Raw genomic sequence first — 121552 nt, 5'->3', positions numbered from 1 at the left:
TTTCAATAATGGAGGAGCAGTCCCAGTACCGAGGAAAGAGTCAATAATGGTGGTAATAAGAGGGACCAGTGAGGTAAGAATAGAATAGAATAATCCTTTAATTGTCACACAAGCGGAAACGCTCCTTCATGCATCGAGGATGCAGCAGTCTGTCACTGAAGCAGCTCTGCAGCAACATCTGCATGCATGGGCTGGGAGACTCTGTCCATCAGAGATGTTATTTTGGCCAGAGTCCTTCTGTCTCCCACCACCTGCACTGGGTCCAGGGTGCATCCCAGAACAGAGCTGGCCTTCCTGATGAGTCTATCCAACCTCTTCCTGTCAGCTGCCGATAAACTGCTGCTCCAACATACCACACTGTAAAAAATGACAGATGCCACCACAGAGTCATAGAAGGTCTTTAAAAGTGCTCCCTGGACTCCAAATGACCTCAGCCGCCTCAGCAGGTAGAGTCTGCTCTGACCCTTCCTGTAAAGAGCATCAGTGTTGTGGCTCCAGTCCAGTTTATTATTCAGGTGAACACCCAGGTACCTATAAGAGTCCACTATCTCAATGTCCACTCCCTGGATGTTCACCGGGGTCAGTGTGGTGGGTCTGCGTCTCCGGAAGTCCACCACCAAGAAAAGCTTAGATTAGGACAGTGGGAAGAGGGTCCCTGGGTAGATGATTTAGACTCTTGAATCATTACTGATACATCTGATACTGAGGGGAGAGTGAAACGTGAACATTAGTAAATGGTAAACAAAGACTACAGATCCTGCAGAGCTAAGCTGCAGGTGGATATCAGAGCTACAAAGGATACAAGAGAGGGTTAGGTTAGAGAAGGAAAAGAGTGTGGAGATGTAGGAAAATTGTTAAACAAAGGAACTTTGGGTTATATGCACGAGAATAGAATAAACCACAATAGTATTTAGATTTGGCCGAGGCCGTACAGTTCTTATGAAACAGAATGTGATTATTAAACATTTCTTTCTTAAAGAGGAATTTTGGTTGGCGCCCCTTAGATTTGAGAAAGCACAAGGTGTGTGCAAACCCAACACGTTCTCACTCCCTAAGCGTGATATTTTACACTAGGTGACAAATCGTCAACATTTTACGCTCTCAGTTACCCAGCACGTTCCTAAATGACAACATCGGAAAAAGGAGAACACATGAGAACCCTTTGGACTCAATCTACACATGTCCGTTCATTTTCCTAAAATCGCTTTGGAAAACACTATTTTACGTCATTTAACTGCTGGTTAGGGTTATGGATAAGGTTAGGTTTAGGGCTGGAATACATGGCTGGAACATCTATTACCGTGGGACCGTCATTCCACTGGGATTCAGCCATAACCCGGCACGGACCATAACAACACGAAAGGTCACCTTTCGCATTCCTTAGGAACGCCGTGGGATGTGACAAAACGTCAGTATACTACGCCCCGGGAGTGAGAACGGGCTGGTAAACCAAGGTGCTGAGCGAGACAGGACACAGCTGTTTGAGCGGGTGTTGATATTTTAATAGGAAACATCAGGAGCTGAAAAACTACAAGTTAAAGGGAGGCTGTGGATAGCAGATGACAACATGTCAAGATCACAGGTGGTTTCAGACAGGGGCCAGTGCCTCCTCTTGTGGCCCCTGTTGTGCCTCCTGCTGTGGCCCCTGCTGTGCCTCCTGTTGTGGCCCCTGCTGTGGTTCCTGTTGTGGCCCCTGCTGTGGTTCCTGTTGTGGCCCCTGCTGTGCCTCCTGTTGTGGCCCCTGCTGTGGCCCCTGCTGTGCCTCCTGCTGTGGCCCCTGCTGTGCCTCCTGCTGTGGCCCCTGCTGTGCCTCCTGTTGTGGCCCCTGCTGTGCCTCCTGTTGTGGCCCCTGCTGTGCCTCCTGTTGTGGCCCCTGCTGTGCCTCCTGTTGTGGCCCCTGCTGTGGCCCCTGCTGTGCCTCCTGCTGTGGCCCCTGCTGTGCCTCCTGTTGTGGCCCCTGCTGTGGTTCCTGTTGTGGCCCCTGCTGTGCCTCCTGTTGTGGCCCCTGCTGTGGCCCCTGCTGTGCCTCCTGCTGTGGCCCCTGCTGTGCCTCCTGTTGTGGCCCCTGCTGTGGCCCCTGCTGTCCCTCCTGCTGTGGCCCCTGCTGTGGTTCCTGTTGTGGCCCCTGCTGTGGCCCCTGCTGTGCCTCCTGTTGTGGCCCCTGTGTTCAACACAGACTCTTTAGCGCGCTGCATGCTTGTTTGTTTAGCCAGTGGGTTTCAGAAGAAAGGAGGAAGACGACCACGCATGTGAACTATTAAAAAATGGAGCGATATTTTAAACCTTTAAATTACGACCTGCACCAACAAAACGAACGTCTGACAAGAAAGGACAAGCTTATAAGTACAACAGCGAGTGGGAAAAGGACTGATTTATGATGCTAAGGAACAACTTTTATTTATCAGTACTGCTCAAAAGCAACGAAAAACAGTGAATCACACCATCCACACGTCATGGGAAACAAGATACTGTTAAAAAAACACACATTTCATACTTGTGTTACAAGCCTGACTGAAACCTCTCACAGATGCTGAAATCATCTAAGGAAGAATGGAGTTGATCACAAACAACCTTCTTGTTGGGGGCATGTTTAAAAGCAGCCACAGCCTGAGCACCAAAGTTAGCATACCTGACCCAACTGTATTAGAAGGTGAGCACATATACTGTCCCCTTACCTCCTACCCTAAACAGAGACTTAAAGTGCTGAAAGCACCTGAGCGAAACAGAACCGGAGAACGCCAGAAATCTGGTCAATAACAAATGCACTACTTCCAAGGTGCAGGAAGTCCAGACACACTTGAAAGTAAAGAGGAACAACTTAATTAACTGACCAACGCGTTTCAGCTTGTGGCCTTCAGCAGGGTCATAGTAACACAATACAATTTGTGCCTAAATAAGGGACAGGAAACAAATAATACATAAAAGGAAAGAGTGTTAGAATTATACAAAAAAAAAAAAAAAAATGATTACAAATTTTTTTAAAAACATTTTTTAATAAGAGAAGTTGTCAAAGGAGCTTGCAAAGAAAAGCGTCTGGACTTCTTTAAGTTGCTTGAAGACGTTTCACCTCTCATCCGAGAAGCTTCTTCAGTTCTAAGGTCAAATGGTGGAGAGTCCCAGATTTAAACCCAGTGGGAGTTTCCCCCACAGAGGGAAAAAAGGACCCCTGATGATCCTCTAATCACATGAGCCAAGGTGTGAAACTGGGTGTGTGTCACACACGGACCAGTACCTCCTCTTTGACTCCCATCACCCTCTGGAACACAAACTTGGAGTAATCAGGACCCTACACCACCAGGCAGAACATGTTCCCTCTAAGCCTGAAGGGAAAAAGAAGGAACACACACATGTAAAGGAAGCACTCAAAACGTGCGGCTATCCTAAATGGGCGTTCTTAAAGTCAGCAAAGAGGCACAGAAAAGAAGATCGGACACCAGCGAGGGAGGATAAGAAAGACAGACGCAACAACATTGTCATCCCCTATGTAGCCGGTGTATCAGAGAAACTCAGGAGGGTTTTCTCCAAGCACGACATCCCGGTGCATTTCAGACCCAGCAACACACTCAGACACAAACTGGTTCACCCGAAAGACAAAACTCCTAAACAGAGACTTAACAATGTGGTGTTTGCTGTACAGTGCAGCGAGGAATGCCCAGACCTCTACATTGGAGAGACCAAACAGCCACTTCACAAGCGCATGGCACAACACAGAAGAGCCACCTCCACAGGACAAGACTCAGGAGTTCATCTGCATCTAAAGGACAAAGGTCACTCGTTGAGGATGCCAACGTTCACATTTTGGACAGAGAGGACAGATGGATTGAAAGAGGAGTGAAAGAAGCATCTATGTCCACTGTGAGTGACCATCTTTGAACAGAGGCGGGGCTTACGACACCAACTGTCTGCCATCTATAATCCAGTTTTGAGTTCCCTCCCCAGACGCCTTAACGCCCACTCACATCCTGGGCCATCTGACCTCAGGAAATCACATGATAGGGTGGGGCCAGGTTTCACAATGAGCTCACCCAAAACTCTGGCTGATTGGGACCCACACCCAGTTTCACACCTTGGCTCAGGCGATTAGAGGATCATCAGGGGGTCCTTTGTCCCTCTGTGGGGGGAAACTCCCACTGGGTTTAAATCTGGGACTCTCCACCATTTGACCTTAGAACTGAAGAAGCTTCTCGGATGAGAGGTGAAACGTCTTCAAGCAACTTAAAGAAGTCCAGATGCTTTTCTTTGCAAGCTCCTTAGACTACGATGACCTGGATGACTGAGAACCTTCACAGACAATAAGAGAAGTCAGTGAAACAGTTTGATTGAAAAACAAGAAGACACCATAGATAGAAACACATTTGTGAAAAGCTCCTCATTTATGTCTCTAAAATGTAGACTTAAAACCGGATGTTTAGAAAGCTTCTCTTTTTTCCTGACAAAATAAATAAATGAATAAATAAATATAACCCAGGTGAAAAAAAGCGACAGTGCAAATTCTCTGTAACCAATCACAGAGCCCCTTACATCTGACCACCTGGATACTTCGCAGTTTTTTAAGGACCAGAAGACTCACAGAAATGCTATATGTGTTAGCTAATCCGAGAGTTAGCTACAAGCTGCTGAAATATGGGCCTGTTCATTTACACAGTTACTGTACACACCGTACATGTATATACCATCACCTCTGCCACACAGCATTTTCAGTAATCTGTATTTATTTACTCTACTTTTTTAATAAAAATATATTTTTTTATTCAATCTCTGTCTTCCTTCCCCCTCCCCAACCGGTCGCAGCAGATGGCCCCGCCCCTCCCTGAGCCTGGTTCTGCTGGAGGTTTCTTCCTGTTAAAAGGGAGTTTTTCCTTCCCACTGTTGCTCATAGTGCTCATGGGGGTCATATGATTGTTGGGTTTTTCTCTCTATGTATTATTGTAGGGTCTACCTTACGATATACAGCGCCTTGAGGCGACTGTTGTTGTGATTTGGTGCTGTATAAATAAAACTGAATTGAATTGATTTCGTTTATCTTATGTGCAGTTTTGACCTGCAGAATTTCACTGCTGGAAGTGAAACTTGAAACAAAGCTAATGTGTGAGCTAACAGGAAATGCAGATGAGTGGAATCTGTTTTTAAATTGTATTTGAAAAAAGATTTTGCTAAAACGTGTTTTATTGCACACATTACTGAAGCACAAAGTCTGATGCTCGTTGTCCGTCCCCCTGACGTGTGCTCAGTTACGTTTTTGGTTCCTGATTAAGCAGAACCTGTTCAGTTCTGGCTAATTTTGAGCACTGAGTCCAGGTGAGCAGCAGGTGAGACGTCAGCTGCTTCACTCACATTTGCCAATTATTTCCAATAAAAATAGTCTTCTAGTATTCACTGATTAATAATCAGCTGACTGTCACAGCCACATGATCGCCTTATGTGCTCGTTGAGGCCTTTTCAAAGTTAAAAAGTGTTTAAGGCCTTCATATTTTCAAAGTAAAGGTCTGAGAGTGAATAAATAAGAACAGAAATTATTTTTTCTAAGCTTTTATTTTCATTAAAAAAGTCCACAAATAAAACTTTGTGCCGAGCCCCGTCACACCAGCTCATGTTCAGAACGCAGCTTGCTGGGAGGGGGCGTGGTGTCTGCGGACATGTCTCAGCAGCAGCTGGCGGTCCGGGCTCGAGTAGTCGCACTGTTGACATGGGAACGCCTCACCAGTGTGATGGCGGCGAGCATGGAGATCCAAACTCTTCTTCTGGATGCTGTTGAGAAAAACAAAAACAACGCGGTCCAATTCTAGGGCTGCAGCTACCGATTACTTTAGTAATCTATCAGTTTTTCCACAGATTAATCAGATCACACATCAATACTGATCAATAATGAATCCTGACGCAGGTGTTTCAGGACGAACTGCTCATTGGTTTCCAAACTGCAAACAACATCCGTGAAAACACAGATAAACCCTTCGATTTATGAGTCACATTCAATTTAATTTTCTATTATTCGAAATACTTGAGCAGCAGAGTTTGTGGGAGCACAGGTGTGCGCCAGGTGTGCGTCAGGTGTGCGCCAAGTGTGCGCCAGGTGTGCGCCAGGTGTGCGCCAGGTGCGTGTCAGGTGTGTTACCTGCTGTAGTCACAGTGCTGACACCTGTACGGTTTCTCCTGGCTGTGAGTCCTGTAGTGTCGGAGCAGAGAGCTGCGATCGATGGACGCATACGGACACTCTGCACACCTGTATGGCTTCTCACCTGAGATCACACACACGGGACGCACAACGTCACCTGACAGTCACATGACAAGGGCTCTCAGCTTTCTGTGTGTGTTACCGGTGTGAGTCCTCAGGTGTGTGTGTGTTCCCTGTGTGTGTGTGTGTGTGTGTGTGTTCCCTGTGTGTGTGTGTGTGTGTGTGTGTTCCCTGTGTGAGTGCTCGTGTGTGTGTGTTCCCTGTGTGAGTGCTCGTGTGTGTGTGTGTGTTTCCTGTGTGAGTGCTCGTGTGTGTGTGTTCCCTGTGTGAGTGCTCGTGTGTGTGTGTGTGTTTCCTGTGTGAGTGCTCGTGTGTGTGTGTGTGTGTGCGTGTTACCTGTGTGAGTGCTCGTGTGTGTGTGTTCCCTGTGTGAGTGCTCGTGTGTGTGTGTTCCCTGTGTGAGTGCTCGTGTGTGTGTGTGTTTCCTGTGTGAGTGCTCGTGTGTGTGTGTGTTTCCTGTGTGAGTGCTCGTGTGTGTGTGTTCCCTGTGTGAGTGCTCGTGTGTGTGTGTGTTTCCTGTGTGAGTGCTCGTGTGTGTGTGTGTTTCCTGTGTGAGTGCTCGTGTGTGTGTGTGTGTGTGTTCCCTGTGTGAGTGCTCGTGTGTGTGTGTGTTCCCTGTGTGAGTGCTCGTGTGTGTGTGTTCCCTGTGTGAGTGCTCGTGTGTGTGTGTGTGTTCCCTGTGTGAGTGCTCGTGTGTGTGTGTGTTCCCTGTGTGAGTGCTCGTGTGTGTGTGTGTTTCCTGTGTGAGTGCTCGTGTGTGTGTGTGTGTTACCTGTGTGAGTGCTCGTGTGTGTGTGTGTTCCCTGTGTGAGTGCTCGTGTGTGTGTGTGTTTCCTGTGTGAGTGCTCGTGTGTGTGTGCGTGTTACCTGTGTGAGTGCTCGTGTGTGTGTGTGTTCCCTGTGTGAGTGCTCGTGTGTGTGTGTGTTTCCTGTGTGAGTGCTCGTGTGTGTGTGCGTGTTACCTGTGTGAGTGCTCGTGTGTGTGTGTGTTCCCTGTGTGAGTGCTCGTGTGTGTGTGTTTCCTGTGTGAGTGCTCGTGTGTGTGTGTGTTTCCTGTGTGAGTGCTCGTGTGTGTGTGTGTTACCTGTGTGAGTGCTCGTGTGTGTGTGTGTTACCTGTGTGAGTGCTCGTGTGTGTGTGTGTGTTCCCTGTGTGAGTGCTCGTGTGTGTGTGTTCCCTGTGTGAGTGCTCGTGTGTGTGTGTGTTCCCTGTGTGAGTGCTCGTGTGTGTGTGTGTTCCCTGTGTGAGTGCTCGTGTGTGTGTGTGTTCCCTGTGTGAGTGCTCGTGTGTGTGTGTTCCCTGTGTGAGTGCTCGTGTGTGTGTGTGTTTCCTGTGTGAGTGCTCGTGTGTGTGTGCGTGTTACCTGTGTGAGTGCTCGTGTGTGTGTGCGTGTTCCCTGTGTGAGTGCTCGTGTGTGTGTGTTCCCTGTGTGAGTGCTCGTGTGTGTGTGTTCCCTGTGTGAGTGCTCGTGTGTGTGTGCGTGTTACCTGTGTGAGTGCTCGTGTGTGTGTGTGTTCCCTGTGTGAGTGCTCGTGTGTGTGTGTGTTTCCTGTGTGAGTGCTCGTGTGTGTGTGTTCCCTGTGTGAGTGCTCGTGTGTGTGTGTGTTTCCTGTGTGAGTGCTCGTGTGTGTGTGCGTGTTACCTGTGTGAGTGCTCGTGTGTGTGTGCGTGTTACCTGTGTGAGTGCTCGTGTGTGTGTGTGTTCCCTGTGTGAGTGCTCGTGTGTGTGTGTGTTCCCTGTGTGAGTGCTCGTGTGTGTGTGTGTTCCCTGTGTGAGTGCTCGTGTGTGTGTGCGTGTTACCTGTGTGAGTGCTCGTGTGTGTGTGTGTGTGTGTTACCTGTGTGAGTGCTCGTGTGTGTGTGTGTGTGTGTTACCTGTGTGAGTGCTCGTGTGTGTGTGTGTGTGTGTTACCTGTGTGAGTGCTCGTGTGTGTGTGTGTTTCCTGTGTGAGTGCTCGTGTGTGTGTGCGTGTTACCTGTGTGAGTGCTCGTGTGTGTGTGTGTGTGTGTTACCTGTGTGAGTGCTCGTGTGTGTGTGTGTTTCCTGTGTGAGTGCTCGTGTGTGTGTGTGTTCCCTGTGTGAGTGCTCGTGTGTGTGTGTGTTTCCTGTGTGAGTGCTCGTGTGTGTGTGTGTTTCCTGTGTGAGTGCTCGTGTGTGTGTGTGTTACCTGTGTGAGTGCTCGTGTGTGTGTGTGTGTGTGTTACCTGTGTGAGTGCTCGTGTGTGTGTGTGTTTCCTGTGTGAGTGCTCGTGTGTGTGTGCGTGTTACCTGTGTGAGTGCTCGTGTGTGTGTGTGTGTGTGTTACCTGTGTGAGTGCTCGTGTGTGTGTGTGTTTCCTGTGTGAGTGCTCGTGTGTGTGTGTGTTACCTGTGTGAGTGCTCGTGTGTGTGTGTGTGTTCCCTGTGTGAGTGCTCGTGTGTGTGTGTGTGTGTGTTCCCTGTGTGAGTGCTCGTGTGTGTGTGTGTTTCCTGTGTGAGTGCTCGTGTGTGTGTGTGTGTGTGTTCCCTGTGTGAGTGCTCGTGTGTGTGTGTGTTCCCTGTGTGAGTGCTCGTGTGTGTGTGTGTTTCCTGTGTGAGTGCTCGTGTGTGTGTGCGTGTTACCTGTGTGAGTGCTCGTGTGTGTGTGTGTGTGTTCCCTGTGTGAGTGCTCGTGTGTGTGTGTGTTCCCTGTGTGAGTGCTCGTGTGTGTGTGTTCCCTGTGTGAGTGCTCGTGTGTGTGTGTGTGTTTCCTGTGTGAGTGCTCGTGTGTGTGTGTGTGTTCCCTGTGTGAGTGCTCGTGTGTGTGTGTGTTTCCTGTGTGAGTGCTCGTGTGTGTGTGCGTGTTACCTGTGTGAGTGCTCGTGTGTGTGTGTGTGTGTGTTCCCTGTGTGAGTGCTCGTGTGTGTGTGTGTTCCCTGTGTGAGTGCTCGTGTGTGTGTGTTTCCTGTGTGAGTGCTCGTGTGTGTGTGTGTGTTCCCTGTGTGAGTGCTCGTGTGTGTGTGTTACCTGTGTGAGTGCTCGTGTGTGTGTGTGTTTCCTGTGTGAGTGCTCGTGTGTGTGTGTGCGTGTTACCTGTGTGAGTGCTCGTGTGTGTGTGCGTGTTACCTGTGTGAGTGCTCGTGTGTGTGTGTGTGTGTGTTACCTGTGTGAGTGCTCGTGTGTGTGTGTGTTTCCTGTGTGAGTGCTCGTGTGTGTGTGTGTGTGTGTTACCTGTGTGAGTGCTCGTGTGTGTGTGTGTGCGTGTTACCTGTGTGAGTGCTCGTGTGTGTGTGTGTTTCCTGTGTGAGTGCTCGTGTGTGTGTGTGTGTGTGTGTTACCTGTGTGAGTGCTCGTGTGTGTGTGTGTGTGTGTTACCTGTGTGAGTGCTCGTGTGTGTGTGTGTTTCCTGTGTGAGTGCTCGTGTGTGTGTGTGTGTGTGTTACCTGTGTGAGTGCTCGTGTGTGTGTGTGTTTCCTGTGTGAGTGCTCGTGTGTGTGTGTGTTACCTGTGTGAGTGCTCGTGTGTGTGTGTGTTACCTGTGTGAGTGCTCGTGTGTGTGTGTGTGTGTGTTACCTGTGTGAGTGCTCGTGTGTGTGCGTGTTACCTGTGTGAGTGCTCGTGTGTGTGTGTGTTACCTGTGTGAGTGCTCGTGTGTGTGTGTGTGTGTGTTACCTGTGTGAGTGCTCGTGTGTGTGTGTGTGCGTGTTACCTGTGTGAGTGCTCGTGTGTGTGTGTGTGTGTTTCCTGTGTGAGTGCTCGTGTGTGTGTGTGTGTGTGTGTTACCTGTGTGAGTGCTCGTGTGTGTGTGTGTGTGTGTTACCTGTGTGAGTGCTCGTGTGTGTGTGTGTTTCCTGTGTGAGTGCTCGTGTGTGTGTGTGTGCGTGTTACCTGTGTGAGTGCTCGTGTGTGTGTGTGTTTCCTGTGTGAGTGCTCGTGTGTGTGTGTGTGTGTGTTACCTGTGTGAGTGCTCGTGTGTGTGTGTGTGTGTGTTCCCTGTGTGAGTGCTCGTGTGTGTGTGTGTTCCCTGTGTGAGTGCTCGTGTGTGTGTGTGTTCCCTGTGTGAGTGCTCGTGTGTGTGTGTGTTCCCTGTGTGAGTGCTCGTGTGTGTGTGTGTGTGTGTTCCCTGTGTGAGTGCTCGTGTGTGTGTGTGTGTGTGTTACCTGTGTGAGTGCTCGTGTGTGTGTGTGTTCCCTGTGTGAGTGCTCGTGTGTGTGTGTGTGTGTGTTCCCTGTGTGAGTGCTCGTGTGTGTGTGTGTGTGTGTTACCTGTGTGAGTGCTCGTGTGTGTGTGTGTGTGTGTTACCTGTGTGAGTGCTCGTGTGTGTGTGTGTTACCTGTGTGAGTGCTCGTGTGTGTGTGTGTGTGTGTTACCTGTGTGAGTGCTCGTGTGTGTGTGTGTGTGTGTTACCTGTGTGAGTGCTCGTGTGTGTGTGTTCCCTGTGTGAGTGCTCGTGTGTGTGTGTGTGTTTCCTGTGTGAGTGCTCGTGTGTGTGTGTGTGTGTGCGTGTTACCTGTGTGAGTGCTCGTGTGTGTGTGTTCCCTGTGTGAGTGCTCGTGTGTGTGTGTGTGTTCCCTGTGTGAGTGCTCGTGTGTGTGTGTGTTTCCTGTGTGAGTGCTCGTGTGTGTGTGTGTTACCTGTGTGAGTGCTCGTGTGTGTGTGTGTTTCCTGTGTGAGTGCTCGTGTGTGTGTGCGTGTTACCTGTGTGAGTGCTCGTGTGTGTGTGTGTGTGTGTTACCTGTGTGAGTGCTCGTGTGTGTGTGTGTGTGTGTTACCTGTGTGAGTGCTCGTGTGTGTGTGTGTGTGTGTTACCTGTGTGAGTGCTCGTGTGTGTGTGTGTGTGTGTTACCTGTGTGAGTGCTCGTGTGTGTGTGTGTTTCCTGTGTGAGTGCTCGTGTGTGTGTGTGTTCCCTGTGTGAGTGCTCGTGTGTGTGTGTGTGTGTGTGTTACCTGTGTGAGTGCTCGTGTGTGTGTGTGTGTGTGTTACCTGTGTGAGTGCTCGTGTGTGTGTGTGTGTGTGTTACCTGTGTGAGTGCTCGTGTGTGTGTGTTCCCTGTGTGAGTGCTCGTGTGTGTGTGTGTTTCCTGTGTGAGTGCTCGTGTGTGTGTGTGTGCGTGTTACCTGTGTGAGTGCTCGTGTGTGTGTGTGTGTGTGTTACCTGTGTGAGTGCTCGTGTGTGTGTGTGTGTGTGTTACCTGTGTGAGTGCTCGTGTGTGTGTGTTCCCTGTGTGAGTGCTCGTGTGTGTGTGCGTGTTACCTGTGTGAGTGCTCGTGTGTGTGTGTGTTTCCTGTGTGAGTGCTCGTGTGTGTGTGTGTTACCTGTGTGAGTGCTCGTGTGTGTGTGTGTGTTACCTGTGTGAGTGCTCGTGTGTGTGCGTGTTACCTGTGTGAGTGCTCGTGTGTGTGTGTGTTTCCTGTGTGAGTGCTCGTGTGTGTGTGTGTGTGTGTTACCTGTGTGAGTGCTCGTGTGTGTGTGTGTGTGTGTTACCTGTGTGAGTGCTCGTGTGTGTGTGTGTGTGTGTTACCTGTGTGAGTGCTCGTGTGTGTGTGTGTGCGTGTTACCTGTGTGAGTGCTCGTGTGTGTGTGTGTGTGTGTGTGTTACCTGTGTGAGTGCTCGTGTGTGTGTGTGTTTCCTGTGTGAGTGCTCGTGTGTGTGTGTGTGTGCGTGTTACCTGTGTGAGTGCTCGTGTGTGTGTGTGTTACCTGTGTGAGTGCTCGTGTGTGTGTGTGTGTGTGTTACCTGTGTGAGTGCTCGTGTGTGTGTGTGTTTCCTGTGTGAGTGCTCGTGTGTGTGTGTGTGTCGTGTTACCTGTGTGAGTGCTCGTGTGTGTGTGTGTGTGTGTGTTACCTGTGTGAGTGCTCGTGTGTGTGTGTGTGTGTTACCTGTGTGAGTGCTCGTGTGTGTGTGTGTTCCTGTGTGAGTGCTCGTGTGTGTGTGTGTTACCTGTGTGAGTGCTCGTGTGTGTGTGTGTGTGTGTTACCTGTGTGAGTGCTCGTGTGTGTGTGTGTTCCCTGTGTGAGTGCTCGTGTGTGTGTGTGTGTGTGTTACCTGTGTGAGTGCTCGTGTGTGTGTGTGTTACCTGTGTGAGTGCTCGTGTGTGTGTGTGTTTCCTGTGTGAGTGCTCGTGTGTGTGTGTGTTTCCTGTGTGAGTGCTCGTGTGTGTGTGTGTGTTACCTGTGTGAGTGCTCGTGTGTGTGTGTGTTACCTGTGTGAGTGCTCGTGTGTGTGTGTGTTTCCTGTGTGAGTGCTCGTGTGTGTGTGTGTTTCCTGTGTGAGTGCTCGTGTGTGTGTGTGTTTCCTGTGTGAGTGCTCGTGTGTGTGTGTGTTACCTGTGTGAGTGCTCGTGTGTGTGTGCGTGTTACCTGTGTGAGTGCTCGTGTGTGTGTGTGTTTCCTGTGTGAGTGCTCGTGTGTGTGTGCGTGTTACCTGTGTGAGTGCTCGTGTGTGTGTGTGTTTCCTGTGTGAGTGCTCGTGTGTGTGTGCGTGTTACCTGTGTGAGTGCTCGTGTGTGTGTGTGTTACCTGTGTGAGTGCTCGTGTGTGTGTGTGTGTGTGTGTTTCCTGTGTGAGTGCTCGTGTGTGTGTGTGTTACCTGTGTGAGTGCTCGTGTGTGTGTGTGTTACCTGTGTGAGTGCTCGTGTGTGTGTGTGTTTCCTGTGTGAGTGCTCGTGTGTGTGTGTGTGTGTGTGTTACCTGTGTGAGTGCTCGTGTGTGTGCGTGTTACCTGTGTGAGTGCTCGTGTGTGTGTGTGTTACCTGTGTGAGTGCTCGTGTGTGTGTGTGTGTGTGTTACCTGTGTGAGTGCTCGTGTGTGTGTGTGTGTGTGTTACCTGTGTGAGTGCTCGTGTGTGTGTGTGTGCGTGTTACCTGTGTGAGTGCTCGTGTGTGTGTGTGTTACCTGTGTGAGTGCTCGTGTGTGTGTGTGTGCGTGTTACCTGTGTGAGTGCTCGTGTGTGTGTGTGTTACCTGTGTGAGTGCTCGTGTGTGTGTGTGTGTTACCTGTGTGAGTGCTCGTGTGTGTGTGTGTGCGTGTTACCTGTGTGAGTGCTCGTGTGTGTGTGTGTTACCTGTGTGAGTGCTCGTGTGTGTGTGTGCGTGTTTCCTGTGTGAGTGCTCGTGTGTGTGTGTGCGTGTTTCCTGTGTGAGTGCTCGTGTGTGTGTGTGCGTGTTTCCTGTGTGAGTGCTCGTGTGTGTGTGTGTGCGTGTTTCCTGTGTGAGTGCTCGTGTGTGTGTGTGCGTGTTTCCTGTGTGAAGTCTCGTGTGTGTGTGTGTGCGTGTTACCTGTGTGAGTCCTCAGGTGTTGCAGCAGTGAGGCCTTCAGCCGGCTGCTGTAGGAGCAGTGAGGACAGGTGAACGGTTTCTCTCCCCCATGAACGCCCAGGTGACGCCTCAGAGTCAGTTTAGAGGAGAACTTCCTGCTGAGAAGAAATGCCATGACATCACCAGGTCACGTGACTCTGTGCAGTGAGGGATTATGGGTAACGTGGTTACCTGTGGCACAGCGAGCAGCTGAAGCCCGTCTGCTTCCCGCTCTCTGCTGTCAGCTGCTCGCCGTCTCCGTTCGTCCTCCTTGTGGTTTTCCTCGTGGTCTCCATGGTGACCGGCCGTGATGCGGCCCGAGCTCTGCTGGTCTGCCTGAAAACAAACACGCACACAAGCTGTGTTCCGATTGGCTGACAGACATTCAAACTGGTTTTTAATCATTTCAGATTCTCTGTAAAAATCCATTCAGTGTTATGCTGACGACACCCAGCTTTACCCCAACTCTGCTCTCCCTCCACCCTCCACCACCCTCTGCTTAGCTGAACTTAATTCATGGTTTTCCTCCAACTTTCTTAAAGTCAACAGCAACAACTCAGAGCTTCTCCTGGTCGGCTCCACATTATGGCTATCCAGAGCTAACTGTTTTTCTGTTACTATCAAGGACTCATCAGTTTCTACCTCTCCCTCTGTGAAAAGTTTGGCTGTCATTCTTGACAGTGCACTATCCTTTAACTCTCACATCAATAATGTCACTCGCTCGGCATATTTCCGACTCCGCCCCTTCTGCACTCCACATGCGCCTGCTATCCTCGTCCACAGTCTCGTTACCTGTCGGATCGACTACTGTAACTCACTCTTACACAGAAATCCATCAACAAGCTTCAGCGTGTCCAGAACGCTGCTGCCCGCATTATTACTAGGACTCACCACCTCACCACTATCCTGAAGCAGCTTCACTGGCCGGCGGTTAAACTTCGCATTAATTTTAAAATACTCCTCTGTACATTTAAAGCAATTCATTCTCTCTCCCCACCATACCTCTCTGGTTTGGTGCAGATCCCCATCCCATCCTGGTGCCTCAGATCCTCCTCTTCCTGTTCCTTCCTCTCATCTTGTTTCTATGGGGGACTTTTAGTCGCTCTGCCCCTCCACTTTGGAATTCCCCCCCCGACCTCAGAAACATCACCTCATTCCCTTTTTTTAAAGCCCACCTTCTAAACCCACCTGTTCCAGACAGCCTACTGTAGAGAACGTCTCCATGCTCTTAAACTTTCTTTTATTATCATGTTTATTTCCTGGTTTTATGCCTGTTTTATTTGCTGTACAGTGTCCCTTTAAATAAAATGTATTATTATTATTATTATTATTACTACTATTGTTATTACCTGTCAAGAAGCTCCGCCTCCTTCCGCTTTGCACGTCCAATCAGCTGGCTCCTCCATCCATCTGCAGAAAACTGATCAGTGTTAGTGTTCTTATTGATTACTGATCGATGGTACAGAGCTGGGCACTCACTGTGTTTCCGTGGTTTTTCAGGAGCGCTTCTCAGCGCGCTGTTTTCGAACTTCCTGTGACAGACCGCCACCGCGGTTTTCTTCTTCTTCTCTTCCCGCTCCCTCCTCCTTTTCCTCCTCTGGCTACAGCGGCTCCTCCAATGATGCTCCACCTCCTCCCAACTGTCGGCCATCCAGTTGCAGCGCACGCAGCCGAAACCGCCGCTGGCACGGTGTGACCTGACATGGACATCAAGCAGCCGCCGTGACGGCAGTTTTAATGGGCAGAGCAGACACAGCAGGCTGGGGGGCGGAGCCTTCACTTTGTTGTTGGCACTGCTGTCATGTGGTTGTGTGAGCTGTGTGGACGGTGAGGAAGAAGGAAGAGGAGGAGCTCTGACTGCAGAGATCCGACACAGCCCAAGGGTCATCAGGTGGGCGGACTGCGCCAACTCCTCCTGGGAGGTGGGGGTGTCGGCCAGAGAGGATAAAGAGCCCCCCTTCAGAGTGAAGATGGAGGAGTCCTCCTCCTGCTCCTCTTCCTCCTCCTCTTCCTCAAAGAGTGTGGTGACCTGCATACAAACCACAAGATTAAGGTGTGGCTACCAGGTGTAAGGACACCTTCAGAATAAAATAAGATAAATAAATCAAAAAATAAATACATTTCAACTTAATTTGAAAAGCTAAATCATAAATAACCGTCTGACTATGAACTTCATATTGTTTCACCTTTTAAAATAAAAGCTCAAAATCATTCTGTTCTCTGTGTGTGTTTGTGTGAGGTTATCACCTCACAGGTGTGGGCCACCTGCAGCCCGCCCTCACTGCTGATGTCACAGGTAGCCGGGGTCAGGTTGTCCAGCATGTTGTAGAGCAGGAAGTCCTCATCTTCGTCACTCTGCTTTAGCTGATAGGGTGACGCCCCCTGCTGGAGCCCCGCCTCTACCCCGTCCAGATAGGCGTTGGGGCGGTGCGTGAGCAGCAGGTGGCTGTTAATGGAGGCTTTGATGCCACAGGTGAACTGACAGAGCTTACAGCGATAAAGCTCCACCAGGAAGGACTCCACTAGCCCCGCCCCCACGCCCTCCACCTCAGCACAGTACAGGCTGGAGCTCACAGCTCCGCCCCCCAACTGCAGGGTGACAGGGCTGATGTCACGGTACCGCTGCTTCACCCACGACATCGCTATGACATCACCATGACATCACGGTGTGAGGTCCGTCCTTTGGCCCTGCTGGGACACAGTCAGTGTAAATAGGATTTATCTCAAAAAACCGCCTGAATTCAAACACTGACCAATCAGAGCGCAGCAGAACCGAACATCCGTCCAGATATCAGCAGCAGTCTTCGTTATTCTACTTTATTCCAGAGTCCCAGTACTCTGACTACTCTGAGTACTTAGAGTACCAACCCCTCTGCTTGATGACGAAACGTACGTTAAGCGGAATGATTGGCTGATCTAGGGCAGCGCGTTCGCCGTCCGCTTTAGCTAGGCTCGCGCGGGAAGTGCAAAGACGCGGAGAAGGCTAGCAGGCTAACGGCTAACAGTGTTTCAGAGCAGGAACGGATCGATACGTCACTAATAGATCAATAAATGAGCTCCCAGGTGAGACTGCGGAGCGTCTCACTAAAACTCACCTGCTCCTCTTTGTTTACATCCGCTCCTATTTCTTCTTCTACGGCTTATTCGGCTCCTCGGAGCCCGCCGGCCGCTCTGCTGCCCCCAGAGGAGTCTTTAGAATCGACAGCACAGAGCTCAGGCTTAAAACGGAGAGAGCACGAACCAAACCGGCTCCCTGTTTTCAGGATTACACAAAGTCTGTCGGACGTCACACTGTTCAGATTATCAGATTACATGAGATTAACTTCAGTTCACTCTTTCACAATAAAAGCTCCAAATGTTTTGTTTGTTTTAGTTTAAATCTGGCTTTTAAGTCCAGCATGTATCTTTATAACATTTATTTGTTTTTATGTCAGATGATGCTTGGGGGGGGTCACATGTCTCTATGGTAACCATATGCGTTAACAGCAGAAGAGAAATGAGGAGAAAATCAGGTCACGTGACCTGGCTGTTTTTTCCTGTCTAACAGGAAGTGTTTGACAGACGTCAGTGAAACAGGAATCAGCCGCATAGCGTGACAGCAAGTTCACACTGTGCAGTGTTGCATGACAAGCTGTGACCGCACACTCACAGACACATACACACGTGTTTGCCCACGTTGGTGGTCCTCAGAGCGCTTCACTCTCTGTTACATAATCAAGAAGGTTTATCCATAAACAACAGGAATGTCTTAAAGACATAAAGACCTGGGTGGCCGCCAACTTTCTGCTTCTTCATTCAGATCAAACTGAGGTTATTGTACTCGGCCCTGAAAATCTTAGAAATATGGTATCTAAGCAGATTCTTCCTCTGGATGGCATTACCTTGGCCTCCAGTAACGCTGTGAGGAACCTTGGAGTCATTTTTGACCAGGACATGTCCTTCAACGCACATATTAAACAAATATGTAAGACTGCTTTCTTCCATTTGTGCAACATCTCTAAAGTTAGAAATGTCCTGTCTCAGAGTGACGCTGACAAACTAGTTCATGCATTTATTACTTCCAGGCTGGACGACTGTAATTCATTATTATCAGGAAGTCCTAAAAACTCCCTGAAAAGCCTTCAGCTAATCCAAAATGCTGCAGCAAGAGTCCTGACAGGGACTAGAAAGAGAGAGCAGATTTCTCCTGTTTTGGCTTCCCTTCATTGGCTTCCTGTTAAATCCAGAATTCAAAATCCTGCTCCTCACATACAAGGTCTTAAATAATCAGGCCCCATCTTATCTTAATGACCTTGTAGTACCATATCACCCTATTAGAGCACTTCGCTCTCGCTCTGCAGGCCTACTTGTTGTTCCTAGAGTATTTAAAAGTAGAATGGGAGGCAGAGCCTTCAGTTTTCATCCCCTCTTCTGTGGAACCAGCTTCCAGTTTGGATTCAGGAGACAGACACTATCTCTACTTTCAAGATTAGGCTTCAAACTTTCCTTTTTGCTAAAGCATATAGTTAGGGCTGGACCAGGTGACCCTGAATCCTCCCTTAGTTATGCTGCAATAGACGTAGGCTGCCGGGGATTCCCAGTGAATCAGGCTCAGTCCCTCCCTAATCCTGGTTCTGTTTTAGAGGGAGTTCTTCTGCCTCACTGATTGCGGAGGGGGTGGTGTGGATGTTGGGGTCATCTCTCTGTACTGGGGGTTGTTACCTGTCAGTATGAAGCACGTGTTGTGCACAGGTGACATGACGTGAACTGTGTCCCGGTTTTGTGCTTTCACAGGCTGAAGGTGTGCAGGAGCCCTTTAAGGTAATGTCCTCACAAGTCACGGAAACTGCTGCCAGTCTGTGTTTGTCACCTTAAACAGGAAGTAGAGATAAGCAGAGAAGAACAACATGTTCAGTGTGTGTGACCACAGATACCTCAGTACTACTACCACTCCAGCTGGTACTACACTTCTCACTGCAGACGTGAGGCACCGTGTCGGCCCCGAGCGAGGGGGGGAGGGGGGGGGTTTAGGTCAGAGCGAGACAGTCGTGGTTTGTCTCTGATATTAGGGAATGTTTGTTGTCATGGATACAGTGGTAGGCAGGCAGTGAGAGTGATGTTTGAAACAGGAAACGATTTGAATGTGTGTAGTTTTGGTTCAGCGTGGCAGGATGACTTCATACAAAGCCCAACAAATCTGACCCCCCCCCCAACACTTACACTCATTCTGGGAATAAGTGTGCCCCCCTCCAGGTGCACAGACCCAGGGCCGAATGTCATCATTTCTTCAGTGTGTTTAGCTTTAGCTTTGTGACTTTGTTTTTAAATATTTGTTTTGGCCTTTTTACGGCTTTATTTTGAAGGCTACAGTGAAGAGTGACAGGAAAGCAGAGGGACGAGATGCGGCAAAGGGCTGCGGGTTGGATTCAAACCCAGGCCGGCCACTCTCAGCCATGCGGCATGCCCGCTCATCCCACTGAGCTAAATGTGACTTTGGGGATTGTAACCAGGTGTCAGAAAGGCCTGTGGCAGGCAAGCGCTCGTAGCGACGTCACTGTTTGAGTCTTCCTGTCATTGTGAAGCCGGATTCACCAAGTGTTCACCCCCTCATAGGGAACGTGAGCTGGGTTCAGACCGTCGTGCGATGACGCGTTGTTGCAATAGTAATCCTGCTCAGGACAAGAGGAACTGCAGACGCTGGGTGCTTGGCTGAGGAGCCAATGGTGCGAAGCTGCCACCTGTGAAGGTCGTCTTTGATTGCTCAGGTAGAAAGTTGTACAACACAAGTCAAACTGCACCCAGATCAGTTTCACACCCTGGCGGATCTGTGAGTATAACCTGCAGCGGCTTCGTGTCTGTGACACAGAGCAGCAGAAACCTGAGGAAATGTCACCAACTGCATTCTGGGTAACCTCTCAGGCTGGTTTCACCATGTCAGCCCGGGCGAGTCCCGGTGTGTGACGCTGCTTCTGTTTTCAGTTCTTAGGAGCTCCCGGATTCAGCCAGCTGATTTTCCCCGACTTCCTCTTTGTGGTGTCCGAGCTTCTCTCTTTTCATAATCCTTTAAACTCTCCTCAAAACAGCTCAGCACCTACAAAAGGCCTCCTTTGTGCCACAGTGCTGTGCAGAAGTCATCTCCTTACATGTTGCTGTGAGTTTATCGATTTATTCAAACATACATGGAAATATCAGCCAATAGCAGAGTTTGTACAACTCTAACCAGCTGTAAAGTAAATGTTTGTTGTTATTCTCAAGGGTTCGGATTCAGGATCATCGGATTCAGGATCATCGGATTCAGGATCATCGGATTCAGGATCATTGGATTCAGGATCATCGGATTCAGGATCATCGGATTCAGGATCATTGGATTCTGGGGGTCTAACATTCAGGGGGTTTTGGTGATGTTCATGCGTTCGTGCTCACTGTCTACTCGCTATGAAATCGTAGCCACTCCTCTAGACAGCTGATGTAACTTCTGCTTTCATACGTCACTTTTGTGGTCTAACGGACTTAGAGTGGAAAAAGCGGCAAACAGCGAGACACACCAGAGACGAAGAGACGCCTGACGGTGAGTCCACGCCTGTCTGTCTGTCTGTGTCTGGTCTTTGTTTCATGGGGAAAGCGGCGAGCTGCAGACTTTGATTTCCGAGCGCAGTGTAAAGATGTTTTTCACTTCATCATTAACCATCCCATAATAGTCTAGTTGTGAGCAGATCTCAGATCGCCTCACCACAAACTCTGAGATTTCAGATGATGTTTCTGGTTTTAGTGGTTCTAACAGGAACACGACGATAAATAACTGCTCGTACTGCAGTATTTTTAATTTCTCTTTGCTATTTGGGACCTGATGAATGTAAAACACAGAATTACCAGATTTTTTGTTTCTGGGAAAAATGAGATCCACATATGAGGACTTTCATTTTACATTTCAATAGAACAGTAGCAGTATAACGTCCTCGTAAGTGGATATCAGGCCCTTGTAGAGCAAAATTTAGTATTTTGGTCTAAATAACCCAAAATGTGATGTCCACATATGTGGACGCCAGGTCCTAGGAGGACCAGGAGATTTGTGACTCACAGACACGTCTGGAGAATTACTCTGGGATCAGTAAAATTATTAATACCAGTCTTAAATGACCCAAACACTCAAAGTGAAGGTACTCTGTGTGCAGACCTATGTGAGATGAAAGTGGTCAAACTGAGGACTCATTTTTATGCCTGAAACATTCAGTCGAGTTTTCAGTGTTTGAGCACGTGATCCGCTTTAATCCTCAGCTTCATTTAAAGAAACGAGTTCTGTAATGTCTGTGAGTTTGACGGTTACACAACGTTTCACAGCACTTATATTCACCCCAAGGCTTTTATTTTGGTAAGGCTATTGTACGGGGGTACTTTTATAGTGTAGGATCAGGGCTCAGTAGTACTATTTAAAAGTACAATACAGTTTATCACAGAGTAACAGAGTAAAAGTACTTCAAAGAGAGTAAAAATATGTCCTTTGTCCTACTCTGACTAAAAACAACGTGCAGAAAGTGAAGCAACACAGACATGAGTTAACAGCAACAACGCCACAAACTACAAAAACCATGTGACCAGCGAGCGTAGGAGGAGCGGGGCCAGGCGGCTTTAGCTTGTTCTTTTATTTTGTTTCCTCTTTTTGGAGGTTTTGTTTGCGTGAAACTCGTTGCACCTTTTCTAACCCGAACACCTGTGTTTGTAGATGGATGGCCTTTTCACCATGAATGTGACCTCCATGGAAGACATCATCACAACAATGATCGCAGAGGTAACGAACCCTGATTATTTATTGATTTATCCAAGTATGTATCAGCAGAGTGCTCAGGTGTGCTCAGGTGTGCTGTCCTTTTCCATCAGGAGCCGTCTTCTTTCAGTCCCTCGGCCACCTCTGACAACTATGACTACTCAGGGGACTACGGAGACGACTTGCTGTGCGACCGGGAGTCGGTGCGGGTGTTCAGGAGTCACTATGAGCCACCGCTCTTCTGGATGATCGCCCTGGTGGGTGGAGCCGGGAACCTGGCCGTGGTGTGGATCTACCTGAACTTCCGGCGCCGGCTGAAGACGATGACCGACGTGTACCTGCTGAACCTGGCCGTGGCCGACCTGCTGTTCCTGGTCACGCTGCCGCTGTGGGCGGCCGAGGCGTCGCACAGCTGGATCTTCGGTACCTCCCTCTGCAAAATAAACTCCGCCCTCTACAAGGTGAACCTGTTTAGCAGCATGCTGCTGCTTACCTGCATTAGCGTGGACCGTTACATCGCCATCGTGCAGACCACAAAGGCGCACAACTCGCAGGTGGAGCGCCTGCGCTGCAGCCGTTTGGTGTGCGCGGGGGTGTGGCTGCTTGCACTGCTCCTGGCCACGCCCGAGCTGGTATTTGCTGCCCCCGCAAAGGTGGAATCGCAGGACTACTGCCGTATGGTGTTCCCGACCCACCTGGGGAACAACACCAAGATCCTGGTACTGTCCCTGCAGGTGAGCATGGGCTTCTGCCTTCCCTTCATCGTCATGGCCTTCTGTTACAGCGTCATCGTCGCCACGCTGCTCAAGACCCAGGGCTTCCAGAAGCACAAGGCCATGCGTGTCATCCTGGCGGTGGTGGTGGCGTTCGTTGTGTCGCAGCTGCCTTACAACAGCGTGCTGGTGATGGAGGCGGTGCAGGCCTCCAACATCACCATCACGAACTGCGATCAGCTGAAGGCCTTTGATAAGGCGGGGCAGGTGCTGAAGAGTCTGGCCTACATGCACGCCTGCCTCAACCCCTTCCTCTACGTCTTCGTGGGCTCACGGTTCCGCCGTGATGTGGTGCACCTGCTGCGCTGCTGCCGCTGCGTGCCACCCGTCACCAAGATTCAGCTGTCCACCAAGTCCAGCAGGAGCCCGCTGAGCTCCACCCGAGCCTCGGTGATGTCTGACAGCGAAACCTCGCAGGCGCTGTCGCTGTAGAAACCGTCACCGCGCAACTTCCTGTTTGTGCCAGGGCAGCTGCAACAGCAGACCTTGCCAACGGAAGACGCCTCGATCGCAGGAAGAGTTTTTAAGAAGCTTTGATTCAACACGTGTGCTGCTTCACCCTAACATCCACCCACAGACAGTCACAGCCCGCTCACCTGAGAACACCTTCACCTCAGAGCACAGGACAGGTGGAGGCTGGGCGCGCCTGCTGGTTACAGCTTTTACAGTTTTGGGGAAAACAAAAAGAAACCTTTGTAATGAGAATGTAAAACCTCCACATCATTTTCTGAGCCAATTCCAGGACTTTTCCAGGTGTTTCCAGGACTTTTCAGGGCTTGCTTGTACAGTAAACATGAAGCTGTTTTTAAATGTGACGTTTTAGCTGCTGTATCAGAGACGGGACCTGTCTCCTCGCTGCGTTTGAACAGAAACTGAGCCAAAGCTGAAATGTGACTAATGCTGTATATAACCCTGTTTGTGTGTGTGTGTGCGTGTGCGTGCGTCACACCAATGTAAATGTTTTGGTTTTCTGAGTTATGAAAATAAAGTTCGAGAGAAAAACGGGGAAGTTGATGAAACGCTGTCGCACTCTTTTCTTCACATCCTTCCTTCTCTCATCCTGTTTATGATCTTTGTTCTGAAAACACACCTCAGCAGCTTCACTGCACACACAGCAGTGAACTAGTACAACACACACAGCTACTTTCAGTACCATTGATGTTAAGTTAGACTCTTTTTCTCCAATTGATCTTTCTGAGTTAACTTCAATAATTACTTCCTCCAAACCATCAACGTGTCTTTTAGACCCCATTCCTACAAAACTGCTCAAAGAAGTCCTGCCATTAATTAATGCTTCGATCTTAAATATGATCAACCTGTCTCTAATAATCAGCTATGTACCACAGGCCTTCAAGCTGGCTGTAGTTAAACCTTTACTCAAAAAGCATCTCTAGACCCAGCAGTCTTAGCTAATTATAGGCCAATCTCCAACCTTCCTTTCATATCAAACATCCTTGAAAGAGTAGTTGTCAAACAGCTAACAGATCATCTGCAGAGGAATGGTTTATTTGAAGAGTTTCAGTCAGGTTTCAGAGCTCATCACAGCACAGAAACAGCTTTAGTGAAGGTTACAAATGATCTTCTTATGGCCTCTGACAGTGGACTCATCTCTGTGCTTGTCCTGCTAGACCTCAGAGCAGGTTAATTATGGAGTTCCACAGGGTTCGGTGCTAGGACCAGTTCTGTTTCAGGGCTCTGCAGATGAATGAGTCTGAGAGAACAGACGAGACATCTGTGAGATGCCATTGTCTGATTTTACTCTTGTTTTTACAGCGGGGATTGCGACATGTCTCTTTTCTCTAACCTCAAAATCATTACATCACAGCCTCTCCGAGGCTCAGTGATGGGAGGCTGAGAAAAAGGAAGCTGACCTCAGGTCTGTGTGGTGTCATGTTCTCATGGGTCACTGGGACAAAAACAAAATGTGACAGACAGAGAAGTGAAAATCAGAAAAGCTCGCTGACTGGCACGCCACAGTGCTCAAACGCAAAGGTCAGGCCTGTTCCAGGATCCTGCTGCGAGCTGAGGTGTTGATCCCAGAAGAAAAACAGCCAGCCGCCCTCACAGAGGAAGTGCTAAGCCCCGCCCATCACGCCGGTCAGAGGGCTTTGAAACAAGAAACTGCCGCCTCATATCACTCATTAGTCACGTTGCCCACTCACGCAACACGTGCACGCTAACACAGTCAGTGTGTGTGTGTTCTCACTGTGACCACAGAGCACATACATCTGCACTGCCCCTGCTGAACATCTGGCCAACATGTGGCCCACATCTGCAGCTCTGGGCCACAGTTGGGTGTGCCTGACGTCCTGCGGTCGCAGCTGTGCCTCACGTGGGCCAGGAGTCAGGTGCTTTGTGACATCTAGGTCATGCAAACGTGAGGGGCTCTGAGTGGCCAGGTGCTGTAAACAGCGGAGAGGACCAGTTCACCCGAGCGTCACTTACATGCGGTGCTTCCTTTAACGACTGACGACGCTCTGCTGTGCTTGGCTCAGTGGCGCCACCGCCGACTTTTTATCTTTGACGTTCTTTACAGATGCAGATCTGAGCGTGCTCAGAACCTGGACCAGAAAGAGTCGGACGCTGGAAACTACTGTCCTATGAACTGGATCTCTGATTGATGATGACTTACTGTGGTTTAAGGCGTGTCCCACCTGACCATTGCAGGTGTTCCTGCAGCTCCCTGCTGTCGTAATAAGTCAAGCACAGTTAGGAGGTCGAGGCTGAGTTTGATCTCCAAAAGCTTCCTCAAATCCATCCAGAGCAGCTGAATCTTCACTCACACTGCAAACACGTGTTCCTCCAGCTTCAGGTGATATTCCCAGGTACGACACCGTGATCCACGAACACAGCTTTCTGTCCAAGGTGGATCTAAAGGATGGGAGCAGACATTTGTCCTGAAACATTTGGAGGACGGCGCTGCAGCAGGTTTCTAAAGGGATTCATGGTTGGAATCTGGACACCAGAAACCAGAGTTCAGATTAAAGGTGTTTGGAAGCTGAAAGTGATGACTGGGTCTGCTTTACAGGGTGAAGCTGGTGGATGAGACGGGCTTTTACCCTCAGAAGTCCAACGCATCTTTTAGCAGCTGGGAAACTTTCAACTGCTGCGTTGGCATTCACCACTTCCTGCCAACCGCAAAGCACTTCCTGCTGAGATTCAGCACAAACAATCTGACAAAATCTGAACAGACGGCCCAGGTGTTTCCACGCAGACAAACAGCTCTGTGTTTGCTGCCATGGTAACGGCCCGGCGACAAACACTCAAAGATTACACGAAGCTAAAAGCGGCTGGGCCGACATCTGCCAGCTAGTGAGAAGATGCGAAGGGTTCAGGTCTCTGTGAGAGACTGTGAGGGTAAAACAGCGATGAAGAAGCAGCGACTGCGTCCTCTACAGGAGCACAGCAGAGGCCAAACCACTGCATGAACTCCTCCACCTTCTCTGAGCTTACGGTGGAATGAGGCTGGGAGGAAGCTGCAGTTTGACCAATCAGGAGCAGTGTGCGGGGCGGGGGGATTAGCACACATGCAGGTGTAACTGGAACACCTGTGAAGGCCTTAATGCTGAAGCACATCTGCAGGTTCAGGAGCAGCCGCTGCCTTTCAGACCTGAATGCGTCTGCCTCAGTTCACCCCGAGCTCCGCCCACTAAAACCCCTGGAGCTTTAGGAACCCAACGACACCACGACAACATCTGGCTTCAAACAAGAAACCATGCTGCTGAAACTTTATTTAAACATGGGGATTAAACTTTATTACCTTCATGAATAATGGCGTTGCCTTCATTTTTGTGCTCGTGTGTCATGTTTTGAGGGTTTTCCCAGGAAACATGAAGAACAAGTCTGTTTATCAAAACAGGAAGTTTATTCATCACAGCTGTTTCTAAACTTTATTTAAAGAGTTCTTTACCTGTTTGACAGCAGATATTCTTTATTGATGAGTGATCTGAAACAGCAGTGATGATCTAACCCTCATCTGCTCTCTGTTTATAAACAGTGTGTGTGTGTGTGTGTGTGTGTGGGTCATGTGACCCAGCCAGGCTTCAGGACCCTTCCTGGCCCCCCCCCCCCGCGTGTTCGCTCTGCTGCCTCAGCTCTTTCAGACTCTTTGTTTCAACAAAAGCTCCAAACACAAACGCTGGCTGAACAAAAGCAGCCATGTTTCCAGAGCAGCCATCCTCGCATAAATCCCGGTAGCGAGCGGGTCTGAGCGGTTTGACACTGGCAGGTGCTGATCGTCATGCCTCTGCCCCGACGCCGCTCATCCTTCCTCGGACAGACGGCCGCCGAGCGTCCACCCTCTGCCTCCTGTGGGAGAATGGGCTCGGCAGGCACCTCTGCCCCTCGCGGCGTCTTTGTAGGCTCCACCCCACCAGCGAGTGTTCCCTCTGGCCTGGGGACGCGGGTGTCACGGCGAGCTCTGGGCATCAGCAGCGTGTTCCTGCAGGGGATGAGGAGCAGCACAACACCAGTGCTGCCCCGAGGCAGCGAGCGAGCAGCAGGGAGCGGTGCGGCGGCAGCGGGACTGAACAGCTGTTTGATGGAATACCGCGACAAAGTGAGAGCACTGGAACAGCTGAACCAACAGCTGGAGGAGCAGATCCGCCTCTGCCTGGACCGCAAGGCCTCGAGCGCCGGAGCCTGGGGACCCCTCAGGAGGGAGTGGGAGGAGGTTTACAGACAGGTGAGGGGGGAGGGTCTAAACACCTGGCTCCATCTCCACACCATCCTTCATCCTATCGGCATGCTGCTCTCTGAGGTCAAAGGTCAACTCAGGCCTCTCCTTTCTTAGATCGTGGTGACAGTGACGCATACGGTCAAACTCACCTCCACGTGCCTCGCCTAAAAAATCCCAAAATACAAAAGTCACCTGAGGCAAACAAGTAAACCTAAAAAGTGTGCACGAGCAGCTGTGCACGAGCAGCCACGTTACGTCAGCTGATTTCTCCACAGATAAACATGTTCTGAGGTGTGAGAACAGAAACTAAGTATTCGGTGTTTGAGTCTTGCTGCTGTTTTTATTGGATCACCTGAGATCAGGTTAGGCTGCAGGGGCGTTACACTAAAGGTAACGCGTGGAGATAACGATGCCCCCCGCTGGCTGCAGCCACCCTCAGCTCTGTTTTCCCACACTCTGTGCAGGTCAGTGAAGCCATCCTGGACAACGCCCGGCTGATGCTGCAGACAGAGAACGTGCAGGCCAACGCTGAGGATTTCAAGGACAGGTCAGAGGTCAAACTCACACTGTGATCAGCAGTGAGCTGAAATGTGGCAGTGATCAGTGACAGACCTGTCAGTAAACAGCAGCGTGAATGTGAAGTGATGGTTTCTTTTGGTCTCAGGTGATCACATGGTGCCCTTGTGTGGCTGCTGGAGGGTACAGCAGACACAATCATCAACCACATTATTCATTATTTTTAAGCACTGATCATAGACTTTATCTAAAAAACAACACCAACATGGAGCATCTGGTGATCAATAACCAGCCTCCTGCCCTGTGAGTCTCTCCTCCATGTTGTCCTGCGGCTGGTGGTCCTAGTTCTGCTCAGGAACCAGGACCATCAGCTGCAGGCAATGACTGTGGCTCCCCCTGCAGGTTCGAGAACGAGCAGCCGTTCCGTCGGGCAGTGGAGGAGGAGATCAGCTCGCTGTACAAAGTGATTGATGAGGCGAACCTGACGAAGGCGGAGCTTGAGGAGCAGATGGAGAACATGAGGGCGGAGCTACGCAGTCTGGAGCACAACCATGAGCAGGTCCCACCAAACTCTGTTCAAAAATCTCCCAATTTAAGCTGCGGCAGCAGATGATGTCACCATTTAGAGAAAGGCTGAAAAACTAAATCTTAGAATTTAAGCTTTTTTAAGTAAAAAAAGTAGAATAAGAAGAGTGACAGCAGCCACACAGTAGAGCTAGAGTCAGAACTGTGACAGCGGAGACACAGTAGAGTGAGAGTAGAGTCAGGAGTGTGACAGCAGAGACACAGTAGAGTCAGAAGAGTGACAGAGGAGATACAGTAGAGTCAGAGTAGAATCAGAAGAGTGACAGCGGAGACACAGTAGAGTCAGAAGAGTGACAGAGGAGATACAGTAGAGTCAGAGTAGAATCAGAAGAGTGACAGCGGAGACACAGTAGAGTCAGAAGAGTGACAGAGGAGATACAGTAGAGTCAGAAGAGTGACAGAGGAGACACAGTAGAGTGAGAGTAGAGTCAGAAGTGTGACAGCAGAGACACAGTAGAGTCAGAAGTGTGACAGCTGAGACACAGTAGAGTCAGAGTAGAATCAGAAGAGTGACAGCGGAGACACAGTAGAGTCAGAGTAGAGTCAGGAGTGTGACAGCAGAGACACAGCAGAGTCAGAAGTGTGACAGCGGAGACACAGTAGAGTCAGAGTAGAATCAGAAGAGTGACAGTGGAGACACAGTAGAGTCAGAAGAGTGACAGAGGAGATACAGTAGAGTCAGAGTAGAATCAGAAGAGTGACAGCGGAAACACAGTAGAGTCAGAAGTGTGACAGCAGAGACACAGTAGAGTCAGAAGTGTGACAGCGGAGACACAGTAGAGTCAGAGTAGACTCAGAAGAGTGACAGCGGAGACACAGTAGAGTGAGAGTAGAGCCAGAAGTGTGACAGCAGAGACACAGTAGAGTCAGAAGTGTGACAGCGGAGACACAGTAGAGTCAGAGTAGAATCAGAAGAGTGACAGCGGAGACACAGTAGAGTCAGAGTAGAGTCAGGAGTGTGACAGCAGAGACACAGCAGAGTCAGAAGTGTGACAGCGGAGACACAGTAGAGTCAGAGTAGAATCAGAAGAGTGACAGCGGAGACACAGTAGAGTCAGAAGAGTGACAGAGGAGATACAGTAGAGTCAGAGTAGAATCAGAAGAGTGACAGCGGAGACACAGTAGAGTCAGAAGTGTGACAGCAGAGACACAGTAGAGTCAGAAGAGTGACAGAGGAGACAGTAGAGTGAGGGTAGAGTCAGAAGTGTGACAGCGGAGACACAGTAGAGTCAGAGTAGAATCAGAAGAGTGACAGCGGAGACACAGTAGAGTCAGAAGAGTGACAGAGGAGACACAGTAGAGTGAGAGTAGAGTCAGAAGTGTGACAGCAGAGACACAGTAGAGTGAGAGTAAAGCCAGAACTGTGACAACACAGTAGAGTCAGAGTAGACTCAGAGCACGTGTGGCAGGTGTGATCTCCCTTTAGCTGGCTAAGGTCATGTGAGCTGACCACTTCTTCTCTGAGCAGGATGTGCGGCTCCTGTACAGTCAGATGGCGGGACGTGATGTGGACGAGCCCGACGCGCCCATAGAAACCAGTCTGGACCAGATCTTGGGCTATATCAGGAGCCACTGGGAGAAAGTGATGGAGAAGAGCAGGGCTGAGACTGACACCTACCTGGACTGTAAAGTAAGGTCCTCTCACCTGCACAGGTGTGCCAAGGTGTGTGTGTGTGTGGGCGTGTCTGACCTGTGGCGGTGTGTGTCCTGCAGGAGGCACAGTGCGTGAGCAGCAAGCTGAGTCCAGAGGAGGAACAGGTGGAGGCGCTGAAGGCTGAGTGCAGCGACACCGGCTGTAAGATCCAGAGTCTGCAGGCGGAGACCGAGTCTATCAGAGCCCTGGTGAGCCACGTGGCAAGCAAGATCTGCACAGATCAATAAGCGATCAATAACCTGATCGAGTTCCCACTAACTGGTTAAATACACTCTCTGCAGAAACGCGGTCTGGAGAACTCGCTGAGCGACGCCCGTCACTGGCACGACATGGAGCTCCAGAACCTCGGCTCAGTGGTGGCCAAGCTGGAGGCGGAGCTAGCCGACATACGCAGTGAAATCGAACAGCAGCGTCGCGACTACGACACGTTGCTGAGCAACAAGCAACGGCTAGAGCAGGAGATCGACTTGTACCACGGCATCCTGGATGGCGAGGAGAACCGCTTCGAGACGCTGTGAGTCGTCGACACAGAACACAGGCGTTACCAGAGCAAGCCTGGTCATTAGTCAGCGCACACACCTGCTAATCAGTAACATCCAATCAGAATCCTCTGAGCAGTCACATCTTTTTGTCTTCTTAGATACGAGGATGTTTTTATGTGTGTGTGTATAAGAGGTGTGCGCATGTGCATGTGTCTGCATGCATGCGTTTGTGTGTGCGGGGGGGGGGGGGGGGCTTACTCTAAAGGTCACAGAGTGCCTCGTACACTCGGTCATGTGACCAAGCATTCACGGGAGCGTGTGATGGATTTCCCTTCAATTTTATTAAAATGAGGGTTCATACCTCAACACAGAGCAGAGGTCAGAGGTCACAGCAATGTCACAGCATAACAGCCTCCTGCTACAGTTTGTAGAAAACACATTTATATATTTGTGTCAGTGTTCATAAATTCTCACAGGAATTTCTGTCATTACTTCAGCCCACCTGCAGGGGGTGGGGCCGCACTTTGGGACTGATGTAGACGTTTCCAGAATCAGCTGATGAAGGATGTCGTCACTGCGAGCAACACGAAATATGAATTAGACTCAGTCTGACTGTTAAAGGAGATTCTGGGTAAAACTAACACAAACACTTACCTGTCCAGGTGTTCAGATCTCCACTCAGAGCCCGAGGGAGCTGCTGCTCCAGACTCCAGGAGCAACCCTCCAGGATCTCCAGGACCTGCAGCACAGTGACCCCAGAGGAAAGCCTGAGCAGGCTGACCCGGTCTACCTGTGCAGGTGTGGAGGATGCTGGAAGTGCAGTGTGCGTTTCAGCTGCTCGGTGTGGACGTGACGTGTTGTAACGGTCTTCAGGTGAACCTGCCGAGAACACCTGAGGACCCGCCTGAGCCCGACTGGACCTGAGACTCGTGTTGCTCTGTGTTAATAAAAGTGAATGTGACGGTGCATTCAGGAGCTCCTTGTTTCTTTCAAACTCAAATAAAGGTGTGAGAATGACGTCAGCGTGTCACAGAACGCCCTTGACTATATTCAGAGCTCCCGCCCTCCGGCCGGCGCTCACAGCTCCGAAGCATCAACGCCAACTCTGCGCAGGAGTGAGCACATCTCAGCTCGTCCTGGTGGCGCCTGTCATTTTGTGTGAGGGTGGTGCCTCACAGGGGTGCAGTGATGGCTGACGGCCTCGCCGAATCCCCCGGTAAGAACCGAGAGGAAACAAAGTTTCTGTAGAAGGTTCGTGATAGCGAGGACATGACTCCGCCCATCCCCTTCGTTGAGGATCAATAACTGATTCAAAGAGAAAATAATAAACTATTTAAAATGCAACGCGTTCTGACAATGGCGTCGCCGCAGGTCACTGAGAGGGCAACAGGTCAGAGTCATTTCCTGGTCTCCGCCCCTTCCTGTCCAAAAGCAAACATGCCCAAAAACACAAAGTTGTGCTAATTTATTGCTTAGATGTCAAAATCAATAACTGATTATTGTCAGAAACAAAGAGACAGAAATAAACTTTATTAACCAAACTTCTCTTTATTGATCCACAACAAAACAAATCAATCATAAGTTAATCAATACAAATAAAACCCACTGATGATGAGGCTGAGCGTCCAATCAGAGATCAGCAGGAAGTAAACAGTGACTGACGGATTCTAAGCATGGAGATCAATGACACGATCGACTGGACCGCTCTCTGCAGGCTGCGACCAATCAGAGTGCGATGCCCCCAGAGTGCGCTAAACTCCGCCTCCAGCTGTTCAACATACATCTGTCTACTGAGCGTGCTCCATCGCTTATCCGCTGACGCAAATGCAGATGTCGATAAGTGAGGGGGCGTCATTAGTCACGCCCCATCCAGCCAATCGCCCTGGAGGGGCGGGGCAACCACCACACGGACCCTCATTGGTTACTGCAGTATGGGTGAGACTTTGACGAGCGTTTCGGATGCATCAGCCGAGCAGCAGCAGGTATCTGCAGCCCGCCTGTGCATCGCAGCGAAAGAAACGTTAAAGACTGCACGCTACATGACATCACTTCCTGTGGAAAGCTGGAGAACCATGTTTTGTCACGTGACAATGAGTTTATTAATATCTCTGGGGGCGCAACACGTTCCTCAAACGAGCTTCCTGTGCAGCCTGCAGAGGGCGGGGTTCCTGTGTTGCTGGCGTTTTGTATTGATCGCTCCCATCGATTACAGCTGATCGACAAACAGTTCGAGAAACCGTTAAGGAAGGACTTCCTGTCCGAATCAGCAGCTTGGTTTGTTTGGGAGGAAGTCACTTCCTGTTGCTTGTGTCCATCCAGTAAGAAATCAGTAATCAATAATCAGTAATCAATCGTTCCACACACGCTAACAGAATAATGTTAGCAGCTAGCCTCTGCTGCTAGCTCTACAGTTTTTCCCATGATTCCGCAGGTGCGGCGTCATTTTGCAAGCCTGAGCACAGCCATCGTACCGATAAAGCTGCAGGGACGCCGCCGCGGGGCGTGCTCCCGCCTGCCGCCGTCAGTAAATCACGAGTCCTCGGGCTGTGATAGGTGGTTTAGGCGGGCTGCAAGGGGATGCAGCCCACGCCTACGCCCCCCTCGTGGCACACCATGGGTGCCATGAAGGACCAGCGGTTCGTGTCGGGGTTGTACATCTCCACGGAGCTGAGATTGGATTGTCCGTCGTACCCGCCTACGGCGTACAGACGCCCCGACGTGGACACCAGGGACACCCTGCTGCGCCGCGTGTTCATGGCCACCAGGAGGCTCCACTGTCCAGATGCTGAGCTGAACACCTCGGCGCCGCTCAGGAAGCCTGAGCCATCATACCCCCCCGCCACGTACATGTGGCTGCCGAGCGCCGCCGCCCCATGACGGCATCGCTTATTCAGCATTGGTGCCGCCGGGTGCCAGCGGTTAGTGTGGTGGTTGTAGTACTCCACCTGCAGGGGCGGAGCAAAAACACAGAGATAAACAGACATTGTGTAAAACTACAGGTAATGTTTCCACCCCTCAGTTTTAGGCTCCGCCCTAAAACTCACTGTGTTGAAGATCTGCAGACCGTCATGGCCGCCCGAGACAACGATCCGGCCATCAAAAACCGTCACGCCCGCGGCGCTGCGGCTCGCACTCATCTCCGTCACCACAGTCCACCTGGAGAGAACGGTAACATAAGCACGGCCATGTTAACGAGGACGCCGACCTGAGCTGAGATCTGAGCATGCTCAAGGTGAGCCAGGACGGCTTTCTTCTTTGAAGCGTACTTTGGATCTTCTTTGGCTGCTGGTTCAGTCAGTTTAGCTCAGCGTGAGGAAACCTGCAGAATCTGTCGACTTTCAGCCCGTCTGTGAACGATCCACGCTCTGCGTTTACGTCTTTGTGTGGAATTACTTTTAAACCCACTCCTACTGAGGAAGCAGCGGGTCACACGACCCACACAGCCCTCACTGATCACGCGGCGCCGTTAGCCGTAATGCTCGGGTTACACAGAATTGAAGGATTTAAGGTGGAACGACTCCTCACCTGTCTGCTTCCGGGGAGTAGCACTCCACCGAGTTCAGAGACGACTTTCCATCGTAGCCGCCGCACACAAAGATCCGCCCATCAATCACAACCGTTCCCATGGCGCTGAGGATGACAACACAGCTCGTAACATCAGCGGGGTTTATTGATCACAGTGTCTGTTGGAGTCAAACTGTTAAATGTTGTCATTGTGTTACTTAAATGTGTAAAGTCTTAGTTCAAGCAGCAGGATCAAAGACATCCCTCTGTCTCTGAGCACGTCTCCAGCCACTGTGTGCTGGGGAGGTTTGATTGGGCCCATGCTATCTCGTGTTGTAAGCTTCCTGCTTTCATGATCCTTTTGGTGAGCAGATCACACACACACACACACCATAGGGGGGTTTACGAGGGGAGGTGCTTGTGTTGTGTAAACTGTAACTGTCATGGGAATAAAAGGCTACGAGGAAGCTGCTCTTTGAAGGAGCTGGTTGGACACAGGTGAGGAGCGTCGAGCTCCAAGAGCTGCTTCTGACCAAGCCTTCGCTAGCGAGTAAAAGACCTGCTGAAGATGTTCTGTCTTGTCTTCGCCCTTCACGAGAATAAGTTTCTAAAACAGCCTTTGTGAGCGCAGCTCAACAGTGTCGATCAGTGTCGACCGGCGTGTCGATCGGCGTGTCGATCGGCGTGTCGATCGGCGTGTCGGTCAGTGTCGACCGGCGTGTCGACCGGCGTGTCGACCGGCGTGTCGGTCAGTGTCGATCGGCGTGTCGACCGGCGTGTCGGTCAGTGTCGATCGGCGTGTCGGTCAGTGTCGACCGGCGTGTCGGTCAGTGTCGACCGGCGTGTCGGTCAGTGTCGATCGGCGTGTCGACCGGCGTGTCGGTCAGTGTCGACCGGCGTGTCGGTCAGTGTCGATCGGCGTGTCGATCGGCGTGTCGGTCAGTGTCGATCGGCGTGTCGATCGGCGTCGATCGGCGTGTCGATCAGCGTCGATCGGCGTGTCGGTCAGTGTATTGATCAGTGTGTCGATCAGCGCGTCGATCAGCGTATTGATCAGTGTGTCGATCAGTGTCGACCGGCGTGTCGGTCAGTGTATTGATCAGCGTGTCGATCAGTGCGTCGATCAGTGTATTGATCAGTGCGTCGATCAGTGTATCGATCGGCGTGTCGATCAGTGTGTCGATCGGCGTATCGATCAGCGTGTTGATCAGTGTGTCGATCAGCGTGTTGATCAGTGTATCGATCGGCGTGTCGATCAGTGCATCGATCGGTGTATCGATCAGTGCGTCGATCGGCGTATCGATCAGTGTGTTGATCGGCGTATCGATCAGTGTGTTGATCAGTGTGTCGATCAGCGTGTCGATCAGTGTATCGATCGGCGTATCGATCAGTGTATCGATCGGCGTGTCGATCAGTGTGTCGATCGGCGTATCGATCAGTGTGTTGATCAGTGTGTCGATCAGTGTGTTGATCGGCGTATCGATCGGTGTGTCGATTGGCGTGTCGATCGGCGTATCGATCAGTGTACTGACCTGCGCTGGCTGTTCATGCTCGACACGCGCGTCCAGCTGTCCGTCTCGGGGTTGTAAACTTCCACCGTGCTGAGCCGCGATTGGCCGTCGTATCCCCCAATGGCATACAGCAGCCCATTAACAACGGCCACACCCACCCTGCTGCGAGCTGTCCTCATTGGCTGGCAGCGCTCCCAGAAGTTTCCAATTGGATCGAACACCTCGACGACATTTAAGGAGTCACCTGCGGGAGAAGAAGAGTCTGTCAGCTGCACGGAGCGTGCAGACACGCTGCCTCAGGTGAGCGGCGTACCTGAGCTGTTGAGGCCTCCCACCGCATAGATGAGCCCTGTGATGGACGTACAGCACCTCTGCCTGGTTTTAAAGGTGGGCAGGTGAGGGCGGCGCTCCGGCATCAGGTGGAAATCCTTGGCTTCATCCACCAAATCCCTGACAAGAAACACAGCTGGACATTAACCCCGCCCAGAAACGATCACACAGGTAAGACGTGAAGCCGAGGCCTCGCTGCGTCTCACCTGCACTTGTGGCAGCAGCGTATGAGCTCATCCTGCTGGACGCGGTCCGACAGGAACTCGGGTCGACACAGAGGAAGTCGCACCTTTGACAGCAGCTCGGGCAGCAGCGTCTCCCTGCGGTCCTGGTCGTGATGGACCCACGCCAGCACCGCCTCAAACACCTGCACAGGTACCACACGAGGAGCACAGTGGGAGCATGAAGACAACGTGTTTAATACAAGAGCTCATTTTTCACGCCGTGACTCAAAAGGTGAGCCTTGGTATGTGGCACACCTGTGACAGGTAAACCGCTAAAGCTCGCCAACGGCTCGGTCGAGTCCACACGAGTTGCTGAAACATGGCCGAGGTTTACCTTTCCGAAGGACACCTGACAGCCGTGACCCAATCACCTGTTCCTGAAGCTCGCCCCTACAGTTTCACTCTGCGAGGGCGGGGCTTAGCAGCCTGCTTTTATTTTTAGTTTCTGTTTTATTAATTTGGTTTCCTCTCTCCTGACTGCTCTCTTCCTGTCACTCGGGTCAAAGGTCACCGTCTCCCCCGATGTGCTCTACCTGCACAGCTGTGCTGTGACCTTGTGTGAGTGACTATGATGAAGTCACAGCTGTTCTCTGATGCTTCACGCCACCGCCCTCAGGTGAGGCGACTCACCTGCTCTTCGGCCTTCACGTTGAGTTCGTCGCAGCCGACGAGCTCCAGCAACTCCTCCGTCCTGAGGCCCAGGAACTCCTCGGACAGTGACACCTCCACAAAGTGCTGGTGCAGGAAGCTGTTCGCCGAGTCGTACAGCGTCGTGCACATCATCGTCTCGGCGAACTGACGCACGCCGAGGCAGTTCTTCGGGTGTAATCTGCAAGCAAACATGCCATTAGCTCGCCTAAACGTAAGCTCCAGGGAGCGTGCGATCTGAGCGTGTGCGGCAGGGTGGGACTGACCTCTCCTGCAGGAAAGAGCAGCAGGCGTCTTTGACGTTCTGAAGCTGCAGGAAGCTCGAGCCAATCAGGAGAGACTGCACGTTCTGCTGGTCGATGGCGACATGCCCGCTGTACGCGAAGTTTATCAGAGCCTCCAGAGCGCTGCAACACACCCGCAGTGGTTACTATAGTTACTATGGTCACAGTTACTGACATTTTGTTAAATCAATAAAAATATTGCAGGAATGCGATGAACACGACGGACCGCCATCCTGAGACGCTGACAGAACAAACGTACGTTACATCAGCTCAGCGGAAAAACACGCAGCACAGCGTTGAGCCTGCGTCACACACTGACCTCAGATCAGTGTGTGACGTCTGTGCTTCATGTTCTGTTTTTATTTATACAGTCGCCTCAAGGCGCTTTATATCGTAAGGTCGACCCTACAATAACACATACAGAGAAAAACCCAACAATCACATGACCCCCTGTGAGCAAGCAGGAACCAGGCTCAGGGAGGGGCGGGGCCATCTGCTGTGATTGGTTGGGGTGAGAGAAGGAAGACGGGATAAAGACATGCTGTGGAAGAGAGACAGAGATTAATAACAGATATGATTCAATGCAGAGAGGTCTATTAACACATAGTGAGTGAGAAAGGTGACTGGAAAGGAAAAACTCAATGCATCATGGGAATCCCCCGGCAGCCTACGTCTATTGCAGCATAACTAAGGGAGGATTCAGGGTCACCTGGTCCAGCCCTAACTATATGCTTTAGCAAAAAAAAGTTTGAAGCCTGATCTTAAAAGTAGAGATAGTGTCTGTCTCCTGAATCCAAACTGGAAGCTGGTTCCACAGAAGAGGGGCCTGAAAACTGAAGGCTCTGCCTCCCATTCTACTTTTAAATACTCTAGGAACAACAAGTAGGCCTGCAGAGCGAGAGCGAAGTGCTCTAATAGGGTGATATGGTACTATAAGGTCATTAAGATAAGATGGGGCCTGATTATTTAAGACCTTGTATGTGAGGAGCAGGATTTTGAATTCTGGATTTAACAGGAAGCCAAAACAGGAGAAATCTGCTCTCTTTCTAGTCCCTGTCAGGACTCTTGCTGCAGCATTTTGGATTAGCTGAAGGCTTTTCAGGGAGTTTTTAGGACTTCCTGATAATAATGAATTACAGTCGTCCAGCCTGGAAGTAATAAATGCATGAACTAGTTTTTCAGCGTCACTCTGAGACAGGATATTTCTAACTTTAGAGATGTTGCACAAATGGAAGAAAGCAGTCTTACATATTTGTTTAATATGTGCGTTGAAGGACATGTCCTGGTCAAACATGACTCCAAGGTTCCTCACAGCGTTACTGGAGGCCAAGGTAATGCCATCCAGAGTAAGAATCTGCTTAGATACCATATTTCTAAGATTTTCAGGGCCGAGTACAATAACCTCAGTTTGATCTGAATTAAGAAGCAAAAAGTTAGCGGCCGTCCAGGTCTTTATGTCTTTAAGACATTCCTGCAGTTTAACTCATTGGTGTGTGTTATCTGGCTTCATGGACAGATAGAGCTGGTGTCATCAGCATAGCAGTGTAAGTGTATGCTCTGTCAGGGCTCCAGAGTGCGACTTAATTTCTCAATGGTGCGACTAAAAAAATGCCGTTCAGTAAAAAAAAAGGCTCTGCAACTCTAAAAGTCTCCGTGTGGTCAACAACAGACACACATTACACCCATATCGTGGTCTAAACCAATCAGAGATAGTCAGGGGTGGGACCTCTCTGATTGGCTGTGGTCCACATCTTCCTGTTGTCCTTCGTGTGTACGTTTGAAAGTGCAGGCGGATTGAAAGAGGTGAGTAGCTTGAATGAAGCGATATCGATTCATTAAATCCTGAATCGACTTTTGTATTTAAACACCAGAATCTGAAGTCAGAGCTCACAAAACTATTTCAAGCAAACAGCTAAAACAGTAAATGAGAGCCGGCGTTGTGTTTCCGTGTTTTTTATGTGTAACATCTCCATGCATGTTGCTAAATAGACTTCAGTGAGCAGGTATTACAAAGGGGTTATATATAAAACTTAAAAATTACCTGCTTCTCAAGTATCTTTATAACGGTGTTCTTGTAATTACATTATAGTCAACCGGCTCCCTTTTGTCCACTTAAAAGATTTTTACAGAACTATTTCTGTCGTCCTCTTGGCCAGATTACTCTTTGAAAAGACGTTTTTAAAGTCAACCGTTTTTTTAAACTGCATAAATAAACTGTTTGCTTTTTTAATTTAACTGCCTTCCAACAAGAAAGTCTCATTTCTGCTGTTTAACAACGGAGAAATGTAACATTTTTAAAAGGATCCCAAATTACAAGCTCTGAGCTGTGCCGGTAATCAAACCTCTGTAACTTTGCTCTGCTTCCCTTCAGCAGCACCAGTTCATGTTCACATGTTGATTCATGGTTTTCTTCAGTTTTTGTTCTACTGCAGAATATTTTAAGGTTATCTGCTATAAAAAGCCAGGCCAGGAACATCTGCTTCATGTTTTATCCTCAGTTACTTTGACACAAAGCTGTGATGCTCACACCTCTGATGAAGTCTCACAGCTTTGTTTGTATACATGGATATAACTGATAAATGATCAGAACTATAATATTTCTGTCTGAGGCAAAATTGAATCAAATCGAATGGATTATAGGAATCAGTGATGATGCCCAGGCCTAGTGAGCAGCCTAGCCCGACAGAAGTGGATGTAGCTGTGGGTAATGAGAAAAGATGAAAAGAACAACTGGTAACTTTTTCATTAAAGCCTGATCCGTCTGAAATTCATAGCCAGCTCTGACACGGAGCCATCAACCTCTGAATGCTGAAAAAGCAGCAGTGTGTCCAGAAAACAAGTGTCCCCTCTGCCCACTGCCCAGCAAACAGGTCGTCAGAGGAGCCGATGTGATGATTACGTTTAACATTGTCTACAATATTATCAAAGAGTGCCAACGCACTTTAAGCATAAGCACAAGATTGTTAGTTAATCATTTACAAATCAATATTGTTTGTATGGACAGCAATTTTTAAAAAAAAGTGCACACATAAAACTGCGGTGTTCATCGATTTGGGTGAAAAATTTGGGTGCGCCTAAGAAAAAAAGTTAGGCGCACCAGTGCAACCGTGACAAAAAGTTAGTCTAGAGCCCTGGATGTCTTCTGATGATGCTGCCTAAGGGAAGCATGTATAATGTAAACAGAATTGGTCCTAGCACTGAACCCTGTGGAACTCCATCATTAACCTCAGTGTGTGAAGAGGACTCTCCATTTACATGCACAAACTGGAGTCTATTAGATAGATATGATACAAACCACTGCAGCACAGTACCTGTAATACCTACAGCATGTTCTAATCGCTCTAATAGGATATTATGGTCGACAGTATCGAACGCTGCACTGAGGTCTAGCAGGACAAGCACAGAGATGAGTCCACTGTCAGAGGCCATAAGAAGATCATTTGTAACCTTCACTAAAGCTGTTTCTGTGCTGTGATGAGCTCTGAAACCTGACTGAAACTCTTCAAATAAACCATTCCTCTGCAGATGATCTGTTAGCTGTTTGACAACTACTCTTTCAAGGATGTTTGATATAAAGGAAGGTTGGAGATTGGCCTATAATTAGCTAAGACTGCTGGGTCTAGAGATGCTTTTTGAGTAAAGGTTTAACTACAGCCAGCTTGAAGGCCTGTGGTACATAGCTGATTATTAGAGATAGGTTGATCATATTTAAGATCGAAGCATTAATTAATGGCAGGACTTCTTTGAGCAGTTTTGTAGGAATGGGGTCTAAAAGACACGTTGATGGTTTGGAGTAGGGCTGGGCAAAACGATTATTTTCCTAATCGATTAATCTAACGATTCATTTTTCAATCCGATTCGATTCACGATTTTTTCCCCATTATTTGACTTGTACAGCAATTTCACATTTACTAATTTATGTATGTAAATGAAAAACACAAATTTATTCATTTCAAGACCTTTTAATAAAAAAAAAAATTGCAAAATAAAGTTGTAGAGGTCGTACAATCAATACAATAGAGATAGCATTCAACAAGAAATGAAATGTGCAAACATATATAAAATTAAGGAAAAGTTAACAAAACATTTCAAATAAATAGCAACAATGGTGTCTTTAAACAAACAAAATGTAACATTCACAAAAAGTGCTCTTCATTCACAAAACAAAATCCACAATAACATTGTACTACAATCTTCTGTTTTTAACAAAAAATTAAATGTTTTGCAAAACAAATATAACAAAGGAAATCATAGCAAAAAATTAATAATATACAAACAGCAGCAACGGCGTCTTTGAACAAATAATGAAATGACAAGTTACCCCTAAGTAGGACTCTGTGACCAGACTTGTCCAAGCATCAGTGGTAAGGGAGATTTTGGATGTGGCTTTTTTAGTTCATTCCTTAGTTTCTCCACTGAAGTTTCATACTTTCTCTCCATCATGCTTGTAAAATGACGCCTAGACGGCAGAGTGTAACCTGGTTGGAAAGTGGTCAGCATTTCTTTGACTCCCTCACCCACAGCAAGTGGTCTCTTGTCTTTTAAAATCATAGATAAGACGCTCTCAGTAAGTACAGCCACCTCCTGGGGGGTGCATGGTGTACTTCTTCTCTGACAGTAGTCCTCCAGACTTTTCTGTTTGTTCCTGAAATCATAAATCACACACAGATGAATTCGAATAATTACAAAATAATTACATGGAAAGCATAATATCAAAATAATTTGATAAGGATCTGGTTGAGATATATATATATATATATATATATAGATATACATAGTTATGCCATGTGCTTTCATAGCATAACAGTAAGAGGTTACTGATAATCCCCAATGTTGAACATATGATATGCAGTAATTGTGATGGCTGGAAAAAATAGCGTTTAAACAGCCATAGCTGATGGCACCTTTACTGGTGCACTGCTTTCTAGTCATTAGACGGCATAACTTTGACCTATAAGATCAAGCTGGAGAAGCATTATGTATAAAAACAGCGTTCAAATAGGATGAAACACATTAAATTTGACAAATCAAGAGTTCGTTGTCATTTTGCTTTTGCAAGCACTTTAGCAATGTTGTAATAGTGTCCACGCCGGCTACGTTTAGCAGGTGGTGCATTATCCTTGTTAACATTTTTCCTGCGGCCAATTCGCTGTCTCACATTTTCGTCTTTCGCCGATTCTGATAATCAGCCTGCGCGCATTCCGACTCATTTTGCCAGCATGGGCCACAAACAAAAAACAACAACTAAACAGCAGCTGCTATATGTTACTGCTAAGCAGCTTAAATTCGTTTTGCATTCACGGAGGTTGGGTGTTTATCTTTGTGTCTATGAGTGAGTGTACGTCTGTGTGTGTGTGTGTGGGCGGGGGGGGGGGGGGGGGGGGGGGGGGGGGTCTGGATGAATTAAAGGGTAAAAACTAGCGTTAGTAAAAAAGTTGAAAACTTACGGTGGTTTGTCCTTTGCAGAAGCTGCTCCTGGATGCCGTCGTTTGAGGTGCTGGTGCATAGCCGTCGTGCTTTTATGATAGGCCATTTCCACCTCACAAAGCCGGCAAACGACGGAATCACTTCCTTTTCGGTTAAAATATCCCCATACTGTAGAACTGCGTGTTCGGGTGGAGTGGTTTAAGTTGACTGCAACTGCCTCACTCGTGTTGCCGCTACTCGCTGCCGCCATGTCTTTTTTTGAAAGTGACGACGCGTCGACGTATTTTAGTTTAGTTTAGTTGTCCCAGCCCTAGTTTGGAGGAAGTAATTATTGAAGTTAACTCAGAAAGATCAATTGGAGAAAAAGAGTCTAACTTAACATCAATGGTACTAAGAGTAGCTGTAGATAATATTACATCTGTGGGATGAGTATTGGTAATTTTTTCTCTAATGATAAGAATTTTGTTTGTGAAGAAGTTCATGAAGTCATTACTAGTTAACGTTAAAGGGATGGTTGGCTCAACAGAGCTCTGACTGTTTGTCAGCCTGGCTACAGAGCTGAAGAGAAACCTGGGGTTGTTCTTATTTTCTTCAATCAGTGATGAATAGTAAGATGTTCTGGCTTTGCGGAGGGCTTTCTTATAAAGCAGCAAACTATTTCTCCAGGCTAAATGATGATCCTCTAAATTTGTGACACGCCATTTCCTCTCCAGCTTACGAGTCATCTGCTTTAGGCTACGTGTAGGGCTGGGCGATATGGCCTAAAATCCATATCACGGTATAATTTGAAGCATGTGCGGTAACGATATATATCGCGATATATTCTTTTCTTCTGTATAACGTATTTTAAACACTATAAAGGCACGCTTAAAATAATTTTCTTAAAAATCGAGAGTGCGCCTTATGTATGAATTCTGGTTGTGTTTACTGACCTTGAACGGATTTTATATGATACATGGAGCTCAAAAATCTGTCAAAAATGTTTTAGTACGACTTTGGTTGCTGCGACGCTGCTTGATGGATTGTCAGAGCATTACGGCTGCCGTAGTCAGGAGCCTTGCGGAGTAATCTGGGTCCTAAACTCCGTCCGTTTCAGGTCCCAAAGTCACATGATCACTGCGGCATCACTGAGAGTTTAAAACTGTCTACAGTCTTTCATCTTTAATAAAATGATCGGCGTTGCTGCTTTACCAGGTGTAACAATTAAGTTTAACATCCAGGCCTCCATGAAAACAGAATTTATTACATTTAACAGAGTTAGAAGTTAGCAGGAAGTTAGCTCGCTAGCTTCCATCTAAACATGATATACCATGTTCTGACTGAGAGATTTATGAAACAATTCAAACGTACTGCTCTGCTATCACTTCCAACATAAATGAAGACAGGAAACTAAACAGCAGTGACGTTTGTGGGGTTACTGAAGTTGGGCTAGCTGCTATATAATGATGTGCTACGTGATCGCTAGCAAAACAGCTACATTAGCATAACATTAGCACAGTGAAGCTGGAGGATGAACGCTAACCTTTTTCCACTTGATAAAAGTTAACGTGAGGGTTCCCAATGGTTAGGGACAAATGCAATCGCATAGCAGGATGCTGTAAACGGACCAAACTTCAGTCAGGAGAACAACTGAGATCATCCATCCACAATACGAGGTTAGTCATTAATATACTGCTGCATGGGAATAAAGCAGTTGTTAGGGAATTCAGCATTAATGAATCAATGGTAGGGAAGTGGAGGAAGCGCAGTTTTTGGCTTTCCCCATATTCCAAAAATGCTTTGTCTCTTTGGTATTACTGTTGCCCGGCATAATTTGCAGATGATGTTGTTTGCAGCCGCTGCAATGCTTTCGACCAAAACAGGCGCAGCTCGATGACACCATCAACACGCGCTATCGTGGTAGAGCGGTATAGCAAAAATCTCTACCATTGGCCAAATTTATATCGTTTCCACCGTATACCATTTATACCGCCCACCCCTCTACGTGTTTGAGAATTATACCGCAGAGTAGAGCAGGGCGATATGACCAAAAATATTTATCACCATATACATTTGAAAATTTGCGATAACGATATAACTGACGATATAATTGACACGAGACAAAATACTTTACAACTCCACAACTTTATTAGTGCAAAAAACCATCAATGTATTTTCACTTAAACAAGCAGCTGTTTTTTATCTGCATTAAAGTTATATAAAAATGTAACAGTGCAAATGCAAATTCTTGCTGACAGTTTAACCAAAAGGCATTTCCAGAGGAAACTGGCCGACATATCCTCAGCATAACCATGTATAACATCCACACAACTTAAAAAGAGGTTCTACACACACAGTACGGTAATATTATGTTGAAGCACAGTACGTATCACTGCGCGAGGCTCCGCCTACGACAGCCGTAATGCTCCGACAATCCATCAAGCGGTGCGGCTTCGTAGCTTAGCAAAGTCGTACTGAAACATCTGACAGATTTTCGAGCGCCGTGTACATAAAATCGTTGCGAGGTCAGTAAACACAACCAGAGTTCATACATAAGGCTCACGGGATTATAAGGGGCTCTGTCGACTTTCAGAAAAATCAAAGGATTGATTTTAAGTGTGCCGTATTTTCCAAACAACACGGTAATAACGACGGCCCGCTAGCATGCGCTACCAAAAATAGTGCTTTGTTGTGTATCTGACGGACGAAAGCTAAACCAGTTCCACACCACTGAAGCTGCAGCATTTTTACAAACCAGTTCTGGTTCATCGTTTCATTTAACGATCCACTTTCGCTCTTCTCGTTCTGCGTCGCCGCCATGTGCGTATGAAAACAAAGGCACTGCGCATGCGCGTTTTACCCATATTCTATTGCGATATTTCATTTTCCTATCGTTGCCCAACATTATACCGGTGTTACCGTGAACGGTATGATATGGCCCAGCCCTACCACGGAGGCAGGTACTTCTGATTTGAGGCCTTAGTTTTCACAGGAGCTACAGTATCGAGAGTCGTACGTAGTGAGGAGGTAAAATTATTAACAAGATGATCGACCTCTGTGTTGGTACAGGGCATTGAAGATGATAACAGTGGGTGGATTATATTCTTAAACTGAGTTACAGTCTGACAGTTATAATTCTGCTCTCAGACATCTGTACAGGTGTGAGCGTACCTGGGGTCCATGCCCTGCATCAGGATCTCGTCCTGTTTACACTCCACCATGTCGTTGGTGAACATGGCGTGGAAGTACGGGATGGAGGCCGCCAACACGATCCGGTGAGCGCTGAACTTGTGATCCCCGACCTGAGGACAGACACACTGATTAACACACTCACCTGTTACTCACCTGTTGCTATGACGATAATAGAAAACTGAAAACAGCTACATCTGAGGGATGTGCCCTTAAACACTCACAGAACCACTCCTCGCTAGTCAGCCAATAAGACTTTGGCTTCACAGCAAGCCCCACCCCCCACTTATCAGGTAAAACAACAAGGTGATCGCGTTCCTTCACCCTCTGAAACACACGCGTTTCAACAGGAAGTAGATTTCAGGGTTCAGCATAACTCTGTCAGCTGACGCCATCGATGATGTTTCCACTAGCTTCAGCTTAACGCGCAGCCAATCAGATTCCTTCATCCAACCAACCAAGTCTGCCTGCATCATTGAATCAGTCTGACTTCCTTTTAAACTTCTGCAGGTCACCTGAGAGTGGACAGGTGAGAATGTGCAGCTTTACTTGCAGGACACCATTTGTCCTGGGAGACTCAGCACCTTGCCTACTGAGCCGTTAAGAGGATCAATGCTGAGCTGCAGGCACAGGACGCAGCACAGGTGAAAACGTTTCTCAGTTGCACCTGAACACCTCAGAAGCACACCTGGATCATGTGATGCTGACAATGAGCACCCCGCTCTATTACCTGCTACCATAGAGCCAGGTCCTGATGGGGAGGGGTGGAGCCACTGAGAGCTTCTTCCTGCTGTAGGGGTTAGGGTTAAGGTCCCGCCCCTCCCTCACCTGGCGGACATGTTTGGAACAAAGAGAAATCACGTGTCTGCTCACCTGCTTACGCCACAACGCTGCTAAAAGGCTCCGCCCCTTCTGTGCTGCCTGAGCTCAACTGCGCACGTCACACAACTTCTACCTTCCTCCAGGTGGATTACACACCTGACCTCCAGCCCTGGTGTTAAGAACTGACCGCTCTGACCGGAAGCCGCTTCGCCGCCTTGCCCGTGGGGCTCCCAGGCAGTTCATAGCTCAGCCCATGACGTCACTATCTGATAATCCGCGTTAGCTTGTTAGCATGCCTTAGCTCACTCTGTTAGCTTGGAGGCTAATGTCAGCCTCGCACGCCGCCTCGCTCACCTTGAGCGTGACGTCACAGAGTTTCCCCTGACGTCGGATCTCCTCCATGACGACATAACCTCGTGCCGGCAGGTCGTGCACTGAGAAGTGGACCAAATCCTCGAGCTCTTCGCACAGGACGTCGCCCATCGTCAGCGGGAGCGCGCGGACTGGACCCTGCGAGCCGCCGTACCCAGCGTCAAAGCTGCTTTCACAATAAGAGGGATCACTTCCGCTGAGATTAGACTTCACAATAAAAGCTTCTAAACCCTTTCATTTGTGGTTATTGATGAGTGATTACTAATTTATTTGGCCTTAATGTTTGTTTTTGTCAGGATTTAATGAATGTATCAGGTGTTGGCCCTGAGGAGCATCAGCTCAGCTCACGTGACTACAGTGACATCAGAGATGATGTCATGAATGACTTTATGATTGTGACATGCAGCTATGAATGGGAGCACAACAGCGTAGTTATTTAGTGAAAGCTGATTGGCTGAGAGATAAACAGCCTGAACACATCAGAGCGTAAACTAACAAACCGATCTTGAGCCTGCAGTTCCTCCAGCATTCAGCAGAGGGAGCACTGAGTCAGTCCTCATAGACTCCTGTGTTAAAATTCAAATGTTTTGGCCTTTGTAGATAATTTCCCCTTCATAACAACTGCACAATGACTGGATTCAACAGAAGGGAGGACACATTTTTAACTCACCTGTTTGCATTGATAGGTGCATGGCCTCTTTGACTGACAGGTGGATGGTGACAAAACTCACTGTAGCTGCTACATGTCTGCTAGACTTCACCTCAGCTAACTGGAATCTCTGAGCTAGACCTCTGAACTGTGTTTAATGAGATTATCTGACCAATAAGATTGCTGCTGTGACCATCTAAGGATTCTGATTGGATGTTACTGATAAGGTGTATGTGTATGCCAAGCTAGCTAGCAGACAACTGGCTGGCAACTCCACCCAGTCCTCCAAATATGGTCACCACAGGAAACAAACATGGCAGCAGGTAATGTTACAGTCTTTTATACAGTCTGGCCTCAGTGATGTCACCCGATTATGGGTGCTTCCAAGGTCACCAATTTGGCTGAAAAAACCTGAAGGTGGCGAGGAGGGGCGGGGCTGATTGTGAACCCACATGCTTACTGGCTAACGCCCTGTGACTGCCACCTGTCGAGGGTTTGGAGTGAGCAGGTTCCTGGCCATTACCCAATGAGTATGCAGCTTCACCACTTTGAAATACAGTGTAACGTAAAACTGAGCCCACAACCTCAGCAGGATGTTTTTACACAGGTCAAAGGTCAGAAAGCTGCCTTACCAATGCTATTGCCCCCTGGTGGCCTTCAGACAGAATGCAGGCTTTGTCCGTGCCCATGCTTCTTCCTCCAGAGTGAATGAAGGTGAGCTCAGGTCTTTCCTGAACGTTCAGCAGACAGCTGATTACTTCCTGTACTCACACACCTCGTCTGCTTTCTATTATCTTTTATTATCAAACAGATTTTTGCACTCAACTGCCGACCAATCAGAGAGCAGCTTCACACAAACAGCAGAAAAAAAAAGAGTTTTATTCACAAGTTTCGGTGTTTGAACTTCAAACCCTGAAGAGCACCTGAACGCAGCACCGCCTCTGAGGCTCAAAGTTGCTCAGAGACCGGGATCATGTGACTCCTCGGGACAAGCGGGAGACGGCCTGAGAGTGGATGATGCTGTGGTGCGTTCAGGTTTAGTCAGTTTGTTAGACTCCAGGTGTTTCTCTTGTGAGGCTGTGAACAAAAGGCTGAACATCTGGAAGAACACAGGTGACGTCACATCTGGTCCACAGTTGCTTCATGTTTCAGCTCCGGCCGGCTCACCATTGTACAGAAGGTCCCTGAAGGCACCACGGCCGTGTAACTGGGTCAGAACCCAGACAGGAAGTTACTGTTCAACTTACTGATCTGTGGGTCCTGGTTCCTGGACGTCAGCTCCAGTTTTTCCTTCCTGCTGGTGATTGTTTTTGTGTGTTTCAAACCAAATCTTTACGCCTCACTCTCAGGGTGCCGGTGCCGCGGCCCTGCCCAGTGTTCTAAGGAGAAGGGGCGTGGCAGTTAGTAGAACACGATCGACAACGTTTCTAATCGCGCCAATCCAAAAAAAAAAAAATTCAGTAAATGAAACTCGTCAATACACAGTTTGTCCAGCAGGGCGGCTCCACTGGCACCATCTACAGTGGGTGGAGTCGAGCGTGACATCACTCAATGAAACTGCTGACAAACTGATATCAGACCATGTAAATCAGTTGAGCTCTTAACGTTAGCACGGAGCTCATGGTACATTTTTAACTGATGCCCTCTGTGTCCCGTTTCTGTTACCATGGAAACGAAGGACATCGTGTTAGGAAAGCAGTGGCTGTAAGAAACGGCGAGGCGGCGAGCAGCTGAAACATGAGAAGCAGCTGATTCGTCCTTTGACCCTGCACAGAAACACTGGAGCAGAGGACGCGGAGACGTTTCCCTGGAGACAAACACCGATGAAAAACAGACAAGTTAGAAAGAGCCCGCTATGCTACGCTCCCCGACGAGCGTGCTCTATGCCGACAGGTCCCCGTTGTCGAAGCGTTCCTGGTCGTAAACCTCAGCGACCACTTTCCTGCCGCCGAACCAGCGGTGGTTCAGCGCCTGGATGGCTCGGTTCATCTCGGCAGCTTCCGAGAACTCCACAAAGATCTTGACGATGACTTCGGCGTCGTCCTCCTCTCCTTGACGCTCCTGATAGATAATGACTCGCTTCACCTGGCCGAACTTCCCGCACTCCTCGGTGACCTCGCCCTCCAGGTCGTCGTCGATGTCGTCGGGGCCGACCATGTTCCTCAAAACCATGACGGTGGACTGAAAGGAGATACGACAGGTCACGACCACTAGAACCAACGATTCGCCATTAGGGGTGGGCGGGACTGAAGCGTACCTCCTGCTTGCGCAGCAGCTTCCTCATCACCATGTGTCGGGCGCTGCTGCCGCTGATGCTCATGTGCTCCTGCTCGCTCAGCGGCTCCATGGCGCCGTCCTGCTGCACCTCCTGCTGACGCTCCTCCTCCTCTTTCTTCTTTGGATCAGCACCAAAGGAAACCGTCTGTGTTGGGGGCGTGGCCAGCACAGGGTTCACCAAGCCCACCTGAGGCACGCCAGGTCTCACTGGGGTCACACCTGAAACAGGAAGCAGGAAGTGTTACCTGTTGGAGCACCTTTTATTGGTTAGCATCTTTGAATGAGCCTGGCTTCAAAATAAAGAGCGGTGAGACATGTGGGTGGAGAAGACTGCCCCAAACTCAAGATGCGATGTCATGTGGGTGGAGCCTGTGTGTGTGTGTTGACAGGGCTCAGGTGTTCCTACCTGTGATGACACCTGGAGCCTGGTGGGCCATGACAGCCTGAGGGAGGCCTCCGAGCTGCTGGGACAGGAGCGCCGGTCCGGCCAGCGCTCCGAGCACCGATGCTCCCACCGCCTCCTGAACGCACCACAGAACATAATCAGTACACCTGTCTCAAATACTACAATCCTGCACTACAGGAAACACTACATACCACTGCTTCTGTGCACATACAGGCAGAAAAACTACCGCACTGCATGTACTACACTTCTTAGAGCATGTTCCTGTGCCTTGTCTCTGGGGGGGCGGAGCTCCCTGAGTTACCTGAGCTGTGATCTTTGCGGTGGCGACGGCAGCAGCCATGGCGGCGGCAGTGGGCAGTCCACCCGACGTCGTTGGTGTGAGAAGGGGCATGGGCGGCGTCACGGCTTTGCCCACGCGCAGGTACTGACCACCCAGGTCGAACAAGTTCATGGAGGCGACGGCGTCCTGGGCCGACTGAGCCTTCTCATACTCTGCACGCAGGAAATGAGCAGACCGCCGTCAGAAGTCCCGCCTACATCACACAGAGCCCCACCCTGAACAGAGCTGTCTGTCAGCTGACAGGGAGCCCAGGTGTTCAGGTGACACACCTGGGCTCCCCGTCAGCTGACAGGGCTAACGGAGCCTAACAAACCCTTAAAATGAAGTCGACCCGTCAGGCTGAGTTTCTATGGAAACAGATTGGTGAATCCAAACATGAGAACCGCAGGGGGTGGGTCACTGACCCTGGGTGCACCTGAGAGGGTCCACACCCCTCTGCGTCTTCCCTGTTAAAGCTTTCACGCCGCGGCGGAGCCGAGCGGCCGCTCACCGATGAAGCCGTAGCCTTTGTGCCGGCCCGTGGTCGGCTCGCGGGCCAGCATGCACGACTTGATCTTTCCAAAGGCCTCGAACACACTCTTGATGTCATCATCGGAGAGGTCGGGGTGCACTGACGCCACGTAGATCCTGTTGAAGGCACGCGCTTCCTCCGCCAGCTGGTCGATGATTGGCTGAGCCTGGCCGATGTTGCTGGGCCTCCCGACCTGCGAGACAGCGAGGAGGGAAACTCAAAACCCGGCTCAGAGTCAGAGGAGGCGGGGCTTCATCGTCAGCTGGACTCACCTTGATGTTCCGTCCTCCGAGGACAACTGAGTTCATCTGCTCCAGTGCAAGCTGCGCCGCTTCAGGCATCTCGTATTCCACGAAGGCGAAGCCCTGCAGGTGCCATGGCAACGGTTAGACCCGCCCACCTCAGAGTGTGGTGTGTGTTTTATGTGAGTGTGAGTGTGACCTTGTGCTTCATGGTCACAGAGTCCCAGGACATGTCGATGCTTTTGATTGGTCCAAAGGGGGCGAAGGCCTGCCTGATGGTGTCCTCTCCGAGTTCGTAGTAAATGGATCCAACGTACACGCGACACATGATGGCGAGCGCTCTCTGCCGCTGAGCCGCCACCTGAACAGACACACAGAAAGCAGAGAAGAAGAATGAGCCAGCAGCTCGCCGCTCAGCAAGGAGGCGCTGCACGCTGTTACTCACCGATTGCAGAGGAGACAGAGCGTCGCCCAAACCCATCGTCAGAGACGCCATCTGAGACACACATGAGAGAAAAGGTTCAGCGTGACGAAGCACAGGGGCGGAGCCAAGTCTGCACCCACTGCAGATGAAAAACACGAGTCAGCAGAAGTGTTCGTCAGAGCGGTGAGGCCAAGGGAGGTGAGAACCGGGGGCGGGGCTCAGTTTTGACCCATCGCAGCAGGCCATCGTTCTGTAACCACGTCACCAGATTTGTCGCGCTGATGACGTGACGTTTGAGCGACGCGTGAAACCAATGGAGAGAAAGCGCGTGTTTGCTGACTCAGTGCAGCAAACCTGTCAGATTACACGTTTAACCTCCTGGGACCTGCGTCCACATGTGGACGTCACATTTTGGGTTATTTAGACTAAAATACTCAATTTCGCTCTACAAGGGCCTGATATCCACTTACGAGGACGTTATACTGCTACTGTTCTATCGACATTTTAAATGAATATCCTCACATGTGGCTCTGATTTTTCTTAAAAACAAAAATAAGGTTAAAAAAAAAAAATCTGGTAATTTTTTCATCGGGCCCCAATCAGCCCGAATATCAAAGAGAAATCAAAAATGCTGCCGTGGAAGAGTTCGGGTCTCAGGAGGTTAAATAAAGTTTAAATCAAGGTTTCATTTGCATCACGTTCCTCGTGTGTGTTTGATCTTTGTGAGTCTTTTTTTGCCTTTCTGTGAAAGTTTTGTATCAATAAAATATTTTCTGACACCATGACGGCTACATGATGTGATGAATCCAAAACTAATAATCAATATCAGACTCCCCTCAGTGGCTGCTCGATTAATGCTTCAGCTCACCTGGGTGAGCGGGTCTGACTCCCACCGTGTGACTGCTGTTACCTATACTGTTCCCTCTGACGCCCCGCCCCCTGAGCACACCTGTGAGGATACCTGCAGGTTGGTGATCTGCTGCTGCTGAGCCAGAGTCTGCTTGACGAGGACGCTCTTGATGCTCTGCTCCATGGCGTACTTCTTCGCCTGCACACAAACAGCCAATCACAGCTCGCCAGTCACAACAGCACGTGTATACACTGTGTGTGTGTGTGTGTGTTTATAGACCTTCTGCAGCGCCTCCGCCTGGTTGGGGGTGAGCGGTGGCAGCCCCAGCTTGGTGGTGGTGCTCTGTCCATTCTCCATGATGAGAGCCGGCCCTCCCTGTCAGAGATCAATACTGACTGATTAGCGATCAATCGCACAGACGATCAATCACAGCTGTTCTCTTCACCAAGGCTGCACCGCATCCTAAACTTCACCCATACCCATCAGTCTGTGACATCACCTCAGACACAGCTGATGCCCCGCCCCCACTCACAGAGCTAAACAAACCTCCACTTAACTCTTCTTCTGCGTGGGTTTTTATTGTTTCCTTCATGCTGAACACAAACTTTATCATCATCGTTACGAGTGCAGCCACACAGGTGAGACCTTCACCTGCGCAGGTGAGGTCAGGCTGAACAGCCACAGAGACTCACACTCAGCTCCAACCACACCAGCAACCTGATTGACTGATCGATCATGTTCTATTCAGAGTGACAGCTGACCTGGATCAGCGTAGTGTACATCAAACAGTAGCAGTGGAAACAGAGGAGGAGGTCGTCGAGGCAACGGTGTACCTGCTGCTCGGTCTGTGGCGTTCTGTCAAATTCGGGGACCGCGGTGTTGGTTCGTGTGCCGCATTTTCCTCGTTTGTGGTTTTGATTTTTTTAGGACACTCAGTTCACCTGATCTCAGGTGAGCAGGTACGAACAGGTCTGCTACTCCAGGATCATCAGCATCTTTAGAATAACACACCTGTATCTTCATGTGTTCATCTCTAATGTGGAACTTCACCTGCGTACAGGTGATGATCAGTTCCCACAGTGATACACTCAGGTGAGAAGTGAACCACCTTCTCAGTACAGGTGAGCGAAACTACCACCGTGGACGGTAAGTTGGCACCTTAACCCTCTTAGGTTGTTAGCTTAGCATCAGCAGCTAGCAGAACCGTCCAGAACTTCCGTGCTAACAGTTAGCCTAGCTGAGCCGCGCGCGCACAGCGTTGATCACAGAGAACCGATCAGCGGCTGATCGAGTAATCGACCTCTGCGGTCGGTTCCGGTCAGTCTGTGGTGTCGAACCGATTGTGTTACGGAGCACGCGCCGAGGGTCCCTGCTGTTAGCATTAGCTTAGCTTCGTGTTTCCATCCAGGCACATTTCGGATCGTACCGCAGAAACGGCCGCCGCCATACAGCTGCTCCCGCGCTGCTCTCACCGCTCTCCGCTCGCTTCGGTTCGGATGGTTCTGCTCTCGGAGTCCCCGCAGTCCGCACCGCGGCTCCGCCTGACGTCACTTCCTCTGACAGAAGAGTGGTTTGAACAAACGGCAACTTCAGGAGCTGAAGCCGGAAGCAGGAACCTTTTTTTTCTCAGAACTTTATTAACAATTGACCAACATCAAACTTTTTTTTCTCCATTTTTATTTCAGGTAATAACAAATATAATACATGGAGGAGACAATTATTGCAAAATTATATTACAATGGAACGGCGTGTCAAATTAAACAACTAAGATACATATCAACATTAAAAGGAGAGAGAAGAAAAGGAAATAAAAAGGAAAGAAAAAAAAAGCGAGAGATACAGTGACATTGAATAATTAAACAAGGACATTAAATATAGTACAAACATTTACAGTTTTTAAAGCTTTTTTTGTTGTGAGAGGAGCAAATTGTATTCACATAGAGTTCAATTTCTTTCCTAAAAGTGAGAAAGTGAGGTTCCTTGCTTGAAAACTTACATTTATGGATATGGTATTTGGCGAGGAGTAAAATCAGATTAATAAGGTAAAAAGCATTCGAGTCTTTCCTGCTAAAGTCAGTGTAACCAAATAACACATTTTGGTAAAAAAGCACAAAATTTGATAAGATGTTCTTAGAGATGAAACCAGCGATATCTTTCCACAAAATCTGCGTACGTAGAGGTACGAGACCAGAGTAGATGTGAGCAGGTCTCTGGGGCGATCTTACAGAAGGAGCAAAGAGTGTCTATATCCCTCTTATATTTTGAAGGAAGCATTTAACAGGGTACAATCTATGAATTAGCTTAAATAAAATTTCCTTCACTTTGTTAGTGAGGAGGAATTTTTGTGGCAAACACCAAACTTTTTTTTCCAGTCAATGTCCTTGACAAAATTAGACCAGAAAGAAATGGAAGGAGGAATGGAGACAAGTGACTCTTGAAAAAGAGACCCAATCTTGGCATTCACACCTTCACAAGAGGAGAAACAAATCTGACCTAAAGGAGTCTCTCAGGACAGAGTGGGACAAGAACAGGAGTGGGGAGGCAGTGGTATTTCTAAACAACATGGACAGAGCAGACGGTATGGCATCAAAAACAATACAAAACTCCCTTGGGGATACTGGGATGTTATATCTGGATAGGAACTCTGAGTAATTGTATAATAAGCCTGCGTTATTGAATAGTTGACTTAGCAGAAGAATACCATTATTAAACCAGTTTTCAAAGAACAGCGACTTATTCTTGTAAAGAATGTTACAGTTGTTCCAAATATAACACCTTTGTGGAGAAAAGTTTCTAGATTAAGGACTACGCCAAAAGAGCTTGTTGATGAAAGTCTGAGAGTTTCATTGGGATTTTCTGAATATTGTAGTTGCAGAGAAGAATAAAGTCCAAGCTACCCAAATGTGAAAAGATATGATGAGAAATGAAGTTCCAGGTGGAGTTTGGGTTTTTGAGATGTTTTTTAATCCAATTTATTTTGAAAGTGTAATTTAGGGAGCTGAAAGACCAACATCTAACTACAGAAGAGTGCCAGAGATGGATGACGGGTAATGATGATGGCGGAATACAAGAACACAATAACAATAATAATAATAATAATAATAAAATTAAAATATTAGAAGTCCAAAATGTAATGTATTTTAATTTCCTTTGTGTTTTCAAGGTCTTTAACTGTGGCGCTGTATTGCAGAAGTGTTTAATATAGGCTTTGCAGTCCGTCCATCATTTTGTATGAATAGGAATTTTTCCCAAGAGCAGCAGAAGTCGGAGGAAGTAGGTAGTGAATTAAATCTTTCCCTTCAAAACACACTTTAAGTTCGATTTTTTTGGTTTATTGGTCTGTCTGTAATAATAACATCATTCTGAAAGAGTCTGGCATATATACACATGGATACAACAGGTGACAAACAGCTTCAGTGTGGAAGTGACACAAGCAACAAGAATAGTTCTTATCAAGCTTAAACCTCTCCAGTGTCCATATGATGAAGTACTTTAAATGAAGCTCCACTAACTTTGTTGCTTAAGCAGAATTTCCCTCCATGAAGCCAAATTTGGCTCCATTTAAATTCTCCACATAAAGAAGTCCAACAGGATTGTGTAGGTTTGTTTATCTCTACACCACTCTCTCAAATGTTTGTACATGTGAGTTGCTGCACTAAGTGTAATTCCCACATTGCCACATGGATAGACGGACGGATCTAAAAATAGCCAGCTGGAATGTTAATGGACTGAATAATGTAATTAAGAAAAAGACCGTTTTAACATCACCCTAACCCTGGAATGGGCAAAAGTGCAGGGCTGTCGGTTCTGATTCATAAAACTTTGTCTCAACTTCACTGAGACAAAAGTAGATAAGGAGGGTAGACATAAACTAGTACGTGGACAATTATTAGATACACCAGTAATTTTATGTAATATTTATGCTCCCAATTCAGACACGCCTACGTTTTTCATAATTTATCACAGCTTCTTTTGGAATCGCACGGCGCACAAACAATAGTAGGCGCAGACTTCAACCAAATACTAGACTGAGACCAGGATTTCTCAAAAGTGGTAGGTGGCGTTTGAATGTGTCCTTACTTAAAGACGTTATTTACTAAAATGATCAGGGATGACATCTAATATTTTAAGGAGACATGAGGTTGAGAGGACACTACATTGGCTGTCTGGTGGGATGCTATGAAAGCGTATTTGAGAGGGAGGATCAGTTCCTTTGCTTCCTTTAAGAAGAAGACAGGCAATAAAAATATCACCACACTGGAGTCTGAGCCAAAAACCCTCGGGCACAAGGATAGGGCTATGCTAAATAAAATCAGTAATGTTAAATAGAAGTTGAACACACTGTGCAATAAAAAGGCAGGATGCGCTCTGCTTCGTACAAACCAGACTGTGGGTGAAAAACCCGCGGGCTCTGAACACATCGTGTCAACAGCTGTGAAACAGAGACAGAAGCGATGTGGGCATCTCTCTGAAGTTGTTTGGTACGAGTCACAAACCTCACCAAAGGCACCACGATGTAAAGGACACAAGGCAGGTCGCTGGGACTTTAATACCTTTATAAAACAAAGAGTTTTAATTAGTGGGACACCAGTCGACTGGCCAGTGGCATAAGGCAGCCATCCTTTAAACGTCGCGTTTCTTTGATGGTAGAACCAAATGTTTCCAAAGCTTTGATCACATTGTTACTTTGTTAAAGACGTCCTGTCCGCACCACCTCATACTCAGCATCACCAACTCGCCGTTTGACCATGAAGGCTCTTTTCCACTCGGCGAGTAACTTTGAGCCTGAAGTGTGTAGCTTTGCTCTCAGGTCCAGGACATACCAAACCTCACGTTTAGAGGGGCTTGGACCCTCCTCTCAGTTAGTGAGAGGTGCGCAGCAGCACTGCTTCCAGATATCGCGCTGCATAATCCACCAGATTACCACCCAGGTCGACATGGAGACTGTACTCTCATATTCTTTCAGCACGTCCCACCAGGGGAGGGAACACTGCTCCCATCCTCCCCTGGTTCCTCTGTGCACACACAGTTCAGTCTCGTTTACCTCTGTGTGTGTTTACAGGAAGTGTGTGTGTTATTGATCACACGGAGCGGTGATTGGTGATCGATCAGTTTGTCTGACTTTATTTAAACATGTCAAACACATTTACACATTTATTCCATTATGAAACAGCATGCTAGCAACAACGATCAACTAATCAATATCTGATCTCTGAGCAGCCTCCAGCAGCACGTTACCATGGTGATGATGAGTGATTTCATGGATGGAGCAGAACGCCGTCGATAGTCTCAGATCAATAAATACGCGATGTTCTACACAGGAAACGTTCTTTAGGTCTTCAGGTTCCACCCTGGCCCTGCTGAAGTTCATCAGGAGACCTCAGAAGGCTCAGGAGGACAGAACCCGGAGGAACTTCTAGAAGGGCATTCCTCCGGAGATCTGCCGGGCCACCTGCTCGTCCGGGCTCTCCTCCCGCTCCGGCCTCCTCTCCTGGTTCCAGTCCTTCAGACCCTCGGGCAGCGTCGTGTCTTCGTCCTCGCCGCCGGTTCCTTCCACGAACTCCTCGTAAGTCGACTTCTCAGCGAAGGGCCGTTTGCCGAGCAGCTCCACCATGTCGTTCTTATCCAGAACCTCCTTCTCCAGTAGCCGCTGCGCCACCTGCCAACGCCACAGAGGACAGGTGAGCACAGAATGATCACGGGCAGAAACACGCAGGACCCTGCTCTGCAGAACTGAACCAGAACCGCCCAGAGCCTCGTGACTCAGTGGCTTTCTGAGGGGCCTGCTGTTCTGAGGCAGGTAGAACACAGCTGAGCCTACCTTCTCCACCTCGGCCTTCTTGTCGTTGAGGAGTTGCTGGGTTCTCTGGTACGCTTCGCTGATCAGGGTTCTGACCTCGGTATCGATGAGGCGGGCCGTGGCCTCGCTGTACGGCTTCTCCAGAACCATCTCGCCCTGGCGCGGCAGGTCGAAGGACACCTGGCCCACCTTCGGGTTCATCCCAAACTGAACGATCTGCAGGAGAACACAAGAGCAGGAGGAGGTCAGACCGAGCAGAACCCCCACAGGAACCGACACCACGGACAGACGGGAACAACTTCATTTCCAAAACCTGCACTAACAAAAACACGACTGGAGCTCATCAAAGAGCCAAAGCTTCGAGGTTCACGTCTCCCCCCGAACTCTGCTTTAAAGGTTCTCGTTCTTCAAATCAGTCGAACGTCATCCTGAGACTTACAGTGAAGGCTGACACCGGCAACACCTCTCAGGTATCACATCTGCCTCACACAGCCTGAAGCTGTTAAGCCTCTGGAAATAGGTTGATTCTGTTCATTTGAAGGTATCATCTTCATCGGGTGACTCCTTCAGTCTCACCTGATTGCAGGTTTCAGTCTTATTGGACATCTGCACAAAGACTGACACCTGACGACCAATGGGCTGTCAGGTCAGTTTGTGATCATTAATATGCAAACTGTCACGACCACTCATCAGCAGCCACTGATCAATGTCCACGAGTGGCGTTCACAGAGAGCCGGGGAATGGCTGCAATCACAGCATTGTAGCATGGTGACAGGTCAGGCCCCCTCTTCGAGTCACACTCCATGCAAATGCCCATTGTTCCATCAGTGGTGCTGGAGTCAGGCGTTGTGCAGATGTCCTGTTTATAAGGTTGAAACTAGGGCTGCACGATTTTGCATAAAATGAGAATCACGATTTTTTTGCTTAGAATTGAGATCACGATTCTCTCACGATTCTCTTTTCCAGTATAAATATTTATTGCGCTTATTAACTGCACATCAACTTCGTAACAGTTGAGACTGAACATAAAAACAACAAATGTCTCACATTTTGTCGTTGCCGCAAAATGTACTGCTTGTAGTTCCGTCTCCACCGTTGCTCGACGCTGCGTGTATAGAGCAGGCAGTGCAACAATAGAAAAATAGTTGCGGGACGGCACTGCGTAGCGTTTGTCTAGGGCGGGTGTCAAACTCAAATACACAGTGGGCCAAAATTCAAACCTGGAACAAAGTCGCGGGCTAACGTTAATATTGAAAAAAAATCTTCCTCCAGATATAAGAATGAATCTTTTCTTATGGACTCAAACACGTTTTGCTGGAAAACTGAATATGGAACAAGCAAAGCTTAATACTAAACTATATATACATTAGCTGTATAACACCAGTAGGCCAGCTCTGATAGTAATTTGGTGTGGCTTCAGGGTTTGACACCTATGGTCTAGGCTGTTGATCGTTCTCCTAAATCCCTCGTTTTGCACAGTGTTGATGGAGCCATATCTTTGGTCAGGTGATAAGTGATGGCCTCCGTAATTTGTTTGTGCCTGCGGGAGTTCGACGGGTATGGGGAAGCGCTGTATGAGGTTCCCGTTATTGATGTTTGGGTGGTTGACCGGGATTTTCTCCTGTCACTTTCTCGTCATCCCTGACGTGCTCTCCGTTGTTTTTTCCCTGCTAATTTTAGCAGCCAGCTTCTGTACCACGTGGTATAAGGCTCCGCCCTCGTCATTTGTTGAGCAGGAAGAGTGAGCGCTTGTTTTCATGCAGATTACGTCCCGGATCAAAATGCGGTACGGTCGTCGTCGTCTTTTTTTTTTTTTTTTTTTTTTTAAATCGTTGTCATTTGGAAATGAGATCGCACATAAGTGTGAATCGAGATTTTCTAACGATTAATCGTGCAGCCCTAGTTGAAACCTGCAAGCTGAGACTGAAGGAGTCACCTGATGATGGTGAAACGTCCAGATGATTGAGCTTCAAGACTCTGGCTTATGGCCAAACTGTGGATCCTAATGCTGGCGACTCTTTCTCAGCTGTTTCTAAAGTTAAACCTGAGAGGCTCAGTCTGATTCACGCACTCGGCCCAAACTACACAGAGCCGTGGATCAGAGGCGCCGTGGATCAGAGGCGCCGTGGATCAGAGGCGCCGTGGATCAGACGCGCCGTGGATCAGACGCGGCGTGGATCAGACGCGGCGTGGATCAGACGCGGCGTGGATCAGAGCTGCCGTGGATCAGAGGCGCCGTGGATCAGAGCTGCCGTGGATCAGAGGCGCCGTGGATCAGACGCGCCGTGGATCAGAGGCGCCGTGGATCAGACGCGCCGTGGATCAGACGCGCCGTGGATCAGAGCTCTCTGCTGCTGTGCTTTTAACGTGAAAGCCCCAAACAGAGAAGCCCCTCAAAATAAACAGCTGATGAAGAAGAACGGTACTAATCACTCCGATGACGGCGTCGGCGGTGTGCAAAGAGAAAACACCCGTATTGACGGCTCACCTGGGCGTAGGCGCTTTGCGTCACCTTTCGCAGGTCGTCCTGAGCGCCCGTGGTGATCCGGCCGAAGAAGATCTCCTCCGAGACTCGGCCCCCCAGAGTCATGCACATGCGGTCCAGCAGCTGCTCCTTCGTGTACAGGTACTGCTCTTTGGGCAGGTACTGCGCGTAGCCCAGACCCTTCCCTCTGGGGATGATGGACACCTGTGCAGGTCACAACACAAACCGATGAGTCTGCACCAGACCCCATTCGTATTTCACTCAATTCTGCAGCTACAGCACCGCGGCGATCGAGTCACCTTCAGCAGCGGATCGGCGTGCTCCAGGAACCATCCGGCTACGGCGTGCCCGGCCTCATGATACGCCACCGTCTTCTTCTCCTCCGGCTGCAGGACCTGAGTCTTTTTCTCCAGGCCTTCAGACGGGAAGAGACGCTGTATGAAATCATCCTGCAGCCAACGCCACGCTCCAACATTCGAACTCTCGCACTCACCTCCGATGACCCTCTCGATGGCCTGCTCGAAGTGCTTCTGGCTGATAGCGTCTGAAAGGTGGCGAGCGGCGATCAGAGCCGCCTCGTTACAAACGTTGGCGATGTCGGCACCTGATTGGAGGAGAGCGGGGAGGACAAAGGTGTGTCTCGGACCAAGCAGGTGCACAAAGTCTGAAACGTCATTCAGCAGCGCGTACCTGAAAATCCAGGTGTGAGGGCGGCCATCTTCCTGGCCAGAGAGTCTTTGTCCATGTCAGGCTCGAGCTTCAGGGGCCGCAGGTGGACTTTAAAGATGGACGCCCGACCTTTGATGTCAGGAGGGCCTTAGAGGAGAAGGATATCACCTGATTGTGACCTCACACGAGCTCATACGGAAGATGTACACGGCTCGCCTGGCGCTCTGACTCACCGATGTAGATCTGTCTGTCGAAGCGGCCGGGTCTCATCAGCGCCGGGTCCAGGATGTCGGGTCTGTTGGTTCCCGCCAGGACCACCACGTTGGTGGCGGTGTTGAAGCCTGCGGCGCAGAAAGGAGTGAGCAATCGCCACGTCTTCATCATTACAAAGCTGAGTTTAGCTCCACCCACCGTCCATCTCTACCAGCAGCTGGTTCAGCGTGTTCTCCTGCTCACTCTGACCGCCAAAGTTGCCCCGCCCCCTTTTGCGCCCCACAGCGTCGATCTCGTCAATGAAGAGGATGCAGGGGGCGTTCTTCCTCGCCATGACGAAGAGATCTCTCACCTGGGAAGGAAATGACATCAGCTCCAATGCCAGACTCCTCCCCCAACAGAGCCACGTGATTTTGAACACATTAGCAAACAGGAAGTGAGGTAACCACAGCTAGTAAAACACACTCACCCTGGCAGGGCCGACGCCCACAAACATCTCCAGGAACTCGGAGCCGTTGACGGTGATGAAGGGCACGTTTGCCTCGCCCGCCGTTGCTTTGGCGAGAAGCGTTTTTCCGGTGCCGGGAGGACCGGTCAAGATGGCGCCCTGCTCACAGACATCAACATAAACGCCATCAGGGGCGACCCTACAGGCCCCACCCCAAGCCCCGCCCACACCTCACAGTTTTATCTTTGGCTGAATGGTGGCACTGACCGTCTGACCTGTGTCATAACCCCGCCCCCTTCGACTCTCACCTTGGGGATCTTGGCGCCGAGGTCCTGGTACTGTTTGGGGTTCTTCAGGAAGTTCACGAACTCCATGATCTCCAGCTTGGCCTCCTCGCAGCCCGCCACGTCTTTGAACTTCACGTCGATTTCGTCTTTCAGAATCTTCGCCGTTGTCTCGCTGACGCTGAACAGCCCGCCCATCCCCCGGCCAGGACGTCCCGCCCCTGCCGGTCCTCGCCGCAGCATGAAGAGTAGGAAGCCAATGATGAGCACGGTGGGGAGCATGCTCAGTAGGAACGTGCTGGAAGAGGGAGACAGGCGTGGTTAGAGGTGTAGGCCTGAGGTGGAGCTGAGGCCGGAGGGCGTGCTCGTACCCGTCGCTCTCGGTGGAGTAGACCACGGGCAGCCTGTTCTCGCCCTCGATGCCGAGCTCGTACTGCGCCGTCTCCAGGTTCCTCTCAAACGTGTCCACGCTGCCGATGTTGAACCAGACGTACTGCTGCGAGACACACACGAGAACCCGCTCAGAACCGAGCGTGGCGCCTAGAACGCTGCTCTGCAGACAGAAACACACTCACCCCGTCCGCCGGCGTCTTCCCCGCAGAGAAAACCACCTTCACGTAGCGCTTGTTCACCACCTCCAACCGATCCACCTGCCGAAGACGCACAGCAGCGGTCAGCTTCCTGTTTGTACATCATCAGGTCCAAACTTTTTAACCTTGGTTTGAGGAACCACTGTAACCAGCTTTAACCTGATTGGTTTTTCATGTCTGCGTGACAGAGTCCATTCAGGAAGTGGAGTTACGGGACAGTCACACCAGCGCCCCCTGGTGTTCCTGCCCCGTAACTCCAACATAAAGAAACACCGACGTGGTGACGGGAAAGTGTTCAAAAAATGGCTGCATTTCACCTGCCGCAGAGACACGCCCACTTTACTTTCAGAGCGTCTGACGACATCATCGTGAACTAAGAGGCCCAGCGGCCGTCCTCACCACGCCTTTGGACAGGTAGTTGTTGACAAAGTCTTTCCAGGTGACCTCGCGTCCTCCGTCCCTCAGGAAGAAGTAGTAAGTGACGGTGGTCCAGAACGCCACCCCGCTCAGGAAGTACATCCGGAATTCCTTATCGTCCCAGGGCACCTCCCCCTGAAACAGACAACAGCTGAGACCAGAGCTCACTTACACCTGGACAGGTAAGAGGTCACAGGAGGAGAGAATGACCTTCTGCAGACGGCTGTACCAGTGTGACTCATCCTTACGACCTCCTCGCTTTCCCCCGCCGCCGCTGCCACCTGCTCCCCCCCCTCCTCCCGTTGACCTCCCCGATGCTCTCTGTGAGTTAGCGGGTTTGGATTCTGAGAAAAAAAAAAAAAAATCTGGGACTCAAACAGCAACAAACATCAACACATCCACCTGACGGAGCGTCGGGTGAACAAGAACAGAGGTCAGACGTTCAGCAGGCAGACACCATCTCTACTTTTAAGATTCAAACTTTCCTTTTTGCTAAAGGATATGGTTAGGGTTACAGTAAAGGACAGTAGAGGTCAGTCGAGGTCAGCATAGAACAGTAGAGGTCAGCATAGAGCAGTAGAGGTCAGAAGAGGTCAGTAGAGAGCAGTAGAGGTCAGCATAGAGCAGTAGAGGTCAGCATAGAGCAGTAGAGGTCAGAAGAGGTCAGCAGAGAGCAGTAGAGGTCAGAAGAGGTCAGCAGAGAGCAGTAGAGGTCAGAAGAGGTCAGCAGAGAGCAGTAGAGGTCAGCATAGAGCAGTAGAGGTCAGAAGAGGTCAGCAGAGAGCAGTAGAGGTCAGCATAGAGCAGTAGAGGTCAGCATAGAGCAGTAGAGGTCAGTAGAGATCAGCATAGAGCAGTAGAGGTCAGCATAGAGCAGTAGAGGTCAGTAGAGATCAGCATAGAGCAGTAGAGGTCAGCATAGAGCAGTAGAGGTCAGTAGAGAGCAGTAGAGGGTGGGCCATTTATATGGATACAGCGTAATGACATGGGAATGGTTGGTGATATTAAAGTCCTGTTTGTGGCACATTAGTATATGTGAGGGGGCAAACTCCTCAAGATGGGCGGTGACCATGGTGGCCATTTAGAAGTCGGCCATCTTGGATACAACTTCTGTTTTTTCAATAGGCAGAGGACCATGTGACACATCAAACTTATTGGTAATGTCACAAGAAAAACAATGGTGTGCTTGGTTTCAACGTAACTTTATTCTTTCATGAGTTATTTACAAGTTTCTCTTTGTTCACAGCCATTGACATGTCGAAGAGGTTAACACGTGAGGAGCGAAATCGTGTTGATATCTGGTGAACGCAGTAACCGGGTCATTGCAAGACCCCCTACGAGACCACCCATCTCCCATGCTACAGTCAGCAAACTGCTTGCTAAGTTTGGTGAAACTGGTTCAGTGTTGGATTTGCCAAAATGTGGACGCAAGAAAACTGTCACTAATGAAGAAACATCAGTGGCTGTCCTGGCTTCATTCAGCAAGAGCCCACAGCGTAGCACTCGCCGCATGTCACTGGAGAGTGGCATTAGTCGAACGTCCCTTCGGCGGATATTAGCTACTCACAAATGGCACCCTTACAAACTCCAGCTGCTGCAGCATCTCAACGAGGATGACCCAGATCAGCGCACAGAATTTGCAGAATGGGCGAAACAAAAATTGGAACAGGACCCTCAGTTCATGCAGAAGATTTTGTTCAGTGATGAGGCAAACTTTTATGTGAATGGTGAAGTTAACAAACAAAACCACCGCTATTGGTCTGACACTAACCCACATTGGATGGATCCCTCCAAGACTGCTGGAACAACAAAAGTGATGGTTTGGTGTGGTATATGGGGCACAACGATAGTGGGTCCATTCTTCATCAATGGAAACCTCAAGGCCACTGGATATTTGAAATTGCTACATGATGATGTGTTTCCCTCTTTATGCGCTGAAGCTGGCACGTTCCCTGAGTTTTTCCAGCAAGATGGTGCACCACCACATTATGGGTGCAGGTCCGAGCATTCCTAGATGAACAGTTTCCTGGAAAGTGGATTGGTCGTCGTGGGCCAGTTGAATGGCCCCCAAGGTCTCCCCATCTGACCCCCTTAGACTTTTATCTTTGGGGTCATCTGAAGGCAATTGTCTATGGTGTGAAGATACGAGATGTGCAGCACCTGAAACTACGGATACTGGATGCCTGTGCTGGCATTTCTCCTGCGGTGTTGCTATCAGTGTGTGAAGAGTGGGAGAAGAGGGTTGCATTGACAATCCAACACAATGGGCAGCACATTGAACACATTTTATAAGTGGTCAGAAACTTGTAAATAACTCATGAAAGAATAAAGTTACGTTGAAACCAAGCACACCATTGTTTTTCTTGTGACATTACCAATAAGTTTGATGTGTCACATGGCCCTCTTCCTATTGAAAAAACAAAAGTTGTATCCAAGATGGCCGACTTCTAAATGGCCACCATGGTCACCACCCATCTTGAGGAGTTTGCCCCCTCACATATACTAATGTGCCACAAACAGGACTTTAATATCACCAACCATTCCCATGTTACTACGGTGTATCCATATAAATGGCCCACACTGTAGATTTCAGTAGAGAGCAGGAGAGGTCAGCAGATTTCAGTAGAGATCAGTAAAGAGCAGTAGAGAGCAGGAGAGGTCAGCATAGAGCAGTAGAGGTCAGTAGAGAGCAGTAGAGGTCAGTAAAGAGCAGTAGAGAGCAAGAGAGGTCAGTAGATTTCAGTAGAGATCAGTAAAGAGCAGTAGAGAGCAGGAGAGGTCAGCATAGAGCAGTAGAGGTCAGTAGATTTCAGTAGAGATCGGTAAAGAGCAGTAGAGAGCAGGAGAGGTCAGCATAGAGCAGTAGAGGTCAGTAGAGAGCAGTAGAGGTCAGTAAAGAGCAGTAGAGAGCAGGAGAGGTCAGTAGAGGTCAGTAAAGAGCAGTAGAGAGCAGGAGAGGTCAGTAGATTTCAGTAGAGATCAGTAAAGAGCAGTAGAGAGCAGGAGAGGTCAGCATAGAGCAGTAGAGGTCAGTAGATTTCAGTAGAGATCAGTAAAGAGCAGTAGAGAGCAGGAGAGGTCAGCATAGAGCAGTAGAGGTCAGTAGAGAGCAGTAGAGGTCAGTAAAGAGCAGGAGAGGTCAGTAGAGATCAGTAAAGAGCAGTAGAGAGCAGGAGAGGTCAGCATAGAGCAGTAGAGGTCAGTAGAGAGCAGTAGAGGTCAGTAAAGAGCAGTAGAGAGCAGGAGAGGTCAGTAGAGGTCAGTAAAGAGCAGTAGAGAGCAGGAGAGGTCAGTAGAGGTCAGTAAAGAGCAGTAGAGAGCAGGAGAGGTCAGTAGAGGTCAGTAAAGAGCAGTAGAGAGCAGGAGAGGTCAGTAGATTTCAGTAGAGATCAGTAAAGAGCAGTAGAGAGCAGGAGAGGTCAGCATAGAGCAGTAGAGGTCAGTAGATTTCAGTAGAGATCAGTAAAGAGCAGTAGAGAGCAGGAGAGGTCAGCATAGAGCAGTAGAGGTCAGTAGAGAGCAGTAGAGGTCAGTAAAGAGCAGGAGAGGTCAGTAGAGATCAGTAAAGAGCAGTAGAGAGCAGGAGAGGTCAGCATAGAGCAGTAGAGGTCAGTAGAGAGCAGTAGAGGTCAGTAGAGAGCAGGAGAGGTCAGTAGAGGTCAGTAAAGAGCAGTAGAGAGCAGGAGAGGTCAGTAGAGGTCAGTAAAGAGCAGTAGAGAGCAGGAGAGGTCAGTAGATTTCAGTAGAGATCAGTAAAGAGCAGTAGAGAGCAGGAGAGGTCAGCATAGAGCAGTAGAGAGCAGGGGAGGTCAGAGGTCAGTAGAGAGCATTAAAGGTCGGTAGATGTCAGGTTTCTACCTTTGGCTGCAGCTTCAGTTTCGGAGTGTTTCTGCGTTTTCTGACTGTCTGGAAAATATTTCTCGAAACCTGAAGAAAGAAAGCAGATTGTACAGGAAGTGACATCACACACAGACGAGGGCAACACAGCTGATCTACCAGAGCCATTCCACTTCCTGTTAAACTCAGCAGGGGGCGCTATAGAAACAGCTCAGTGATCACAACACCCCCGTAGAACAGGAAGGCCACACGAGGGCGGGTCTAAATTTGATTAGCCGGTACCTTTTGGAGGTTTAGAGCTCAGCCTCCTGTAGGCTCCCAGCAGGTCACTCAACAGGCTCCGCCCACTCTGCACCTGTGCTGTGGTTGAAGATGTTACCTGAGTGAACAGACAGGTCAGCAGATCAGAGTACATAGTGCTGAAGGCGCTGACATCATGGTTCGATCAGTCTGCCTGAAGTTTAACAGGAAGTTTGCAACCCCTTCTCTTCTGTATGTGGCGGCATGGCGGTCTAACCTGCGTCACGTTTCACCAGTTTCAGGTAAAACAGCCTCAAACTGACGCACCTGAGTTCACCTTTGTTTCTTTGGTGGACTCCAGGATGTTAATACATTCTGTTGGCTAACCTGACAAACATTTCCCGCTGCTTGCTTGCTGTGTGATGACCTCACAGCGAGCAGCATCTTTGACTACGCAGAGCTTTGCAAGGAGGAAGAGAAGACTTCCTGTCAGCTGATTTTAATGACTGTTCAGAGAACATTACTTTGAAACACATTAAAAACACTCATCCTGCTTCAGGCTGCTGTTCCCAGGTATGACTCCATAAACAGCAGCTTCTGTAGCGACGAATCGGAGTGCCAAGCAGCTCCATTAGCTGCCTCTACACAACACAGGAAGTTAAAGTCAACACCTAATGAACGCCATCGTAATCAGGTCTCCTGAGACGCCACAGGTGTAGTAACCATGGTGACTGTGATGGAGCCCAAAGCTCTTTGGAGGCAGCTGATACTCCTCAGCTCAGGGTGTTCGTAGTCACCGCTTACATTGTTATGCGAATATTCACACAGTCACCTGATTGGTTAGTTGTGTGAGTCTGAGTTGCCGTAGGCGTTTTCTCAGTCTAAGTCTCAGGCGGTTGTACCTGTGCAGGTGTTCTGCCTCGACTACTGTCCGCTTACAAAGATCCGAGGGATCCAGGACTATTCCCCATTGGTCAGAGGGTACTGATGTCATATCCTCTAACTTCTCCAGCATCAGTTACCATGGAGATAAAGAGATAAGAAGTGAACCGCCACTTTAACGCAGGTGTACATTGTACCTCTGTACACCTGTCTGTAGCTGGTATCAGTGCACTTCCTGTTTGTTTATCGTAAGCTTGCAGCCAGCTGCCCCTGCGGGTCCCGCGGCCTTCGCGCAGCCTCAGCCCAGAGTTCGGCCTCCCGCTGGCTCTGGGCTCGGGATTAGCCTCTTAGCATGTTAGCCCCGTCGTGTACCTACCAGCCTGGCCGGAGCTCCGGAGGGCGGCAGCAGGCGGAACAGGCCGCGGCAGCCCGCCGACAGCCGCAGGTAGCGGTGAGCCATCCTCCGGCTCTCTCACGCTGATGCGAGCCGAGCTAAACGCGTTTCAAGTTCACCCGAGTTGCTCCGTGACAGCAGCGCGCCGACATGTTTACCTGCAGCTCTTCTTCGTCTACTACCTTGTTGCTGACTCCGCCCTCTGGCGCCCCCTGCCGGCCGCTAAGGAGCCGCAAACAACCTTTTAGAAGAAGCATAGAGAAGGAGCTCCACAACAACTATGCAGGGTTCAATATTTTCTACATTTTTCTGTGCGCAAATATATTTTTATGGCTTAAAAACAAACAAAAAGATCATGAAACAGCTCCCAGTTAAACAAACTGTAACACAACATTTTTTTTCCAGCTATTTATTAATAAGTGACTTTTATGTATATATATGCCTGTATATATTGTGCTATTCTTAGTTAGTGTATTGTCTGTCTCTGTTAATGTTTGTTTATAATGGAGCATTGTAACGAAAAATAATTTCCCCTAGGGATCAATAAAGTATTCTGATTCTGAACACACCCAGACACTCACACACGGGTCAAACTCTGTTAAACATGCTGATGAGTTAGTGTCAGATTCCTAATCAGAAACTCTTTTATTTCAAACTTTCCAGTGTGACTGAACATTAATCATAAACTGCTGCTCCCTTCATGCTCACATTTCTGCTCAGGGCTGCAGATCACAAGACACCAAACTGAAACTCAAACACATGAATCCAGGCCAGCAGGAGCGCTGACCTCTGACCTCTAAGTGATCCGGCTACACAAGGGGAATCACTTTTAAAGGTCGCTTATTACTGGGCACACGGACTACGCCCTACAGAAATAGATTATTAACATGGTGAGGTTAATAATTGACGTTAATAATTAACATTATTAACGTCTTCAGCTGATGCGGTTATAACATGAATATATTTAAAAACAATAAAATCACACAGAGCCGCTCCCGGCTACAGCCGCCTGGGGGCGCTGTCGGTCTCTCCTCCAGGTGCATGCCGGGTAGAGCAGGATGGCGTCCCCGTCTGTGAGGAGGATCGGAGCGGCTGACCGCGGACTGTCTCCCCGCTGATCCCGCACTCTCTGTGGCCTCAGGACCTTCAGGAGCGTAGCTGCGGCCTTTCTGAGCCATGAGGTAAACTCTCCCGCTCTGTCACGCGCTCATCGGTTGGGGAGCGCGCGCCGTGACCTGCGTACAACCCGGCGAGTCCCCCGCTTCCCGGCGGGCTAACAGCGGCTAGTAGAAGGTAGCATGCTAACAGCCCTGCAGACGGAAGCCACAGTATCTTAGCTTAGCTTAGCTTAACTTGGTTTATACCTAGCCTGCTCTCCCCGGATTAGTAAGCAGCAGCTGCAGATTTGATGAACTGATGCTATCCGCCGCTAGCTCCGGCTTTCAGCGGGGTCAGCCGGCTAGCTTTGCCAGCTGTCCGGCAGCCTGCTGGCGCACAGCTCGAGGAGCCTACTTTCCATCCCTGAAGGCTATTTAAAGCATGACATCATATTTTTATGACGTAGCGAGTGACGTTGCTGTGACCCCACGGGCACTTTAGCAGATTTGGGATTAAAGGACAATGCTGGATGTTAAATGCTAATGTTAGCAAGTGGGCCTGACTTCAGGTGACAGGAGGACAGCTAGGGGGCGTGGTCTGCGAGCAGCTCATTGACTGTCAGGTGATCAGGGGAGGGTTCACATAGGTGCCCCTGCTGGGCAGGTTCAGGGTCTCTCATGCTCAGTTCATTTTTGGTGTCCGTTCTGCAGGTGTGGGTGTGATGAGAGCACCTAGTGGTAATCAGTTAGCGTGTTCACTCAGACGTTACCTGGACAGGTGAGTGCTACTGTAGGACAGTAACACGATTTTCACATCAGGTCTGCATGCCAACAAATATACAATATACTAAATGGTTCTGTGTTCCTGTGTGTGTGAGAGAGAGAGGGAGTGAAAAGATGCCAACTGGTGGTGACAGTCAGCAACTACAAGCTCACCATTTCCTCAGCTTAGATCTGAAAGACGCCAAACGCGGTTTTAAACCGGCGGTTTGTGCACGTTGACACACACGTGACAGGTGTGCCGCCTCATGCTCACACACACACCGGTAACCCTGGGTCTCCCGACAAGAGCTGGGTGGTTTATTGGCTTTAACACGCTGGAAATAGATAGCATGTACGACTGCCGAATGTTCGGGTGACAAGTGAGCTGGAAGAGAGCAGGGAACGATGGCGTGGAGCGGGAGATCAAAAATAAAAGTTATTGTTTTTAACACTCGGGTTCACTTCAGCTCTTTGGGTGTTAGAACTCACGGACTAACAACAGCACGAGCAGAGCGGCTGTAGCTGAGACTTCGAACACTGCCCCCATCTGACTGCAGAACTCTCTGCAGGCAGGCAGTGAATGCCTCGCATTGCTCAGCCTGAAATCCTGAGCATCTGATGAGATGTGCTTGTCAGATGTTGATGTAACCAGGATTAGGGGTATACATGGCGCAGTGGGGCGGGGCATAGATCAGTTGTCAGACAGGCAGAGACTCTCTTTGTTCATGCAGCTTCACCTATGATGCAACTTTAGGGTTGGACCTGCCTGATGCGGGGAGGGGCCTTGTTAGGACAGAATGTGCATTTTTAGGATCTCTGTCAGAATTAGCTCCGCCCATCAGGCGCGACCTGCTGCTTATTTGTACCTGTGTATCTCTGCAGGTGCGCTGCGCCGATGTCTGCAGGCGGTCTGGCTGTTGGACTATGCTGCGTTCGTCCACTGGGTGGCGCCTCCTGAGCCGAGCTCGCCACCTCCCTCCCTGCCTCCCCCGCCCTGCTGCTCAGTCTGTTGCCATGTATGCCGCCCGCCTGTACGGCACCGCGGGGGGAGGAGGAGGGGGTGGTGGAGGGGGCGGGGTAAAACAGGGGCGGAGGCCAGGACTATCTGTGCTCGAGATGCCTCACCCCCATGCAGCCCCACCTCCCCCCGCCTTCCCACTGTACCAGGGTCGCCCCGACGCCCACCGAGGAGCACAATTCCACTACCACCCCCACCCGCAGCCCCATCACCTGGCTCCGCCCCCACTGCCCCCCCATTTCCAGCACCACGGCGCCTTCCACGCATACGGGGGTGGCGGGCCCGCAGGAGGCGCTGCCACTAGCAAGAAGAAGACGTGGAACTTCATCCACGAGAAGATGAGCTACGACACGTTCTTCACCATGAAGCGGCTGATCGAGCGCTCGCGGCGGCCCGACGAGGTGCTGCGCTGGGTCACCCAGAACCCCGCCAAGATCTCCCACAACCACTACCCCGTCGCCCTGCAGAAGATCGGACAGCTGCTGCAGGCCACGCCCCCCGCCCGTGCCAGCAGCAGTGAGACCGACGGCGAGGCCTCCGGAGTGGAGGGCGATGCCCGACAGATCCTGGAGCATCAGGACTTCCGGACGCTCTGCAACGCCATCGTCAGCGACTGCGCCAAGTTCGACAACTTCAGCATCGTGAACTGCTTGTACGCCGTCGCCGCGCTCGGTGAGTCGCTGCGTGACGCTCAGACGCACGCCCGCTATCACCCGCAGCGACGCCACTCACCTTTATCTGACCCCTCACAGGTCTGCCCAGCGACTCTGAGGTGGTGCAGGTTCTGGAGGCGGAGTCTCAGGCCCGGCTGAACCAGTTCAACCAGAAGGACGTGTCGATGGTGTTCAGCTCCAGCATGAAGCTCCACCCGGGCAGCCAGCACCCGCTCACGGAGGCCTGCCTGGCCGGCCTAGAGAAAAACCTGGAGCGAGAGCGCCACCCACAGACGCTCTTCCTGCTGCTCTCCTACTACAGGCTCAAATGGCGGTCAATGCAACCGCAGGAAGCCGCCGGCGCTAACAACGGCACGCCTAACCCTGAACAGCTGGTCGCCAACAGGTGAGAACTCGCGTTACCTGGATTGTTGTTTCTGGTACCCGTGCTGAGGTTTGCGATGTTGGCGCCGTGGCAGCGGTTAACTGCACGTGTGCGTCTGTCCTCAGGAAGATCCTGCGTCTGGTCAAACACACGCTGGCGAGTGTGAGCGGCGTTCGAGACCAGGAGATGGCGCTGCTGGACGAGATGCTGGCAGCGTGCGCCCGTGAGGCGAGTAACAAGAGTCTGGAGCTGATCTTCAGCTCTCACCTGTTCTACCAGAACAGACAGGAGAGGTTCATCAGCAGTCTGGCAGGTGGGTCGCTTCACCCTCATCCCTCGCCATCGAACACGTGGCCATTGCTGTCTCAGCTGTTCAGGTGACTCCGTCTCTGCTGACTCACCTTAACTAGTAACCTGTTTCTCTCCAACAGAGGAGTTACCAAAGAAGGTGGACAGCATCACGCCCTACACGATGGCGCTGATCGCCAAATACATCGCCCGCCATCGGCTGAGAGAAACCCGCCTGCTCGACACCATCGCCGACTTTCTGGTGAAGAAGGCGGAATATCTGGACAGTAAGGTGAGGCCGGTCTGGCGGTCATGTGACCTTGACAGCTGCGCACAGGACTGCAGGTGTGTTTGTGTGTGTCCTCAGGTGATCCAGAAGCTCGTGTTCCCGTTCAGCCGGATGAGCTACCGTCCTTCCAATGAGCAGCAGTTCTTCTCCCGGCTGGAAGAGGTGGTGGAGCTGAAGGCGCTCAGCTCGCCGCTCGCCACGGTCAACATCCTCATGTCTCTGTTCCAGCTTGGACATTTCCCCGGCCTGGTCCTCCACCGGGTCTTCTCCTCCGCCTTTATCAGCAACGTCACCAGTGAGTACGGCCAACATGAACCCAACTTTCCAACTGACCGGTCGGGATGGGAATATTTAAAAAGTTATTACTCAGATTACACTTTTCCTTAAAGTAATGCAGCATGTTACTTAGTTAGTTCCAGGATAAAGGCGTTCGTTATCCTACTCGTTACGTTACTTTGATGTTTCTCTGTAAAATGATCTGAAACACACCATCATCATCCTTATTTAACAACGTAAACCTGAGGCTACACAAACAACACAAACTCTATCCTGCTGAGGACACCCGCACAAAAAGAGGCTTTAAAGCGGTCGTCATGGTGATTCTACTGTAGAAACATGAACAGGTAAAGGCTGCAGCCTGACTGCTGAAGTTCAGGCTCTGGCTGCTGGGCTGGAGTCTGCATACACTCAGCTTTAACGTCACTCTGAGTTAGCATGCTGTCTGACTAGCTTAGCGTTAGCATGCTGCCTGACTAGCTTAGCGTTAGCATGCTGCCTGACTAGCTTAGAGTTAGCATGCTGTCTGACTAGCTTAGTGTTAGCATGCTGCCTGACTAGCTTAGCGTTAGCATGCTGCCTGACTAGCTTAGAGTTAGCATGCTGCCTGACTAGCTTAGCGTTAGCATGCTGCCTGACTAGCTTAGCGTTAGCATGCTGTCCGACTAGCTTAGCGTTAGCATGCTGTCGACTAGCCTAGCGTTAGCATGCTGTATACATGAAAACTTGATGATTTTTAAGTTTTGTTTTTTCTGTTGTTATTTCAATTATATTTGCATGTTCGAAATAAAAAATTATATCTATCTAAAATCAGCTGATTGTAGTGAGAGTGCAAGAACCAATAGGCAGGCGGACTAATGACTCCAAGAACCTGGACTACTGGTCGATTCCCTATCGACTGGTCACACCGTCCACTGTGACTGCTTTGCGACTCGTAATATTGATCCTGTTTGTTGTATGTTCACCAGTATGACAATGATGAAGCAGTAAACTCAGTTAACGTGGTTTTATTAACCAGCACAGCAGCAGAGAACTTACATGCTTGGATTCAATAACGGAATGGCGCCTATACCACTCAAAACATACACACACCTACACGGAGGTACGGCAAGCGGATTAGGACAAAATACCAAACTAACAGCAGGTTATCTACATCCCCCTTCTTTAGTACATCCCCAACCGGATATAAAGTTTAATGCATACTGAATAATAATAATCACAGCATAAAGGTGACATACGCTGATCCTTAGGAACATTTAAATTTGCAACCAGATGGAAGAAATAAACATGACAAAAATATCATTTTGCTGTATAAAGTTAAATATGATTACTACTGAAAATCACCTCAAACAGAATTTAACTTGAAGCATGGACATCAGTTACTGTTGGATCAAACATCAAACCTGAAAATGTTCTGAGTTTTAACCAGTACCCAATTAATCCCTATATCTTGGATTTGGTTTGCACACACGACCAAAGCGTGTCCTGTAAACACCATCACTCTTGGAAGGTCTTGGAGAATGCAAAACATCAGAAGAGCTCTCAACATGAGTGCTGTCTTTAAACTGTTCTACATCATTGTTTTCACCCACACCCTGCAGTCCATCATAATGATGATGATCAGTGTCTTTCTGAACAGTAACAGGCTCAGACACAGGCAATATGTGTCTGCGATTTCTCCTGTAAGTGTTTCCATCTGACTGTACCAGGTAGGATCTAGGTTCTTTACAAAGTTCCTTCACCACACCTGTGTGGTCATAACCCTGTGGGGTCATAACCCTGTGGGGTCATAACCCTGTGGGGTCTGTAACCTCACTACTTGTCCTTCGTTGAGAGGTGGAAGTGGTCGGCTGGATCTGTCATAACAGACCTTCTGAGTCAGTCTCTTGTTGAGAAGTTGGGCTTTCACTCTCTCAGATTCACGGTGTTGTGGTACGAGCAGTTTCGTCGTGATTGGGAGCGTAGTTCGAGTCTGGATAGAAGTCGTTCTGCAGAGGAACCCAGGTTCACATCACGTGGAACATTCCTGAGATTCAGCAGGTTGAGAAATACATCAGTGCCATCTCTGTGTGACTTCTCCATCAGCTGTTTAGCACTGTGCACTGCTCTCTCAGCAAGCCCATTGGATTGAGGATACTCTGGACTGCTGGTGACATGTTGAAAGTCCCACTGTGAAGCGAAGTCTTTGAAACGCTGGCTTGTAAACTGCCTTCCATTGTCTGAGATCAGAGTGTGTGGAGCACCATGAACTGAGAAGTGTCTTTTCAGCTTCTTGATGACTGTCGCTGATGTCAAATCCTTTAGCAGGTCAATCTGAAACCAGCCTGAGTATGAGTCGACTACTACTAAATAGTGCTGACAGTGCCACTCAAAGATATCTGTAGCCACTGTTGACCAAGGAAGATCTGGAACTTCATGCAGATGAAGGGGCTCTTTTTGTTGATGAGGTTTAGTGCTGTTACACACCGAGCAGGAAGTAACTGTTTGTTCAATAGCTCTTGACATGAACGGCCAGAAGACGATCCCCCGTGCTCTCCGCTTGGTAGCTTCTACGCCGGGATGTCCTCTGTGCATGATGGTGATGTAGTCTCCTTGCAGTGATTTTGGGATCACGGCTTTGGAACCTTTAAGAATGATGCCATCATCCACAATCAGCTCATCCCTGAAAGGAAAATATGGATGAACCGCCGTGGGAAGGTTGTGGAGTCGTTGTGGCCAACCATGTTTGATGAACGAGCTGAGCGCTTGCAGTGTTTCATCCTCAGCTGTGTGTCCTTTAAGTTCCTCCAGGCGTGAAGAAGAGATGCAGCTCACCGTCATGACATCAAAGTTGTCCTCTTCTTCAGACTGCTGGAAAGTGGAGCTGTTGGGAGCACGAGACAGTGTGTCAGCCAGATACATGTGTTTTCCACATTTATATGTGAGGGTGATGTTGTATTTTTGGAGCCTTAACAACATCCTCTGTAATCTGGCTGGTGCAGCGTGAATAGGTTTCTTTAGTATGGTGACCAGTGGCTGATGGTCTGTTTCTACGACCACAGGCTTGCCATAAATGTAGTCATGAAACTTTGTACATGCGACAACAACAGCCAGCAGCTCCTTTTCTATCTGAGCATATCTGGTTTCAGTGTCTGTCAGAGTACGTGAAGCATATGCCACAGGTCGCCCTTCCTGTAAGCAAGCTGCACCAAGACCATACTGTGATGCATCGCACGTTAGTGTCACAGGTTTGCTGACATCATAATATGACAGAACAGGTGGATTAGACATGTGCTCTTTAAGTGCTTCGAACGCAGTCTGACGCTGTGTGTCCCACATCCACTCGCTGTCCTTGTGTGTGAGCTGTCGCAGAGGAGCTGACAGATGGCTGAAGTTTGGAATGAATTTTCCAAGATAATTGACCATCCCCAGGAACCTCTGCAGGGCTTGGACATCTGTTGGAACTGGCATCTCTTTGATTGCGGCTGTTTTGGAAGGGTCTGCTTTAAGCCCCTCGCTTGTGAAAATGTGTCCGACATAACTGACCTGATTCAGCCGGAATTTGCACTTTAATGGGTTTAGTCGCAGGTTTACTTCTCTGGCACGATCAAGGACTTTTCTCAGGTTGTCGTCATGTTCTTTCATGGTTCTTCCGCCGATGAGTATATCATCAACAATGATGGCACATGGATACCCAGCGAATATCTGCTCCATGGCTCTCTGGAACACCTCGCTGGCAGCGTTAAGACCAAAAGGCATTCTGAGGAACCTGTAACGACCAAAACAAGTGCTGAAGGTGGTCAGCATGGATGATTTCTGATCCAATGACACCTGCCAAAAGAGTTCTTAGCATCCAAAACAGAGAACACAGTAGCATTTGACATTATTGCAGCCACTTCTTCTACTGTGCGCATGGGATGGTGTGGTCTTTTCAGAGCAGTGTTTAAATCTCGAGGATTTATGCATATCCTGATTTCATCTTTGCCCTTCTTGTTGGTGGCTACCATAGAAGACACCCAGTCTGTCGGCTCTGAGACGGGAGTAATGACGCCTAATTTCTCCATCCTGACCAGCTCTGCCTTGACTCTGTCTTTCATGGCCAAAGGGATGCGATGTGCTGGGCGAACAACTGGTTTCACATCTGGGTTCAGTGTCATGCGATAGGTGACTGGCAACCTTCCAAGCTCATCAGAAAATAAATCACTGTATTCTGTGATAAGCTGTTGTGACAGGTCATCTGCAGACGTGCTCAATTGGTGGACGTCATTGCTGAATGATACAAGTCCCATTTCTCTGCACGCACATAGTCCAAGTATTGGCTGAACATCTTCATTAATAACAAAGAATGATAGCACATGTGACTGTCCATGCAGAAAACACTGCAGCTTAATTACACCTGAGGTTTGAATCTTGCTGCCTCCAAATGCTACTAGGTTAACGGACTTGGGGTGCGCTTTCATTTGTTTATCTGCTCTTATAATGTTAACTGTTTTCTTGGGAAGCACGTTACATTTAGCACCAGTGTCCACTTTCATCTCAACAGGAATCCCATTAATCTGCACGGTGACAAAAACTTCCTCTTTGTGTTCCACATGCACATCAGTTGCATGGGTCGCATATTGCAGGTTTACTCCATCAACGTAGAATGTGTCATCTCCGCTGTCATCAGCTTGGTCTGGTTCCACATGATGAACTGACTTTCTGTGTCTTGCTACGTTTTGGGTAGGCTGAACAGCTCTGCACCGTTTCTTAAAATGATTCCACTTTTTGCATGCATGACACTGCTGCCCAAAAGCTGGACATTTACTCTTTTTTGCAGCATGAGCGCCCCCACAGTTAGTACAGTTAGTGACATGCTGAGTTTCAGACCTGTCTCCTTGTATTTTCATTTTATCTCCTCTGTGCTTTCTTGTAAATTTGGGCTGGAGCACATCAACATTTGATGCAGATTGTTGAGGAAAAGCAAGTGTTTTATTATGCTCTTCAGTCATTTCATGAATCTGGCAGACAGATATGGCTTTTGCTAGCGTTAAATCACTATCACGCAGTAGCACTTTCCTTAAATTGTCATTGTTGATGCCACAAACTAGTCTGTCTCTTATTAGTTCTTCACTCAGATCACCAAATCTGCAGCTTTTTGCTTTAATCCGTAAATCACTTACATAGGATTCAACAGTCTCGCCAGTCCTCTGATTCCGCGTGTTGAACTTGTGTCTTTCCATCGTGACGTTGGTTTGTGGGCTGCACATTTCTCTGAATTTCCTTTTGAGGCACTCAGGATCCTCCTTCGATTCTGCAGGAATGAGGACTCGTCCTCCATCGCCGGGCTCTCTCACTTCTGGCGCGTAGACAAAAGACCGCTCCCGTTCTATAGCTTCGGGACCTGCTAAGTTGAGCAATATGTAGGCTTGTGTGCGCGCTGGCTTGTCAGAGTGTGCCGCCGCTATAAAAATGTCATACTCTTGCTCAAAAATGCGCCAATTTTCAGCAACATTACCATCGAAAACAAGCGGGTCGGGCCTCCTGAATCCTTCCGCCATGTCGGCTGCAGTCCGGATACAAAAAATGCACCCACAAAATAGACTTGAGACGGAAAAGAAAACACCGTCAACTACGAAGTACGTGTTCCGTCGCTTCTGACACCATGTTGTATGTTCACCAGAATGATAATGATGAAGCAGTAAACTCAGTTAACGTGGTTTTATTAACCAGCACAGCAGCAGAGAACTTACATGCTTGGATTCAATAACGGAATGGCGCCTGTACCACTCAAAACATACACACACCCACACGGAGGTACGGCAAGCGGATTAGGACAAAATACCAAACTAACAGCAGGTTATCTACACTGTTCTAGCCATTGACTGATTACCAGTATCAGGTTAGCCAGTGTAACCAGTGTGACCAGTGTGCTGCTTTCCCCGCAGACAGCCCCTATGCTCTCATCGTCAGGCGATACTTGTCTCTGTTGGACGCCGCTGTCGAGCTGGAGTACCGCGACTACACAGGGCCGCGACTGCAGGACGCACACAAGGTTCTGATGTTTGACCACGCCCTCACGGCTGACGAGGTCAACCGCAAGTACAGGTAACACTGCACACCTGCACACTGACCCTCTTGGTTGGTGTAAACAGAGTCTGTTAGTGTCCACCTCACCAGGCCGAGGTCAGTTCAGCTCAAACTCATCAGGATTAGAAAGCACCGACAGGTGTGCTCAACACCAAAGCGACCAGAATACCAGACAGCAGCTGAGCTCTGATTGGTCTGTTCTCTGTCAGTTATAAAGGTCTGGTGGCTGAGGCTCTGCGGCAGCTGGTTGGAGAACATAACTACAAACAGGATGAGGTCCTCCCCCCGGGATACTACACAGGTGGGACACACCTGCGCACACAACCTCTCACCTGGATATTTGGAGCTCCAACGATTTTAAAACAGCTGCTTTGCTGCATATGGGGGGGCTGGCTGGCTCAGCTGTAAAACATGGCGATCATCATGCAGCGTTTGGCTGGTTGGTTCGGCATGGCTTCACTCATGCTCCACCCACATGTGTTGTGCTTGAACAGCCAATTACAGAGCTGCTTCCTTTCAAAGTAACTGAGAAGCTCCTCCCGTATTTCTGATGCTGTTGGCAAAAGTTAAAATGTTTCATTAGACGCCGCTGACCTTCAGCTGTGGTCTACTTCCTGTTTGCTTAAACAGAAAGTTACATTTTGGACAAGCAGCCTTCACATGCGTACGTAGTTCAAAGGTCAAACGCATGTGTGTGTGTTAGGAGCTGGGTCACAGAGGGGCGGAGCTGTCAGCTGCCCCTGCATGTTACTGTTGTGTTGCTACCTGTAATGTGATTACTCTTCTCTCCAGACTTCCTGTTGTGGATGGACACTTCCGGGCGGGTTCTTCCCATCCGCACTGGAGCCGGCCTCTCTCTGACTGTCGTTCCTCCGTCCTGTGTTGTTGTGGCGTCTAAGCCTGCTGATGCAGCGGTTGCCGCAGTTACCTCTGACTTCCAGAAGTTCTCTCCGTTCGTGGCGATGGAGGAGGGCGCCGAGCACTCGTGTCAGGTTGGTGAGGGGATGGGCGGGGCAATGGAGCCGCGGGCCTTCCTGCCCCATCACATCCGCGGCACGCCGGGCACCGCGCCCCACCCGGGCCACCCACAGGCGGGGACCAATGGCAGCACGGTGAACTACGGGCCGTACTACGTTCCGGCGGGGGAGTACTACTCAAGCCTGGCCAAAGAGCACTCGCTGGAGAGTCAGGATAGCTCCACCCTCAGCAGCCCGCCCTCGGACGGCCTGGCTCCACCCACCACCCAGCCGCCCGCGGGGGCCGGTGCCCCGGACTCTCTGTTCCAGTTTTCCATTGGGAAGATCCTGGAAGACGAGAGTGGCACGGGGGCCCAGAGGCCGGACCACGAGCTTGGGGGATTCTACAAAGGAGTGACGTACGCCGAGGGGGCTGACAGACCGCCCCTGTCGCCACCGCCGCTCCACCCCCCTGAGCAGCCAGACCCCGACGGCCTCCCCGCAGACCAGAGGCAGATCCGGAGGTAAGTCAAACTCCGAGCCTGTGCAGAATTAGTAGCGCCTGCCGCCACTAACGCCGCCCTGCTGTGCTCTCTGCAGGGTCATCATGTCCGTCAATGATAAGTGGCACTACTGCCACAACTCTGACGTCCTGGTGGGCTCCCGTGCCATGAGAGACCGCCACCTGAGGTTGCTGGGATATGTCATCCTGCAGGTGAGTCGGTTTTGCCATCAAGCAGTGATGTTAAAGAAACAATTATAGAGAGAAAAAAGATATAGGCTCCAACACCTGACGACATTAATGCTATTGTCCCTGACTGTTGCAGTGATGTCAATTAGCCACATTTAGCACCTTTCAACTGCTGATTGAAGGAGATCAGAGCTGAAGTATCAGTGCCTGTTTTATCCGGACACACAAAGTTCTGTCACAGCAGTGTTTGGCTCCAGAATGATCCGATCAAACATACCAACGCCGTCACTGAAGCCCGCCGCCGGTCTGTCTGACATTAGTCTGTCAGTCTGATTATATGGAGTCCAGTTTTTGCTGCTCTTGACTTCCATTTTCTGCTGTGACCAAAAAGTTTCTCACGTGTGGGACTAATGAAGCTGTGTCTTGTCTTAGTTGGCTTCCTGCTCTGTGGGAAATAACGCGGACAAGTTTGCGCTGCAGAACGGCTGCCTGCCATCAGGCTGGCAGAGTTTGCATTTGCCCGTGACTCAGTGTGGATACGTCACCACACACAGTACCTGATGACAGTCCCCCATGGCTTCCCCGAACCTGATAAAGAACCTGCTGACACTGAAACAACCGCGTGTGAGTCAACTGCTGCAATAAAGAAGAAAACATGTGGGCGGGTCTATTGTGCCCCAGTCGTGCGTTTGGGCACCACTGTAAATGATGCACGACAGACCTGCCACGTTTTCAGTACGCTTCTTTATTGCAGCTGTCGATTTGCGCGCGGCTGCAGCGTTTCAGCTACAGCCTAAACACCTCAACCACAGGACCCAGTTTATTCTGTTTTAAGCCGGCGAAGCGTGATTGGGGATGCTGCTCAGGTGTGTCCGCCTCAGCCGCGCCGCAGACCACGCCCCGCCGCAGCTCTGACTGCAGCCAATAAGACTGAACAGTATTAAACTAAATCATATATTTTCCATCTCTGTTCACAAGTTTCTGGATTTCAAATTCACGTTTGTTTAACTTGTTGCTCGTTTGAAGACGTGCGGTGACAAACGTTACAAACAGCTGTTTCAAACAAAAATGACTGAAGGATTCATTGTGAACGACTTTATGTAAATAAAGTTGCAGCTCGGCCTTTGTGTCGTCGTTTTGTTTAGATGGGGGCGTTACCTACAGCTCTGCAGCTAACCAGCACGTAGCAGCTGGTCCAGCTTCAGTAACCACGCAAACCTCACGGCTGGTTAGTTTTGTCTTCACTCGTGTCCAAAGAGACAGACCGGCTGACCGTTTGGACGCCATCAATCCCTCAGTCAGAGCGGGCTCATCTAGCTGGCTAACGCCATTAAACTTCAGAAATCCTGAATTTCATTTGGCCCTGCCCACTGCCGCCGCATAACATCAGGTTCGGGTCAGGGAACTGGAACCCGTATGTGTGCGGCCGCCTTGATTGGCCAGATAGTTTGAGCTGCTGTGATTGGTTGGTTTAAACTTCTGGTTTTCTCTGAGATAAAATGTCTGTTTTTGTAAATGTGATAGGGTTTAACGCTTGTTCCGTAAGCTCCTCCCATCACGGTCATGTGACGTGCTGTTTCCTGTCTCTTCAGCTGCCGTACCACGAGCTGGAGAAGCTGAATGGCATCGAGGAGGTGAAGCAATACCTGCACAAGAAGCTGCTGGACGTCACGCTATGACGCCCTGACAGAGCGTGCGAGCGTGTGTCCTGTCTGATGTCAGAGGTCGTGGTTACCTGGTGACGTCCTGTTGGAGCAGGCGGAAGAGCTGCACAAGAAGGAGTTCCAACCAAACTGTTCATTTTTCATAGCGTTTAAGAACTGATTCCTTATCAATAAACAGGTCAATACAAACACCATCAGATCGATTATTGATCAGCTGACAGGATGCTGCTGTTTTCTGGGCAGTCTCTAACACAGGCGCGTCTCACCTGGATCTGTGATCATGTGACTATCAGCACTGAGGACAATGGGACTGTTGTTCTGAGACCTCATTGGTCGCCCTGCGGATGATCTCACTCGTTTTTTTCCTGGATGGGGAGGGCAGTCGCTTTTATAAGGTGTGGCAACTATGGTAACAGCGATGCATGTGTGGGACTGTTTTATAAATGGGGGGTGGGGGTCACAGAGCAGGGGATGATGGGAACTGTAGTGTGCCAAAGGTCTGAAGGACAGTGCTTAGTGTTTGGGTCAAAGGTCAGATTATTTATTTGTGTGTGAGGTGATGGACAGATGTTTGTTTATATTCTATAAATCTATTAAAGCTGAGATGAACGCAAACTGTGTCCTCACTGACTGACGGGGTCAAAGGTCATCATGTGGTCACATGACAAAACGACACCAGAGATGAGAAAAAAGTGCATTTATTAATAATTTGAGGTGGGCGGCTGAACCCTGAACTGCTGCTCATTGCGCCCCCACCTGCCAAACTGTACAAACCCCGCCCCCTGCCCTGCCTTCACCATTTTGTGAAAAGGACACTTGAGAGCCCACCTGAGCTTTGCTCCGCCCATCTGCTAAAAACCAAAACACACTCGATAAAAAACAAACACGAGTAACAAAAGGCTCCGCCCTCTTCAGAGGAAGGCGGGAGGGGCCGGTGCCGCATAACATCCTCTCATTGGTCTGCCAGGATGATTGGTCTGTGAGGAGGTGTGGCCTGCACAGCCTGTCCTCTCCAATGAGGAGGAAAGGGTGGAGCTAGTCTGTGTCGGAGTCACTGGATTCCTCAGAGGAGCTCTGGTCTTCGTCCTCGTCTTCCTCATCGTCGTTCTGAGAAAGAACAGGAAGTGGTCACAAAACAGGAAGTTCTATATCCTGCAACACATGAAGGGGCGGACCGATGAAAAGGGCCCCGCCCACAAGGTCATTTATCAATATTTATATAAAAATGTACTTTCAAAATAAAACAGGATATTGTCTCTGCTGGACTGGTGATGAACGCCGTGGTCAGTCGGCCTTCACTCGTGTCTCCATGAACACATGACTGACCTCATCGTCATCGCTGTCTGTGCTTCCTGACGTCTCGTCGTCTTCGTCAGAGTCCGATGACTCGCTCTTCTCCTCCTCCTCATCAGAGTCAGACATGTCCTGCTGGGATATGGACAGACCCTGTTCACCACCACAAACGCCACGTGAAACTTAGCCCGGCCCCCAGCCTTTCTGACTAAGTAGCTGTCGTTACCTTGGCTCGGTACGCCATCGCCCTCTTGCTCACCGCCACTCCGGGTGTCGCAGCTCTTGAGCTTCCCGCCTTCCCCTTCGCAGTCACGCGGACTTTAGCTACGGGGCTGCTGCGAACTTTGGCGGTGCTGCGACGTTTCTAAACAAACAAACAAAGGTTAGCGCTGTCGTCCAGGTGACGCACGGACAGGTGAGGCGGCGTGAGAGACTCACCGAAGACGAGATCTCCTTGTAGACGGCGCGGTCCTGAGGAGACAGAGACTGAGGAGGGAAACGGGCATGTTAACGACCAGCAGGGGGCGACAAACCTTTTACTAATATTTCATTCATTTGTCAGCGGAGGCGGAGTCATCGTGCCTCACCTTGACCCAGGCCTCCAGCTCTGCCTTGTACTCCACCTGCTGCTCCTCTACCAGCTTCTTGTACTTGTCCTTCTGGCTCTGGCTCAGCTTCTGCCAGCGTTTCCCGATCTCCACCATCCGCTCCTTCAGGCTGAAGTGGTTCAGCTCGCCATTGGTCAGCAGCTCCTGGGAGAACATCTGGTAGCCGCTCCTATTGGACAGAGACAGCAGTGCACAGAGCGAGGCGACCGTGACACCGCGGCTGACCGCCAATGTTTCAATAAAGGTTTTTGAATCGGGGGCACAGACTCACACTGGAGGCTTCTTCGGCTCGCCGTCAAACTTGGGCTTCCGCTGACCCCCCGCTGGAGTCCTCATCTCCAACAGCTCCCTCTGCAGGACACCCACAGTCAGTACTAGAGATGGACCGATCCGATATTACGTATCGGTATCGGTCAGATACTGACGTAAATTACTGGATCGGATATCGGAGAGAAATAAAAAATGTAATCGATCCATTAAATATCAAAAAAGCACCTCACAAAACTTGCGACATGGCGTAACTCGCCTCATAACCGTAGCACGTCAGAGCAGTGTGGTCACGTGATAGAGTGGCTGTGTGTATTTGGAGCCTCGCTACCAAACCAGCATTTCATCCCAGAGAGAAGTAAAGCAAGTGTGTAAGTTCATCTCTGAGTGTTTGTAAAGCATTCCCGCGTTAAGCTTAACAACCGATATATGGAGCGACTGCCTCCCTCTCCCTCTCCTGTTGCTACTTCAATCATGAAACTGATCAATGATCAGCTGATCGTCTCTCTTGTTTGTTTTTGGCCCACTTTGCACCAGAAAGAGGAAACCAGCGGCTGAACAACAGCAGCACGTTTAAGCTTGATAAGCTGTTGTTAGAATTTATTTAATATTTCTTTCTACACCAGGATCTTTTTCTACGCAGCTGACGGCTGGTAACTGTGCAGGGGCGGATCTAGCAAAGTTTAGCCAGGGGGGCCGATAGGGCATGAACAGGGAAAAGGGGGCACAAAGACATACTTTTCTTTCTTATTCTCATTTAAAATGTCGAGCTTTTAATAAATAATTATCTGAATCTTACACCCAAAGTTTTAATCTGATGTAAAATATATAGAAGTCCATTACTGTATATAGTAACTGTTAAGTCTAATATACCCTAGTAAGCTATAGTACTTTTTCCTTTGGGAAGGTACCATCTGTGCAGTCTGCAGTTCTGTTGAAGAAAGATGTTGAATCTATTTAATTATTCTTGAAAAACAATTTATTTCTGTGCATTTTTTTTTTTCACTCTGCATCAAATTAAAGTTGATTACGTCGATTAAGCGTCATGAGGTGGGGGGTGGTTCCCTTTTTTTTTTTGCTGGGAGTTTGCACTGTTGCTGCAGTTGCTTACTCTTTAAAACACCAGAATAGGGAGGATCGTGCAGGTTTAAGTTTATTAGATTGATCAGTTTTGCTGAACTATGAAATGTTTTGGGTGCAGTGCATTTTTTACATACAGGTGTAACAGAATAGCTTTAGTTTAGTTTTGTTTGTTTGTTTTTAACTTGAGTATGAACTTATACAAAATGCAGCAAGATATTAAAAAACAGTTTTATTGATTAAAAAAACACTATATCGGATTCATATCGGTATCGGCCGATATCCAAATTTAAGTATATCGGTATCGGACATAAAAAAGTGGTATCGTGCCATCTCTAGTCAGTACAACAAAACACAGCAGGGGGAGGAGCTAGACACAAAGAAGGGCACTAACTAGGGGAGCAAAGAGGGTGGAGCCATAACCAAACAGGAGTCATGTGAATGTAAAAGCAGCTGTTGTTGACATGCTAGCTGCTGCACTGACTGCAACTGGAAACCAGTGCCTGAGGGGACTGTTGTTGTCATTTGGTGCTGTATAAATAAAACTGAATTGAATTGAAGACACCGTGAGCTAACAGCTAAAGTAGCATGAACCCCCGCGCTCCCACCCAAAATGACCCCCCTCCCTAACGCGGTACGTTAGCAGTGCGTTACTTTGTTTCTTCTTTGGATACATTTTTCTCTAAAAAGAAAGGGGGAGAAAAAACTTCCCGTTTGGCGGCGGATATCAGAGCCGAACCTCGTAACGTTTCTGGTCTTCTGCCGCCTTCTTGATCCACAGAATCTTCTCCTTCTTCTCCATCGAGTTCCACGCCATGTCCATCGCTGCCTGGGCCTTCCTGCGGTCACTCTGTGGGTTGTGTCACATGACACTCAGTGACAGTACGGAGAGTTTTTACCTGCCATTTACTGCACGCGCTCCTTACTCTGTATTTAGCCAGGTAGTCGCCAATCACGCTATGCTGCCACATCTCCGCCGCCGTCTTTGGCGTCTCTGGAAGCTTTGCTGCTGCCGTCTTTTTCCCGTCCCGTCTTTCTTTTGGCGGTCCAGCAGGGACCCACGGCTCAGACTCCGCCTCCCGACACCGCTCCTATTTAAAGAACACAAAAATGTGTTCAGACAGTTTCCGGTGATGTTGCAGATGGCGCCGGCTCGGCAGGTTGGTTACATCACCGTTCAGACTGAGCGCCCAATAAACAGGCAGTAAAAGAAGAGCCAGGCGCACCTTGACTGATGGAGACTTGGCTCTGTGGGGGCTTGAGGCCACGCCTGCACCCAATTTGGCCCCACCCATTTTCTCCTCAGTCATGACTCTGTCACGTTCCTCCTCTGGAAGACTCTGAGAAAGAAGCAGAGGTTACTTCCTGTTTCCTGTAGTTTAAGCTAGTTAGCCAATCAGCCTGCGCTTTCACAGTTAGACCCCCCCCACCCACCCCCGCCCCATCCCATTAATTCCAACCATGAAGGTGAAAGTGTAAATACAGCCCCGCCCATCTCTGTCCTGTCTGTGGGCGTTTCCTCTCGCTCTTCAAGGCGCTCTGAGGTCTTACCTCCAGGAAGCGCTGCAGGTCGATGTCATACTGCTTCTTTTTCTGTGGAGACAAAGTTGAGGTTAGAGAGAGGTCAGAGGTCGGAGGTCAGAGCGGTGCCGTCACTCACCTGCTCGCAGCGTTTCTGGAACATGTCCTTCTCCTTCTGCGTCATCATCTTCCACTGTTTGCTGCACAGCACCATGCGCTCCGTGCTCGGCACGTCCTTCATGTTCACCATCAGCTCCGCGCAGTACAGCGAGTACCCGTTACTGCAAAACACAGGTACAAAACGCAGTACAGCGAGTACCCGTTACTGCAAAACACAGGTACAAAACGCAGTACAGCGAGTACCCGTTACTGCAAAACACAGGTACAAAACGCAGTACAGCGAGTACCCGTTACTGCGAAACAGGCAAAACACAGTACAGCGAGTACCCGTTACTGCGAAACACAGGTAAAAAACGCAGTACAGTGAGTACCCGTTACTGCAAAACACAGGTACAAAACGCAGTACAGCGAGTACCCGTTACTGCGAAACAGGCAAAACACAGTACAGCGAGTACCCGTTACTGCGAAACACAGGTAAAAAACGCAGTACAGCGAGTACCCGTTACTGCAAAACACAGATACAAAACGCAGTACAGCGAGTACCCATTACTGCAAAACAGGCAAAACGCAGTACAGCGAGTACCCGTTACTGCGAAACAGGCAAAACGCAGTACAGCGAGTACCCGTTACTGCGAAACAGGCTAAACGCAGTACAGCGAGTACCCGTTACTGCAAAACACAGTACAGTGAGTACCCGTTACTGCAAAACACAGATACAAAACGCAGTACAGCGAGTACCCGTTACTGCAAACAGGCAAAACGCAGTACAGCGAGTACCCGTTACTGCGAAACAGGCAAAACACAGTACAGCGAGTACCCGTTACTGCAAAACAGGCAAAACACAGTACAGTGAGTACCCGTTACTGCAAAACACAGTACAGTGAGTACCCGTTACTGCAAACAGGCAAAACACAGTACAGCGAGTACCCGTTACTGCAAAACACAGTACAGTGAGTGCCCGTTACTGCAAAACACAGGTACAATACGCAGTACAGCGAGTACCCGTTACTGCAAAACAGATACAAAACGCAGTACAGCGAGTACCCGTTACTGCAAAACACAGTACAGCGAGTACCCGTTACTGCAAAACACAGATACAAAACGCAGTACAGCGAGTACCCGTTACTGCGAAACAGGCAAAACGCAGTACAGTGAGTACCCGTTACTGCGAAACAGGCAAAACGCAGTACAGCGAGTACCCGTTACTGCAAAACACAGTACAGTGAGTACCCGTTACTGCAAAACACAGATACAAAACGCAGTACAGCGAGTACCCGTTACTGCGAAACAGGCAAAACACAGTACAGTGAGTACCCGTCCTGGCCTCCTGCGCAGGCCAGTTCTTCCAAACTGGCTCGTCCAGGTCTTTAAGACCTGCAGTGGGAACAGGCCTCCAAACAAATTATTCAAACAAACGCTCTTCCTTTGCTGCAGCTGTTCGCTGTAACGGCAAACAGGAGCTTTCTTCTTCTACTTCTTTCTTCTTCTACTACTGAGAGGGAAGCTGGAGGTAGCCGGAGTAGGCAAACAGCTGAGTGCATGGACCATCGACTACCTTACCAACAGACCACAGTGTGTGAGGCTCCATGACTGTGTGTCTGAGGTGGTAATCTGCAGCACGGGGGCACCACAGGGCACGGTTCTCTCACCTTTCCTGTTCAGCCTTTACACTTCAGACTTCTGTTATAATTCGGACGATTGCCATCTACAGAAGTTCTCAGATGATACAGCCATCATTGGATGCGTATCAGATCAGGAATACAGGGGGGTCATCAGTGACTTTGTTGGCTGGTGTGAGACCAACGTACTCCAAATCAACGCCAGCAAGACAAAGGAGATGATCATAGACTTCAGGAGGAAGTCACCCCCTACAACACCGGTGAACATCCGAGGGAAAGACATTGAGATAGTGGACTCCTATAAGTACCTGGGTGTTCACCTCAGCAATAAACTGGACTGGACTACAAATACAGACGTCCTGTATAAGAAGGGCCAGAGTCGACTCCACCTGCTGAGGAGACTGAGGTCCTTCGGAGTCTGCAGGACTCTGTTAAGGACCTTCTATGACACTGTGGTAGCATCTGCCCTTTTCTATGCAGTGGCCTGCTGGGGGAGTGGATGCACGGACAGGGACAGGAGCAGGACTGACAAACTGGTTTGGAGGTCTAGCTCCGTGCTGGGATGTCCCCTGGAGTCTGTGGAGGTGGTTGGTGAGGGGAGGATGTTAGTAAAGCTGACATCCATCATGAACAACCCACATCACCCACTGCATGAGTCTGTGAGTGGGCTGAGCAGCTCCTTTAGTCAGAGACTGAAACACCCTCGCTGCAGGAAGGAGCGCTTTGGCAGATCATTCATCCCAACAGCAGTTAGACTCTATAACTCCTCAATCACGATGTCATGAGTCACTGGACACTGTGACCATCCACGGTCACCACTTCATGCATAATGGATCTTCATGTGTACGGACATGTGCAGGTATATATGTATGTATATGTGTACATATGTATGTTTAGTGTGTACATGTGTGTGTACGTGTGTGTGTGTGTACGTGTCTATACACAGGAATAGTAGTGGTACAATAGCTATATCAAGCTATATAGTTTATGTCTTCAATATTTCCAACCATATCCATAATCACATACTGTCTATGCTACCATTGTATATAGTGTATCTTACTTTTTTTCATTGATTGTACTTATTTGTATTTTTGTATTTCCTTCTGATATCTGTACCTGAGCTGAGGTGACGCAAAAATTTCCCCGTTGTGGGATCAATAAAGTCTTATCTTATCTTACAGTAATGAAAGCTTTAATCTCAGCCTGAATCATCTGAACAAAATAATAAATGTCGTCTTATTTTGTCAAAGCTTCTAAAAATGAGAAAGTTGGACATGTGAACTTCTGAGGGACGCGACCTCTCGGCCGTAGCTGCGGCAGGGTTAGCGTGAACATGTCAGCGCAGACTCACGGGGGAGGTTTGGTGGGCCGTCCGTCGAACTTGTCTTTCAGCTGTCTCTCGGCTTTGGTGAGGACGGAGCGCACGTGATCGTCCGAGTTCACGTCTGGATGAGCTTCCAGGTACACCCTCATGCTGTCCTGAAACAGGAAGTGCAGTCGTGAGACCCGGCGGTGAGACTTTCGGTTTCAGCCCAGATCATCATCACATCGCCCACACGTCCCAGAAGCTGTTAGAAACACCGGAGCTGGTGTCGGCTCGCTTCCAGGACTCGTGTCGTGATGATGGTTCAGGTGAAACGCTGAGGCCGAAGCGCCTGCTTCCCGTCTCTCTGGTACCTCGTAATCTTTCTGGAGCTCCAGCGCCTTGCTGATCCACTTCAGTCTCCTCTTGTCGGACAGCTGGGACCACTGTCTCCTCAGAGCCTCCTTCAGCTCCTTTTGACTCACCTGAAACAGAAACACAGTCGTGAGGATGCCGAGACGGGTCCTGACAACGCTCCGGGCCTGGAACCGGCAGCAGGTCTACGAGCTACCGCCGTGAAACTCTCCGCAGACGTCCGTGACAACACGTGCAGAGAAATCAGGGCACCGAGGAGCCGAAATGAAGTTTTGTATGATCACGAGCAGGACGCCTCCTGCAGGGACAAAGGAGCTGCCTACACGGCAGGCGTGATTCTGGCCCGTCTATGAACTCTGACCTTTTCTTCTTTCCGTAGAGTTTCAGGTGGATTCGGCTCAGCTGATTGGCTGGGCCACCTCTGGAAGACTCTCGGAGAACTCGTCTGTCTGAACCCTTGAAAGAAGCACGTGATGGTTTCAGCCGTCATGAGACGTTGCCATGGTGATGACTCACCTTCCTGTTGGGACCGAACCAGCCGATGCGCGCGGAGCGGCAGGACGCTGCACGTCTCTGCGCCTGCCTGGCTTCGTGCGCCCTTTTCTCATCATCACACAAAACTTCATTCATGGACGTGCGGGTTGGACGTGTTACCTAAGGTTGACTATATCGACCATCGCCGACGGGCCGAGCCTTTCGCTGGTCGTTTTTACAACGCGTGAATGCTAAACGCGTGCACAATTCTGTGGCTCCGCCCATCTAAAAGTCTGCGTCTGTGCGTTTGGTCTGTTTCACATACGGCCCAACGACATCTTTAGAAACACGTTTGCTTGTTTTACCTGCTGCACGGTGGTTTGCGCGGAGCGGTCGAGCCCTCCGATTGGACCGGTGCAGAGCTGCTGCACCGGCGGCACAAAGACATGCATGTGTGTGCTGAGCGCGTACCTCAGGGTGCAGCTTCATGTAGGTCTTCTTCTCGTGGTTGTACCACAGCTGTTGGGGGGTTTTGGGTTTCTCCGGCAGGTCCGACTTCTTCCTCTCCTCGATCAGCTCGGGGTGCTCCTCCCTGCGATCAGCTGACATTAGCCATGTGTGCGCCAACACCGTGACCAACACTGCTACATGTGACAGGAAGTAGAACTCACTTGAATCGAGCCATGTTCTTCTCGAAGTCTTCTTTCTCACGCTGGAACTCTGTGATGTACTTTTGCTGCGGGAGGACAAACAAACACGTGTTTGGTTTTTTGGGACTCGAACACGGACACAACTGCGACCTCGGGTTGTGCGGCTGAGCGCACCTTCTTCTTGTCGGGCAGCTCCTTGTACTTCTTGGACAGGATCTTGGTGAGGTCCAGGTTGCTCATCTCTGGATGGATTTTGGCGTATTTGGCTCGTTTCTCCATGAAGAAGCGAAAGTATGGCGTCAGAGGCTTCTTCGGGAAATCTGGGTGAGTCTGCACACGAGAGAGGTCAAAGGTCACAGGTGAACCAGCACATGTCCCAGCAGGTTCTGGCTCCAGGGGGCCTCACCTTCAGTTTCTTGCCTTTATACGGGTTCTTCACGAACTCGATGGCGTCCACGATGAGCTCCGTCATTGTTCGGTACTTCCTGACCTGAAACACAGACTCAGGTCAGTTGAACCGTCAGACACACCTTAAACCGAAAAGCTTTAAATCAGCACAGCGATGGCTCAGAGGCGTGGTCTTTGGCCAGCGTACCTCAGACGAGACTTTTTGCCACTTCTGGCGACACATCTCGCCGGTGAAGCCGCCAAAACAAACTTTCTCCCAATCAAAGTGCGACTCGGTGGTTTTGTACTTCATGGCGTCTCCGTCAGGCAACAGGGTGCGAATCCTCTCCAGCAGAGTCAGACAGTCCTCCTTACTCCAGTCATCTGAGCAGGGAGACAGCGGTCAGGGCGGGGCCGGCGGGGGCCGGCGAGGGCACGTGCCCCGCGAGGGCGCGTGCCCCGCGGCCGAACGTCACAGAAAAACACGTTCGTACGTTTTCACAAAAATCGCCAAAATGGTCGTCTGTGAGGACGAAGGTGCACACGGGTGTAACGCTGCAAACACGCAGCTTCAGGCAAACCCACAGTCTGCCCCCCCCTCACATCTGAACGCTCACTGGAAGCACTTACACGCTCATTCCAAGTGTCATCAACTTCCTGCAGTCGCCACCAGCCACTTCCTGTGTGGACGCTGCTTTAGCAGAGTTCACGCGGGCCTACATGAACTGACAGGCGAGTACCTGAACACCTGACAGCGCTAACAGCAGGTCGGCGCTTACCTGGTTCAGTCTTGACCCTGGTGCTCTGAGCCGTGGAGACGCTGCTGCTGCCGTTCATCCTGCAGTGACTGACGGAGGAGGCTCCGCCCCTCCCTCTGAAACACAAAATCAAACAGGTTTACTGCGGCAGGAAGTGCTCACGTGACCATCAGTACGGCTCAGCTCGTGTACTTCCTGTTTCTGCCTGTGTGGGGCAGCGCCGAGGCCAACAACACCTGATCCAATGCCCTGTTCTGGCTCCACAGGGTGCGCTCTCGAGCTCATCCTTTAGCCGAGCGAAACCAGCCCGACTGCTAGAGGCGTCGTCTGAAACGGGCGCCGTGACAGAGGACGCCCTGTCCTAAATCCTAAATCACTAAAGGACCAATGCAGGTGTTTTAAATCAGTGTCAGGTGACAAAGGCTGCAGGACCAAAGGGGGCTGGATTTAATGTGACCGTGTTTTTACAGCGCCCCCTGCTGACCTGCGCAGCGTTTTGACACGTTTGGCTCTCTGTAGCTCAGAGGAGGCGGGCTTTCGGGGCGGGTCACTCGCCTGTGACACGGCTAGAAGTAAGTGGAGCGTGAGTCACTGAGCAGAATATGTCGCCTGATCACCTGACACGTCACCTGATCCCTGCTGCCCCGCTGTAGGCTAACGGTGACACGTTGAAGGTCAGTGACATCACCTGTTACTGTATAGAATGTACCAGGTGTATTTATAGAGGATGACAGCTGGCCGCCACCACACTTTCACACCTTCATCTTCTCACTGCCCAATCAGCTTGCAGCTCACACCATGGCGGCCCAACAGTATGCGAACTTCCTGAAGGCTTCTTTTCATTTACAGAAATCAATCTGAGCTCAGAAACGAGATTCTGCACATGCAGTGAGGACACTCCGTGTTTAAGAGTCCTCCAGGTGTGGCATGCAGAAAGGCTCCAGAGCGCCACCCTCAGTGATAAAAACGTCAATGCACACTTTAAGCTCTGTGTATGAACTTTGGGTCGTTCCTAAAGCCACGCCCCCACACCTGGGCACCATCACCTGTAGTCAGATTCTTCCAAAGACGCAGCTGCTCTTCGGAGTTCACACATCTGTGGCGCCATGGCGGATTCTGATCCTTCGCCACTGGACAAAAAATGATGACTGAGGGGTCTGCAGCTGCCTGCACAGGTGTGATCAGAATGCACACCCACTCACAGTCACAGCGCCAGCTACAGGGCACAGAATAGCCAATCAGAATGTTTCACCTGCAGCAGCGTCACTGTGAGGGTGCCCACCTGTGTGCGCCACAGCCATTGTTTGAATGACCTCAGACTGACGTGCACCTCAACTGTCCTCACCTGGCTGAGCATTAAACTCACGTGACATCACCACACCAGTGTAACCACAGAGGTAACCGGAAACAGTGTGTGTTTGGTGACATTGCTGATGATCGATTCTCAGACAGGAGCTGATCTCTCACACACACCGGTGCCATTCTGCAGACGGTCCCCGGGTTCTGGGTCCGGACGGCCGGGGAGCTGGGCTCGGCCCGGTAAGCTCTCCGGACCGCCAGCTTCCAGCTGCCCGGTAATGGCGTCCATCCTCCGGCAGGAGTCAGCACGTAGCTTCCGCTGGCACGAACCGCCGAACCGAGCGCGAAGGTTTCCCGGTGAAACCTGTCTGAGCGACGCGGAGACCAAACCGGAACAAACCGGATGAAACCGGATAAAAGACCCGAGCGAAAGTCTCCGGACGGCACACGTGGAGCGTTTAACGGCTTTAATCCGACAAAATGATGACACGTAAAAAGGTCGAGCTCGAGTCTACCCGCGGTGCAGGAGCACCAGAACCCCCGAACCCTTTACCCGCAGAACCGGAGCTTTGTGCGGGCGGGACGTGCTGCAGCTGCCCCACAAGCCTCCGTTGCAAAGCCGCCATGAATGTTGTGGCGACTCGGGGACGAGCGAGCAGAAAAACCCAGAAATGCGTTTAAAATCGGAACCTGGCGCTTACCTGCTGGTTCGGACAGAAAGCCGGGGTGATTCTGCACGGCACCGTGCCGGTTCGGCTGCTTTCGGGACCGTGGAAGTGTGTTTTTTTCAGCCGTAAACCCCGGGGAGTCAGGTCGAAACGAATCCGACAAAAGGAGCGTCTAGTCCGGTATGAAACTCCGCCCAGCGCCGCAGGGGGAGGAACTCCGGGGGAAAACATGAGGACAAAGGCGGAGGATGAAACCAGAGACAGCGGCCACAGCGGCAGCCAGCCCCGCTGGAGCCGCAGCACACGCACTCTTTAACGGACGCTATTTTACATTTACGCCGTTTTCACTCAAACCCAACTGCGACTGCGTGGTCCGAGCCCTCCCCGCCACCCTCTCCGGGTCCAGATGCTGAACCGGCGGGAGGCCCGGGGACCGCCGGCTGGCCCCGGCAGAGATGCGGCCGGGGGCCCGCGGAGCACAGCGGATGCTCCGGGAGGAAACCGTCGGTGCTGCCGGCAGCTCGGGGCTCCCTCCACGGCCCGGCGCGGTGCTGATCGCGGGCTGAGAGGCGGCAGAGGAGCCCGCTAAGAGCAGCCGAGTCCCCGTGATCAGTGAGGTCATCATCTGAATCCGCACCTGCCGCAGGTGGGGTGAGGTGGTTCTGCTTTTTGTCCTAATAAACTTTTTTATTTAGAATAAAAACAGCCTTTATTTTGAGTTCTTGTGACTTTAATTCTGGAGTAAACTCGGAGGACCCTGCCACCTGAGGTGAGGACAGGTGCACTGGGCCTCACCTGTGGGACTCCCAGAGGTCTGAGCTGGGGTCCGGGTTCTGGTGGACTGTGGAGCCCTCACAAACACAGCCAGTGGCCCCTGGGCGCCACTGCTGGCCCGGATGTTCAGCACGTTAAAGCGACAGTGTTGGGGTAATGGCGTCGTCCTGACTAACAGCGCGTGCAGCAGCTTCTCTAACGATGAAGGGTCAGGCTGTGCACGTGGACACCCCAGGATGAGCCACCAATCAGCTGATCAGGTGTCTGCAGCTGTCAGAGCCTCAACATCCTCAAGAGGAAACACTGCAGACTGATCGATCGGCTCACTGACCGATCAACTGAATGATTGAGCGGACCCACAAAGTTGAAACTCACATATTTCACAGGACTTTGTGCAGAATTTACACTCACAGCCACTTTATTAGGTACACCTCCTCCTCACAGCTGCTTCGTCTGCTCCCTGGGGTCCGGACACACCGGTCTCCTAAATCATCATTCTGATGCTTCATTTGAACCTCAGCGGCTCCTCTTCATCATCCTGCTACCCTGTGATTGGCTGGTGAGATATCAGAGTTGAACAGATGCACCTAATAAAGAGACTGTAAATAAAATTAGTGTATTGTATTCATGCATTTTAATATATGTTTGTATTTAGTGTGTTTGAACATGTTTCTGTGGGTGAAGTGAACCTCATGCTGTAAAAGCTGCTGGTCTTCTCTCTCACACACACACACAAACACACACAGACACGCACAGGCACTCCTAAAGCTTAATCACCAACAGCTTCATGCTCTTATTTTGAAATGTCGCAGCAGGTCATGGTCAGGGTTCCTTCTTAGTACCTGAGCCTGTCACACAGCAGCGTCACACAGGTGATGCTGATTGGATAATCTGGCTGCGAGCTCGGTTGAGCACCAGTCAGACTTCCTGTGTGTCAGCTGTCGTTCGGAAGCTGTAAACCTGCAGTAATGATTTATTTTGGTCCCTTTTTTTCTTCTGCTGTCAGATCTGCTGTTTTCAGAGGAGGCGGAACTTTAGTGTGATATGTCACTTTTTGTTTTGTTTCATTTATTAAAAACGTTATTTGGATCTGATCTCGAACATGTTTCTTCTTCTTTGCTTTTTGTTCTGTACCATTTGAAACTGTTACACTCTGCTTGTTTCTTTCTTCTGGTTACGTCATAAGGAGACGCTACGCTAATTGCGACCAACAGAAATATGCATGCGCAGCCTCCACTGGGGGGTGATGGTTTTACAAAACCAAAGGAAAACAGGAGAGAGGAGACGGTTATATCCTGACTCAGATTTGGGCATGCTGGTTTGAATAGCACATTGTTTTTAATGAGAAAACACTGCACAGGGGAGCGTGACTGCACCAGAGAAGAAGAAACAATAGAATATGTTTTAGTGCATTGTCAGAAATATGCTCGGTGAGATGAAATTGAAACTGGACTTGGTTGATATAAGAACTGGAGAAGTTATCAGGTCATATTTTGTTTTTTAAGGCAGACTCATTTGTTTGGGAGGATTTGATTCATTTTTGACATTCAGTTCACACTCCACACCAGTTGGTGGCGGTAATGCACCATTTTGCTGTTTGCCAACTGCCAATAAACAATATAAAGAAGAAGAAGAAGCATCCGCTGGGTCCGCCGCGGAGCACAGCAGTAGAAGAAGAAGCGGCAGCAGGAAGTGATGCGGCTGTTAGCCTGCAGGCTAACGGGGAGGACATGAAGCTCCTGGACTGAACGTGAGTGACCGTCGACTCCTCTCTCCTCGCGCCTCTGCGCAGACTCAGACTATGGGTCAGTGGCTCCCTGGGAGCGCGAGCTGTTAGCGCGTATCTTAGCGTAGCCGTTAGCTGTTAGCTCGGACTTTAGCGGAGCTGATCCAGGTGAGCCCGGGTGGCTCAAATGCCCGGATCTTCCGGTGAAACGCAACCAACAACTGGTGCCGTGACAAGGCCGCGGAGACAGGTGAGCAAATACCTGAGCAGAGAGCGTCAAAAATACACTTGATTAACAACCGGATCAATCATGGATCGATACCTGCTGACGGCACACAGGAAACCGGAAGTTAGCGTTGTGTAATGGCTTTTCATCCCGCTGGTTGGACAGCCATGCAGGAAGTGACGTGCGAACCGTCAGGGGAGCTTTTCCTCTGTGTTTCCCCAAGATAAAGTCCCAGAGGTCACCCTGTGGTGTGTGTTTGTGTGTAGTGGGGGGACAGGATGCTTGCTCTGATTGGACTAAACTGGGCGCAGGTGTAATGTAGAGGCGTTACTTTGACGTTTACTGGGATTTTATCACGTTACCATGTTCTGATAAACGTACAGATGATCTACATCTGCAGGTCATGACCTCACAGCTGATCAGTTTGTGTTTTATCCAATGAGACAAGGTGATTTTACTAAAACCCGCCATACCTGTCCAATGTCGTCTGATGGCGATTACATGGATCCAGTTTGGGAGCCGTCGATAACCTCCCATCAGGCGACATTGTGAGGTTCGGCCTTCAGCAGCTACAGGTGTCCTGCAGATGTTCGGACGTCGGTTTCGCTCGTGTGTCTGAGCCGTCAGCTCGCTTTGAGTTAGGAAGTAACTCTGTCGACCTGAGAGAGGAGCTCACCTGCTCGTAGTACTCTCACAGTATTGTATGTATCACCACACAGTACTGCGATACTGTCGTGTGACATTGGAGCTCTGTCTGTGGGACACCTGCCCCTAAAGGTGTGTTTTCTTTCTTTCTTTCCCTAGTTCCTAAAAAGCTTCGGTCATGCTGGAGTGAAAGGACAAGTGAGGGGTTCTCAGGTAAACAAGAAGTGTGTGTATATACCTGAAGCTAAGCTCCGCCCTCTCCCTACAGGTGTGTGTGAGCTGTGCTGACCTTGGCGGCGATGGCGCTGATCGAAGGTGTCGGTGATGAGGTGACGCTGCTGTTCGCCGCTCTGCTGCTGCTAACGGTGCTGCTGCTCGCCTGGATCTCCACCCGCACATCTGAGCCCCCTGAACACCTGTTCACAGGCTCCTCCCCTTTACAGAGGCCTGGGCAAACCCAGCAGGACACGCCCTTTTCATCCACCGCCGCCTCCTCATCCCCCTACCCACCATCCTCAACCTCCACGTTCTCCATGTCCTCGTCCTCACCTTCCTCCTCTGTGAACGACAGCTTCCTGACAGAGGCTCCCCCCACACTAGAGGATGGACAGGTGGGAGGGGACGGGGTGAGGCGCAGAGGAGGAGACGGGGAGGGCGCAGCGTCTCAGCGGAATATGGTGGTCAGACTCAAGTTCCTCAACGACACGGAGAGGATGGCGCAGGTCCAACCGCAGGACACCGTCGGGTACATCAAGAGGTACGAGTACTGCATGTAATACTGCATACACTACTGCATAGTAGAGGAGGAGTTTCGGTAAACCTGAAGCTCCTCCTCCTGGCTGTGCCTTTGGACCCGTTTGCTGACCTCTGACCTCTGACCCTGCAGGACCTACTTTGCGGGGCAGGAGCATCAGGTGCGTCTCATCTATCAGGGCCAGCTGCTGCAAGACGACGCGCAGACGCTCGCCTCGCTGAACCTCGCTCATAACTGCGTGCTGCACTGCCACATCTCGCAGCACGCGGCGCGGGGGGCGGCGGGGGGCCAGCGGGCGGGAGACCAGGTGCGCGTGGCGCTGAACGTGGGCAGCCTGATGGTCCCACTGCTCGTGCTCATGCTGTCCGTGCTGTGGTACTGTCAGATCCAGTACCGCCAGTTCTTCACCGCCCCCGCCACCGCCTCGCTGGTCGGGGTCACCATCCTCCTCAGCCTGGTGGCCTTTGGCGTCTACCGCCGCTAGCCTCCCATGGGCCGGCGGCGGGTATGAGACGCTACCTGCAGTTAGTGTTTGTTTCTGTTGCCATGGAGACGTCGTGAGGACAGAGACTCTTATCATTAGATCACACGTTTATCTTCATCATCAGCGTGCCTCTTTGATTTCTGTGGGAGGCACAGACACACCTGTCTGCCTCACCTGTGTGTGTGTGTGTGTGTGTGTGTGTGTGTGTGTGTGTGTGTGTGTGTGTGTGTGTGTGTGTGTGTGTGTGAGAGAAAGTTTCAGCTTTTGGAGAAAATCTATTAAACCTTTAATTTATCCCGTGGTGTCTGAGTGTGTGTGTGTGTCACACCTATACAGGTGATTCTGAGGGTGGAGCTGCTGTAGTCACATGGCTGGTTGGCATCACCTGATTGGCTGGGCGGTCAGCGTTGGGGAATACAGATTTTTCCCTAGCGACAGGTGGTTGCTAAGCAGTCTCTTACCATCCAGGATCAGCTGATAATGGAGTCCATTTCCAGGGTGAAGATTATTATATGGGCTCTTATGTTTGACCTTTGACCCTCTGTGTAGCAGGAAGTGTGTAATGTTACAAAATAAAGTTGGATACAAAATGCTCAGAATGAAAGAAGTCATGTGAAGACCTCAGACCTTGTCTATAATGTGATTGGTCGGAGCTGCTGCTTTGACATGTTCACAGGTCACGGCTCTGTAAATCAAGAGCCTGACGACTTGAACCAAAGTCACGAGGAGACGACGGCGAAACCTCAAAACTGTCAAAGTCGCCGACGTCACGTCAGCGGCACGAACTTCTCAAATACAACATGTCGAAGAAGACGGAGAGGTGCGCAGTGTGGCCCAAAGTTAGGAGCAGGACGACTGACCATCAGGTTATCAGGTCATTATCAAACCTACAAGCAAATATTAGAAATTCAGCTCCAGTTTGAATTTACTGTCAAAAACTTCAACCAGAGATCAGTAAGTGAAGAAATAACAAGGGAAGATGCGCGTTTCTAAAATATAAAATACAACGATTGTTGTAATAAACCTGAGCCCTCTCACAATGACAGACCGTATGAAACTAGGTGAGTTACAGATCTCGGGTCTGGAGTTAAGAGGAGGAGTTCCTGTGCACAGGTTCAAACAGCTGATGGTTGGTGGTGTAGCAACGCCACCCGCGCAGCTCGAGATTGTCGACTGTGATTCCTTCGTGTTCCTACAGTAGACTTCGGAGACACGTGTGAAGATCAAATAACCACCACAGAAGCTGATGCAGCGATTGGACGTCCTTCTAACAGAGCCCAGGCTGGACGGCCTCACAGGAGATTTCTACAAACGTTTCTGGGAACACATCAACGGCCTTTTACATCGAGTACTGGTAGGAATGTTTCAGACTTCCACTCTGCTGCGCACAATGAGACCCGGACTTATCGCCTCAATTCCAAAGCCCAACGAGGAGACTAAGAAACTCCAAATGTCTTCACTGCTCGTCTTTAGATAGCTCTGTCATGTCTCGTTTCAGAAACGCAGTCAGGTCTCTTCACAGGAGGATCGGTTCACAGTGACAGAGCAGTGCTGGATACAGGAAGCTGATAAAGACAATGGATTGTTACAAAGCCTTCGACTCAGCCTTGATAAAGTCCTTGAACACTTTTGGAGTTAAATTCAGAAACGTGATTTGTGTTTGTACCACATTATTAGCAGTTGTGTCGTTGTACCCGATGGTACCAACCCTAGCTTTAAAGCTATTGTTGGAATCTCTCCATATGGATTCATATTGGTCACCAAGATGTTGGCGATTCAGCTTCAAAAGTTCAATAACATAAAAAAATTAATGTTTTAGCCACAGATATGATAAGTCAACAGATGACACAGCGATATTTTAAAAGATAAACTCCAAGATCCACTAACTATTGAAAAATTGCTGTCCCAGGCATCTGCACTACTACTATTATCATTACTATTATTAACATTACTATTATCATCATCTGGTTTAACATTAAATGTTGGAAAATGTGAAGTCCTTGCTGTACCTGATGCGCCAGAAAAAGATGTTTGTAACATTCCTGTTAACTCCAAAATGAGATATTTGGGAATCTCACATAGGACCAAAAACGAAATCAGTCGTTGATGTGGAGAACAAACTGAACTCATGGCTTCAAAGAGATCGATCCATGGTGGGCAGAATTTATCCAACAAATATGGAAAGTTTATCCAGATGTATCTTCCTGACATGCTGCCATTCCAGACAAATGAACAAACGCTTCAGCCTCATTGCATGAAAAACGCCTGCTTGATCAAAGATGGTAAAGATGGAGGTTTGAAAGCCACAGACGTCCACAGCCTGAACGGGACCTCAAAAATAAACTAACATCAAAGATGATGATCCTGGTACTCTGGTCCAAACGAGTTATTCAGTGGCCTGAACTTTCTCTTATCACACTCTCCTATCTGTGAAAACCTCTGTGAAACAGCTGCGGCTGTGACCCCGACACTGATGCCACAGCTGCAGAGGTCAGAGTTCAAATCTATGCTTGCGCTCGCTCACCTGTGCGGTGCACACACAGGTGAGATCGTACCTGACCAGCGCCTGTTCAGCTTCAACATTCACCTTTGTCACCGAGCCGCACACACAGATGATCACGGGGCTTTTATTTTGATAATTTGTTTGATATTTTGACATCAAACACCTGCACAGGTAAGCAGGCAGGAGGTCTGCAGGTGGAGTTCTGGAAGGCCAAGTGTGGGCATCAACACTGAAACACACAAACACGCCATGGATACAGCTGATCACATGACCTCTACAGTTTACAGGATAACTAATCAGATATCAATAACAGTGATGTCACCCGATCAATACGAGCTGATGGAGGCTCTTTCTTCTTCTCCTGAATGACTTTCTGTAGATTGTTTACGTGATGGACACAAACAAGCTCACCTCCAGCTGTGCGGCCAGATGTCGGGCTGCAGCGTCCAGCAGCAGGACGGTCTCTGTGTGGGGGAGGGGCGAGGAAGACGAGGAACCTTCGCTCAGCTGCCTGCTGCAGACTGCCACCAAACACACAGACCAGGCTTTTACTTTGAAAGGTTTGGCAGGCCGACTAGTCTGTTAGGGGGCGTGTTCTGCTTCAGTCACACCTGCCACAGGTGTTTGTCAGTGACATCACTGGACGCCGAGTGTGACGTGGCGCTTCATAATGAATCGGGTTCACTTCCTGTGAGCGGATGAAGGACAGCAGAGAGTCTCCAGGTGACTCACCTGTATGCTGAGTCTGTCCAGTGCCTCGACCTGAAACAGACACGCACGGCTGTACAGCTGGCCAATGAACAGGTCTGGACAGGTGAGCCTTTGCCTCTCTCTGGAAGTCCTTCAGGGTGGGCGGAGTCACAGCGGGCTTCGGCTCCTTGGGTCACAGCTGTCAGCCGTATGTAAGGAACTCCTGAAACACCAACCTTCTGTCGCTCCACCATAGCTGAGAATATGTGTTGAGCCCCACCCTCAGAAGCTCCGCCTCTTCTTTCACCTGTGTCACATGATCAACTCCTGTTCCAGCACAGAGACACACTCTGGATTTTGCCGCAGAGACACCTGCAGAGGCACGTACAGGTGAGCCGGACAGAAAGGGAGAGATGAGTGAGAGAACAGGTGTGCATGCAAGAGCGATATCAGGTCACCTGGTAGTTGCCACTGCAACTCACAGAGATCCTGAGCGGCAGACTTGCTGCGGCGTAAACATCGCTGATGATGGTGCTCATGAGGTGTGACAGGCCGCCGCCCCCTGACCCTTCAAATACACTTCCTGTTTCCTGTAGCTGCAGACTGACTTCAAACAATGTAGCCCCAGTGCCACCAGGTGAGTCTACCTGTGGGTTTGTGCCACAGGAAGCGCAGCGCTCAGTGCAGCAGCTGGAACAGCCCGTCCTGCACGCAGCCGTTGACATAGTCCAAGCACTTGGTCTGCTCTGTACAGACTCCTGTTCACCTGGGGACAGGTAACAAAGGTGCTTCAGAAGCTGGACCTAAAGCACCTCCTACAGGTGCTGTGTCACCTGAGTTAACCTGAGCAGCTCTTGTCCCTCCTCTTCGATGCGTCTGCAGGTCTCCTTTGAAGCTCTGCCCTCCAACAGTGAGTCACTTGAGCGCTACAGCAAGTGAAGCTCCGCCCACCTCTGTAAAGACACACACACCTGAGTACAGGTGAAATGATGGCAGAGTCTAGGCTGAGGGTTGAAACTTACCTGTGTGAGGTGTGCGATGGCTTCCATGTTGTCTCTGGCCTCCATCACACTAGAGTGGAGGTCCAACACCAGCTCTACCTGCAGCTGCACACCTGGACACACACACACAGGTGTAATAATGGACCCGCTCCACCATGTTTTTGTGCCTATGATATCATGTGATATATGTCACCTGTGATGCTCCAGGTGTTCCTCTGCAGCTCTGACAGGGTCGGGTTCAGGCGGTTCAGCTGGTCCTGGATCAGAGGAAGCTCCGCCTGCAGGATGCCAAGCACCACCTGAAATTGGACCAAGTCACATGTCACTTGAACTTCCCCCCTACACCTGCAGCTTCAGAGCTTTGGAGCTCTGTGTGCACACCTGGTAGTAGCAGGACACCATGTGACTGAGGCTCAGGTAATACTCTATGATGTCATCTCTGTGGGCCTAGAGTTGAGCGGGCGGAGCTTCATGTTTCTGTCTCTGCTCTTTTACCTCAGCTCCCTCAGCACTGCCTGCACATGTACACACAGGTGAGGTGAGAGGTCCCCCCGGTACACCTGACCTCAGACCCCAGCTTCAGTACCAGCCAGTCAGAGGCCAGCAGACAGGTGTGCGTGCTCTGGGTCTGACTCACCTTGAGGCTGCAGCCGAGCTCGAGCTCAGCGAGGATGTTTGAGGATGAATTTGGCGTCTGAATCCAGCTCACAGCTCCACTCTGACCTCACGGTGTCTCTGAAGTCCTACAGAAGGTCCATGAGCTTCTCAGACCTCTGCTGGACCAGCCGGGACTCACCTGAGTCAGCACACCTGAACAGGACACAGCTGTTACCTGCCGAGTCCAGCGGCCAGGACAAATGCAGAGTTCATCCAAAGGTCACCAGCAGTCAGCATCTCAGTCACAAACTCTACTATCCTGGAGAGCCCAACCTTTCCATCTTTTATTCACAGCTGTAAGGTTTACACCAAACACAGGAAAGAAGAGGAGGAGCCTGAGTGGGCTGTGTGCGTGTGAGTCTGTGTGTCAGCCTTACAGGTGCGGTAGCCCTCCATGGCACCCTGGGCTCGGAGGCGGAGCTGCTGAGTCCAGCTGAGTCGGGCAGCGGCGGTCGGGCTGACTCTGCCGAACGTCTCCGCCTCCTTCCTCTGACGGTAGAACAGCAGCTTGGTCTGATCCAGATCTATTAGAACCAGCTTCACCAGCCACGCCAGGTGAGGGCGCAGGTGGTGCTGGATCAGGGGGCGGTCCAGGACAAAACCAAACATGTTCACCAGCTGCAACACAGAACCAGATCAGACTGGACTGAACTGGATCAGACTGGAGCAGTCCTGTACTGCGGACAGCGGCTCCCCGCAGTCCTCCGGGGCCTGGCTAAGCACAGACACCAGCCGCCAGTCCAGGTCAGACACCTGCAGCTGGAACTGATCCAGGTGGAGCTGAAAGCTCTGAAGGGGAGGAGTCACAGCGATGCAGGAAGCACCTCACGATAGCAGGCCGAACCCAGCTGGTCCTCGGGGTCGGCGGGGTTGCACCTGAGGTTGGACAGGTGCGTCATGTGACCCAGGAAGTCCTGGTAAGCCTCCTGAACCACGTGGTCCACTTCCTGCCTCTGACCACGCCCAGGACTGTCTCATTCAGCGTGTACAGCTGCAGACTGGAGCAGAACACTTCCTGTTAGAAAGGGCAGGCATTAATCAGCAGGAAGTGATGTCACATTCTCTGAATGGATGGAAAGTGTTTAGTCTGAATGTCTCTCTGCATCCCAGCATGCACTGCTCTGAAGGACACAGGGCATCGGTATGAGCAGGTGTGAAGATGACTTCAGGTGATTACGGCAGCGCTAACATTATGACTTGCATGTTTTGGACTCATCTCATTGGCTGTTTGTTGTAGGCGGATGTCAGTGCCACGACCTTCTCTGTGCTGGACCCAGCGACCAGAGCTGATGTGAGGAGGTCTGGGACATGACCAATAGGGGGCGCACTCGCACAGCGCAATCTTGGAGGAGATTGCGTCAAACCGAATCGTGCGACAGGTGACACGAGCACCGGCGTGAACCTTTGACAAGCTTTACTTTTGTCTGATTAGCCACATGAAAATCCAAGATGGTGGCCATTTTTCAGGACTGCTGCTGGATGACGTGAAGGTTCCTTAGTTGGTGCTTCCAAAGAGACCAATCCTGATGCAGGAATCCAGACACTAGCTCCGCCCACTCCACCACCGTGCTGTCACAGTCATGGAGATTATAGTCTGACAGCTTCCTGATGGAGCAGCCATGACTTCCTGTCAGCAGAGGTTCGTCTGTGCACACACACACACACACACACACACACCTGTGTGTGACTAGCTATACAAATACAGGCCATTTACCATTTTACTGGTCACACATCGCTGTCGGGCCGTCACCTGTGTCGAGGTCCAGGCTGATGCTGATGAGCGTGAAGCTCCTGATTGGCTCCAGCTGCCCGTCTTCTTTGACCTCCATGTGTGCGTCTGTCTGTTTTGCAACCGGGTGATGATGATGATGGTGGTGGTGGAACATCAAAGTTCTGACACCTGCCACAATGTGTCCAAGGACCGCTCCATACATCGTAAAGCATAAATTCATTAACAGAGTTTGATCCCATGTGTCCGAGTAAACAAACATGAACGATTACCAATCCAATCAGCCAGGATGAACATCCACGAGGGAAAATATGACCTCGTTAACATACCACTCCAGCCTTTTAACATCATGAAAAAACATTTGACATCATTTTTCAGACACATTGGAGCTTAAAAAGATGGCACTTTTATCAGACTTACACATTTCATATTTTCACGCATTTTCAAAAGCAAGTGGTTCATGAACGCTGAATGACACGGCCGCTAATGAGCTGACGTGAGGCTGTCCACCCTCCGGCACATAAACAGTCATGTTACCAAATCACAACAGTAAAGGTAATGCATTATAATCTGATTGAAATGATCTGTGACAAACAGAGGGCTTCACTGTTTCAGTAACTGTTTAAGAGAAACACAGACAGAGGCAGTAATCATGGCAGCTCTGAGCTCAAGATCCACGAAGCTGTCACCCGGTGTGACAGATCCCGGGTCTGTCACACCGGGCAAGACCACAGGTTAGCTAAGATCCTGTGGGACTTCCAGATACAGACAGACAAGCTGGTGATGGCTAACCAACCGGACATAGTGGTGGTGGAGAAGCAGAGGAAGACGGCTGTAATGATACCAACATCAGGAAGGAGGAATATGAGAAGCTGCAGAAGAACCAAGTGCTCAGAGAAGAGCTGGAGGTGAAGGTAGCAATGGTCCCAGTGTGGTGACTCCTGAGCCAGGTGAGTGGCTCCAGCAGATCGCAGGAACAACATCAGAGATCTCTGTCCAGAAGAGCGCAGTCCTAGGAACAGCTGAGATACTGCACAGGACCCTCAGGCTCCCTGGCCTCTGGTAGAGGACACGAGCTTGAAGCCTGCTGGGCGAGAGCGGATCAATACTTTGTTTATACTTTATTATTACTTCAGTCTTTATGTTAATCAATTAACTGATGTTCTTTTTTTATCCTATACCCAAATTATATTCTTGTTTTTTACTTATTCCTTCTGTTATCTGTTATAATTATGAGTACCTGCGTCCCCCGGGGTGCAGTATCACTTTCTTCCACCGGATGGAGCCAGATCGTCCTTTAGCTCAGGCCTACCACGAGCTGGCAGTAGTTCACCGTAGTGCGACGAGCCGAACGTGTTCAAACAGAAGTCATATTTACAGCCCTGTGTGCTCGCCGTCGCTCCACGACAGCAATAACAGTCACACTGAACGACATGAACCGAAATAACACAACATGTTACAAAGAGCGAATATATACCAACAGCTCAACTATAAATATGCAGAATATCACAGAGGTGCATTGTGGGTAATGTCAGTCTCTGTCTGAATGGGAGAATCAATTCCTCGATTGGACTTTCACACCAACACAAAGGTGAAGTCACAAAACAACTATTTCCTTTTTTAATTGCACCTTTGCAGCCAGCACATGCTTGCTGCATGGACCAGAGACACTGAGAGTCCAGGTGAGACGTGCCAGTACCCACGGCACAGTCCCTTTCAACAGCAGGCTGCATGTTTGCTCATTCAGACTTGGGACAGACTGCAAAGGGTCTGCAAATACAGTCCCCATCAGAAGTTCACGACCACCTGAAAAATCACCAAAAACCATATTTGCATGGTTGGATCTTTGCGAGGTTCCAAAAACAAGGTTCAAAGGTGTTTTGTCTCACTCCCATTTCTTCTTGTTGCAGGTTGAAGCTCGACTTGGAACTTCGTTAAGATCCAAACATGCAAAATATGATTTTTGGTGGTCTTAAACTTTTGATCGTACATTCTGGGTGAAGGCGACAGTAAGAAGACCTCCATGCTGGATCGACCAGTGGCCCATGCTGTCTCACCTGAGAAGGGTTAATGAGGCCTTGCTGTGGAGCCGGTCGTGCTTCTGTGGACATTCGGTTTGGGGAAAGTGTCCACACTGTTGTCTTGTGGATGTGGACGGCGTCTTTGTGGATTTTAACGACAGAGGAACGTTAGTTTGGAGAAATACTGAAATCATCCTCAGGCTGTCTGTGAAGGTTCTCAGTCCTCCAGCGCGTCGTAGTCTAAGGAGCTCAGAAACAAAAGCGTCTGGACTTCTTTAAGTTTCTTAAAGACGTTTCATCCGAGAAACTTCTTCAGTTCTTAGAGCGACTGGTAGACAGTCCCAGATTTAACCCTGTGGGAGGGTCCCCAAGAGAGTCGTGGACCCCCTGTTGATCCTCTACCTAATCACACGAGCTGATCGCTAACATCGTACACTCGTCTCTTATCTCTGGTTCTCTTCATCTTCTCTTAAAACTCAACAATAATTCCCGTACAGGTAAAGAATGGTTCAGACCCTCCAATCGAAATTATTTCAGGCCAGTTTCAAATCTGCCTTCATAGCCAAAATTCTTGAAAAGATGGTGGCTGCACAGGTTCATGGACACCTCACTGGAAATAACTAACGAACAGTTTCACTCTGGCTCCCGTTCTTCTCACAGGAACAGCTCAGGTAAAAGTCCCCAATGATCTTCTGCTTGCAGCTGACTCTGGACTCATCTCCATCCTCATTCTCCTTGACCTTGCAGCAGCATCTATTGGCATCAATGTCACAGCACTCGCCTGGTTTACCTCTTATCTGAACTGTTATTATTATAAGAGAGAGACCACATCAGAGAGCGCTATGGTTTCATCTGGATCCAGGGTGAGTTTCTGGATCTTGTCAGTGAGGTTGGTGGAGTTGATGCAGTGTTTTCCCACGGTGGGTGCTGGGATGGTGGGAAGGTGTTTGGAAATGTTGTAAGTGGCTGAGTTTATGCTGCTAACAGAGGCTGTATCCCGATTCAGGGTCTGCAGCCTTAAAGGCCGCATTTTAAGGCCGATTACGTCACAGCGACGCGACGAAGGCTGTCCCAATTCGAAGGCTGCTCGAAATGCGGCCCTCAAATGTGTCCTTCATTTCCCTGAATTTTAAGGATGTGGCGGTGTAGACTTCGTGGCCCAACTTATCCCAGAATGCATAGCGCGGCGGTGGGTGTGGATAAGTTTGCCGAAAAAAACGGCGGAAACGGAGCGGCCGAAGAGTAAACTTTCAAAAGTAAGTACTGAATATTATTTCACTTATTTATGTGCAAATGTTTAATAACGAAGAACATTAAAACATTACTGTTGGCAAAGTTATGTGACTCTCCAAAAGTTGATTCTGTTCATCCTTCATCTGTTCATTGCATAATTAAGATTAAGGAACTGACCTCCCAGCCCGTTGCTCCTTCAGTGGGCTGGTTTCAGTCATTATGCAAATGTCCTGTTTATAAGGTTGGAGACCTGCAGTCAGCTGAGACTGAAGACGTCACCTGATGATGATGAAACGTTTCTCCCACAAAACGCTATGTCCAGATGAACAGAATCAACTTTTGGAGATTTACTTCCCTGGATGACTGAACATGCAAGTTATGTGACGTTAGAGATGTTTGTAGTAACTTGGTTTTAAAGCCGTTCAATAGTCGACCTTAATCCTACAGAGAATGTGATGATTTTATGGATAATTAAAGTCAGTCATATATCCACAAACACAACAAGCTGAAAGTCAGTGATGCTGCTCGGTTTGCTCTGATTGTGGAATAAAAGTATGAACATGTATTTATAAGTTACACTTGTGTTTGAATCCTGCAGCTTATCACACATTTGATTTCCATGTGTGACGACTGCAAGTGTCCAGAGTGAGGACAGACTGAGGGACCCACTGCTGCACATCATCTGTGAGGCTTTGCACCCCTGATGATCCACCAGGACAAACTCAGCAGTGTGTGAGGGAGAGGAGGAGGAAGAGCCAGCAGCAGCTGACAGATGGAGAGAATAGACAGACTGTTCCCTGTTTGTGAAGGACTGCTAGGAAAGTTTAACATCACTGTCTGTCCTGAATCAGTCTTATTAGGTAATGTTCAAATAATGTGATCATCCAGTGTTTTCAGTGTGGGAGAAAGTACTCAGGGCCTTCAGGTTACACACTATGAAAGGCAGCAACAAGTTTAATGTTCAGAAACCTAAAGTCTGTATCAGCAGCAGAATGGAGCTAAAAATAAATGTTGGTTTCAGTTCTATGAAGCTTTGAGTATTTTGGATCAGTAGCTGCTGTGTTTGTTGCATCATATTGCTGTAATTGTTTATATGCTTTATATATTCTGAGGTAAGTTGATCTATAGTGTTACATCATATTCTATAAGGATGTTATGTGTTTGTAGACTTTCTGCCCAGTTTGACCCATTTAGCAGAAGTCAGCCTGTTTAAGGCTCTGATATCTATTCTGTGTGACTTACAGCAGTTATGACATGGTCTGATTTTCTCCCCCAATAAAGGAATATTTCATATATCAGTCGACTCTTCATTCTATCAGAAACAGTTATCACAGCTCGTACATTTGCTTTTTACACATGTATGTAAGCATTGAGCCAAATGTAATAATGCCAACATATTAAAAGAACAATATTTGTCTCTTATATATAAAACATCTGTATATACACTGTCAAAGATACTTGAGTGTCTTTGAGTGAAGATTTAAGGTGACAGGAAATATAAATAACTGCAACTTGAATCTTTACTGAAGCTCAGTGTTTGACACAGAGTTCATGTTCACTCCTGTAATATATCATAATAATCTGACAATAACTATAATATTGGCCATATTATATTTACATTACCACAGTGAGATGACTTTACTCTCATGAACAACATCAGCTAATTGTTATTTACTAGCTAATCGTAAATGACTGTTCAGTGCAGAAGTGAAGCCCAACAATCATGTTTCACAGTCCTGTGGGCTCAGCCTCAGACACTCAACTAATCACACAGAGCTCATGTAGAAACAAACAAACAAACGAACAAAAGATGTTCTCCTTCATTTCTGTCAAACAAAGCTGTATGACACGTTTCCAGCTGTTAGTATCATGGTTGCTAGGCAACCTGAGCAGCGCGACGGAGGCCAGTCCATTTCACAAGCCTCTCACTTCCGGCCTTAGCGGTCTTTGAGTACGCGGCCCTTGAGGACCGTTAAGGCTGCAGACCCTGAAGTGGGATCAGCCAGTGGGTCTGAGTGGGGCTCCTTCTTTGTGGATCGTAGGAAGTCTGTACCCAGGGTTTAGCGCCCCCTGGGTACAGACGGTGACATGTAGGGTGCTCAGTCAACTTGTCCTTTTCACTTCTTGAAATCAACCATAGCTTTCATGGTTCATGTCATGTTTGTGTGCTTGTGTTTACAACAACAGTGCACCCCCCCTCGTTGGCTGATAATATGGTGGACCAGCCAACAACAGGGACCCACAGCCCTCTTGGGGACACTCCCACAGGGCTTAAATCTGGGACTGTCCTCCAGCTGTTGTTACTGCTCCTTGGACAATCGTCAGGCTGTGATCACGTGACTGTCTGACCATCACTGCTGTCACACGTGCCCTGCAGTAAATGCTGTATTATGAGCAACACCTGAGACAGGTGTAAAGAAGCCTGAATGACAGCAGAGTGTTTGAGCAGACGCTGCAGCTCTTCCTGTCTCATTCCCGGTCAGCTGTCAGTGTGGGACCAGCGTGCGGTCAGGCCTGGGCTGCACCGGTTGGTCTGCTAGGCTCTGAGCTTTTCCTGCAGCTTTGAGGAGCGTTTCCAGGCTTGGCGGATGGTGTTGGGTGGAGGCTACGGGTGGAGGGACTGGCTCTTGTTTCTAGCACAAACAGCTACATACGCACACTCAGCTGACTGCAGGTTTCCAACCTCTGCACAGTGAGTGAAACCAGCAACAATGGGCTGGGAGGTCGGTTTGTGGTCATTGTCAGGGACCAAGCAGTGAAGCATAAAGGACGCAGGTGTTTAATTCAAAAAAGGGGTTTTATTGACCCAAAATATGAAAATATATTTAACAAAGCCAAAAAAACTTAAACAGGCAGACCAATAAAAGAGGCCAACTCAATAAACTAAACTCAGAATAACACTTAATGAAACCTCCAACAAACATAAGACAAACTGACCTGCTGCCACAGCGGGAACTTAAATACTGGTTTAGCTAAACCAAATGACACACACGGGGAAACCAAATGGCTGCCATATAACCAACTAATACAAGACAATTAAACAAACTGGAAACTCCCCCCCCAGGCAATGAAGCATGTGGTTTCTTCCAATTAGGCTGTCAGTGGTTCTTCAGCTCTCCCAGCAGAAGCCAAACCGCAGGTAACTCAAACAAAGATGCATTAACATAAAACAGAACTTTGACCTTGCAGTGTTAATATGTGTGCACGCCATAAAAACATTGGAAGGTGTGATGGAAAAACAACTTTAATAAAGAAACAATATTGAACAATAAGTATAATAAAGTAGTGACAGCAAAGTAAAGTGAATCACCTGGTGGTGAGGTGTGGAGCTTGCCATGTGTGGCAAACCTCAGAAACAAAACTACACAGCAGAAAAATAAAGTTGCTTTCCTTTGTCGATGTGCAGGGACAAAGCAGCGACAGGCTTTAAGAGGTTTCTGGTGTGGGTTAAAGGATTTCCAATGACTGAATATTTTCACATTTTTGTCATCCATCAATTGTATCACCTATGTGCAAGTTGTCATGGAAACTGATCAGCAGCCACTGATCAATGATCTCTGATCAACGATGTTGCTTCAGTGCTGCCGCCCTAACGACAGCTCCAGGCTGCCTGTGTTTGAAACACTCGTGCTTTGCGGCGTTCTCTCTGATTAAGTTTCAGCTTCATCGTGGCGATCTCACGCTGTCATCGATCGCAGAGCCTCGGTGAACTCATCGGTCCTTCCAGCTGATGCAGCATTTACCTGCAGGACGGGTCTGACACGGCGAGCAGCGAACAGTCATCCATCAGTGCTGACGGTCTCCACTGAACACGAGCACAGTGATGCTTTTCTTCAGTGGCTCCGCCCACACACCGAAGGATGAGTTTCGAGCAGCTTTTGCGGTGATCGGCCGTGAGAGAGGCAGCGCTCCCTCCTCGGGTCCCTCACACTCTGAAACCTCAGCTGCATTTCAGCACTTTCACCTGTGCAGCCAGTCACCGCCCACTTTCAGACAGGCACCGATACAGGTGTGGTGCTTGGACACCTCGGCCGTGGTCTGGCTTTTCATGGTTGTTGGAGTCTAGTAGAGACGCTTTATTAGAGACCAGTGAAAACCAGCACTCATCCTTTTAATGGTGGCAGCTCTGAGTCACACAGGTAATGTGTCACATGATCTTCTGCCATTTTTAGTAAAGGAATATGATTCAGTCAGCTACGAGGGCCTGGCTGAAACATGTAATGTGACCTGACTGTGGTGGTGTTTGTTAACGTCAGAGACAAAACTGTGGCTTTATCTCAGTGGGTGAGGTGCTGTGACGTGGATGAGAGCTTCTCTGCGAGTGTGTTTGTGGGTTTCAGATGAAAAGCATCATCAGTGCGTGCCTTTGTCTTCTGGTCTGTGTTCGATGTCTACAGCAGACGGCCGGCTCGTCTGCAGAGCGTCCAAAACTCTGCAGTCACACCGCTGACTCGCTCAAACAGAGGAGCTCAGTAACTCCTGTCATCAGCCGCTACGCTGGCTGCCGACCAGAGCGTCCGTGTGGGTGTGAAGTAGTCAGACTCAAACGTCCAGGAAGGCGGTAGGGAAGCAGACATTTCAGGTTTCCAGAGGTGAGCAATTCATTTACAGTGGACCCTATCATACGTGAAACTCAACAAAACTTCCACCCAAAGTAACAAAACTCAAAAGTACATGGATTTGGTGACACAGCTCACCTCTCCTCTCTCACCTGACTCTGGCAGAGACTGACTATATACAGGGCCAATTAATCTCCCTTCAATTAGTCCGGCCAGCGAGCTGAGGGACCTAAACCTCTACACAGATGACTAAAAATGACAAAAACCTCCTCACACATTTACACATTCGGCTCTATTTATGAAAAAAAGAGACCTTGAAACAAACAAAAGGAAGGATGTCTGTGGTAGAAGAAACCCCTCCTCTTGCTTCCACCTGCTGCTGTCACGTCTGACATCAGCAGCACTTTAAACGAGGCCTTTCCTCACACCTGACCCTCATGAACACTGAAAGAAAGAACAAAGTAAGTATAAACAAATCTGTAACAAAGAAACAGCAGCAACAGACTGCTCACACAAACAAACCCGGGACAGTCACAGTTACTGTGACAAATCACAGCAAACACAGAGACAGAGGGGTGTGCAAAAGCAAGTGGGCACACCTGGGACGAGTGGAGAGCATCCACAGGGTTTGAACACTTCTGTTTGGCCTCTGCTTCATACCTGAATGAAGGCTGGGACCACTCGCTCACAGGAACGTTTCATTCATGCAATTTATTCTTTTTCATTTTAAGTTTAACTTGATGTTAGAGTAATGATCTATTATACGTATCAGCTACAGTAAAGGTTGTACTGCACGTGCAGTCAGCAATGCATCGTTTCATAATCGTACATACATAACCGTTTCTGCTGACTAAGTAAAGAAGAGACTTCCAGCTCTACATGCATCATGTCTGCCTGCTGGTTGTGTGTCTGTTCCACCCTGCTGTGATCCCGGGCTGTATTATGGGATGTTGTCTGCATTTTATGATCTTGTGGGACGGACTGTAAAGTGATTTAAGGCCTGTGTGTGACATGTTGATGTTCATGCACAGGCTGCTGCACCCGAGGCCTCGCTGTTTCACGCGCTGCTCGGTGTGGGCATTTCTGTGGCTGATGCCAGCGTGGGCATGCTCCTGCACAGCTCCCTGCTCACAGTTTCTCTTTTTCACAAAGCGCAGTCGTGCTGACAGTTAATGGACAGAGGTGGGGCTGTATGTGACCTCTCACCGACAACACGAAGGCAAAGACAGGACAGGACAGAAATAGGTTGTCGGTGCGAGTCCACAGCCTCAGCTGTTGCTGTGAAACGTTCATTTTCTGTCCCACCTGGAGCCTCAGGCTGCTTGTTGTGGCACACCTGGAATACAGGTAAACTGTTTCTATCACACAATCAAAGGGCCTCAGGGAGCAGCACTGCGTGATGCATGATCAAGTGTAGATTGCAGCTGCAACAGTGTACCTGTGTTCCAGGTGAGCCAGCACTGAGCAGCCTCAGCTGTGATTGGACACCACACAGAGAAAAGTGACCTGCACTGAAAAACAGGGAAATATCAGATATTCAAATATGAAACTGGCTCTTGGACCGCTTTCTTGAGAATTTGGAAATGTCCCAAACAATCTTTCAAACTCTCTTCCAGAGAACTGAATAACAACTTTCCAAGGAAGTCATCTGGAAAAAAACCTGGCAGGGAGAATCTGCGGGGATATAAAAGCCGACGGCGCCACGCAGCAGCTGTTTGCAGCTCTCGGCAGACTGAAGCGTTCATCGGAGGAGGACGGGACTCCCTACTGTAAGTCTCCCTTCTGCTTCGCGTTGCTTTGTGTCGGTCGACAGCTTCCAGCCGTGTCCGAGGTTTCTGAGTGATCCTCAGCTCGGACTGCTGAGCGACGCTTCAGGAGCGTCCTATCAAATGTTAATCCTGGAAAGTTTCCTTGAAGACTCGAGGCGACGTGATTTGATAGATTTGGTATTTTCTCAGCTTTAAACCGCAGTCGTTTCTTTCCTAACATTTACCTTCATTTCTGGAAACTTTCATCTTCTTCCACTATTTCTGTGACCCAACAAAATTCCAACCAGCAAAAAACTTCCAGCGTCAGAGTCACAAAGCTTCCAGCCGCTGTTAGCAGCCGTAAACACCTGATGGGGTACCGCTGTGACCCGCGGGCGGACCGGCCGGGCGCAGACGAGAACGAGAGCTTCAAGAACAGCACGGGTGTGTCAGCTAAAAGGAACCTGTGAATGCAATAGCTCGATAACATGTAGAGTTTTGAACTCATACCACTGGCGTGTCTGCTGGGAGGCGGCGGGCAGCGGTGCCCACCCCCGGCGTGTTTTCTCCCACCCAGCCTGAGAGGGCTGGGCGACGTGCCGGCTCCTTTGGTCTCTCCAGTAAAGATCATATATGAAGGTGAGAAGCAGATGTCAGGTCACATGTGTATGCTGCTGGCTTCAAACACATCGGCAGCTGAAACGTAAGCGAGTCGTCTCGTGGCGCCATCTTCCTGTACCGCGACGGCAGCGTGGAGCTGGTTATGGTAGGGTGACCATACTTTGATTTCCAATAAAGAAAACACTTGGCCCAGTCCTGAAGAACTTTAATAATACTGCTCGCTTAAAGAAAACTTTAACATATTGAAACTAGAGATGGACCGATCCGATATTACGTATCGGTATCGGTCAGATACTGACCTAAATTACTGGATCGGATATTGGCGAGAAATAAAAAATGTAATCGATCCATTAAATATCAAAAAAGCACCTCACAAAACTTGCTACATAACCGTAGCAGAGCGGCTGTGTGTATTTTTAGCCTCGCTACCAAACCAGCATTTCATCTCTGAGGAAGTTACCCCAGAGAGAAGTAAAGCAAGTGTGGAAGTTCATCTCTGAGTGTTTGTAAAGCATTCCCGCGTTAAGCTTAACAACCGATATATGGAGCGACTGCCTCTCCCCCTCCCTCTCCTGCTGCTGCTTCAATCATGAAACTGATCAATGATCAGCTGATCGTCTCTCTTGTTTGTTTTTGGCCCACTTTGCACCAGAAAGAGGAAACCAGCGGCTGAACAACAGCAGCACGTTTAAGCTTGATAAGCTGTTGTTAGAATTTATTTAATATTACTTTCTACACCAGGATCTTTTTCTACGCAGCTGACGGCTGGTAACTGTGCAGGGGCGGATCTAGCAAAGTTTAGCCAGGGGGGCCGATAGGGCATGAACAGGGGGGGCACAAAGACATACTTTTCTTTCTTATTCTCATTTAAAATGTCGAGCTTTTAATAAATAATTATCTGAATCTTACACCCAAAGTTTTAATCTGATGTAAAATGTATAGAAGTCCATTACTGTATATAGTAACTGTTAAGTCTAATATACCCTAGTAAGCTGTAGTACTTTTTCCTTTGGGAACCATCTGTGCAGTCTGCAGTTCTGTTGAAGGAAGATGTTGAATCTATTTAATTATTCTTGAAAAATAATTTATTTCTGTGCATTTTTTCCCCACAAAACAGAGACTGGATACCTGTGTCCACGAAAAGCTCCTGTGCCAAACAGAAATTTTAATATGCTCTAATCAGCTCTATTCCATGAATGACTTCTTACCAAGCATAATCAGCCTTGGGGTGATGGGCAGGTTTCTCTCTGCTTCAAGGGACATCCTGGTAGATGGTTCCTGCCAGATAAAGGACCAGGACATTTTATGTAACAAATAAACAAATATAACAGGACAGCAAGCAACAGCATTAAACATAGAGCTGTATGAAAGAAGCTCACATCTGCTAAGACAAAGGGGGAGTCTTCATTTTCCTCTTAATACTTCATCATGAGAAGTATGGCTTCTGTGCCAACCTTGTTGTTGGTCAAAACTCCCTCACTTTCTATCTGCTGGATGAGTGTCCTTATACCAAGCTTCCCTTTGAGCTTCTGGCTGGAGAAATAGTTAATAATCCTTCTGCCTTTGGTTATGAGGGCCTGACCTAAGCGCTCACTGATATCGATGCCTGTGAGTTTGTAAAAGTGGTTCGAAAGACCTTTCGAGTAAACAAGAATGGCCACTGCTCCTGAATTTCAGCTACTGAAAGTGAGGGACAACTGTTGATAAGCTGGCGCTGAGAAATATATGTGAGGCACATGAAGTCATCCACATCAGGTCTCTCCACAGCTTCAGGTCCTTCTGAATTAAAAATTGTTAACAGGATGTGTTTCTTTTCCTCTAAAGAAGCTGGCGTTTCCCCCTCAGGAAGTTCAACTGGCTGCCAATTTATACAACCATAGCTATCCACAAGGCATCTAACTTTTTTATGTGAGGTTGCATTACTGTTGGGACTGCAGTCTTCCTCATTCCTGGTTCTCTTTGTTTGACGAAGTCTTTGTGTTGTATTATCTTGATTAACATGTTCAACTCTAGATTTGATGCTTCTTAGTAGTGAATAATGTCCACAGCCCAGTCTTTCTCCCTTTTCAGTAAAATCTGCAAATGTTTGAGGGTATCTGTTTACAATGATCTTAGCAACCGCTTCACAAGATGCACGTTTAGGGCTTCTGCAGTTAACCTGCATGGCCTCCACAACAATTCTAACCATACTTCTGTCCTCTGGATGAGCTCTGTCTCCTCTTGTGATTGCATGCAACAGTTGGAGTGGAAATCATTCCCAAGCTCCAGAGTAATGGTGTCATTCAGGTTCTTTGGTCTGCCATCTAAAAAAAAAAGAGAGAGAGATCACTGGAAGAGCAACTTTATATGGCTATTTCAACAAATATGTCCTCACTAAAAGATGAACCCTGCAATTAGGATTGAGTACTAACAGAAAGGCAGTTTTGGGGACCTTGTCTGAAGATGAAAATCAATCCCAGGACTGCAAAAACACCCTACAAACTCAAGGTCTTGCATTGAAAAGTTGAAAAATACATCGTAAATGTAAATGTAAATGGCTGGAAAATGATGTTCGGACACTGAAGTATTCAGAGCAACCTTCAAATGGACATAATACCCCCCCCGCTATGAAATCTGAGAGGGGCACAAAGAGCTGTGAAGTTTTGTGCAGCATACCCACATCCAGGAACTTGACAGCCGAGGTCACCAGTGAACTTATAAAACTCCTCCTCAGTGGTCTCCCTTCTTGTTCTGTGATTCCTAGGAATATGTGAATGAAGGCAGAAAATGTTCTGAAAGTGGCAGTTTCAGTTCCACAAGACAGCCTATAGTTAGCTACATGTTTGTGGCCTTTAACATGCAAACTGAACAATATAAATTTCCGTGCACTGAAGCCACAAAATTTAGAAATACACAAAGTTCAGTGACCACTTACCTTTCCTAAATGACATATGCAATGCAAAAAATAAGAGTATTGTCAATAGGGACCAATTCCCAGTTTTTACATGATCAAATTATTCACAAAAGGCTTCAATAAACAGAAAATGTGTGCCGACAAGAGAGCAGTGCACAAAAATGAAAAGATATTTGAGCTCGAGGCTTTAATGGGTTTAACATGACTTAGTCAGCACTCCGCACCGTACAGGTAGTACAAGCACACCTGAAAACACTGACCAGATTTAAGCATTTGGGCGCAACCTCGGTAGTTCACCGATTCACCTGTTGCAAAAGTTTTCTATCAAGTCTCATAAATCCATCGGCAACTATTACCTAACTAGTCTTTTGAGTCTCCACATTCATAGATATTGACATTTTGTCTTAGCATGAAAATATCCTGGTAGGGTAGCTTAAAAGTCAAAACAGACAGTAATAAGAACGCATTTCGGACTTCTCTCAAATAAGTGAAAAACACATTTACCTTCAGACTGATTATCTGGTGTCAATCCAACTTTAATGTGTCCCATGTCAGTCCGTTTTAGGGAAAAGTGTTAAGTGGTTTCATTTAATTTTGAGATACTCCCGCATGGACGAGCAATTTGGAGTCTAGCAGAGTTGTAACGAATAGCATACGATCTTCAGATATAATCCAATCAGCCTTGCATTTAACCCGATTGAACATCCAGTTACCTCTGACTACTTCTAAGTTGCACATGTTAACGGTCTCATCATCACTCTGTGCTGCAGCGAACTGGATCTGTGGCACAGAATAGTTGATGGTCATGTTGTTCTCCTGCTTTGCAGCTTTGTTTGAGTCTGAATTGCGGCTTAAACGTGCAAAACTAAGAGAAGCAGATCCATATTTTCTTCTTGTTGTTATTTAATGGTGGTTGGCAACCAGCGAAAGGAGCATTAACCACCTCGAGCAATATTTTTTATCCCCATTGTTGTTTTGAAAGTGAATACCCGACGTGTGCGTCATACGTCACGTTGTACGTCAGGTGAAGGTGTGGCGTCGGCTATCGCACCTGTCGCATTAAAAAGCTTTAAAAACGTAACAACCCGACGTGCTAAACACGAACAAACATAAACACCCGTGTTACATTATCACGTATATCCAGACATCTCTTCTGAACCAAGACGAAGTGGAGCTACAAAGGAATTATTTCTTTAGGAGAGCATTTAATAGCAGTCTGGCCTGCAACAAAATGCACCGCTAAAAATACAGTTTCTGATGTCCCAGAATTTATTAATTTTGAGAGTGAAGTTGTAGGACTGATGCTGGTTAGTGGTGTAGGTTTCATGGATGTGACACCTTAACTTGTGTAAAATGACGACCAGAGCATATGATTAGGTTAGTTCACTCGTTAGGCAGAGGTGTCTTAAAAAGTACCATCTTATACAAAACAAATGAAGGTCCAGTATAAGAAAGAATAAGAAGAGAAAAAAGGAACAGCCTGCTAAATGAAGTCATGTTTAAACATTACTCTAAATGTAGCCATTAGTTTTTGTTGCTGGCATACAAAAAACAAGTATACTTCAATTATATTTCCCAACCTTACCTAGTACGTATACTAATAATGCTTCTTGGGACTATATTGGCCCCGTTTTAGTACAAAACAGTATTCTTGAAATTAACTTTGAGATGTACTTTTTGTTCACTATAAATGTACTAGCATAATGTCATAATGTCTACAAGAGTATAATTAAAATATACTCGACTATCACAATACTAACCTTACAAGTATACTATTAATTTACTTTTTAGTTTATATTTGAGTTACTTCTGATTGAAAAACAGTAATTAAAATGCAATTGAAACATATTTTTCACATGTAACTAATCTCTTGATTCCCCAGATATCAGATAAGATAAGACTTTATTGATCCCACAACGGGGAAATTTTTGCGTCACCTCAGCTCAGGTACAGATATATGAAGGAAATACAAAAATACAATTAAGTACAATCAATGAAAAAAGTAAGATACACTATATACAATGGTAGCATACACAGTATGTGATTATGGATATATCAGATAACAGTTCTAACTATCAGCAGGGTTCATTTGTAGAGAACTGCACCCATAGTTCAAGTACCAGAATTATATAGTGAACAGGTGAGAAAGCGTTTTGAGAGTTGAGGTTTACTAACTATTGACCCTTTTCACTCACGGTTTGAACAATTTCATTTTTTAAATTAATGATTTGCCCCACTTACTCTGTTCACAAGGTAAAAGATGCTGATGCTTAAATGTAATTTGGTCTAAAAAAGGAAGAAAATACATACGAAGTAAACTAAAGGTATACTTGCTTGTTTTCTAGTTTTTAAAGTATACTTATACTTAAATATTCTTTTTGGTAAGAGTGAGACTGGTTGTTTGATACAAAGTGGGCTGTAATAATGTTTCACATTGTTTGAATAAACAAATACATTTATTAATATATGAGGTTCCATTCAGTTCAAGGAATTAAATTTTACTGTGGCTGCATATTGTAGTTTATACAGGGAGTGCAGAATTATTAGGCAAATGAGTATTTTGTCCACACCATCCT

At 49.0% G+C, this 121552-nt stretch overlaps 10 protein-coding genes and 1 pseudogene across 22 annotated transcripts in view; 5 read left to right on the top strand and 6 right to left on the bottom strand.

Moving 5' to 3' along the window:
• Positions 1–5513: 5513 nt before the first annotated feature.
• Positions 5514–27191, bottom strand: LOC146368718 (uncharacterized). Of its 6 annotated transcripts, XM_084911746.1 has the most exons (9): positions 27031–27191; positions 18188–18335; positions 15734–16174; positions 14966–15515; positions 14836–14896; positions 13679–13822; positions 13469–13605; positions 6113–6236; positions 5514–5748 (listed from the first exon to the last, which is right to left on the bottom strand). In XM_084911746.1, exons 3-9 carry the CDS (start codon positions 16124–16126, stop codon positions 5595–5597), a joined length of 1563 nt encoding a protein of 520 aa, XP_084767872.1. In that variant the 5' UTR covers positions 16127–16174; positions 18188–18335; positions 27031–27191; the 3' UTR covers positions 5514–5594. The 6 variants fall into 6 exon arrangements, with proteins under 6 accessions (XP_084767872.1, XP_084767871.1, XP_084767869.1 ...); XM_084911745.1 differs by lacking the exon at positions 27031–27191 and having other exon boundaries at positions 15734–16177; positions 18188–18891; XM_084911743.1 differs by lacking the exon at positions 27031–27191 and having other exon boundaries at positions 18188–18891.
• ccr9a (chemokine (C-C motif) receptor 9a) lies at positions 19916–23005 on the top strand. Its single transcript, XM_084911749.1, has 3 exons — positions 19916–20033; positions 21186–21251; positions 21341–23005. The coding sequence occupies exons 2-3, from the start codon at positions 21186–21188 to the stop codon at positions 22430–22432; spliced, it is 1158 nt and encodes a 385-aa protein (XP_084767875.1). The 5' UTR covers positions 19916–20033; the 3' UTR covers positions 22433–23005.
• Positions 23123–30883, top strand: bfsp2 (beaded filament structural protein 2, phakinin). Its single transcript, XM_084911748.1, has 7 exons — positions 23123–26684; positions 27143–27225; positions 27597–27753; positions 29248–29409; positions 29493–29621; positions 29715–29947; positions 30578–30883. Exons 1-7 carry the CDS (start codon positions 26241–26243, stop codon positions 30666–30668), a joined length of 1299 nt encoding a protein of 432 aa, XP_084767874.1. The 5' UTR covers positions 23123–26240; the 3' UTR covers positions 30669–30883.
• Positions 30884–31438: 555 nt separating this feature from the next.
• Positions 31439–46371, bottom strand: klhl18 (kelch-like family member 18). Of its 2 annotated transcripts, none has more exons than XM_084911737.1 (10): positions 46188–46371; positions 44994–45124; positions 36399–36539; positions 36115–36313; positions 35467–35627; positions 35244–35380; positions 34952–35174; positions 33441–33545; positions 32960–33071; positions 31439–32860 (listed from the first exon to the last, which is right to left on the bottom strand). In XM_084911737.1, the coding sequence occupies exons 1-10, from the start codon at positions 46314–46316 to the stop codon at positions 32474–32476; spliced, it is 1725 nt and encodes a 574-aa protein (XP_084767863.1). In that variant the 5' UTR covers positions 46317–46371; the 3' UTR covers positions 31439–32473. The 2 variants fall into 2 exon arrangements, with proteins under 2 accessions (XP_084767863.1, XP_084767864.1); XM_084911738.1 differs by lacking the exon at positions 46188–46371 and adding an exon at positions 45885–46155.
• A 1342-nt stretch (positions 46372–47713) lies between these two features.
• puf60a (poly-U binding splicing factor a) lies at positions 47714–53483 on the bottom strand. Of its 2 annotated transcripts, none has more exons than XM_084911739.1 (11): positions 53331–53483; positions 52184–52279; positions 52004–52102; positions 51076–51126; positions 50830–50991; positions 50661–50753; positions 50368–50581; positions 49839–50029; positions 49538–49652; positions 49112–49350; positions 47714–49035 (listed from the first exon to the last, which is right to left on the bottom strand). In XM_084911739.1, exons 1-11 carry the CDS (start codon positions 53349–53351, stop codon positions 48736–48738), a joined length of 1581 nt encoding a protein of 526 aa, XP_084767865.1. In that variant the 5' UTR covers positions 53352–53483; the 3' UTR covers positions 47714–48735. The 2 variants fall into 2 exon arrangements, with proteins under 2 accessions (XP_084767865.1, XP_084767866.1); XM_084911740.1 differs by having other exon boundaries at positions 52016–52102; positions 53331–53482.
• Positions 53484–57001: 3518 nt separating this feature from the next.
• Positions 57002–69072, bottom strand: afg3l2 (AFG3-like AAA ATPase 2). Of its 2 annotated transcripts, none has more exons than XM_084911733.1 (17): positions 68146–69072; positions 66930–67026; positions 66669–66737; positions 63021–63154; positions 62793–62945; positions 62379–62453; positions 62175–62296; positions 61828–62101; positions 61541–61678; positions 61270–61423; positions 61092–61199; positions 60880–61005; positions 60683–60793; positions 60489–60604; positions 60193–60393; positions 57726–57920; positions 57002–57563 (listed from the first exon to the last, which is right to left on the bottom strand). In XM_084911733.1, exons 1-17 carry the CDS (start codon positions 68227–68229, stop codon positions 57321–57323), a joined length of 2400 nt encoding a protein of 799 aa, XP_084767859.1. In that variant the 5' UTR covers positions 68230–69072; the 3' UTR covers positions 57002–57320. The 2 variants fall into 2 exon arrangements, with proteins under 2 accessions (XP_084767859.1, XP_084767858.1); XM_084911732.1 differs by having other exon boundaries at positions 62175–62299; positions 68146–69054.
• Positions 69073–69176: 104 nt separating this feature from the next.
• fastk (Fas-activated serine/threonine kinase) lies at positions 69177–82905 on the top strand. Its single transcript, XM_084911730.1, has 11 exons — positions 69177–69344; positions 70905–71712; positions 71793–72099; positions 72204–72391; positions 72510–72658; positions 72734–72950; positions 78838–78997; positions 79189–79280; positions 79772–80459; positions 80536–80650; positions 82219–82905. Exons 2-11 carry the CDS (start codon positions 70947–70949, stop codon positions 82303–82305), a joined length of 2769 nt encoding a protein of 922 aa, XP_084767856.1. The 5' UTR covers positions 69177–69344; positions 70905–70946; the 3' UTR covers positions 82306–82905.
• Positions 82906–82972: 67 nt separating this feature from the next.
• Positions 82973–96111, bottom strand: ubtfl (upstream binding transcription factor, like). 3 transcript variants are annotated; one of them, XM_084911735.1, is made up of 20 exons: positions 95898–96111; positions 92767–92861; positions 92196–92371; positions 92007–92090; positions 91775–91930; positions 91622–91686; positions 91422–91542; positions 90476–90586; positions 90150–90277; positions 87199–87340; positions 87090–87131; positions 86765–86878; positions 86465–86629; positions 86278–86388; positions 84463–84542; positions 84171–84360; positions 84022–84069; positions 83810–83947; positions 83617–83715; positions 82973–83397 (listed from the first exon to the last, which is right to left on the bottom strand). In XM_084911735.1, the coding sequence occupies exons 1-20, from the start codon at positions 95993–95995 to the stop codon at positions 83326–83328; spliced, it is 2235 nt and encodes a 744-aa protein (XP_084767861.1). In that variant the 5' UTR covers positions 95996–96111; the 3' UTR covers positions 82973–83325. The 3 variants fall into 3 exon arrangements, with proteins under 3 accessions (XP_084767861.1, XP_084767860.1, XP_084767862.1); XM_084911734.1 differs by having other exon boundaries at positions 83617–83718; positions 95898–96094; XM_084911736.1 differs by lacking the exon at positions 95898–96111 and adding an exon at positions 94746–95254 and having other exon boundaries at positions 83617–83718.
• A 1013-nt stretch (positions 96112–97124) lies between these two features.
• On the top strand, positions 97125–99616 carry tmub1 (transmembrane and ubiquitin-like domain containing 1). Of its 3 annotated transcripts, none has more exons than XM_084911750.1 (3): positions 97125–97236; positions 98352–98840; positions 98970–99616. In XM_084911750.1, the coding sequence occupies exons 2-3, from the start codon at positions 98383–98385 to the stop codon at positions 99319–99321; spliced, it is 810 nt and encodes a 269-aa protein (XP_084767876.1). In that variant the 5' UTR covers positions 97125–97236; positions 98352–98382; the 3' UTR covers positions 99322–99616. The 3 variants fall into 3 exon arrangements, with proteins under 3 accessions (XP_084767876.1, XP_084767877.1, XP_084767878.1); XM_084911751.1 differs by having other exon boundaries at positions 97140–97236; positions 98243–98840; XM_084911752.1 differs by having other exon boundaries at positions 97155–97462.
• A 3034-nt stretch (positions 99617–102650) lies between these two features.
• On the bottom strand, positions 102651–106106 carry LOC146368710 (dynein axonemal heavy chain 17-like; annotated as a pseudogene).
• A 9028-nt stretch (positions 106107–115134) lies between these two features.
• The window catches only part of LOC146368709 (inactive caspase-12-like), a 14386-nt gene continuing 7968 nt past the window's right edge, over positions 115135–121552 (top strand). Inside the window, exon 1 of the mRNA XM_084912235.1 lies at positions 115135–115483. The gene's annotated coding sequence lies outside the window, so the exon portion shown is untranslated. The remainder of the gene's footprint in view (positions 115484–121552) is intronic.

Source organism: Perissodus microlepis, chromosome 18 (assembly GCF_051167445.1).
Source record: "Perissodus microlepis isolate ML-2025 ecotype Zambia chromosome 18, ASM5116744v1, whole genome shotgun sequence".
Classification (NCBI taxonomy): domain Eukaryota; kingdom Metazoa; phylum Chordata; class Actinopteri; order Cichliformes; family Cichlidae; genus Perissodus; species Perissodus microlepis.
The sequence above is the reverse complement of the archived record's forward strand: the minus strand, read 5'-3'. Positions and strand labels throughout refer to the sequence as shown.

What these genes read in the sequence shown, in the direction of transcription:
- LOC146368718 (XM_084911746.1), bottom strand. Translation starts at nt 16,126, where the DNA reads ATGTCGTGGGTGAAGCAGCGGTACCGTGACATCAGCCCTGTCACCCTG. An exon ending in TGAAAAACCACGGAAACACA is followed by an intron (nt 14,897 to 14,965) that starts GTGAGTGCCCAG and finishes AGTTTTCTGCAG; the next exon opens with ATGGATGGAGGAGCCAGCTG. An exon ending in GAGGCGGAGCTTCTTGACAG is followed by an intron (nt 13,823 to 14,835) that starts GTAATAACAATA and finishes GTTTGTTTTCAG; the next exon opens with GCAGACCAGCAGAGCTCGGG.
- ccr9a (XM_084911749.1), top strand. Translation starts at nt 21,186, where the DNA reads ATGGATGGCCTTTTCACCATGAATGTGACCTCCATGGAAGACATCATC. An exon ending in TCACAACAATGATCGCAGAG is followed by an intron (nt 21,252 to 21,340) that starts GTAACGAACCCT and finishes CTTTTCCATCAG; the next exon opens with GAGCCGTCTTCTTTCAGTCC.
- bfsp2 (XM_084911748.1), top strand. Translation starts at nt 26,241, where the DNA reads ATGCCTCTGCCCCGACGCCGCTCATCCTTCCTCGGACAGACGGCCGCC. An exon ending in GGGAGGAGGTTTACAGACAG is followed by an intron (nt 26,685 to 27,142) that starts GTGAGGGGGGAG and finishes CACTCTGTGCAG; the next exon opens with GTCAGTGAAGCCATCCTGGA. An exon ending in CCGAGTCTATCAGAGCCCTG is followed by an intron (nt 29,622 to 29,714) that starts GTGAGCCACGTG and finishes CACTCTCTGCAG; the next exon opens with AAACGCGGTCTGGAGAACTC.
- klhl18 (XM_084911737.1), bottom strand. Translation starts at nt 46,316, where the DNA reads ATGGGCGACGTCCTGTGCGAAGAGCTCGAGGATTTGGTCCACTTCTCA. An exon ending in TCTGTGACGTCACGCTCAAG is followed by an intron (nt 45,125 to 46,187) that starts GTGAGCGAGGCG and finishes GTCTGTCCTCAG; the next exon opens with GTCGGGGATCACAAGTTCAG. An exon ending in AGCATGAACAGCCAGCGCAG is followed by an intron (nt 33,546 to 34,951) that starts GTCAGTACACTG and finishes TGTCATCCTCAG; the next exon opens with CGCCATGGGAACGGTTGTGA.
- puf60a (XM_084911739.1), bottom strand. Translation starts at nt 53,351, where the DNA reads ATGGCGGCGGCCGTTTCTGCG. An exon ending in TGGCGGCGGCCGTTTCTGCG is followed by an intron (nt 52,280 to 53,330) that starts GTACGATCCGAA and finishes GATCTCTGACAG; the next exon opens with GGAGGGCCGGCTCTCATCAT. An exon ending in AGCTGCTGCGCAAGCAGGAG is followed by an intron (nt 49,036 to 49,111) that starts GTACGCTTCAGT and finishes ATCTCCTTTCAG; the next exon opens with TCCACCGTCATGGTTTTGAG.
- afg3l2 (XM_084911732.1), bottom strand. Translation starts at nt 68,229, where the DNA reads ATGGCTCACCGCTACCTGCGGCTGTCGGCGGGCTGCCGCGGCCTGTTC. An exon ending in GCTGCTGGTAGAGATGGACG is followed by an intron (nt 61,200 to 61,269) that starts GTGGGTGGAGCT and finishes TCTGCGCCGCAG; the next exon opens with GCTTCAACACCGCCACCAAC. An exon ending in CGCAAAGCGCCTACGCCCAG is followed by an intron (nt 57,921 to 60,192) that starts GTGAGCCGTCAA and finishes GTTCTCCTGCAG; the next exon opens with ATCGTTCAGTTTGGGATGAA.
- fastk (XM_084911730.1), top strand. Translation starts at nt 70,947, where the DNA reads ATGCTGCGTTCGTCCACTGGGTGGCGCCTCCTGAGCCGAGCTCGCCAC. An exon ending in CGGAATATCTGGACAGTAAG is followed by an intron (nt 72,659 to 72,733) that starts GTGAGGCCGGTC and finishes GTGTGTCCTCAG; the next exon opens with GTGATCCAGAAGCTCGTGTT. An exon ending in CCCCCCGGGATACTACACAG is followed by an intron (nt 79,281 to 79,771) that starts GTGGGACACACC and finishes TCTTCTCTCCAG; the next exon opens with ACTTCCTGTTGTGGATGGAC.
- ubtfl (XM_084911734.1), bottom strand. Translation starts at nt 95,995, where the DNA reads ATGAAGCATCAGAATGATGATTTAGGAGACCGGTGTGTCCGGACCCCA. An exon ending in TCCAGAAACGCTGCGAGCAG is followed by an intron (nt 87,132 to 87,198) that starts GTGAGTGACGGC and finishes TTGTCTCCACAG; the next exon opens with AAAAAGAAGCAGTATGACAT. An exon ending in CCAAGTCTCCATCAGTCAAG is followed by an intron (nt 86,630 to 86,764) that starts GTGCGCCTGGCT and finishes TTCTTTAAATAG; the next exon opens with GAGCGGTGTCGGGAGGCGGA.
- tmub1 (XM_084911750.1), top strand. Translation starts at nt 98,383, where the DNA reads ATGGCGCTGATCGAAGGTGTCGGTGATGAGGTGACGCTGCTGTTCGCC. An exon ending in ACCGTCGGGTACATCAAGAG is followed by an intron (nt 98,841 to 98,969) that starts GTACGAGTACTG and finishes CTGACCCTGCAG; the next exon opens with GACCTACTTTGCGGGGCAGG.